A 117,149-nucleotide genomic window follows, 5' to 3' on the forward strand; every position below is an offset into this window, starting at 1 on the left:
CCGCTCCGGAGCCACTGCCCGCGGGGCAGCGCCGGATCCGCCGGATCCCGGCACAGGCAGAGCCGCCGGCTCCACCTTGGAGCCTCCGCGGGCCACAAACCCAGCGGAGCCCCCGTTCCCGGGCGCCTCCAGAGCCCTCACCACCTCCCAGGGGAAAACATCCATATTCCAAACTCTCCGCTCCGCACAACCTGTAATCAGAGCAACACAAATAGCCCCTGCTTCCCATGTAAATTAAAAACACCCATTAGGCAGATTTCAAAAGATGTCAGTAGGCTTATAATTATACGCGACATCCTTCCGAGATAAAAGCGATTACCGGGGATGCAAATCACTTAGCAACCAATCAGTGCCCCCAGTGCACAGCACTGACCAGCCATCCATTTGCGCCTCGTCCTTTTATTCCCCGCATCGAGCAAATACAAACACAGATAAAGAGAGGCACAATAGCTCTTGACACGCAAATAGGTTAACATAATAAAGCCAGCTTTAGCCGGCTCACTCGAGGGAGAAAAGCAATTCTCAGGCAGGCAGGAGGTAATAAAACAGGGCTTTTGTGTTCCTGGCTCCCATTCTCACCCCTGCGCCAGCTTTGCTGCATTAGCTGATAGGCATCGCGGCCTGATTGAATTACCTTTCATGAATATTAGCTTTTTGAGGAATGTGCAAGCGGCAGAGAAAGGAGAAACGTCTTATTTGTGCATGCATGCGCCCGCTGCAGACGGACCTGCGGCTGCACAGGCGCCGGCGGGGCCGGGGCGCTCAGCCCCGCGCCGGCTCCGGACCTCATCCGGGCGGGAATGCGGGCAGGAAACGCAGCGAACGCGGATGAGGGGCCTCGCGCCCAGACCCGGCAAACCCGGGCACACGGCGGCTCCCAAAGCCGCAGCGGCCACGAGCGCCCACGGAGCCGGGAGCATCCCGGGATGCGATGCCAAGGAGTGGGTTTGGGCTCAGATGATGCCGGGAGCCGAACGGCTGCGGCAGAGGGAGCACGGCAGCCCCGGGCACGGCTTCCCTGTGGCGACCTCGGGATAAACATTCCGCAGCATTTCAGTGCCCTGGCGAGCTTAAACGGGTCCAGTTCCTGGCTCGAGCCGCTCCGGACCGTGCCCTGCCGCCGCTGACCTATTAAACCAGACAAAAACCTTCACACACGGACCCGGGGGGAACAAGCTCCTGCACATGCAGATTTGCTGCTCGGGGACGCGTCGGGAGCCGCCTCGGACACGGCGCGGAGGCGACGACCCGCATGCACGCGTGCACAGAAGCGCATGCGCCGGCAGCGCCACGTGCCCCTCGCGCGCGGCCCCGCGGCGAAATCCCGAGGCCAGCAAAGCTCCCAAACTTCGCGATCCCGCCTGGATAACATCGGCCAGACCCAGGAGGCTCCTTCCAAGGAATCCCCTTCGCCGCTCCTGGCCAAAGCCTCCTCAGCGCAGCATCCAGACACGCGTTTACCAAGGGAATATCCATGGAGATCCAGCCCACGGGACACCCTCCGCGGCCACACAACTCCACGTCGGCCTCCGCTCGGGAGCCGCATGCAGGCCCGTTCCCGGCCGCGCGCGTCGAGCCGCAGCCCTGCGCGTCCCGGCTGCGCGAGCCCTGCGTCTTAGCGACGAAACGACCGCGATCCCGCGGCTCTCCCCGCGCTTGGATGCTCCTGCGGATTCTTTGTCACTGGCGCTTTTCCGTTCCCGGTTCAGGCCGAGCGCAGACAGAGCCAGATCATCCCCGGTCATGTGAACGGAGCTGATCCCAGCACCGTGCCAGGCTCGCTCCGAGGCCACCGCGCTCCCCCCCGGCGCATCCCGATTCCCGGCGGTCCCCGAGATGCCACCGGGAGGCTCTGCAGGTTGCTCCGTGGCTCCTTTCCTTTGTGACCGGCAATATCCACACGGATGCAGGGTTCGGCACTGGGGACTGCAGGAGCTCTCGCTCTGCTACAAAGCACCCCAGCGAGACCAGCGTCTCCACAGGCTCCGGCACTTCCTTCCTGGCTGCCGCTTCCTTTCCACGAAGGGGCTTGGATGGATGAGAAAATTCCCTTTTCCATAGGTAAATGGGAACCCGGGACTGAGAGAAGAACCAGCAGCTGAAAAAACAAAACTGGAGCGTCTCACTCTGGGAAGTGTCTCAGTTTTCCTCATGGAGGCACCAGTGGATATTTTATTTCCACTTATAATTTAGGCAACCCAAAAAAAATAAAATAAATAAAAAGTTGCTCCGGTTCCTTGCTGGCCGTCGGCTCAGCCGCGTGTCCCGCTGCCGGCACCAGCGGCTCCGGCATCGCCGTGTCCAGCTGTGCGGGGGGAGCGGGCGGCGGTCTCTCTGCATCCAGATGTGCGCAGGGAGCCGGCGCACCGGCTTTAATCCGGGATTCAGAGCCGGAGAGGGAGATCCCAACACATCCAGACAGGCACAGGGAGCCGGTGGCACAGAGAGCCGGTGTCCCCCGTGTTGAGTCCGGTCGGTGGAGGGGGGGGCTTTCTCCACGCATCCAGATGTGCGCGAGGAGCCAGTGTCCTCAATCCGGGGTCCCTGGATGCATCCAGATGTGCCCGGGGAGCCAGTGCTCCGGTCCCAGGTCGGGGGGCGGGTCTCGGCATCCAGGTGTGCGCAGGAGCCAGAGCAGCCGCCCTGGTCCGGGGGGGTCTCCACACATCCAGATGTGCAAAGGGGGTCCCTGCGCACCCGGCCGGTGCACCGAGGGGGGTCCCGCATCCAGCTGTGCACCCGCCGCCCCCAGCCGCAAACCGGGACCCGCGGCCCCAGCATCGATCCCCCCCCGCCCCGGTCCCGAAACCCCGGCCCCGCGTCCCCCCCCGGTCCCCCCGCTCCCCGCGGCCGCCGTTACCGTCAGAGGAGGGTGCGCGCGGGCTGCGGGCGCTGCGCTGCGGGGCGCTGCGGGCCGCCCGGCCCGGGCCAAGCGGGAGCGCCGCCCGCCCGGCCCCGCCGCCGGCCCCGCGCCCCCGGCGCGGCCAGCGTGGAACGGGGAGGGCACCGGCGCAACGCCCCCGGGGCGGGGAAAAAAAAAATCCCCTAAAAAAACAAAAACCAAAGGAAAAAAGAAAAAATTAAAAGCCCAGCGGTGCCGGCGGCTCAGCGGGCGGAAGCGGCGGCGGGGGCCATCGCTGCCTCCTCCTCCTCCTCCTTTGTGCGGCGGCGCTCGGTGCCCGGCGGCCCGGGGCGGCTCAGCGCGCCATGGCGGGCGGGCGGCGCGGCCTCCCCGCCGCTCGGCTCGGCTCGGCTCGGCTCGGCCCGGCTGTGCTCGGGGCTGGCGGAGGGCGGCGCTGGGCCCGGCGCGCAGCGCGGCGGCGCCGCTCGCTGCTGCTCCCGCCCGCCGCGCCGCTCCGGCGACACTGAGCGCCCGGCGCGGGGCCCGGCGGCCGCACGCGCCGCGGACACGCCCCCTCCGCGCCGGACACGCCCCCGGACACGCCCCCCTCCGCGCAAACCCCGCCCCGCCGCGTTGCCACGGGGACGGCGCCGGCGTCCCGCGCGGGCGGGGCCTCGCGGCCACGCGCAGCTTCCGCGGGAAAATTCGAAGCGGCCGCTGTGCCCCCCCCCCACAACGGCACACGCCGGACTACGGCTCCCGGCGTGCCCCGCGCGCGGCGCCGCGGCTCGCTGCCCCGCTGGGCGCCGCGGGGCCTCATGGGAGTTGTAGTCCCGTCGCGCCGAGGCGAGGCGGCCTCTTCCTGCCCTCCGCGGGGTGTCGAGGGCGCGGGCGGTGCCTCGCTGGGAGCCCTCGCGGGGATCCCCACGGGGAGGGGGGCGTTCATCCGTGATGCCCCCACGGTGTCACCTCCCGGAGGCTCCAGTGTCCACTTCTCCCCTGTGAAGTGCCTGCTCCACCACGACCCATGTGCCATGTTGTCCCTTGACACGGTTTGGTGCAGCCGCTGACTGCCCGCAGCCTCCTGGCCACGTGGATGCACAGCTTTCCTGCCGCCAGCCTTCCTTACGGCGCACATCTCAATTGCGTTCAAGTATCTGCTCGTTGCCAGACATTTTGTCACTTCTGCCTTTGTCCCACCACGTCCCCGTGTCTCCCAGATCGGGCTTCTCACGCTGCCTAAGCATCGTCACTGGCTTCCTACCCCGAACTCGCTGTTAATGCAGGTTGGTGACTGCAAAACTGGAACACGTCCTTGTCTGCCCCATGGCAGAAATGGCCAAGAACACCCTGCGAGGAGCTGCTCATTCCCGAGCCCCGTGTGCGTCGTGTCAGAAGTGACCTTTGCTGTCACCAGATGTGACCTTGTCAGTCCCCAAATCCACCATATTCCAGCCGTGGAGGGGCTCAGAGACCACACGGATCCGCCCTTCGAGAAAACCTGCGGGGACACATCATGTCCCCCCTGTCCCAATGACACCAAAGAGCCCTAAGCGAGAGCCAGGCTCGAGGGCTCCCGATGAAGCTCAGGGAGTTTTCGAGCCGTTCGGGTTCATTCCTGGAGCTGCTGGAGCTCTTCCATCCGCAGAGGCCCCGGCACCTCCCCAGCCCTCGGGGCATCCAAAACCCTGGGAGCCGTTTTCCGGGGGCAAACGGACATGGAGATGCTCCAGCCTCCATTGCTGATTCAGTGAGCACTGAAGGTTGAGAAATTAAAATAATAGCTAGATATGCTTTCAGGAGAGTGATTCCTCTGTGTAATTATAACCCATATTATCCTCCCTATGAAAATACATTATATTGAATAAATTCCCTCTTTGAGCAGGGCTATTCATACTATTCATTCGTTTCAGTTCAAACATTTTTAGCTCATATATTTGGCAGGTTCTTGTGCAGCTTTCCAAGTTCTCTCCTGCTTATTTATCTGCTTTCCGTGTTGCAATATGGGCTAGTGATAAGAACAAAACCATTATATATTTGTGAACAGCACTTTTAGATTTTTCAAAGATAATTTAATCAAGGCCATTAGTAAGGTAGGAAGAAAGATTGCTTTTTATTCAGTGCAAAAAAAAAAAAAAAAAAAAAAAGGAAGTCTCATTCTTCTCAGAGAATGTTTTAACCACCTGAAGTCACTCACAGGCACTTGAAAGGGTGACAGCATTTTCACCGGGGAAGAGATCCATCTTGAAATAGCTCACTTCAAACGGTGGGTGTTTCAACACTGCCTTCAAGAAGATACTATTAAGCAGTTTTGACCTCCCCTTTTAGTTTTTTTTTTCTTTTTTAAAGGATTTTTTACCAGAGGAGAAACACTTTTGTGATGCTGGGAAATCAGGAATGCTTTGCTGGAACAAAAATTTCACGCAGCAGCACTGGGAACATGAGCACAGCCCTAATCTGTTAATGACCAAGAGCCGCAAAAGGAGCCCTTGAGCACCCAAAGAGACTGCCCTGCTGGAAAGAAGCAGGTAGCCGTCGCTGCTGGAGGAGAGAGGGTTTTTAAAAGTCCTTCTGTCTTAGCACAAATAAATAATGCATTGGCCAGATCCTCAGTGGCATAAAGGGAAATAATTCCAGGGCAGCACCCAGGAATGCAGCCCAAAGTTTTAAATTCAGGGTGCTGGGCTCAGATCTGGGTTACGCTTGCAGAGGGGAGATGCGCTGGGTTTTCACTGAGAGCAAGATCCAGCCCCGTGATCTTTAAGATGACAGCGTCCCCTTAATTTAATATCATTATTTTTGACTGGTGCTAGCAATCCAAAGTGCTGAGCGTTTTCATCTCTCATTGTGACAAATACATGCTGTAATTCTTTGACCAAAATGTCAGTCTGCTCTGAAAATGACTGGCCCTCAGAATGAGAAAGATTTCCAGGGGATTAAAACCGGGCCATTACTCTCCAGTTTAAATGCATTCAAGGCTCTGAAAGCCTATCTGCTTTGGCTCCCTTTGTACGAAAAGTTATTGACTTATCAAGGTTAAAATACATTCAGTATGGTCCAATAAAACAGGGATATCTCAGCATTCATGCTGTCATTTGCAGGTCCGTTTTCATGGCAACAGGGCTCTTTTCTGCACATTAAACGGTTCAGTTGTGCAAAGTTCAGACATTACATAAACACAGAGGTAACAACAACACACACACACACACACAAAAATCAATGAGCTCATAGGCATGGAAAAAGCAGATAGCATTGATTGGCCCCGCCATCGATATTTGGGATTGCTGGTTCCTGCCCTCCCGCATCGGTGACACGGATACAAAAGGAAGCTGAAGGACACGCTGGGGCGGCCGGGCCTGCTGCCTCCTGCCTGTTAATTAATATCACCTAGTTGGGGACAAGAAGTTTGTGGCGGGGCTGCTCCGGCGAGCGGCCTTGATGTCTCCCGGTCAAGGAGAGTGAAAGAGATCCCGGCGCTATAGGAGAGACACCAACATCTGCTAGGGAAGCAAATGGAGGGCTGGGAGGGGACGTGGGATGAGCGTGGGCAGCCAGGCACGAAGGGAAGAGGAGGAGGAGGAGGGCAGGGAGGAAGGCGGCGTGGGAGCGGGGCTCTCCAGGCTGCGGTGCAGGAGAGGAGCCGCTGTCCCTTGCCGTGTCCTGGCGCACGGGATGGCTCCCAAGCATGTCCTGGATCCCAGAAGGACCAGGTGCATATGGAGAGCAGGACCCGAGCGCTCCGCAGTGTCCCTGGGCACCTTCCCTCATTGCCGCCCTATGGGACACAACAAGGACAGGCCATGGAGAGGCCCGGGGCTCCGCGGCGCTGGCGCCGCTGCCCCAAGCGCTCCAGGACCGGGAAGGCCGGAGCTCCCGCGCTCCGTGTTGGCTTTCGGTCCCCGCTTTAGCTGCACATTCCGCAAGTTTTCCAGCCGGAACAAACGCCCGTTTGAGCCGGGTCCCGGCGCTGGGGCTGCCCGCGTTATCTCAGAGCCCCGGGCAGCGCCCAGGCCCCGCACAAACAGCCCGGGCGCTCGCGGGGCCACCGCGTGACAAGGGCTTTTGTCCCCGTCCCAGCCCCGGCTGCCAGCGGTGATGTGGCCTGGGGGGACCGGTGGCCGAGGGGGCCGTGCCGGGCCGTGCCGTGCCCGGGCCGCGCAGCTCCGCGGGGATCGTGTGTGTGCCGGCAGCCGCCGGAGCCTATTTTTATTCCCCGGTTAAAAATATCGCCGTCCAGGTCACTGGCACATGATGGATCGTCATTGCCCCGAGCATCCTGCTGGAGACGGCGCGAGGGCTCCGCGGCGCCGCTCCCTCTCTTTAACCTGGGTCGTTTAGGTGGATCCGTAGGCAGGAATCGCGGCAAAGGGCATCTCGGCACCGGGATCCTGCCTGCCCCACAGCGAGGAGCCAGCCGGGCTGCTTCACCCCAAGCAGCGAGGGGACACGGGGCCCTGCGAGCTGCCTCCGCGCCTGCTGTCCCCTGCTCGTGTCCCCCGTCTGCAGCAGCACCGATCCCACCATTCCCTTTTTTACTCCCTTCTCATTTGTATCTTGTGAAAAAACTAAACCTTGCTCAAAAGCTTGGGTGAAAAAACCTTGTGAGAGGGGATAAAAGAGCGCAGGGAAAAGGCGATTGCAGCCTGCGGTGTTTTCTGGCCCTCTTAGTCAGGAGGCTCTGATGCCGCGTGCGATAGGAGCGGGAGTGACACATGATTCGGTTTTATCTCACCTGGGTGCATTTCATATCCGGCACGGGGCCGTTTTGCAGCCGCTTGGTGCGGGAGCGCTCGGAGCAGCCGGATCCTGCACCCAGTGGGATGAGCCCCTTTGAGCACCACAATGCCAGAGTAAAGGCCCCTGTGTGGCCGTGTCACCTCCCGGCCACGGGGCCATCCCACAGCATTTCGCACTCCCCCTTGCTGAAGCATTTTGGCTTGGCCAGCTATCGATCCCTGGAAACATCGATGGTTGGGGCCAGGCTCTCCGGCTTCATCGCGGGCGACGGGATCACGCATCCTTCTCCAGCATCAATTTTATATTTCCCTTCGGTTGCTCTCAAACCGGTGTCATTCTCCCCCGCATGACCTGATTCCCGTTTAATGGCATTTACGGAGCAGCGTCTGCAGCCTGGATTAAGGGGGTCCCCGTGGGAGGCAGCCGTGGGGAATGCAGCGTCCCCAGGAGCCGGGTACAGCGCAGGGAGCAGCATCCGAGCGAGCCGGAGATTCCCTGGAGATTTTCACCTTTAACTTATTTGCTTCTCTCCCCTCCAAACATGCTGACATTTGGAAAGGGGAAGAGCAGCAATTTGCTTGTTTCAGCAAGTTCCCCTTTTTCTCCGCACGCTTCTCTAGAGGCTGCGCATGGCCCCAGGAATTAATGGCTCGCTCCCGGGATGCGCATGGGGCTCGGATTTTAGGGAAGGGGAAGGCAAAGCATCCGCGTGGGCCCTGCGCGCAGCCGCGCTCGCCTTCCCGCAAGGGAAACCTGATTTAATTCTCTTGACAGTCAAGAATTTAAAGTGATTTATTAAAAATGTATAAAGCCCGGTTGTTGGTGTCTCGGCTCTGATAAGAGCATTGTCTCCCGCGCCGCTCCTGTGTCAGATATGCTCAGCTTTGGTTTATGTTCCCCTCACTCAAACCGCTCCTGAAATGACATCCGTGCTGGATAAGAAGGATCCCGCCACTGTGCATATTAATTTTCAGCAGACTGCCTCGGGCAAACAAATTCAGGCTTCAAGAGTCATTACATCTGATCCGCGACCTCGGGGAGGGCGGCGGTGGGAGCGAGCGGCCCCGGGCAGCAGCTCCCGGCACGGCCTGGGATGCTCCAAGGAATGGCAGGATGGAGGGATCGCCTCCCGGGGGTGGGGAGCATCCCCAGCCTTGGGAAGGGACACGGACTTTGGGCTTTCTTCCTTAAGCACCATCCGGGGCTCCCCCTGTCCTGCCACCTCTCCCCAGCAGTGGATCCGGCCCCTTCTCCCGCTGGGAGCGCGGGTCTGTTCCCGGGGCGCGCTGGGAAGATGAATGAAGATGTGCACAGGGCATGAGCGGCGCTGGCCCCGCGTGATGGATTCCAGCCCGCAGCCATAAATCCGCTTACGGAGCCCAGGCGTGTGGCCGAGGACGGAGGCAGGCGGAGGCTCCGGCTTCCCCGCTGGTGGGATGGAGAGGCCGGAGCAGCCCCACGACGGATCTGCCTCGGTCCAGGGCCACTTGCTCTGGAGGGCTTTTTCAAATGAGGGTTATTAGGGAGCTCTGGGAGGGTTTATTAGGGTGGTTTGGAAGGGGAAGGGGAGAGAAACCTCCCGGGTTTGCAGGATTTGGATGTTTCAGCACACAGCAGCGCTCATCCTCTCCCTGGACACGCGGCCACGCTCCGGGCTCCCGCCGGCCCCAGGCGCCCGGACACAGGGTGATCGAAATGTCTGGGTTTGCAGGAGGGAAAGGAAAAGCCGCGGCACGGCCAGGAACAGCGGCCCTGGACCCACGCGGTCCCCCTGCCCCGGATCCCTGGGTCCACGAGGCCAATCGCTTCCCGGGGCCCCTTCTCCCCCCGGGCCAGCTCCAGGTGACGTCCGGCAGGTCCATCCCGCGCAGGGCATTAGGCCGATTATAGTCATTAGCTCTGTCCCTAATTCTCCCCCCTTTTATCCTTAACCTTTCCAGGACGGGAGGAGAAAGAGCAGCTCCTTCACCTTCCCTTTCTTCCCCGTGGCCCCTTTCCCAGCTCCGTGGTGAGCAGAGCCCCAGCACGGGTGGGTTTTGGGGAGAAAAATCCGCATTGATCCTTTCTGGGAAGCGGGCGCGCTCCCTGCGCCGCATCCATTACGCGCAGCTGCCTAATTGCCCCTCGGCCGCCCCAGCAAAGTCGCCTAAAAGCTGCCGCACGGAGGAAGCCCCGGCTCTATAAATTGATTCGGGAGGGAGAGCGCGAGCGAGCGAAGAAAAGCATTAATTACAGATGCTTCTGTGGGCACCGCTTTATGGCAGAGAGACCAGGATGTGGGCAATTCTCCTAAATGTGCTGATTAGACAGCACTTCATGTCTCGGAGCACATTAAATGGGCTCTGTAAAGCTATTAAAGATGCAGGGCCATAAAGAATTGAAGAGGCAGCGAGTGAGTGAGCAAGCGAGCGGGGAGCGAGCCGGGCTGCGGCGCGCGGAGCTCGGCATCAACAAGTCCTCGGGCAAACAGGGCCATGGGGCACGGTGCAGGTGCCCTTTCTGGCCCATCCGCATCCCCTGGCTGCTGTGGGAGCACTGGGGACAGGCCGGGTACCAGCATCTCCCGGAGAATCCCGGCTCCATCCCCGCAGCATCCTTGGAGCATCCGTGGAGCCCCCGGTTTGGTGCTGGGCTGGGGACACGAGGGCTTGCTGGTGCCGTGACATTGAGCAGCTGGGAATTCCCATGCCGGGGAGCACGTGGAGCCAGAGGGGCAGCAATTCCTGCTTCTGGCTACTAAATACCGGAGCGCTGAGCCGCGGTGGCCGCGACTGTGGGCACAGGGGTCCCGGCACGGCCGGGCACCCGGGACCGCAGAGCCCCGGCGCCGCTCAAGGTTAGCGCTGGCAATTAAGGACGGGAATTTATATGCAGCAAACGCCTCCAGCTAATTACAGGTTGAGATGGAAAGCGATCGGAGATCTCAAAAAGCAGCACCCGGCGGAGCAGCATGGCCCGTCCCTTCCCCAGGTTTCCAGGCTTGGCCCCGCACTGCCCATCCGGCCTCAGGGTGACTCTGGAGTCAGTAACCCCCCGAAATGGAAAATAAATAAGGATGGGAAACGCCAGGGTGCTGAATCGATTCATTTAATTTTCCCCTCTCATTTGATCAAGAGCAGGGTGACATTTGGCAAAAGTTGCTGATGAGGGATTGAATGATTAATTGTCATGACAACGATCCCGGGAAGGGCAGGGAGGAGCCGGAGCGACGGAGGCGAGCGGAGCGCGCCCGGCTGGCGCACGCCGCTCGCGGGGAAACGTGGCCGTGCGTCTCTAATGAGAGGTTAACTGTGTCCCCAAAGTAATTACAACTGATTGAAGAGGTAGTTAGTAATTAGAGGATTATCTGTAATGAGTCTCACCTGCAGCGGTTGCCATAGCTACAGTGTTTTGGATGATGGGAGTTAAAATAGGACAGAGGCCGCGGCGCTCCGGAGAGGCGGCTCTCCCGCGGGGATCGCAAGGGAAGCCCAAGTCCCCGGAGCGCAGCCGGGCCGTCCCGTTCCATGGGAAAAACATGGAACTGGAGCGAGAACATGGCTGGAGTGAGAGGGATTTGCCAAGGGGGACCCTCTGTGTTCCCACACATCCCGCTGTGCCCCATTCCCGCACACGACCCGCACAGAGGGGCTGCGGGATCCTCCCAAACGGCAGCGGTTGAGCCTGTTCCTGCCCATCGCCATCCTCCACGCACAGCATCCTTAATTCCACCGTCCATAAATGATAAGCCCTGCTCATCCCGGGTTCTCACTGCAGATTTATACCCCCGTTTAATGCATTTCCCAGTACCTGCAGCCGTGGTCCCGCTCCCGGAGCGATGCGGAGTGAGCGCCCTGGAAGAGCACGGCGAGCCGGCTCCTTGCAGCTCTGCTTCCCAACGACCAGGGAATCCTCCCAAACGGGAGCCCAGGAGGCTCTCAGGTGCAGCTGGCCCAAAGCCACCTCATGCTGGTGCATCCCAGGGGAAACTGTGCCTCTTTTTTCTCTATTTTTTGGAAAATGTTGCTAATGTTGGAAAAAGAACCTCTCAATATACATATATATACACACACATATATGTCCCTGCTCTCATCTTTATATATACAAAAGCCTTTCACAAAGTTAACCTGAAAAAGAAAGCCATTCCCAAAACACACTCTGAACCGAACAACTTGGCTTGAAACAAGATTTTCCTGGACTTTTTTCACCAAAAACATCAGCCCTTCTCCCCAGCCCCGTGTCCCTGCATCGCCCTGGCCCCCTGGCCCTCCACTCCCTTTGCCAGCCGGACCCGGCGCCGTGCTGGCCCGGCCGGGCCCCGGCGCCCCTGGGGACGTTTCTCTAAAGGTTTTGATTTTTGCAAATCTCCAATTTCGGGGCAGATCCCACCTGACAGGGCGCCTTTAAAGAGGAATTAGCAGCAGCTATTGTGGCTGCGGAGGCGAAGGGGCAGCCTCCTGTCGGGCTAAGCTCCTAATGAGCTGCCGAGGCCGCGCGGCTTCAGCGCATTAAGGCGTGAGTTAATCAACACGTGGCCGAGGTCTCCCCTTGCCGGGGGCTGCCTGTGCCCGGGAAGGGCCCCCAGGAAGGTGGGATGCTCCTGGGATACTCACTAATGGGGATGCTCCCGGAGTGGGGTGCTCCGGGATGCTCTCCGTACGGAGTGCTCAGCTGATGCTCTCTGGAGAGGGGCTGCTCACCGGGTGGGAATTCTCGCTGGATAGGCTGCTCCCGGAATGCACAGCCAAGGAGATACTTGCTGGGCGGGATTCTCATGGGATGGGGTGCTTGCAGGATGGGATGCTCGCTGGAAGGGAAGCTCACAAGCAGGGATGCTCCAGGGATGCTCTCCGGAGGGGATGCTCCAGGGATGCTCTCTGGAGGGGACACTCGCAGGACACTCAGCAGCTCAGCTCCCACCTCCACCCCGGGCATTCAGCCCCACACGGAGGGTTTCAGGTAGCAGCAGCTTCCACTGAAATTAGAGGTATAATTCACACCAGGCCTCCGCTTGGGGTGGGTTTGGCGAACGCGCTGGGCTTCCTCCCCCTCCTTTTTAATAAAGTCTAAACTGTGAAGCTAAACTACTTGACAGAGTCCTTTAAATATGTGCAAATATATATTTGCACTCATTTTTTTTTCCTGGAGGCTCTTCCATTAGGTAATATTTGTTGCCAACATTAATTTCATTAGATTTGCATGGCATTTTAATAGGAGCCCCAGTGTTTTTTGCATATATTAGCATGCGCAGGGAAGTGCAGGTCGACAAATTATAGTAAAATAGAAATCAGGCTGAGAGGCACAAGGGGAACTTCTCGAGAGCGACTTTGCTTTTGGGCCCTGCCACCAGCCGGGGGCTGACCCGAGCGCACGGCCCCGTGTCCGCCCGCGGCAAACGTCGCTCCGGGAAACTCAAAATCAGACCCGAAATCTGACAGCGCCTTAATGAAGATATTTTAAAGCTGATTGTCACCCGCACGCCTGATTGCAGCCGCCGACCCAAGTGGAAGAGCTCACAAATTAAATATGTGGTGATTATGCAAACTTGATCTTGTGTTTATTTCTCATAAATAAGGCATGAGCCGCGGCTCCGCGCGCCCCGGCACGCTTCCTACGGCGATATTTATTGTATGCAAATGGGGCTGAGGGCTGGGAGGAGAAGTAATCAAGTGCTTATCAGCCAGCATCTATGGTGGGGCTGGGAATATTAACCGGGGCCAGGAGGTTTGCATCGATTTTGAGGGAGGTCACTGGGTCCTTGGTGCAATTCGTGGTGGAGAGGGGGGCTGCATCCCATCCCATCCCGTCCCATCCCATCCCATCCCGTCCCACCTGCTGCAGCCGAGTGTGTAGCATCCCAGAGCGCCAGGTGATCCCCGGGAGCAGGAGGCCAGGCAGGAGCACCAGGACCCTGCAACACCCTGGCAGGATGACAAATATTCCCGAAACTTGGCCAAGCTGCAGCCGGCGGGCGCCCGTGTGGTCCTGCCTGGGGGCCGCGTGCGGAGGGAGCCGCTCATGATGATAAATGCACCACGGGCGATTCTTGCTTTCTCTTTTTTTCCCCCACCACGTAATTTTATAGGAAATACATGTTGGAAATGAAATTGAAATGAAAATGAATAAATATTTCATAGGCTACAATTACCGTGGCGCGGGACCAAGACAACTGCAGCAGCTCCCGCTGCGCCCGGCGCCGCTGCGGTTCCCGGGCAGCCGGTCGCTCCCGGGGCTTCCCGGCTGCTTCCTCACCTGCAAGACGGGATGGGGATGGGGATGGCACCCGCTGGGGCTGTGACACCCATCCTGGGGCTCAAGGACTGGGGGCAGCCAAAATAAAATCCAGGTAAACGCAACTCTTGGTGTTATAAGCACACAGCGTGAACCAAGAGCCATCCTGGGTGCAATAACAGCCTCAGTGGCAGCGGTGACAGTGACCTCGATGCTTGTGGCCCCTGCACAGCCCCGCTGTGGTCCGGCCACCCCCCAGGGCCACCCGTGCGCTGTCTCCCGGCGCTACCGCCTCGCTCGCGCGCTGCGGCACGTGCCGCCCGTCACAGCCCCGTGCAGCCCGTCGGGGCCGCGTGGGGACCCGTGTGCGTCGCCTGTCAGGTGTCGGCGGCGGCGGCTGGGAGACGCGACGGGCGCTTTGATGCACGCGGGAGGCAGGAGGGAGCGCGGGGCCGCCCGCAGCCTTTGAAACGGCATTAGGGAGAAGACGTGACAAAATGGCACAGCCGCCGCGGCGAGACGCGCACCGACAGCGCAGTGAGCGCCATCCCCGTGGATGCGGCAGGAAGAGCCGGGAGAAGGGAAGAACAGCGGGATGACGGCGGTGACCGAGGGGCCGGGATGCACCAGCTGCCCGGGACCCGGCGCGGGATGCAGGGCTGCTCCGGAGGGAGCCGGTGCGCGAGGCCGCGCCGCCGGAGCGCCCTTGTCCAAAGCGGGACACGCCGGAATAGCGACGATGGTGCTGATATTCCCACTGCGTGTTCTCTGCTTCTGACCCGGATCAGCTCCCCTTTTAGCCCTACCTTTCGATATCATTACAGACCCCGGGGTTATTCCAGGGACATCAATTATTCTATTGCTGCGGTGCAGAGAGAGGGAGGCGGCAGCAGCATCACACAGCCCTTTGGAAAGGATTCCTGATCCGACCGGATCCACTGAAGGTCCATTAGCTCACACTCTTGGCTCCTGATAAACCTGAGGAATTGCTCTGGGAATGCTCCAGAATCACCTGCAAAGTCATTTTGGGAGACGGTTTATAGTGGAAACCATTTGAATAAACTTTCAATTCTCTTTGAGGGCATTTTTTCCAGACACTTTTCCCATGGGATTTTGCCGTTGCACCCCAGCGGGGGCCCCCTCCCGCCCAGCCCCGTGCAGTCGGATGGTCCCCGTCACCGCCCCGTCCCATGAGGTGTCACCGCGATTTATGGTGCTTTCCGCACTGGACCAATGATGCTGCCACCACCCCCATGTCCCCAGCGGCTCCGGGGACACCTACCCCAGGGTCCCGGCTCCTCATCACAAGCAGCCGTGGGGCTGCACCGGCAGCCAGGCTGGTGGGGATTCTCCGGTGGCTAATATGGGGCTAAGCACCGCCCTCCCCAGGTGAGCGGGATGCGGCCGCTCCTCCTCCTCCTCCTCCTCGTCTTCCCTCACATGGGGCTGCAGCTGCTACAGGGACTAAGGGAGGTGCAAAGGGCCCCGCAGCAGCCCCAGATCCTGTCAGCAAAGAGCATCGCAGCCTGTTGCAATGTCCCTGTCACGTCCCCAGGAGCCGGTGGTCTCATGGCTCAAAGTGCAGCCCTGGGGCACGCAGGACCGGGCTCTCCCATGGGAGGAGGTTTCCACACAGGGAAACGGCTGGAGCGGCGCTGTGGGCCCCGGAGCTGGCGCTGCTCCGAACCCGCCTTGGTTTGGTGGTGTTGGCACCGGGGATCCCCTGGCCCTGCAGGGTTCCCATGGTCCTGGGAGGTCCCAGGCCCTGCAAGGAGGTCACGGCCACCGGGGTGGCCTCCGGAGAGGCCTGGGCGGGCGCCGGTGCCTGCGGAGCCGGGATGAGCGCGGAGCGGGAGGAGGTTTCCCTGGCAACGGGAGCCAAGCGCGCGGGAGAGCGGCGTTCCGCTCGCTCCTCCGGGAACGGTGCGGGGCCTTGGGGCACTTCCCATGGGAGAAGACCCGGGCGGCCGCCAGCGCAGGAGCGCCGGCTCCCGGGATCCCCCTCGGAACGAGGCCGGCGTGTCCCTATGCCGGGAAATTAATGTGGACACAAGTTAGTTTATTTTTATTAGCACATGGAGCCTGGGGGATGCTGCCAGAGTGCTGGGAACTGGAGCACTGGGAATCAGGGCATCCTGGCACAGGAATTGGGGTATCCTGGCACAGGAATCGGGGCATCTGGGCACGGGAATGGGGGTATCTGGGCATGGGAATTGGGGCATCCTGGCACAGGAATTGGGGTATCCTGGCACAGGAATGGGGGCATCTGGGCACAGGAATTGGGGCATCTGGGCACACCAGGGGCCGACCAGGAAGGACGGCGGCCCCGGGATCGGCTCCGCAGGCTCCATCCGTCGCCACCCACGGAGCAGCGGCAACGTCAGCCCTACCTGGGGGCCGCCAGCCCTTCCGACGGGCTGGGAAATATAGATCACACCGTTAATAATACATACATTTATTAAAATTAAACCAGCAGCAGATATTACATCCAGCAGCACTAAATTATGGATAGACCTCATCCCCAACCTTTGTTTTTAATTAAAAAGCCCCTTTCAGTAATTCCATTAGAGCAGTCGCTTATGTTTTCTTTTGCCTTCTCCCCTTCAATAATGCAATCCGAGCGCATTTAGGTTGTGCTGATGAAACGGCTTTGAAGTTTCATGAATTGCTGATGTAATTGAATAAAAATAATATTAAAAAGCGAGCGAGAGAAAGGCAGCTCTCTAAACCTAAATCCTAATGAAATCACCTTAGCACCCGAGCAGAGTGACAGCTCCAGTCTGGATTTGTGCATATTCCGATAATCCTAAACCTATTAGCGATGAGACACCGTACGAACCACATGTTGCGGATTAGGACCAAAAAAGGACTCAAACAAAAACCCGACCCTCCCTTTAATTCCCGCTGGGAGGTGCATGGAGCGCGGGGCTCCGCCAACGCCACCGCCTTCCCTGCCGGCTCCGAGGACACTCCGCAGGGATGGGGACATTCCCGGGCGTTGGCTCGGAGCCTCCATTAGGTCTAATGGCAGCTTCCAGCTTTGGAGCCCGGTGGCTTCCCAGGCTCCTGGTCCTTAATTGCAATCGCCTCTAACGCAGCGTCGCGGCTGCCGTTAACAAAATGATAATTGCAGCATCGGTCCTGCAGGAATCGGTGCAGAACACGCGGGCTCCGGGGCTGCCGTGCGGAGGGAAGGGCAGTGCAGCCCGGAGCTCGGAGCCCTTGGAGCGAGCTCGGAGCGCGCGGGACATCATCGGCACCCGCGTCCCCGCTCGGCCACCTCGACCCCCCAGGGTGGCAGCACCCTGGTCCCAGCCTGCCTGGAACACGGGGTGAAGCACCTGGATCCGCACCCACATCTCCGAGGAGGCAACGCTCCCGGGGAGGAGATGCCCATCCAGGAGGGGATGGTCAGCCCGGAGGTGACGTTCGGCCTTGATTGGGAATTGCTGCTCAGCCAGGAGGGGACGTTCACCCGGAGGGGACGTTCACCAGGAGGGGATACTCAGCTGTGGTCGGGAAATGATGCTCGCCAGGAGGTGATGCCCAACTAGGAGGAGATGCCCAACCAGGAGGTGATGCTCATCCAGGAGGAGATGCTCATCCAGGAGGAGATGCTCATCCAAGAGGTGATGCCCAACCAGGAGGTGATGCTCATCCAAGAGGGGATGCCCAGCCAGGAGGTGGTGCCCAACCAGGAGGTGATGCTCATCCAGGAGGTGATGCTCATCCATGAGGTGATGCCCAACCAGGAGTTGATGCTCATCCAGGAGGTGATGCTCGTCCATGAGGTGATGCCCAACCAGGAGTTGATGCCCAACCAGGAGGTGATGCTCATCCATGACATGATGTTCACCAGGACATGATGCTCCAAAGGCCACCAGCAGCTCGCAGGCAGCAGAGTGTGGGGCCTGGACACCACCACATCTCCTGCATGTCCCCAACTTGCCAGAGACCAGGGAACAGCTTCCCGCCTTTGCTTCCTTCCCTCTCTTATAATTTCTTGCTTCCCAACCTAAACTCTTCTCCAGGATAATGCAATAAAGACATGAAGCACCTAATTTTCATTGGGGGACAACAGTCGCAATGGTGTATTTACCCAGTCATACCATTATGAAATCCTACAATTAAGGCTTCAATCAGATAAATGCAATTACATAATACGATCTTATACGATATAATTAAAAACATCTGCAATCAAACCAAAGCTGATGGTACAACGATCCTTAATCAGAAATTACCCACCAGCAGCTCCGGCGGAGCGGCTCCGGGCAGGAATGTGGCAGGACCCTGTATGGCCCGGACTCAGCGGATGGGCGGCTGCTGGAGGTGCTGGAAGAGTGCGGGAAGCGTGCGGGAAGTGTGCGGGAAGCACGCAGGAGCTTGGGAAGCAGGAGCCGTCCCCATCCCCACGTGCAGGGGCGCCCAGCGGGGCTACAACCGGAGCGGGAGGCATCGGTGCCCGGTCCTGGCTCCTGGCCCCGCGTCCCGCCACCAAATGAAGACAAATGGCCTCGGTGACACACGAGCATCCATTAAGGAACGCGCCGTGCCGGCGGCCGCCACGGGAGCGCTCCGGTGGGAAGTGCCCGCATCGGCACCGGAGCGGGGCGCCGCGCCAGCCCCGGGAGCCCATGTGGAGCCATCCCCCCCAGCCCTGGGCACCCTCCGACCTTTCCCGTGCCCCTCTCCGAAATGCCACCGCGCCACCCGCGCCAAAGCTCAGGCAGGAGCGCGGCGGCCTCCGGAGCAGCCCGGCCTCGCTCCGCGCCGGGACACGGCCCGGCATTCCCGCGCGCTCCCCGTGCCGCGAGCGGCCGTGACCGCGCGCTCGGGCGCTTCCCAACGTGAGTAATCTCCATCGGGGAGACGGGGAGTGAAATACGGCCCTGCCGGCTGCGCTAAATCACCCGTGCCAGCCCGCGCACATAAAACATCGGCGTCGCTGCCCGCGCGCCGGCTGCCGCCTGCCATCCGGCACGGAGTAAACGGGCACCGGGCAGCCCCGCCGCGGGGACGAGGCCTGCGCGACGCCCCGTCCCCGCGCGCTCGCAGCAAAGCAAACCCCGCAAAAATAAATAAAAGGCGAGCGATTCCTGCAAGTCGAGCAATCATTGCGTTGGCTGGGGGAGATGTTATTCCTAGTGACAGACAAGGGCAATTATCTGCTATCCGCCAGCAGTTTTAGCCTAATTTCATTACTGCTGTGCAATTCTTCCCGAGCCGCTAGTCTATCACTGTCGCGCAGAAAGGATTAGCCGGCACTTTCTTCATCTTCAAATGAATTTTAGCTGTCAGGCCCTTGATGAATGCGGCGGGGAGGAGCGCGGGCCCACGCGAGCCGCGAGCGCGCGCCGGGCGCGGGACGGGGTCCCCGCTCGCCGCCGGCGCCGGATTCGCATCCCAGCCGCCTGGATTCGCATCCCTTACGCTGCTGTAAGGAAGCACCGGAGGAGCCGGCGCATGGGAGATGCTCGTCCGTCGATCCGGGAGGAATACAGAGATGCGATTCCCACCGCGGGAGCTGGAGCCCAAGGAGCCGCCGAGGGGATGGACACGCAAGCAGCACTGTCCCGCCTGGTTGCGCAGGGAAAAACACATGGAAATACATAAAGTAATACATAAATTCCCAACCCGCTCATCCTGGCGGAATATTTTAACAACCCTAATGCAATTTTCCTCCTCTCTCCAAGACACCCTTTCCAGGCCGCCCCACCGCCCCGGATACCTGCTCCCTAATAAACCTGGGTGACTTTAATGAACTAAATAGCAAATTACTTTTTTATTCAAGAATGAAATTTCATCATATTCATAATTCATATTTTATTTCAGACATCTGCTGCTGATTACATTACATTTAACTAAAATTAGATGATGCTCAGAATGTAATTAAGCCCCTGCCAAATTCTGTGGCCCACCAATACCAGCCTGGCGCAGCGGGGGCTGCCTGGAACCTAATATGTAATTAGGAGCTATTTTCTAGCTGTTTTTAAAGTCTGAAAATTAGCTGCCTTTATTAATCACACAGACAAATATAAAGCGGAGCCAACGCTCGCTGAAATTTCTAAAAAGGATTTTTTTTTAATTATACACCGCGCAGCGCCGCGACTCATTTTGAATGTTGATTTGTTGTGCACTGACATTTTGACAACTGCTTCTCCATTTGTCTGTCGCACTTCGGCAACAACAAAGCCGGCGGCAGCGCGCGGCTCCGGGGGGTTCCGGCGGGACGGGGTCCCGGCCGCGGCCGCGGCCTCCCGCACCGCCAAGCGCTCGCGTTTTCCTGCTCCGTGTGACCCTTTTTTCCCTCCTTTTTCCCTGTTATCTCAGCGAATGTCACTGCCTCTCCGGGATCTACTCATCGGAGCAGAAAGAAGCCGGTGCTGACACGGATTCGGGAAGCGAAATGCCAGGAGTGCCTCGCGGGAAGCGGGGCGTCCGGCACGGCCCCGGAACACGGGGATACGGTCCCGGATGAGGGTTTCCCGCTCCCGGATGGCACCCGCTGCCCTCCTGCTCCCGGGTGGCTCTCTGGGGCCAAACGGGATCGTTTGTCTTTTTGCAAAGCTCCTAACATGAAAAATGAAGCTCAAGAAAAATTAGCCAAATTAGCAGGGCAATCCTTCAGCGGGAATCGCCGCGCCGAGGCCCATCCATAAAGCGAGGCGGGAGGACGGGGACACGCCGGAGGCGAAGGCGGCAGACCGGGAAGGAGCCCGTGGGGATGGGGACAGGGATGTGGGGCCGGTACCCGTGGGAGGTGGCACTGGGGTTATCCCAAACGCAAGGGCTGGATCCGGCTGCCTGGAGCCTCCCGGCCTGCGGATGGAGCCGGGAGCCGGCGCTCCAGGGCGTCCCGGGGGATGCCAACCCCGTGGCTACTCCCAGCATCGGGACCTGCTCCGAGTGGGGCAGCTCCGCTCCCCACGGCCCCGGCGAGGCCTGGGCATCCTCCCCCTGCTCCTTGCGGGAGGCTCCCGGGAAGCTGGGGATGGGGACGGCCCTGGAGCGCGGGCAGAGCCGGTTCCCGCTCCCGCTTTGCAGCACTGGCTGCAACGTGGCCACCCCCAGCCAGGGCGACCCTCCACACTCCATGTCCTGGATCCATCCGGAAGCTTGTGCGTTCCCGGGAAAGGCAGGAAGCAACAGGCCTGGCTGAGCCCCAAGGAAACCCCTGAGGCCGTAGGGCCGCCCTGGCCCTTCCCCTTGGTGTCACCTCCGCACCCGGAGGCCAAGGCCGCTCCGGGGCTGCGGGAATCGCGACCGACCCCTCGGGCACCCGCAGGGACCGGGATGGACCAGGACACGGCCAGGGGCCACCGCGGGCCACGACCGGCGGCCACGAGGCCGGAGCAAGAACCAGGGCCACGTTTCACACGCCGACAAACCCCGGCACCAGCAGCACGTTCGTGGCAGGGGCTTATTCATAATTCACCTCACTGCACTGCCCAAAGGCTTCATCTATTTCAATAGCCCCTTTTAATTATAATTTAAACCATCAAACCTGAATTTCTGCTCCGTTCTTTCCCTCCACCCTCCTTCAGCACTCGTAGTGTGACGGCTGGGTCGGCTTCTGAAGAAAACAGCTAATGAGGATCAACCCCAGACATGTGTTTTTGAAGCTAAGTTTCTTCACAGGGAATTTGGCATTTCTTTGTGCTAACCGGGAGAAACTACAGACACAGTTAAGCACTTTTAGAGTCAACACGCATTCAGATACTCACATTGATTACACTGTATTAGAAAATGGTAAATTATTTATTAGGCTTTTTGACTTGTGATTAGTGTAAAGCTGTTCGTGGATGCAAATTGGAATTGTAATTAGACATGTAGAAAACCAGCACTTGAAACCTGTTTTTATTGAAGCAGTGTAGGTACTTTTCTCCTTTTGTACCCAGCATAATTATCAAAGAACACTTTACACCTAAAAACATCAATTTATTAAAACCAGAGACAGTTTTATCTTTGCACAGCAAACTAAAGCTGGTCATCACGACGTCAAGATTTTAAAGCTGGCAGATCTCACCTTCTTGCTCCTGCCTGCGTATTCCTAACGGGAAGAGGAAGCCTCCCCCTTCTGCCAATCTATCACTCAGCTTTGAATGAAGTCTTTTGAACAGAGCTGCACTTAAATAAAGCAGGCAAGGAAAACAAAGACAAAAAGCTCTTTGGCAGGTACAGAAGAGACCAGAGCTGCTAAGAGGCGGCCTATTGCTACCAAATCCTCTGGCTGCTGACACTCACCTGCCAATTCCCTCCAGTTCAGTGGTGCGACTCATTAAAATATCTAAATTATAAACTACATTAGTGTAATCAGTTAAACACAGTTAGGTTTTATAGTTTGTCAGTTGCAAATTAAGGTCAGCTTTTGAAGAGGAAAAAAAAAATCATTCTACTTGGGAAAAAAACCCAAAAAAATACTTTAAACTGAAGCAAATTTGTGCTTGCTCCGTTATAAAACGGCATTATTTTTTCCCTACCCTGAGAGACGTTTTATTTACCCAGCAGTGTGTAGGGGGCTAAGAATGTGCTTATTTATGACTGAAGCAGAAGAGATCTCAAAACGGCTGTTGCGGGTAGGAATCTTAAGAATTCTTTTGCCTTTAAGCACCTCCTAGCAGATGAGTTGTTTGAACCAGACCCTGAGCATGCGAATGGCAACCAGGTTCAGACCCCGTTTCTCAGCCTAGACGGAAACAGAGATTATGGGAGACAGCGAAAACAGTGATAATTGCATTAGAACTGTACTGTTTCTCCCATTTTAATTATCCAAACTCTTAATTAGCAGCAAGTAAGAGCTGTATTTAAAGGTTTTCCCTCGCGCGCAATCGGAGTCCAGCAGGAACGGGGCCCTGGGCTTTCCCCAAACACGAGAGCCCCCCGTGCCCCTCGGCTGCGGAGCCGCCGCGCGTCCGGAGCGGGAGAACCCAGCAGAGCGGCACCATTGGAGCTGGAGCCCTGCCAAGACCCTCTTCTCCTGCCCCTGGAGAGCAGCTCAGCCGTTCAGCATGGAAATTCAAGATGGGATTTTGAGAGGCTGGGTCAGGTTTGCACTAGTGCAAGTGCAAGCAGTTGCTCCGTGATCCTCACCGTAATTCCCACTCCCAATAACACCAGGCCTGGACTTGGCTTCATGCCTGAGCGTAGAGACCCGCAACCAGAGAGAGAGAGAAGAGCCAGGGGGAGGTTTCCGGGTGCCAGGGCACAACATCCATCGCTCCAGGGACGCGGTGCCGCGCGCCCCGCTCCGCGGGGCAGAGCCCTAGCTCATGGAGAGCGCGCGCTGCACTTCTGCTTTCAGGGACGAGGGGGAGTGCAGGGTCACGCCGGGCGCCCCGATGTTGGTCTCCCAGCACTCGAACCCGCAGGCGCACAGGTCTCTCTTGGCTGCTTCCACGGCCAGCGGGGAGGTGTCTGCCAAGAGGAAGGCGAGAGCGGCCGGTTAACGGGCAGCCAGGCCACGTGGGGACGGACACGGGCTCCTGCACAGCTCAGCACGTGTCCCCGGAGCAGAGCAAACAGGATGGGACACACGTAAATAACAGCACTGACTCCACGCGCCGCATCCCGCTCCATCCGTCTGCTCCGGATCCCGCCCGCAGGAGGGACCCGCGGAGCCGGTTACCGACCTGGTGGCAGCAGGGTGACGCCGCAGCCGCCGCCGCCGGCGCCGGTCAGCTTGCTGTGCAGGCCGTGCGAGGCCGTCACGCGGCACAGCCGGTCCAGGCAGGGGTGGCCCACGCCGATCACGTTCAGGTGGTGCTGGTTGATGTCGAACAGCTCCTGGAAGCAGGCGCGGACACGGCGTGAGCACCAGCGGGCTCCTCGGCACGGCCAGGGCTGCGCCCAGGGCCCTGGGCTGCCCTGTCCCCCCAGCCGGCTCCCGGGGTCCCTGCTGGGCTCAGGGAACAGCCAGGTCATGGCAATCTGCCCGCAGGCGTTAACACGGGTGCTAAATCAGAGCCCCTGATGTGTCCTGGCTGTCACCCCCCTCCTTGTCACCCGAGTGTTGGAGGACACTGTGCAAACGCCTCCGCGGCCGTGGGAAGGGCACGGAGCCTCTGCTCCCTCCTCTACCCCGAGCCACTGGGCACCGTCCTGAGCGCTGCTGAGCCACCACCCCGGAGGGGACCGGGCAGAAATAACCTCTCTACCCCCTCCCAGAGCGTTTCCATTCTCTGTTTCAAACGGACGCAGGATGAATCAGCCAGTTGCAGGCAGGGCAGGTTGTCGAGGCCTTTGTGCTGCATTGGACAGATGCCCACCCAGAGGCCCCCTCAACGCCTGCGCGAGGGCAGGGAGCTGTGATGGTCCAAGACACCCGTCATCTCCCGATCCAAAACCTGCTCGGGATCGGCTGACAGCTCCTGACACAGGAGACTGCTTCGATAGCTCGCACACAATGCTGGCCACAATCACACGTTTCACAAACGGCCAGATACATCCAAAGCTGCGCTCCAGCCTCGGGACAAGCCCAGGACAGCAGCTCGGAAGGCAGGTCGGGCTCTTCGGAGATCCCGAAGCCCTCGGCACGTTCCCCAAAGCCGGGCACTGGGGAGGGATTGTCCGAAGTCTCGTTCCACGTGGTGACCATGTGGAGCAGACGCGGGATCTCCCACAGCCGGGAGCAGCTCTGCGCTCAGCTGGAGCCGCCACCGCACGTGCAGAAACCCCAGCACCCTCTCGGTGCAAACAGAGCAGGGCTTTGCTGCAAATCCCATGGGAACTTCCCATCGGCACGTGCCCGAGGGATTTACAGGATCACGGCCGAGCTGCTCAGTGGGTATCACGTTTTCCGGCCAGTTTTTGACACCCCTCCCTCTACTCCATCTCCGTGTGCTCTGGGGACCTCCTGGGCTGGCTGCAGACCCAGCAAGAGCCGTTTGGCTCTGCCCACCCGCAGCAGTGGGACACAGCAGAAGGCAGTGCCAGGTGTCCCCTAACGGGGCTGACGCCGCTGCCCTGAGTGGAGGTGGCACAGGGAGCTCCTCGGCACGCTGGAACTGTCCCCTGCAGCTCCGTGTGGCTGCAGGGCCCACGTCCTGTCACCTCCAGCAGGCAGAGCACCTCGTGACAGCGCTGCAGGGTGGCATCCAGACACCAACAAGGAGCTGTTCCACCCGTTCCAAGGGGTTCCTGGCCACCCCGGGGCCGGGCCAGGTCCACCTCAAGTGGACTCTGTCACACCTCCTCACCCCACGGTCACAGGACCAACATCACGGTGCTCTCAGTGCTGCTTCCACTCGAGAGCCTCCCCGGCACAGCAGCCTCTCCCACCTCGAACAGAGCCAAAGCAAACACAGATCTGTGCACGCACCTCATGCATCAATGTCAGCTCAGCTCTGGGCACAGCTCTGTTTGTTATTCCCTGGAGCCAGGATGAGCACAGAGCCACGGGGGCTGGCTCGGGACCAGCCTGTCGCCAACTGGTGGCCACTGGGTTCTCTGCTCCGCTCTCCAGCCTTGGCAGTGACAAAGCGGTAGCGTCACCAGCGCTGCCAGAACAAGCAACTCAGGGAGGCAGATCTCAAACTGAAGCCACTCTGCTTCTTAGCGAAGGGAAGCAAAACCTCCAGAGCTCTGAATCGCCAGAGCAGCCAGTCCCTTCCCTCTTTTCCTGTGCTCCCCTGTGGAAAGAAACCAGCATCCTCTGTCCCTGGCTCCAGGGAGGGTGCTCAGAGCAACAACACGGGCCACGGGTCCACACTGAACAGAATGTTTCCTGCTATCAAGTTCTTTCTCAGACCTAATGTTCTTTAAATGACATTTTGATGTTCAACTATAACAGTGTCTAAAAATACAGGCGAACGAGCCCCTTACCTCCAGCACAGGGTAATACTCCGGTGATGGATTTCCAGGCATCGCTTCCAGAACACTTTGGCACTCCTGAGAAATTGCATTGATGGAGTCCAGCACTGGGTTCATTATGGCAGGGAACTGAGGAGGAGGGGGAAGAGGCAAGACGTGAGACAGCGGCTCCTCTAGACCCAGCGCTACCGCGATGAAACCGGCCCAGCCTTTTGGGGCTGGATTAGTCCTCATCTCATTTGGAGCTGCTTGTTCACAGAGAAAACCAATGCAGCCCAAGGCAGCAGTAAGTCGCCCACCCTTGCAGAAACCGGAGCGAGAGAAGCAACAGGCCGGAGGAAGGAACATTTTTTCCATGGTTGAAAACCAGTGGTTTTTGTGGCCTGTCCTGTAATGCTGAGGAGGAGGAGGGCAGTTGAGCCCCCCCCATCCTAAGCGAGGGGGACCCCCCGTGCCACCCAGGCCACATCTCTGCAGTCTGCAGCCGCGTGGGCACCGTCGCACCTTGAGGATCTTGTCCTTGACACCAGCCACCAGGACCTTGGTGCTTCGGGGCACTTTCGTGTTGGTCAGCAGGATCCTCAGCGTGGGCACCCTGCAAATAACACAGACACCATCCCCTGGCCCCTTCCTCCAGCCACTGCTGGTCCTGCCCCGAGACCCCCATCGGAACAAGGCCCAAGACAGAGACCCCCATTAGTTTTCAGGAGTTAAGCAGGTGCGCAAGGGGCCTGGGTTCAGGCATGTCCCTCGTAGTTACACTGAGCAACTGTTCCAGCTCCATAAATAGGCCTGTAACATATTTACTGAAATCCATGTTTTTCAACTAAAATCTTTCCCTTAAAATACAATCTGTGAGGTTAGCCAGCAGTAGCCATTAGCTGCTAATAGAGCAATTTCATGCACTGTGTAAGATTTTAATGGAGTCAGATTATACTTCATTGTCAGAAGGCAGAGGGAACATTTAGGGCCTGGATTTGCTCTTTGCAGCTTGGTTTTCATGTAGTTCTACCACCAGGTAAGCAAAAAGCTCCCCCTCTCCACAATGTCATTTGCTGCCAGGAGCAGACCCGTTCCTGCTGCCCATAATGCCATGAAATTAATATTGATCCTTCGTGCTCTGTTCATCTAATGTCACATAATGACTAAACATTTCATTGTGCTCGTCTGCCCCAAGCCAAGATGACACTCAAGCTACCTACACCCATGGCCAACAGCAAGATCCGGCTACCAAGCCCTTCTGCCAGGCTGTTAGCAATCTCCCATCAATCTCATACCATATAAAATCCATCCCATATATCTTTGACATTTTCCACCCACTGTATGCGAGCGTTATTTTTAAACTCGAATATTACCTCTTTAATGATGTGATTTTTCCTGATTGGTATCGCAGGGCTCCACCTAAAGTAAAACACATGCATTGTCTCAGTACACCGTGAGCCCAAGATAACACAATGTCGTAAGAAATAGAAGGTCTTTCATCTTTAGAACCTCACCCAGAGCGTATGACAGTAATTGCAAGAAACACCAGCTAAATGAACCATTTTCTCAGACAGCATGAATTTGCCTAACTGCTGATTTAATGAGAGGGTCTGGCTGGACACAGTTAACCCAATGTCTTTCCCTTTGCTCCCCTCTAGTGCAGGATCACATATGTCTTTTTTAGCAGTGGAGAGTTTGGCCACTATTAAATCCTCACTGAAAAAGGCACGAAGCAGCAATTCCCTGGGGCATAGCTGAGCACACAGGCTTCAAACTGGCCTCAGGTCTGAACGTGGGCATTCCCATCAGCAGCCAGCCTTCAGCATGGAATTCTGCTGTCCAGAAGGAATGTCTCACTCTGCTCCTATTTTTACTGAAGCATTGCGATTAGGTCTCATTAGAAAGATTATTAAAAGGAAAAGTCTCAAAGGACACTTCCAAAACAATGGGAAGTCTCTGCTAATTGAAACTAAACAACAGCTGTCCGCCTGCATTTTCTACTGCATTATCCTTTGAATGGGATTGGGCTTCTCTGTTCGCTCCAGAATGTTTGAGTTTGAGTTATTTACAATGGGGTTTCTGCCCCACGGCGCTTGCCTGGGAGACGGAGCCCTGCGGGGTCAGGGCAGCTGCTCTCCCAGCTTATACGTGGGGCAAACCAAGGCAGAAAAGGACTCCCTCCCCTCAGCTCAAAAGGAGAAGCTGAATTTGGGGGTTTCTGGTCCCTTTGCAGCACTCAGGGCAGCGAGGCCACCTGCTCCATCCAGTCTGTCTGCAGCAGCCCCGAGCGGGTCTTTGTTGTGTGCAGAAACGCAGCCCGAGCTGCCGTACGGACTGCGCCGGGCAAAACGCACGTACCCCAAGTGCCAACAGCATTATCCACCCCCGAGGGGTTGCCGTGGATCACCCGCTCGCCCTGGAAGGCCCAGCTGTTAATTAAGCTCAGCTCTTCTTCTGTCCACCTGAAAGGCAAGAAGATGAGTTCAGCGCGTGCCCGAAAGCGGCATTTGCAGCGTGATGGAGAGAGCGGCCGCGGCCGACGCCAGCAGCGACCAGGCAGGGCCAGGGCAGCTGCTGCGGGAAGCTCCGAGCCCTGGATGCCTTTGCTGACGGTCACACACCGCGTTCGCGGTGCCGGGATGGCGTGTGGCCGCGTGCGGCACCTCGACGGCGCGCAGCTCATCCCTGCGGAGCGCAAGCGCCTCTCCCGGAGGCAGGGATTCAGGGAGAGGCTCCCAACCAAGGGAACATCCACCCACGCCACCTGAACGGCAATCTGGACCTCTCCGCATCTCCCTGACACCACGTGTCACCAAACGCCCCGGCCTGCGACCTCGCTCACCCCACACAGGACACTGTATTTATAGACGGAGACGGCACCACGTGAGGAGGGGATACTGAAAGCTGCAATTCACACATGCAACTTCTGCCTCTAACTGCCAGCTGATCAGCTGCTAAAACCTCACCAGTTTGGTCAGAAGATGCATTTAGAAGTGATTTGGTATCTCCTGTATGGGCTTCGTCCCCTCTGCACAGTCCAGATGCTCAGGGCACATTCCAAGCCCCCCTCCAAACCGTCCAGCACACAGTGGCGTCGGACACCCCGGTACCAGCTGCACTCTGCAGAAATCACAGCTAATATTCGGTGCAGGCAGAATGTGCAGTCAACAGGTTTTTGGAATGAGCCCAGAGTAGGAACCATATGCTAGAAGCGAGGCACACGGATGATCTGGGGGTAGATATCACACAGACTCACATGGAACAACCAAAACAGTCACTGACTGGTGCTGAGGCAGAAATTCTGGGAGCCACCTGGTATTTGGCAGCATCTTTCCTTAACTCTCCAGTTCCCTGGGCTTCATCTGAATTCCCTCATCCTTCTTCACACACCTTTAATTTCACTTGCCAGTATTTAATCTCTGAAGCATTCAGCAAAACAGCTCACACTACCGTTCCTCAAAACAGAAACACAGTTTGCTGTAAACCACTTGTTTTTAATCCTCTTTGAGAGGCTGTGATTCTTCTCTACGCAGGAGTCATTATATCACACTGTTCTTTTCTTGCAATGTTAAGCAAAAACCTTCTGAAGTCTGACACCCCCATCTCTCACTTACCCCTCTGCACGCCAGCTGGAAGAAAAAAAAACTACGCCGTGCTCAAGCTGAAAAGCGTGAGCAGGGAACGAAGGCATCCTTCCCACTTGCTGTCTGCTTTGGAACTGGCCTTTTATTTCCCACATAGCGTGACTGTTTGGGAGACCTGCCCGAGCACAGCTCACAAACAGCCCCACTCGAGGAACGTGTTTCTGGGTCAGGCTACAAAGCCCCGTTTTGAAGGGGAACGTCGCCGTCCTCGCTCGCTGCCTCACTCGGAGGCTGAAGGAAAACTCCGGAGAAGCCAAGCGTAAAAGGCTGCACCTGGCACGGAGCAAACAATGGAGTTCTGCGCTCCAGCTGCGATACGCATCTTTAAACACAGCTTCCCTGGACACAGGGAGGGCAGAGCAGGTTTGCAAGCCCTGACATCAAGTGACAGCAGCTACACAGGGCACACGCAGGTGGAGGTCGGGAGACTTCCTATCACCGGCCATTGGAAAAGGGGAAGCTCGGGCAGGAAATGGGAAGGAAAAGAGCCACATGCAGAAAGAAATTAATGTGTAAAGGCAGAAAAAAAAAAGAAAAAAAAACAAAAAGCAGTAAGGATCCCTGAAGAACACAAAGCAGAACCTAGAAGATGTTCAGAGAGAGAAAACGGAGGTAAAAAGAAAAAATCTCCCTGTAAGTTAAAGCATGTATTTTATTTTCTTTGCAAAATAGATCAGCTGTATCATTTATCACTGCAGTGAGCAGTCACAGCCAGATCCTGAGCACAAGGGAAACTGGAGAGTTCAAGAGATGCCAGGGGAAAGAAGGACAAGGGTGCAACAGTACTGGGATGGACTCATCCAAACGGGATGCACAGCCAAAGACAGCTGTCCGTGCTGCCACTGTCACAGCCTCACACCAACTAGCATAACCTCCCTGCAAACCACACGAATGGCTGGAGCTGTGCTAATCATAATCATAGAATCACAGAATGCTTAGGGTTGGAAGGGACCTCTAGAGATCATCTAGTCCAACCCCCATGCACACGCAGGGTCTTAGAGCCCATAATCTTAGAGCCCATCTCTGCACACCTGCATAATTGTGTAAAACACTGCAGGCACAAATTCTATTTAGCGGGTAATAACCCCCTGTTCCTGCTGCCGGCGAGCATCGCCGGCAGCAGGAACAGGGGGTTATTACCCACTAAATAGAATTATAAGGAAGGTTTGGGATTTTTTTTTTGTCTTTTTTCCTTGTAATTATAAGGAAGAGGCCCCCCAGAGCCATGCGGGGAGGCCTCCCCACCACGTTACCTGGTCGGGGTGGCCGTGTCGGCGGGCGGGCAGGCGATGGCCCCGCACGCGGCGAGCAGCGCGGCCGCCACGCACACGGAATAGGCGGCGCTGGAGCCCAGCCCGGCTCCCGTGGGCAGCTCGGACCACACGACGATGTCCACGCTCGGAACGTCTCTGAAAGGCAAACACAGGGGCGACCTGGAATTCCGTCTTGAAACAACATTTCTAAGGCAAGGGGTGCCCATTAGGAGCGATCACAGGAGAAGCTGGGTGAAAATTGGCAACCTCAGCGCACGCGGAGGCACCGGCAGACACGGGCCTCAGCAGTGCCCTGTTAGCACAGCTGAGCGGCCTCGCTGAGCCATTGTGCTAGAACAAAGCCCTGCTGAATCGGGGCTATGATTAGCACAGCTTGTCAGGCTGCTAGCAAGGGCACTCAGTAACCAAATACTTCTGGAGCTCCACAGAGAGACCCTCCAAAGATTGTTTTAAACGTTGTTGTGACCATAGCTGCATCTTGACGAGCTGCTGGGGAAGTGAAACGCACACACGTGTTTGTGTCCAGGGGCTCCTGGTCTCCCCCCTCTCAGGGGCTCTCCCTACCAACAAACCTGGGAGCTCTCCCCTGGCTGGGCAAGGACACCAAGGGCTCCATTTCAGGGCAGGCGGATCAGAGCACTGGTGCTACCAGCAAGGAGCTTGGAGACAGCAAAGCAGAACACAAGGCAGCTAAAAATTGTAACCTTCATTTCCTCTGCCCTGAGTGCTGAGCCCAGGCTCTGGCCTCATTTGCAATAGCAGCCAGTGCTCTATCAGCCTCCATCCTCAGTAGCTTCTCAAGAACTTTCAGCAACATCAACATCGTTGGTCAAGTGCAGATACTGGGAGAGCCCCAACCCACAACTACCCCCAGTTCCCGTATTTTGAGAGAGATTCAGCCCACCAGAGAGAACAGACATAGCTCAGACATTTAATTAAAGTACGTTTCCATGGTAATTTTTCTAACCTAATTCAAGATGAGATGAGCTGCCTGTCAGGGATGGGGCGGCTGTCTGCCTGTGCAGGAAGCGTGGGACTTGTGCACCTCCAAGGTAGGTCTCTAAAGCAGAGTCTCCCCCAGCTGCTGGGAACACCTGGCAGCTCCCCTTCCCTAACAAGCACAGCTTAGCTCTAACAAGTTGCTCCTGGGGTGCTGGGAACCCAAGTGTGGGTCTCTCTTAATTCCTCATTCCACCTCACCTTGTAAAAGCAATTAGCAATTGTAAAAGCAATTACCGATGCACAACACGCAAGCTAGCACGTTTATTTTAGTGCAGGAAGGTAATCTTACCCATACTTAGCTGAAATAGCCAGGCACATATAGAGAAAGGCAAGAGTAGCAAGGCTCTCTGGAGCTGAGGACTCGGCAGAGATTCCAGCAAACTCCCTCAGTGCATCCAGCTGCTCTACACTGGGGGATTTAGATTCATCAAAGTCAGCTGCAGAAGCAAGCAGGGCAGAATTTAAACACTTAGCAACCAGTGAGTTTTTAGACTTGAAAGCAGTATTTACAAGAACAACATCTCCTGTTACAGTCGGTGCAGCAGACTGCGCCAGTCAGCATGTCTTGTGTACAAAGCCGAAGACTCAAGATAAAATAAAAGCAAAATCTCCACCAGCCGTGCTGAAAACCCAGCGTTTCCACATCCCCGCACCCACGCTGTATTCCAGCGATTCCCCCCTTCCCTGCTCTACTCAGCATGCCCATCCATCACTACACAGAGCCTGGCAAGACAAAAACTCTTTAATAAAAGAACAAGGAATATTCTGATGTGCTTCACGCAGAAGCCGGGAAGCCAAGCGGATGCGAGCAGGTATGGGCACAGACAAGTTTTGGTCTGTGCTGCGAGATTGCCAACGTGCTGACACCTTGTTCTGCCTTCTGCTACGCCAGCAGCGCCTGCGAACACCGCAGGGATTAATGCCAGGGCCTCCACGGGAGGGTGGCACAGCTGCCTGGCAGGCAGTTCTTTCCAGTACTGGATACGGCAGAAATTCCAGCAAGGACAGGCAGGAGCGGAGATGAAAAAACAGGCCCCATGTCCCAGCTTCCCCAAGAGCCCTCAGGCGGGCTGGTTTTAGAGGCTCCCTTCAGACCCGCCACGTCCCTGTCCGGGTCCCAACTGCCAGGCAGGGCTGGAAAAGCCCCCGGGAGCCAGGGGACACAATCACAGCGAGGGCCCCGTGCGGACCCGCGCTGTGACGGACGGGACCTGCAGCGGGTCGGAGCCGCGGGGCCCGCGGCCGTTCCCCTCCGTTCCACTTGCCTGGGAAGGCGCCGCGCAGGGCGCGCAGCCGCGGCACGTCCCAGCGGGCCTCGACGCCGACGCCGGGCAGCCGCACGGCCACGCGGCCGCCGTCGGCGGGCCGCAGCCGCAGGAAGGTGCGCAGGTCCAGGGCCACGGCCAGGGCCGCCTGCGGGCGAGGAGCAGCGTGAGGCGGGCGCCGCGGGGCCCGCGGGGCCGCGCCGGGCCGGGCCGCTCACCTTGCCGTGCACCACGGCGTGCTCCCCGTGCAGGATCACCTTCCCCGGCGCCGACACCACGAGGCTCCGCTCCAGCATCGCCGCCTGCCAGGGGGAAGGGAGAGGGCAGCTGAGCACGGGAAGGACCAGGACCCCCTCAGGATCCAGTTCCTACTTCCACCCCAGCTCCCATTCTTGCTTTCATCCCCATTCCTGCTCCCATCCCCATTCCCGTCTCCCTTCCCATTACCCATCCCTGTTCCCACACCCCTTTCTCCTCCATTTCATGTTCCTATTCCTGCTCCGTTCCCATCCCTATCCTCATGTTCCCTTCTCTCCTCATTCTCGTTCCTATCCTCATGCCTGCCCCATCCCTACTCCCATACCCGCTCTCATTCTCGTTCCTATTCCTATTCTTGTTCCCGTTCCCATCCCAACTGCTGTGTCCATTCCTGTCTCCAGCCCCATTCCTATTCCTACTCCCATTCCCATTCCCATTCCTATTCCTATTCCTACTCCCATTCCCATTCCCATTCCTATTCCCATTCCCCTCCTACCCCCTTTCGTATCCCCCCGTCCCCAGGGCAGCCCGGCGCGGGGTCCCGCTCCCCTCCGCACCCACCACCGCTCCACACGCACCCGCCGCCCCGACAGATTGACAGCCCCGTCGACCAATAGGAGCGGCGCGTGCTCCCGCCCACCTTACCCCGGCGCCAATAGCGGCGCGCCTCGCGGGGGCGGGTTTTCGCGAGGGCCAATCCCCACGCGGCCGCCGCGGGTGGCGCGGTGCTGGGGTGAGCGCGGCGGGACGGCGGCCGAGGAGGGTCAGGGCCGGGGCTACGGGAGCCGGCAGGGATGCTGCGGTGGGCGGCGGCGGCGGCGCGGGGCCTGCGCGGGCCGCGGGGCCCGGCCACGGCGACAGCGACAGCGGCCCGGGCCTGCGGGGGCGGCGGCGGCGCGGCCAGGTGAGCGCGGGGCGGCGCGAGGGGCCCGGCCGCCCTGCCCGCGCTCACGGCCCTGTCCCTCCGCAGCCCGGAGCGCGGCGGGCCCCGGATCTACACGCGGACGGGAGACACAGGTAGGGCCGCGCCGGTACCGGGCCGGTACCGGGACCTTGGGCGGCTCCGGGCTCAGCCCGACCCCCTCCTCCCTTCCCCGGGCTCTTTCCCAAGGTTTTTCCAGCACTTTCACCGGCGAGAGGCGGCCCAAGAGCGACCGCGTCTTCGAGGCGCTGGGAGCCACCGACGAGCTGAGCTCGGCCATCGGGTGAGCGGCGCGGGAGCCGCCCCTGCCCGCGGGAAAGGGGGTTTCCGTGGAAAAACGGGAAGGGGGCCGCCTTCCCGCCCCGCCTGAGCCGGCTCTCCCTGCTGCAGGCTCGCCAGGGAGTTCAGCAGCGAGAAGGGCCACGCGTTCGTGGAGCAGCTGCACAGGGTGAGTGTCAGCGCCCGGCGCCGCGGCCGCAGCAACCCCATTGGCGCTGCTGGAGCTCCTTCCTCAAGCTTTGCTTGGGGACATGATGCTCCCCTGGACACAGGACCCTAATACGTAGAATATGTAACAAATATTGAGGGTCTTGCCCCTAGTTATGCTATGGGTAATAAAGTCCATCTTCTTAACCTGAGAAGCCATCCAGCCGACCAAGTAGATTGATTATGGGCAGACAAACATATCTCCGAGAGATATGTTTCCAAGATATCCAAGAGATAAGTCAGAGCTGTTGCTGCACGGGCTCATGGACACGTGTTGAGCCTTGTTGTCACATTTGCCTCAAATCTGAAAGGAAAATGAGGCAACAACGTGAGCTCGATGGTAGGATGCATCTCCCACCATGTCAGCCCAGAGTTCCTGCAGATTAGCTTTGTTGCACAGAACAACTCGGAAGTAGCTAATCGGAGGCTTTGGAAGGGTTTTCCAAACTGCCTCTTAAATAACCAAGGCCACGGAGAGATGCTCCTCGCGGGGACAGAGGAGCCACGGAGCCGGCTCCGTGTCCTGGTCGCTGCCCTTCCCTCGGAGGCTCCGGCTCTGCCCGCAGAGGGATGAGCGCTGCTCCCCTCCGCGCTCTGCAGCGTCAGCCAGGGCAGTTTAATGTGCCAGTGAAAATGAGTACACGTGCTAATCTGGCTTCTCATAAAGCAATTAGGGAGCACTTATCTGATCCCTCCTGCCAGCAGACTGGGGGATGATGAACAACAAGGGTAGGATCTTCTTTAATCAGCACAACCAGCTGTCGCCTCCCAGAGCTTGCTGCACTTTTCCCGGAGCATCAAAGGCTGGATAATGAAAGCTGCTTTTTTCTTTTTTTTTTTTCCCCCAATTGCCACATGCAGGTGCAGTGCATGCTGCAGGACGCGGGCTCCAACATCGCGACGCCCCTCTCCTCGGCCAGGCAGGCCCACCTCAGTAAGCCCCGCAGGACCTTTCCTGGGATAACGGCTCTGGAAGGAGCGCTGGCTGCTGGAGTCTGTTCCTGCTGCGTGTGGGGCTCAGGGAGGGGAAGCCACACGTGGGTCCTAGAGCTGCTCAAGTGACCTGTGAGATGGGGCCATCCCGGGCCCTGTCCCAGAGCCGGGGCCACAGCCCCAGCTGCGGAATGGGCAGCAGCCCCCTCCAGCAGCAGGGATGTGGAGGATGGGGACTTGCTTTTCTTGGGACTTACTGATCCAAGGAGTATCAAATTTCATCTTCTACAGACCAAATCACTTCTGGTTTCTTTTTTTAGTTGATTCTTCTTTCCCCTCTGTAGAGCGAACGTCTTTTAGTGAGAAGCCTGTTCTGGAGCTGGAACAGTGGATTGATAAATACTCAGAAGAGCTTCCCCCGCTCAGAGCTTTCATACTGCCAGTAGGTGCTTCTTATGCCACTTGCTGCTTTGTCTGCCATTGGGGGAAAAAGTACAAAGCAGTTTGTATGGCACTTGGTCCATGCGTTGACCTAAAGGAAAGCAGAGAGAAGGGTCAGATTGAGCCAACTCTGCACAAACTGTTGCATTTAGACACCTCTTCACAACTCCTAGCTGGAATGTAAGGCTCAGCTGTGTGTGTGAGATGCAATAAACTGTGCTGCATTTGAGGGCGAGGTGGGTGGCTATCTGGCATCAGCAGCATTAACACTCCGTTTAATTGTTGTTTCAGTCGGGAGGTAAAAGCAGCGCCGCTCTCCACGTTTCCCGAGCTGTCTGCCGCAGAGCTGAGAGGTGGTGAGTGCTGGGCTGTTAATGTCACCAAATAAAATGTGTGAAAGGTGATCAGATTGCAGCAACTGCAAACCATGTAGCATTGCAGTCAGGTGGCCTCAAACGGTCTGTGCTTGGCTAGAACTTGAGTCAGGTTTGGTGTTTGCACTGGGCTCCCTCTCCCAGATCAGCTCATCCCAGCTAGGGCTCCAGAAGCACCAGGGCTGTTGATTCCTCCTTCTAGTGCCATGTGTGTTCCAGGTGTTTCCTAGGCCAGCTGGGGCACTGGCAGGAATTCTGTAGCAGCCTAAGGTGTTACTGCCTGCCTAAAGGTGTTACCTGTCCTGAACCTCTCCTGGAAAGCTCCCCCAGGAAAGTCTGCAGAAGGAAAGCCTGCTCGTCACATAAGTCACTTCCATGCAAAATGCCTTGTGGCACCTTGGACCTGCTAAGGGGCAGTTCTGCCCGAGGAGCTGGGGGTCCTCACCAGAGCTGCTGACAGGCAGGGGACGTTTCCAGGAACGTGCCCTGCTGCGAGGGTGGCTGTGGTCAACAACAGCACCTTAAACTGCTGAGCAGTGTACTGGAACAATGTCGTCTTGGAAAAAAATCATCAGAATGAGGGTTTCCTTGTCAAAAGGAGGCTTGAATAAAGGCAAGGAACGGCTCCAAGAAGGCTCAGCGTTTACTTGCAGGAAAGGATCATGATTCTGCAGGGTGTTAGTCACCTCCAGGCTGCTCCATTCTCAGTGATACCCGTTTCTGAGTGTTCTGTAGCAGGTGGGACTGCAGCCCTGAAGAGCTGCAAGGGGTAGTTTTATTATGTGATGCCTGGGTGAGGCTGGTGCACGAGTGCTCCAGCAAACTGCATTAATCTGTGCATTGAGAGCAAGCTAAATACACTCACAGCTTTCTCTTCTTGTTCCAGTGTGGTACCGTTAGTGCAAGCAGGGGAAGCAGATCCAAATGTGGCCAAATATTTAAACAGGTAAAAACAAAAAAACACTCCCCCTCTAAACCCTTGTTTGTCTGTGGAGCTGGGTGTTGTTTCTCTCATCTTGGCAAAGAACTGCAGGGTCTTACCTCTCAAGAAGCTTCCTTTCTAGTTTTTAAAGTTTGAAGAAATGGCTTGTTATAAAGCATTTGTGCACAGCCTGCAGAGAGGTGCTGAGGAGCTTTCCTGCTGAAGGCTGCCTTCAGAACCACTGGTTCACAGGGTCTCTCTGCCTGGTTGGCCCTGCAGTTCCTAGTGCTATAATCACATGTGCTTTGTTGCTTGTTGCTGGATACAAACGCAGCTGACAGGAGAAATGTTCTCCCTGCTTTTCTCTTGTTTCCAGACTAAGCGACTACCTCTTCGTTTTGGCACGTTATGCTGCAATGAAAGAAGGGAAGGAAGAGAAAATATACATAAAGTCTGAAGCATAAGTGGGACTTGGGTTATTGCTTTCAAAATCACAAAAAGCTAAGTCCAATAGAGTGCCTTTTCCCAGGTAAGAAAGGCAAGAGAATGAGCCTGGACTGGGTCTGTGAACTGGCCAAAAACTTCCCATTTACATAACCAAGATCTGGTTCACAAGTGCTGTAAGGAACACAGCTGCCCATGAGGCCTTGCCCAGGTAGCACTTGTATGGTGGGCTGACTTCAGAATTAGTGTTTGCCCCAAACTGGAACTTCAGGTAATCACAGCTGATTTCTAGAGATTTTTTAATTTCTCTGGGCAGTGGCAAGTGCTATGGAAGGGCCCTGACAGCACTCTGAGGAATGCAGAAGAGAAACTAATCAGCTTCTCTTTAAGTTGTAATGCCCATGCAGAACAGAGATTCAGGAATTCTGCCCACCAGCTCTGAAATAATAAATGTGATTTACTTGTACCAAAGGGCCCTTAACTGTCATACTTTAATGCTGAGCCCAGCTTGCTTTTCTTTTGTTAAGTTGCTTTCCATCCATCAGCCCTGACTGGAGCTCGAAGAGCTTTGTAGATTTACAGGAATGTGCTCGCTGGCACTGGCTGCCTGTTTCATGCGTGTGAAGAATTTCTCAGCATCCCCTCTGCCAGGAATGGGGCTCGTGCAGGAAAGGGGGATTAAAGGAAGAGGGGCTAAATCCTACAGTTCCGTGCGAGCAAGATCCGTGTGGGCAGCAGGAGTTAACTCCGTGTGGCCCTGCTCTCCCTGCGCAGAGCACAGCGTGGTTGCAGCATCCCCTTTTTCTGCAGATCTCACAAAAATTGGGGGTAATCCCGACGGTTTCTCTGCATCCCATGGAGCCCTCACTAGAGTGGAGAGGCTGGAGCTGTGGCTGCAGACAGCACAGAGTGCATCTTGAACAGAAAAAACACCCTGTGCACTCACCCAGGTCAACCAAATGCTTCATCTTGCTGAACAACTGTAGGTTTTGCTGCCTTTTTCTTTAAACATTCCTTCACTTGCTGTTTTAATGCTGGAACTTCAAGTGTATCAATCTACATTGCGCAAGCTCTGCAACCTGAGCCCCTAACGAGAAACCCAAGGCAGAGCTGAGTAATTTGACAGAGCAAGCTAACTAAAACTCGGGAATCATTAGAATAGCTCTGCTAGGAGTTTTTCCAGCTGCCTGATGGATTGAAGACTGCTAGAAAAACATCTTGGATATGTAAATCAGTGCTTACACCAGGCCTAATGAGCTAACTCCTCGAAACCCATTCAGAAGAGCCAAAGAATTACAGTTTGTACCGTTAAGTCCAAGACTCCTACAGCTTGGAAACATAATTTGGAAGAAGAGCCGTGAGGCACGTTGTTTTAAGCCTCTTGCCCTTGGAGGAAGGAATGTTACAGATTCCACTGGCTGTAAGGGCGCTGCTTGGAGAAAGCTCCACGCACGGAGCGTGTCCGCACCAAGCGCGGTTCTCGGGTGGGAGCTTCCCAGGCATGCAGCCTCCTCTCTCCAATTATTCACGTAGGAACAACCTTAAAGCTGCTCCCGGAAAGTGGCTCTGGCTTTTGCGTTAACTTTTTAATCAGAGCAGGGTCAGTGTGAAGAATGCCCAGCACTAATCGATGCTGCTGTCTCATTATTCACCCTTATTTTTTTTTTAAACGTATTTCATGGCTATTGTTAATGCACATTTTTCACAGAGTAATTTTCCGAGCCTTAGCCTGTAACACATCCCAATGACAAATGCTGCTGCTCCAGGAGCCACAATGTCACATCAGGCACCACCTCGGTGCCAGCCCCAGCCGAGCTGCCTCTGTTTCACTCACCTGAACAATCTGTAGGCCTTTCAAGTTTAATTGGGAATCTCACTGCTGTTCTGGGACCAAAGCTAGTATCGTTGTGGCTGCAAGGAGAGATAAGTTTATCCCCTATATTTTAATGTGACAGTGATGAAATTTCTTGGGGTTCTTGCAGCTCCCAGCCCTATCCCTCCGCTCCTGCAGGTTCCAGGCTGCTCTCGGATCAGGAGCGCTCACAGAGCAGATGACCAAGCTCACTAAGGAAGAGGCAGCTCAACCGCTCCTCAGGTCAGCAGCCCCTGACTCAAGGGTGGCTTAAATTCAGCAGAGCCTTTAAAATAACGAAGCCCCCCTGTGCAGGCTGCAATCGGGCGCCTGCACCTCATTAACAGGGGCAGGAGGCAGCTGCTGCATCCGCACAGCCCGTACACGGAGCCCAGATCCATCCCTACCCGGCAGGGTTCCTGATTCTGGATTACGCTGTAGCTGCCAGCACAGACATATGTTGCTGAGGGTCGTTTATTCTTGTTTGTAAAATGTATGGCTGCTCCTAGCTTAACACACTGTCAAAACTGGAAGAACTGGCCCCAAAATCTCTTGCTGCATGATTGGATCAGACGCCCGTACATCTGTTCGCGCTGCTGGAGCTGCAGGAGGAGATGAGTTTCGCTATAACTCAGGCGCTCGGGTTACTGCCGCCGGCTGCTGCTCCGCAGCCGCGTTCCGCCAAGGACACGGGTCTTCCATGGCCTTCCCAGGGAGCGGGAAGGACCGGGAACGGCTCTGGGTGACACGGAGGCTGCACAGAGTCTCCCAATGCTGTCGGTGCAGGACTTGCTCCAGCCAGGACACGGGTTTCCAGAGGGCAGGACGGGCTCGGTTGCCCCCAGTCCCTGCTCAGGTAGCCCCTGGGTTTGCAGCCCCCCGCGCGGGGACGCGGTGGCCCCGCGAGCGGCGAGGGAGACGCGGGCAGGTTTGGGGCCCGGCCGTTCCGTGCCAGCTTTCTGCCGTGGTGGCATCTGCCGCGGGGCTTCTGCTTGCCGTTTCCAACGGTGCCATACGGCTCCGTGTCACACCGGCAGCGGAGCGCGGCCGCCCCGGAGCACCCGGTCCCCCCGCGCCAGCCCGAGGGCTCCGCGGTCCCAAGCGGGAACCATCCAGCAGCGCCCGGGTCGGGCCCCCAGCAAGACACGACGCCCCTTGTCTCACTCAGACCAGCTTTTATTTTCTCTTCCCTGCGTTTTCTGCTACAAGGGATGTACCAAGGTCTCCACAGCAGCAAATCTACTATAGAAAAAATAGTCATTAATCTCCTGCGGTAAAACCTGCCCTGGCGCCTGCCTCGCCGCAGCCTCCGCGCCCGAGAAGGGGCACCCAGAGCGGGGCTGCTCTGGGCATCGTCCCCGCCACAACTCGGGCACCGGCTCCAGCCGGGACGCGGCAGCTCCCGCTGCGGAAGCTCCCGCAGGGAGGAGCGGGGCCGGGCGGGAGAGCAAAGGTTTTCCTTGACCACCTTGAACAAACTGTCTCCTCGTGCTCTGCTTGGGCACGGCGCTGTCCTAGCAGGAAAAAGGGATTCTGTGCAACATGGATACAAGTCAGTGCAAAAGGCTCTCTGCTCCACACCCGACAGCTGGTGAACACCACAATCCTCTCGACACAACAAAACTAAACTAAATCTAACTCCTCCACTCCTGCAGACTCGCTCTGTCCAGCGGCCGGAGCTCCTGCCCGCAGCGCGGCCGCCCTCACCCGCTCCCCTCCAAGAGGGTTTGCCCAGGAAAAAGGTCCCGGTCAATGTGGTTTTCCACATGCGTTTCCCACAATCGCTTCCAAAAGGTTATTTTTTTGACAGAACAGAGAAAGAAGAAACAAAGGGCATTTCTGTACTCGTGGGCAAACGGTGCCAAGGACCTTCCGCTCTGCTCGGAACGCGCAGCACAGAGGGGCTCTCGGGCGAGGTGGGAGCAGCTCCGGCCCCGCTCCGCGGGCAGAGCACAAGGTAGGGGCTGTGTCCGGCTCCGGGCGCTGGGAAGGTGGAGGCCGGGAAGGTGGAGGCCGGGAGCCGCAGCCTCCCCTGTGCTTATTCCTGTAGGGAGTGGGCGCAGGCCGGGAAGAAGGTGTCTGGCTCTTCCTCCTGTCCCCACGGGGGAACTTCCATGGCCACCTTGTGCCACCAGCTCTCCCGGAGCCCAGGGGATGGTCCCGGGCTGAGGCAGGACTGCAGCGACCCAAGGGACGCGCTGCAAGAACCAGGCTCTGTGCTTCGCTAGGGACGGTCCTGCCTTCCCCTGGGGACAAGGGACACCCTTGTGCTCACACACATGCAGCCTCCAGAGCCACCCGGAAAACCTGCCTGGTGCAGGCAAACGGCACCTGCTAAAATAAGGCCAGAGAGGGACGAAGCAATTGAAATAAACAGCTTGACAGCAGAGCCAACAGAGGCCAAGCCCGGGCGTGGAGCAGTCCGGCTGCCCAAGGAGAGGGGGAGCAGGGCTGAAATGAAGCTCTGACCATGTGAGAGCCCCGCGGAGGCTCCGGGCAGCCCAACGTCCCCCTTGCAGGGCGGGCGCGCGAGCACCGTGCCGGGCTGTGGAGCCGGGGCCAGCTCCCGTGCTCGGGAAACAAAATCCGATTAAAACTTCTCTGCTCCCGAGCAAATCCAAACACCGCCGCGTGTCCGACACAAGCGGCTCGTCCTCGAGAGCAGCGCGAGGGCCTCGCGCGGCCCTCACCCCCAAGCAGGGCGCACAGGGCCGGCCCGGCCTCCCCTTGGGGCTCAGTCACGTTTCCACCTCCAAAAGCCTCTCCACAGACCGGCTTCCACCCACGGAAAACCCAGGCCAGCTCCCGGGGCAGGGAAAGGAATCCCTTGGCCGGCAGCAGCTGCCCAGCCCGCGCAGCCTGCTGGGCTGTTATGGCCACTAATCTGCCTGGCACTTTTACTGGTCCTTTTATGCTTCCCTGGGGTTTGCTTCTAAAGATGATTTACACGGTTGACAAGGGACGTGTATGGGGGCAGGCTCATCACCTCCGTCCTGGAGCAGTGCCCACGCAGGGCCCCGAAGCTCCTGCCCGTAAACCTCTAGCACCAGCTGCAGCTCTTCGGGCCCGGAGGGAGCAGCGGGGTCCCGCAGATCTGGTCCAAGCTCCGCGCGTGGAGCGCCCGCCCGCGGCGGCTACGACAGCTCGAAGCCCGTGTTCATGCTGATGGCGTAGCGCAGCTTCTCCCGCAGGATGCTCTTCTTGCTGTAGTTGGGAAGCTTGAGGAGGTTGAAGCACGTGGAGGAGGTCGGCAGACGCCCGCCCGGCTCCTTCTTGCGGATGGTGAAGAAGCCCCGTAACACGCTGCCCAGCGTGTCGCCCGTGTCCTGCGAGGGCAGAAAGGCAGCGCTCCTGCACTCCTGCGCTCTTCCGAGCGGGGAGCCCAGCTCCTCTTCCCTGTGCGCAGGGCAAAGGGGCTGGGAAGGGTCCAACCCAAGATCCCCTCTTCCCCAAGACTGCTAGAAAGGGCCTTTGTGCAGGGTCCGTTTGTGGAGGACACAGGGAAACGGGATCAGAGGTGCAGGACACAGGGAGGCTAAGGAGAAAACACGACCCGGAGAGGGGCTGTGTGGGAGGAAGGGGATGCAGCCACGTGTGCAAGGAGGGGTTCAACTTCATGGAATCAAAGAATGCTGAAGGTTGGAAGGGACCTCTCAAGGTCATCTAGTCCAACCCCCTGCACACGCAGGGTCACCTAGAGCACGTGGCACAGGGCTGCGTCCAAGCAGGTTTGAAGATCTCCAGAGAAGGAGACTCCACAACCTCTCTGGGCAGCCTGTTCCAGTGCTCTGGCACCCTCACTGTTAAGAAATTCTTCCTTAAGTTCCTGTGGAACTTTTGGCGCTTCAGTTTGGGGCCTTTTCCTCTAGTTCTGTCGGTGGCCACCACTGAAAAGAGGCCAGCCCCATCCTCCTCACTGCCTCCCTTGAGGTACTTCTAGACACTGCTCAGGTCCCCTCTCAGCCTTCTCTTCTCCAGCTGAACAGGCCCAGCTCCCTCAGCCTCTCCTCATAGGGCAGATACGGGGCCACCTTGCCCCATAGCACACACCTCCCTGTGCCTTAAAGCTCCCACAAGCAGGGAGACGAGCAGGGAAGGGAGCCAAAGCCCATCCGGACGGGCCGGGGGCAGGAGCCGGCCGGCTGCCTACCTGATCGTCGGAGACCTCCACGCAGCGGATGGAGAACGGCGGCTTGAGGTAGGCGAAGCCCAGCAATGGGGGCCTGGAGCAGCTGGTCACAAACTGCAAGGAAGCAACGGACAGCGCGAGGCAGCAGCAGCAGCGGCGAGCGGAGCGGCCCGACCACGGCCCGGTCCCTGCGCCCGCGGCCGGGCGTCCCCCACACGCCACGGCCCCGCGCGGGGCTGCTTGTGGTGACGGGGGCGTTTGCAGGGACTCTGCTCTCTGCAGGGAGCACAGGGTGAATTGGGAGGCACTGCGCAGAACTCTGCGCCTTCCAGCAGAGCAGAAGGTACAGACACAGTAATGCAGCCCTGCCCCAACCACCCCAAAAGCTCAGTTTGGCTGAAATTTATGTATTATATATTTCTTATTAGAATATTACTATTTACCTTGAGAAACATAGCTCTTTCCTCAGGGCTGAAGTCATTGGCCAAGATGTCCCAGAGCCAGATGATGACCCGATGGCTCCCGTGGAAGCCCCCGTAATACACGGTGTGTTTTCTGGGAAAAGAAAGGAGACGCTTGTCCCTCCCCGCAGCAGCACGAGGGTCACCTGCCAGCTGGCGTGTCCCTGAAGGCTCCCAGCTGCTGCCACGAGCAGCAGGAGCGGTGCCAGGCACGTGGTGGCAGTGCAGGGGAGGGCAGAGAGACCCTCTGCTCCCAGGAGACAGCACGAGCGAGGGGAGGAAGGACCCTTCCCTCCCACCAGTGCTTGGTCCAGCTCGGCTTGAAGCAACACACACTCCAGCTCCGTTAGTTTCTGCCTCCTAGATTTCAATCGGGAGGAGCAAGCAGCTGGGAGAGGGTCACTTTGCTGCAAGCCTCCGAGCTGCTATCTAACACCGCGGAGGGGCAGAGCGGCAGCCCGAGCCGCTCGCTTACTTTAAGTCCTCGAGGTCAATCTCGGCGTTGTCACCAGAGATCAGTCGCTGCAGCTCCGGTGCGGAAAACATACGGATCCACTCGGGCTTAATGATGGACCTGAAGCCGCCGATGAGCGCCGCCGTCTGGCTCTTGATCTGCGTGTGCATCCGAAAGTGGGCCATGAGGTGGATGTAGCTGATCCTGCCGGACAGGAGGGCAGTGAGTGGAGCCGCTGCGGCCGGGCCTGGGGACGTGTCCCCTTCCTGCTCTGGGGCTCCTGCTCGTTTCTATGATTCGATGACTCTGCGATGCCCTATGCCAGGGATGAGCTGGCTGAAACCATCACTGATCATCCCTCGGGCCGTCCCCGAGGGAGATGGGATCCTGTGCCCAGCTGCCCTCTGAAGGAGCAGACCCCGGGGACAGGCACCGCGCGGGGTTTGAAGAGCACCAGAGCTCTGGTGCTGCCTGCCCCGAAGGCCACGTCTGCTCAAGCCACCAGGGAGAGGACAGCACCCCGAGGCAGCCGGCGTGGTTGTACGGATGATTTTGTAGAGTTTTCCGTGAGCCTTTCAGACAAACCCAAGTTCAGAGAACAGCCCGACCCTGCTGTGTGCAGCTGTGCAGACAGGAGCACCGTCAGCGCCACACTTTCCATCTCGGGGCTGATCACCATCTCTCAGACAACCCGGGAACACGTGAGCTCCGCGTGAGCACAGAGCACAAAATGCCTTATGAAAACACAGGCCACTTCCAATTCCCCAGGATTAACAAGCCAAGCTCTGCAGAACCCTCACTGCAGCTGGAATGAACAGATTAAAAACACTTAAGAGATTTCCACCTTCCTCCCAGGGAATAGAGAGGTGCAATGTTTATTAGACGGAGCCAGCATGAGCTCCCTCCACCTTCCAACAGTCACAACAATCCAATTTGCTAATTCTTTTTTGTCAGCTCCTGCACAGACACGACCACGATCAGCTGAGCAGGTTTCCAGCCAGGCACCGTGACCCCGATGGCAGGAGACAGACGTGCTCCTAGATTGCTCCCACCTCACCCTCTCCCTCCCAACTACCCGCTCCTGCGCACACATGCCCAAAAATTCCTGCAGCTCCTCTTGGAGGTGAGCAGAGCAATTCCTGCATCCCGAGGAGCCGCAGAAAGATCCCTTTCAAATGCAAACTCCCTGCCTGGAGCTCAAGAGGGGGACAGACTGGGAACATCCCATTGCGGAGCACAACTAAGGCACACGGATCTTCAGGTAGGAGCCGGCTTCCGCTTGCCGTTGAAGCAGCAACCCTCAGATTGCCAGTTCAAACACACACCTGCTTAATAGAGATTTTATCCTGCTTTCATGATCACTGGAGGGGATAGCAAAGGAAAAAAAACGAAGGGAACAAAAAGGTGGGTTTGGTTTTCAGGCTCCAGAGTTGACATTTACGATAACTATCTAAAAGGCGGTTATCTGTGAAAATAGCTGCAGGGCTCAGTGTCTCCTCTGATTTCCTGTGTCTAAAGCACGACTGTCGACTGCATTTGAATTCACCACTGTCTCTTCTGAAGAAGAGCGCTTTATACAACTGCCACATGTTATCATTCTGAGAAGATCTGTCTGCTCCAAGGTGTCTTTGAGCATCTGTGCCCTCTATGTTCACGACTGTGTGCCTGAATTGCTTTGAATCCATCTGTCTGTATCTATCACCATCATTAAATCCTGCAGAATCTCACAGACTGTGTGCCTTTGACCTCAGAAGCGCTGTTTCAAGAAGTAAATTGTCAATTTTTATTTTGCAAATCGAATTTAATACAATTTCTGCCGATGAACTGTAACCAGTAAATTCTATTAAGATATTTATGGGCTCCTTCTGCTCCAATCTATCTCAATTCATTCCAGATGCAAGCCCAAGGAACCAGAATAAAGTATTTTACAGTGGTGACCTTAAAAATCTAATTGCTGTACTTACTTATTTTCATTGGTAACGGGAATGGTCTTCCCTCCAGGAACAAGTTCATGGCAAACAAGCTGAGGGAAGAAATGATTGTATTGCTAATTAGTGCCTGGAACCACAATGGAAAGAAATGCCATGTTAAGCTGATACCTCCCCATAAAACATTTCATTTTTACAATAAAACAGTGCGATTTTAAGTAAAATCCGGCTTCTGCCTTGAACCAGTTTTCTTAGATGTTAGGATAGAAATTGAACAGGAGGGAATTGCAGTAGGAAGCACGAGAGGAGCCTGATGGAGGAAGCTCCTCTCTGCTCCACGCCAGCGCCGGGCACTGCGCACGGGTCGCTGCCGCCCTGGGCACTGTCACACGAGCAGAGCCAGCGGCCGAGCGACGCAGGGGCCCCTCATTGCCCACGGGAGCGGCGCCATCCGGAGCTCCCGGAGCTCCGGCCTCGGAGCCTTGGAGCACGCGGCCGCCTCGGTGACAGGGACACGGCGCCAGGGCCATGGCTCGTCCCTGCCCTGGGAAGCAGCAGATCATCCCTCACGTGTTACAGGGGCCTCTGTGCCCCTGCTCCCCAAGGCCAGGGAGAGCCCAGCAGAGGATGGAGCTCAGCTCCGCTGGCCCCGCACCGATCCCAGGACGCTCCTTTCCCTGGAGGAGCGCGGGGACTTCCCAACCTGGCTGCTTTGGCACGACCAACAGGAACCCCCGGGTTTATTTAGTAGCTCTGAGCACTGCAGCCTTCAGCATCCTACTATGGGGCTCTCGTGCTATTTTCTGCCTTTATTTTTAAGGTAGAAAATCCCTTTGAGTTGAAGCCTCAGCTCTGGGGGGCAGCAGCGCAGCAGGCAGTGCCGCTGCCCCCCGCTCTGCCCCTCGGCAGGGCCAGGCCAGGCCTGGCTGCCACCACGTGCCTGCCCCAAGGCTGCACTCACTGCAACGAGCCCAAACTTGGCAGCGGGAGCCCGGGTTGGTGACAACGCAGTGGCCATCACGGTGGGTTCGGTGGCCTCTGGGCAGCGTGGCACTGGGTCTAGCACCTTGGCCGACAGCCAAGGCTCATCTGTACTCCCACCTATGGATGTTCTACAGCAACATCTGCGGCTCAGCGGAGTTATCTTAGTGACCACAGGGCACGAGTGGAACCAGCTTTAAGTCCCTGCGAGGGACGGTGACAAACTGCCTTTTCTTCTCAAGGCCAAGTGGCTTTTGGCCATGTTTCAAGTTTCTGCAAGAGAAACTGCTATGCTTAAAGAAGAGTAATTCTTCCTCTCCACTACCCCCGGCACTTCTTGAAAGAGTGGAAAATCAGGTATGTAGGGAAAGCACAAACAACTATTTTTTTCCTAGGAAAAAAAAAAAAAAAAAGATCCTAGTCCTAGAAAATTCTTAAGGGACGGACAGCAAAGCTTTGTAGAAAGAGGTGCTCTCTACTCACAGCTAAATACCGAGTCAAGCCGCAGAACCTGTGAGTGAGTTCAGGGAGCCTCTGAAGTGAAGCCTGTCTTAGAGCACAGGCATTTTGTATAGGAGACCAGAGCTAAGTCCTCAGCACAACCAAGGCTGAGGTTATTTATCAACCTCCTCAGGATTCTCAGCCAGAAGGGCCACACAGAGCATTCAGTTACCTACCAGAAGCTCAAAGCAAAAAACCACTCCATATAACTTGTGTTTGCACAAGCTGGCTGGCCTTTGGAAGCTCCAGAGCATCTCTCAAAGCTCAGCAAAGTAAACATTGCATCCTGCTGGCAAGGCAGGCTGCAGGCCTCTGCTCTAGGGAGACCTTATGAGAATCAGGGCAGCTCCCTCCAAGCAGAGGGCTCTGCTGGTGGCATCAGCGGGTGAGCACGGGAGGTGACGGGGACACTCCTGTGCAGAGGAGCTGGTGCCTAACCAGGAGAAACAGGGAATCGCCTGGCCTGGGCTTGGGGACTGTCGAGGCCCAGAATTCTGTTGCTCACCGGCCGGTGTAGGGAGGGCGGCGAGAAACAAAACAAAAAACAGGGACAATATCCCACAGAGTAACCAAATAAAAGCCTACCTGACCCATCACATCTTCATCGTAGGACAGCGTTAAGCCCAAGTCACTGATATCGCCATCGTAACGCTGGCAGAACAACACAAAAAGGGAAAGCAGGTCAGTATTTAGAAGCAGGAGCAGCATCTCCATGTTTTTGTGTTATACTCCCTCTGACTGCTCCCCAGCAGCCACCAGGCAACCAAGCAGAACAAACACGACTTGCTCAAGGTTATGGAGAGACCACCCAGGACTGCGGAACTCCCAGTTCCCAGTTCTGGGTTTACACCTTCAGGCTCCCCTCTCGTCCCCGCTTGCCCCAGTAATGACACAGGACAGCCACCTGCCAGCCTGCTTCAGAATTAGCACGCAGCTCTGCTAACACAATTACTGTCAGAGTACATGGCTCTAAAGATGAGCGGTATCCCAAAGGCATTTGCAAGCCTAGTATTTTTAACAGCAGCCTGCAGAAAGGGATTTGAAGAACAGGAGAAGTAATGCTCAAACCTTAATTGAAGTGAGATTTTTATAGAACTCCGAGTCCAAGGAGGGAAGTTCATCTACAGAGCTGTAGAAGACACTGTGGTGGTGTCCGAGCAGCTGACTCAAGAAGAAGGAAGCAAACGGCACGTCCACGACTATCCCCTAGAGACAGGAGGGCATGTGTGAGCCTCTACATACTCGCTGTGTGCAACGTCACCGCTACCCGTGAGGCCTTTAGGACAGGCCACGTCTTGTGGAAGAAGCACACAGATGCAAAACATGCTGGGATCTGCTAGTAAAACCACATCCCCTTAAAATCCACCAGTTTGTGGAGCAGGTGCAAAAAGACAACCACAAATGGAAACCCCAAGGTTCCTCTAAAGACCTACCTTATGCGGAAAGGATCATTCTGCCTTTCCACCCTCCTTTTAGGCACACACCACTAAGCATTATATAGCAATTGGATGCTTATAAGATGCAACACCAACACAGAGCAGCATTCTGGCTGGTGTCTGCAGCACCAAGGAGCACAAACCAACCATGTCCCAGGTCATGCCTCCAAAATGTTTTATAATGCATCCTTGGACAAGTGCCAGGCTGCACTACTGTCAGTATATTTACCCAAGCTGTTTTTTTTCAACCTCTCCTCTGTTAACATCACCCAAGGACATAAATGATACTCTCAGAGGTGCACCTGGATGGTGCTATACTGCCAGGGACAGCATGCAAATGCAGCACTTCTGTCTCACCTCATACACAGCCTTCCCAAGCATCTTCCCCACAAACTCGAAGAGCTGCAGATAGTTCTCGTGGATGTAGGATGTCGGGGATGGATACAGCCTCTCATCACCGCTGGTTGTCTACACAGGCAGAGATAAAGGCAGCATGAAGCAGCACGCAGCTGCTTGGAGCAGGCCATCGAGGTCAGCACGAGCAGCCCTGTGTCATACCTTGAACAAGTTGAGCGCAGGATCAAACACCTTCTTTATTATCTCCTCCAGAAACTCTTTGAAGACTCCATCCTGGTCAATACCAGCCTCATCAACACCCAGATCATTCACAAACTTCACCCGGATCACTCCCTTCATGGCGTTCTGGGAAAGCTGCCGTAGCTGTTCGTACCCATCCTATATGGAGCAGGAGAGACACAGGTCAGTCATGCAGGAGGAGCCAAACATCCATGCAGAACAAACAGCAGAGAGGGATGGAAAGAGATATGCATCAGATCCGCATTTGTCATTGAAATTTATGCCTGAAAAGGCTGCCGTTTCCACCAGACAAAACTCTGGGCCTGTAGGAGTATGAATTGTGTGCAAAGGCCCATTATTTTCCTGTAACACCCCATGCAACAGGAACCACGGCAGAGGCAGGTTTTCTCAGGATGAGGCTGCCTTCTGAGGCAGGACAGCAGCGACGGAGCCACATGATGTGGGAAATAATCCTAGTGCTACAGCTAAGGCATCACCCCGCAGCTGAGGCTACAACGCGCAGGCAGAGCTGGGCAGCCAAGAGTTACAGCTACAGACCCATCCCGTGGCATTTCTGAATCTGAAAGGGCCAAGCTGAGACTCAAAAGGAACAAAAAGCAGGAAGAGAAAGACTGAGGTGCTTATTCAACAGCTGCATTAAAATTTGTCAGTGGCACAAAGGAGTTTTTAGCAGAAGTACATCTCCTGATTGATGCAGTGATATTTTAAGAATATAAATCACAAGCTGCCTTTTGTTTAAATACTACAGTAAACAGACTGCTGCGTCTTGCAGAAAATGGGGCAATTTGGCTGATTAGATTCTTTGGCAAACAAAAATCTTGTTCTACCCAAAAGGAAACCGCCAGTTCTAAAGAATACAAAGCACCGAAACGATGCAGCCAGACGCAGCAGGTGGCTGAGGACACGGGCACCCGCCACGGCCCCTCGCCCAGGGCACAAACAGTCCATGTGCATCTCTGCCCTTGACCTAGGTCGTGACTGCAAAGCAGGGCCCAGCCTACGAACAGGGGAGAATTTTGCATCAGTAGCGAGATGAAGAGCAGCAATTAAAGCTGGCGTTAGAAAAAGGAAAAAAAAAATATATGCATCTTCTGTTGATAAAAGAGTTCTCGAGCTGAAGAGAGCCCAGCACACTTGTGCAGCTCAATGTAAGAGGAAGAGCCCTTCAGAGCCTGGCAAATCCCTGAGTGCACAGACTCAGATGCTTCTGCATGAGTAAGTGGGCATGTTTACTCTTTCACACTTATCAAACTTTGACATTTAGCTGCAGACATGTCAACATACGCAAGATCATTTGGCAAAGGAACAGTGTGTGCATGTAACACAGATGGATGTCAAATCCTAGGGTCTGATCAAGACATGAAAGGGAAACTCTCCCAGCTTGTCATAGCTTAATGGCAAAGCAACAGCCATCCCTTCAGTCTCTACCAGGAGAAGAGTGTCTTTGGAAGGATTCTGAATGAGATGAGCAGCAAACTAAATGCCAAGGAGAATTAGTTACAATATGAATAAACCAAAGAAATGCTGACTGTGTCTTTCAGTTCTATAGCTCTCCAAGCTTCGCACCATGCCTGTCTCTGGGAACGTGCAGTTCTGAATAACTTCCAACAAAGTCATCAGGAATGACCTTGCTGCCCAGGGCTGCCAGCAGCAGCCATGTCCAGCTGAACTTGAAACTGTCACCAGAGACAGAACTGGCACTGGATTCCTCAGCACCCAGAGAGGAGATAAAAAAAAAAAAATAGGCCACGTTAGGGGCATGCTAGTTGGCTTCTGCAAGCCAAGTCACTTACCTCCAACATCCGTGAGCGCCGGATCGTGATGTGTGTGACGTGAGGTGACGCAGAGCTGGTTTCAACAAGCCCAAGCTTCTCCTTCTCCTTTGTAACCATGTTTCGGAAAAGCAGCACCCTCTTAAAAATAAAAATGGTTTTTAAGTCTTCATCCACACTGAGCCCCATCCTCTAGCACAGCAACGCTTTCGGAGGCTCCTCACGCATGCCCAAACCAGCTATTGGTTGTCCTGTTCCCAGGCAGACACTGACACCACTATTACCTAGTCACTAGAAGTAGTGGGATGTGCCTCCTTGTTCCCCACTTATGCAGAGAAACCCATGAAGAAGCCCTGCTCTGGAAGGGACAGGGTACTTCACAGCACTGAAAGGCAACAGCCCCTCTCCTGTCACCATATAAGAAAGCATCACCTCTGCAGACTTACTAAACCACCAGCTTTCTGCACGTAGAGCCTTTCCGAGGTCACATCAGACACTGCTGGCTGAGTCTGAGCTGCTCCCAACACAAACAAGCTCTCTCCCAATGCAAGAAAGCAGGACAGTTTAGAGGAGACGTGCGAAAGGATAAAAAAAGAAAAAGCACAAAAAGCAAAGCACAGACCCTTGCCTAACTGGCATTTTGTCATGAGCTCCAACACTGAACACATCCCCTTCTATGCCAGGACTGGCTTTTAACCACCACCTGTGCCCCTGTCCCACTCACGTTCTTGTGGGGGATGACGTGAGGGATGTACTGCAGGAGCAGCTGGGCTCGCTTCTTGTCCTTGTCCAGCTCCTGGAAGAGCACGCTGGGTTTGAGGTCCCTTACAAAGAAAGGCACAAACTCAGAGATCCCCAAGAGACAGCCAAGTGTGCTAAACTGCCAGTGCCAGAGAGGGGAAACCTACAGTGCACCCGCAAACGACCTGAGCTTGGAGTGTACAGTGAGAAAACCAGAGACCCTCAGGCCGTTGGGTGCCAAGCACTTTTCAGAGCATCACTGCTTGTGAGCAGCACCTAATTACAGCACAGAACAGAAGCAGAATAGGAGGGGGAGTCCTGAAAGGTAAACAGTGTAGGGAGCAGTTCTGGTCTTGATCTTATGGACGGAAGGAGAGACACCAATTTAAAGCAAGGGATCCCAAAAGAGCCACATGAAAGGGAGCTGATGCAGCAGGACTAGCACGCGGGTGCAGGTGGCCCTGTCTTGGCCGGGGACACTTACTTGCGTAGCCAGTGGTCGTCGGGAGCGAAGCGCCTGCGGCAGTCCCGCTCGTACAGCACCATGAGCCAGCCGTGCACAGAGTGGAAGAGCTCCAGGGTCTCCCCTCGGGCGTTCTCTGAGCAGAGGGGACAGAGCAGCAGCGTCCAGGACGCTTCAAACAGGAGGGCCCAAAGCAGCACGCTATTTGTCAGCCTAACACTAACAGCAAAGCCGTGTTTGTCCTGAGCTGCACTGGCTTCAGAGGGAAGGAAGAGATTATGCATCCCCCAGAAAACATGAAGTGAGAAACTCTTAGCCACATGAAGCCATCTCAGCCCGTTCCACCAGGAAGGGACTATATCAGTCACCTGTCAGAACTGCAGTGTGCTCAAATCATACCAACGTATAAATCCATAGGTCCCTTCTACCCTCAACCAGTCTGTGATGTACAGACCATAGGTCCATGGAGACTGCAGCAAGCCTGCTCTGCTTTCTCAGAGCTCTACAGCACATTCCTGTCCAATACATGGTCCAGTCATGCGAGACTTAAGCCTCTGGATGGCAAAACTAACATTCCCATCGTGTCTGGTACACAGATTCTCATTTGAAATAGAACAGTGCATTGTATTTAGTGCCAAACATGATAGCAGTATCTGGACACCAAAACACTGGAACATATTTCTAAGCCACACACAATGCATTATGTTTTTGTGCAAAGTATTAACTACCAGAAGCTTCAAATTCCAAAATTAATGCCATTTATTGTTCAATCGCATCCTCAAATCAAGCTACTAAAAGCACTTACCCACAATTCCATCCCAGATCATCTTAAATACAAAAGAATTCAGAAAAGATGAGATGGTAACAAGCTCTTCCAGTTTGAATGAAATCTGCTCTTCATAGACTTCTATGTCATCAAGAATCCTATCAAATGAAGCAAACCCAAAATATGCAAATGCCAATTTAATTCCCTTTTGAAAATATCATAAGGGCACATTATCCTTCAGCAGCAGCTCTTATTTCAGTGATGACCGACAATCGTAAAGAACGAGAATAATAAAAAACCTAAACCTTACTTGTTGGTTTTGATCAATATCTGATCCTAACAAAAGACAGTATGAAAGGTCTGCGATACGAGCGAAGCTGATACTTCATAGCAAAAAGGACCTGTGCACTAGTCCCCAGGGAAAGCTTTTTCATCAGCCAAGCTAAGAGAAACTCTCTCCCCTGACAAGCAAGGCCAATTCCCCCTGCCCTCTGTGCTCTGCAAGTCAATGAACACGAGTGCACAGGAAGCTGGGCACGTTCTGTGGCAGCTCCTGTGCTGCTGCTCCTCCAAGCCCATCGCGTTCAAAGCGTTTGCTCTGGACCGATGCAATCTCTGCCATAAGCAGGCGAAGAAATCTTCCTTCCCCCCTCCCTAGCCAGGGCTGCAACATTCATTACTGGGCCAGGCAATTAGACACCCACTAAGCAGCAGCACAAGGCAGATGGGACAATCCTTTTCAAGCCCCTTTCTATTTCTTAGGATTTTATTAGGAAAGCCTTCCCTTTACTCTGCCTTGCCTAGCTATCTCTATGCAAAGGCAGTAATGCTTTAGCTATTTCTCTTGAAACCTACGGAACACACAGGAGCTTCACATTTCAAATCTAAAGAGCAACCTCTGCCTTCTACCTACGTGATAAGGTGGCGGGAGCAGTCACAGAAGAGCATCAGCATGGCCAGCAGCCTCTTAGACTCCTCCGTGTCATTATTCAAGCACTCCAAGAAGAGCTTTAACCCTCCCTGTGGTCCCAGCTCGCAGATAAAAGCCCATAATTTGGGTAGCAGGTCATCCAGGTAAGTGAGGCCTAGTGACAGAACAACATAAAGCACAAACATTTGGGAACTGACAGATCCTTTGGCAAAGCAACCGTTTTCCAGAGGGAACACACACGCTTGCCTCCATTAACAGGAGTTGTACAGTCCTAAGGAAAACAAAAGAAAGCTTTTAATTGGGCAGTAATAGTGTGCGTATGTGCAGCTCCTTCCCATCAGTGATTCTGTAATTTTAAGAGAAAATTAAATTCTGTGACCTAATCATCATTACAGCCATCTGAAAATACAATGAAGTGCACCCAGGACAGGGTTGTGCCCACGGTCAGCCCTACAAGGGGAAACAAAATGGCCAGAGCTGTGGACTCACTCCTCTATTCTAGCCACTGGAGCAAAGAGTGCTTATCTCCACCTCCATCCATTCTTAGACAGGTAATTTGTTCTTAAGATGTATGAAGGTGTTTGCACATAAAGATTAATATTGCTAGCCTTCTCAAAAACACTGACTCAGTCTTAAGGCTGATATGGAATAAGCAAGGTTTCATTATAGGAAAACTTGCTTCAATTCATATTCTGGAGAGTTAATGTTTGATAAAGAAATGATGGATGTTATTGATCAGATGTATGATTCAGGGTGGAACAAGCTTTCCACCCAGACAGTCAATAAAATGTTGTCAGTAATAAAACTACCAAAGTCAAGGGATTTTAATAGGAAAAATCAATTTTTTCCTCCCCATTTTGAGTTGGAAAGCGCACACGTGCCCTGACCTGTGAGGATCTGCAGGCGGATCTGCGTGAGCGTGGTGAGCGTGGTTTGGTACAGCACACAGATGCTGCACACTTTCTGCACCTCTGCCGAATCCACCCGCTTGCCCCCAACAGGCTTGAGGATGTTGCGGACGGACGCAGACTTCTGGAAAGCTCTCTTGAAAAGATCTGGTAAGAGAAGTGCACACAACGTTGGCCCGGGACACCAAAGCTCTATTCCAAAGCGTTTATCTCCCCCAACTGCTTGGCAGCCCTACGCAGGGATTTTAGCAAACAGGTCACCCCATGCACAGTAGATCTGCATGGATTTTTTTTTTTTTTGGCAGAATGCTGCATAGCTGCTAGTAATGCAGAAGGTGGTTAGAAGGGAGCCAGTAATCTGGAGCTTAAAGTCGTAACAGAACAGCAGTAACTAACAGGCCTCAGGATTTAGTCTTATGTGAAGTCACTGGAAAACGGTCAGATTACAGCTGTCCTAGTCCAGATACTTTTCTGCAGAACTGCAGACAGACCCATAAACCAGCTTCACCCTGCTTCCACCTGGGAGGCTGACCTCCCCATTTTGCATCAGAAACAAGAAACCATGCAGTAAGCAATGCAGCTACTTGGGAAAGAATAGGAAAAACAAACAGACAAACATTAAAATAAGTAAATATTTTCACGGCATCAGAGAGGCTTGCCCAGATCACAGAGGCAGTTTGAACAGGAATTACAAATAGCAGAGATCATATCCCTAAGCAGTAGCAGCCGCTGCAAGAAATGACCCAAAGCTTTCAGACCCGTGGAAGAGTCAAAATGCTGTGAGACAGACACGCGTGCACATGTGCACACACATTCACACCCACACAAGCAGCCCTCCCAAACTGACTCTTCACGGGAAGGCTGTTCTGAGGGGAAACGGGCTGTGCTGGCAGCTGAGCCGCTTCCTGACTCTCCAGCAACTTCTTGCTGAGCACATCACTGAAGAGGATGCGGATCATATGGACTCCCCAGAGATGCTGCAGTTGTTTGGTCAGCAGGGGCATGGATTCGTTCAATCTAAAAGACAGGTTGGAGAGCCAGGTTAGATGGGAGGCTGGAATAAAACACTGGACAGTGGCATTTGGACACATTTAGTCAAAGCGCCCACCCTGGAGTTGGTCTTCAAAGGAAGAGCTGATGTACAGATCCTATACTGCGTGTGTCAGTATTGAACAGTGGTTCAAGCAGTCTAACCACACTTTACTGAATTTCCTCCTGTAATAGTCTATGAATGGATGTAGCAATTTAAACAGTGTCTGCTGTATATATGTAATCTGAAGTGCCTACGAGGTTCTTCTGCAAAGGGTCACCCTGCTCCCCTCATAAGACATGAAACACACTGCAGTTTAAAGAAAAATATATATGTATATATACAGAGAGAGAAAGAAAGAGAGGAGGGGAAACAGATGGGGGTGAGGAGAGAAGGAGGAAGGGAGAGACTTAAAGCTCATCTATCACCACTTACCCATAATCTACAGTCTGGGAAAACCAGCCCAGAACAGGATGCCAGTGAGTAAGGTTGGATTTCTTTTGCGAAACATATTTCTGGCAGTAGGAGAGCATGTGAATGAGCACACCAACAAAATGAGTCGTCTCCTCCTCAAGAACTTTATCGTTCAAGGAGCCCAAGTACACGAGGTTACCTGGAGGAACAACCAGCAAAGAAAGGCTTGGGGGAACAGATGCTGCAGCTCAGTAAGTGGAGACAACAAGGGCTTGGGGTTCATTTGACTTCCTTTCAAATCTGCAGAAGGGTTACTGGCAATAATGACTGTTGGAGGCTACCCCACAGCAGCCCATTTCCAGCACACACCAACCACCAAGGAGATGTGTCACTTTGGTGCCCTCCTGCAGCTTTCTCAGCCTCATCTCATCTCATCCAAGCTATATAAAAATCAATGGTTATTTATTTCCCATGCTCCATGTGCTCCTCTTGTTTCTTGATTGTAAATATGTTAGCAGCACATCTATCTAGGCAGGTTAGGTTCAGGTCTGCCACGCTGCAAGATTCACCTGGAGCCCAAGGGAAAGGCTAGGAGAGAGAACGCTCACAGGTGGACACAACACGTCTACGAGAACAGGTCAGAGACCTTGCTGCCATTTACAAGTACCTTCTTAATTGCTTAATGCTAAATCATACTTGCAGTATCCTAAAACAAACCTCATTTGTTATTTTAGAGAGCAACTAAGCCAGGATAAAAACAAGGAAACAGTGGACTGGAGGCAACATGGACCATGAAGAAGGAAGGCTGAACTCAAGGCTCTCCTCCAAGGCCAGTAAGAAAGAAGCCCACAGGTGCTTACCCAACAAGCAGAGCGTGTGGCTGCCCTCCAGGCACACACAGACATCTCGGCAATTGGCCTCGCGACTTAAAAACAAGATGAACTTGCGGAAAAGTTCGTGAGATTCTATCACTGCCAGACGCTGAAAGACAGAATTTAACAAACAGCAAGTGAAATTGAGGTGCTTCACAGAAAATAACGCACCTGGGCTGCCACTAGCGATTCGGATTGCCTGTTCTTTCCAAACAAAGCAGCAACTTGTAACTGTTACACTGAAGAGAGCAAGACTTTGATGTGAAGCTGTCCTATAAAACAGATTTCTAATATCACAGGCAAGGGGGAGTCCATGCTAACCAAAAGCAGCTCTTGGAGGTGAATATGCCATGTTCTAGTGGTAGACAAACCTTCAGCTGTCAGCCTACAAAAACGGGCACATTTTGCACAGAGCTCCCCTCTGCCTGCACTGAGCTATGCAGAGGAGCAGAGACACTAAATTAGATTAACCTGCTATTTACAGCCACGATCCTTTTCCATACGACAGACTGGCTTCTGCTTTGGCTGCCCTGTGATAACAGAGAGGGAAGCATAAAGGCATGCAGAAATTCCAGCTGAGTGACTGTAAGACTTAAGGATGTGCACACTGGAAGTAACAGCTGAAACGACAGTTCGGGTCTAAAACAGAAACTGCAGCTTTCTCTGGACACACTCACTGTAGAAGCATCCACGTTAAAGTTTCCATAACAATATCCCACTTTTATGTCTGTCCACCCAGTCCTGCTAGTATTGGCTTGTTATAGTATCATCATATCTCCTCAAGCAGAAAGCACATCTGGGACTTCAGTTACACTGCAAAGAGCATCACCCACACTTTATAGTGGGGGAAACTGAAAAGTGCAGCTCCCCCAAGCTTCAGGGAGCAGCCTATGGAAAAAGGGAAGAATCCTGACTTTCAAAGTTAACCCAAAGTCATAAGAGCAGCCTTCCTCACTATGCTAAGACAGCTGAAGGACATATCCAATGCTGGAAATACTTTTTTAATGTTGTTATCAGCATGGGCTGTTTGGCCTATCAGCCCTGTGGAGTTCATAATTTCTGCAGTATTAGAAAGGTAGACAATACTGAGGGGAGAAGGATCAAACATTTCCAAAGGAGAAAGCTGAAACTGAAAATTACAGATACATTAACGCTCTATTTTAAGAGTTGATAAAATGGAATAAGGAGTGGCCTTATGTGATATTCAATGGACTTTTGGTACTGTTACATCATGCACTTACCTCAGGCGTTAGAGTAGCAAGATGAGTCATGATAGCAGGCACAGACATGATGTGTATCAGAAAGGATCTCAACAGATTGTCTGAAAACTGTGCAGCAACCACAGGGCTACGGGGAGAAAAATACTTCAGTGCAAGGAGTCTGCCCTAGCAGTGTATGAGAGTCACTCTAACTGAGTTATTCTGGACTGGCCAATGATTCTATCCCCATGAAGAAGAGCTGTTGGAGAAAAACTTTCCTAATGCTTCCGCTATCATCACAAGTTCATAAAAAATGAATTGTGACTCAAGGGAATGTAAGCCAGAGCTCAGAGCACATTACTCTTGCAAGAGCATCCATCCTACCCAGAGCACCTTAAAAGTTATCCAGTTATCTCTGAAGTTTCCCCTTTCCCCCCTGTCATCAAGCCAGTAATTAAGCAGCCATTTTCATTAGGCAGAAGTTCAGTGACTTATTCAAGGACACCCATTGTTGTGTCACTGAGCAGCACATAGCCATGATCCCAGCAGTGACAGCTATGGAAGGAACGTCACAGGGAATTAACCACGGCAGTCTTAAAGAAATCTCATTACTGGCTGCACATTTCTAAAATGAAGACACACGAGCCATGCAGCAACGAGGCCAGAGTAACAGTTTGCTTGTTTTTTTGTTGCTCTTTTTCCTTGGTTTTGTTTTGTTTTTCTCCTTGCACCCCACCCCAGGCAGCTCTGATTGTCTTACCGCAACGCGAGAGAGAAGATGGCAGTTAAAGAGCCTTTGGACAAGGATGGTCTGGATCTTGCCAAGCCATTAGTTAGCAAAATCTGGAAAACAAAAGGAACAACAAAAAGACTGCAGAGCTCAGAAAAAAGGTTTATGACTACTCATGAAGAACTTTGTGCTCATTTTCAGAGCCAAGAAAACAACCAACCAGTAAACAACAAGGAAACAGTAGCTACAAGTCATTTGGCAGCACTAGAAGGTCTTCGTGTTAATAGCAGCAGAACAGAAACCACATTAAAAAAAAGCACAAATCACTGGTGCTCCACATATACCTCCTGCCTGACACGTGCCCCTAGAAATCATAAAAATTTCCTCAGAACAGCAGCAGCAGCACAGGATTGGGTTTGTTTTGAATAAACAGAAGCACTAACTGCATCAGGCACAGACTGACCTGCAGCACAGAGTAAAATCCCTTCTGATTGAGGTGTCCCATGATGTTTGCACAGATGTGGTTCATGGCAGGCCTCAGCGTTTCTCCTTCAAGGATAAAAGAGCGATGTTACCAAAACCATATCACAGCAAGTTCCAGCAGAACAGATCATTTAAGCTATAAGAGTCGTATTTCTTCACTACACATACCTAACTCTTCTACGTGCATTTCCCACAAAAGCCTCAGAGCTAAAGCCACGTTACTCTGAACACTCTGGTGTGGGTGACTTTGGGGAGCTACGAGAACATGGAGCTGCTGCTGTTCTACCTTCCCTAATGCCAAGGGGCTCCTCACTGCCTGTTCTGGGCTTTGGGCACACATAGAAGCATCAGAAATCTTTGGGGAAAGTATGGGGAGAAGGCAGGGTGCAGAAAAAGCACTCAGCAAGATTTAAAAGCAAGTCCCAAAGCAGCGACTAAAACCTAATGAATTACTGAAGTGACATATTGAATAACGCACCTTTTCCCCGAAGGATTTTCCACGTCGATGTGTCCGTGAAGGTGACGAGCATGGTGAGGTGCAGATTGACTAGTTTGGAGTCCTGTAAGATGTCAGGCTGCAGCAACAAACATCAGTGTTAATAAATGAAGCTAGTTCTGTGCCAAGCTACAGAACTATTAGATGCAGGGAAACAAAACACAGTGAAGTTTATTTATTTTTACCTTAAGTTGCTTGAGAAATTCACAACAAAACCACAAAATGTCTTTGATCTGCTTGATCCACAAGAGCGTGAGATCCTTGGAGAGCGCCAGCGACACATACCACACCTGAGGACGGCAGGGAACAGCTGTGAGCTGTGATAGGTGTTTGTGCTACCAGCAAAATAAATTACCAGAAGCCTTGCAACAAAATGAACTCAGAGCACTGCTCGTCACAGCAGTGGAGACAAGTTATTGCTCTCCCCAGAACTGACTTGGTCAAAGCACACAAACTATCTTTTATAGCTATACACAGACTAAAAATTCCAGGTGGATACTAAGGAGCCTGCCCAAGCTTCCACCCTGGACTCTCAGCAACACCTGGGGGCTTTCAGAAGCGAAATAATTCAAACGTTGCCAACCTAACATCTCACATGCACAACGAAGGAAAAAAACACCCTACTGACCTTGGGCTCGTTCTCAACATCCATACTGTTGAGAATACAACGGCACAGCTTTTCAAACCTCTGCAAGAAAAAGAAGACTCCCATCAGCTCTAGTTCCATTAGGAGTTACTTGGGAAAAGTACTGGAAAGAGCATAGAAGAGAGCGCAAGAAGCAAAGTACAGAGCACATAAGAACAAAGCTCCAAGCACACGTTCCCCACGCCCTGTGCCAGCAGCTCCTCCATCCCACGCTACCGCTGTGCAGCGGAGCTCTGGACACGGCCCTCAGCAGCAGCAGGAACTTCCCAGCCTTCCAGCTAACCTGCCTCCCTCGGCAGCACGGCCTGAGGCCACGAAAAGCTCCTCTCCTGCTGGAGTCTGGTCTTCCAGCTGACCACCGTGGCTCCCCGCGAGCTCAGGGCGCACACCCAGAGCTCCTTTAACTCCTGTTCCAGTCCAGTTGCATTAACCAAAAGCTCCCAAGCTGCAAAGCCCTTCTGGGTTACAGAACTTTACTGGCGTGTTCTCCTAACTGGGGAGAGGGTTCTACAGAAACAACAGTCCAGTCCTTGGCCCAGCCAGGGACTGACTTGCTGCTGGAACGGGGAGCAGAAGAGAAGCAGAACAGACAGATCGCAGTGATTCACTTAGTTACTGCAATGCAGAACTTCAAATGGGGCCTAGGCACTTAAAAAAGCTGTATGCAATGCACGCAGGTTTCTCACACAGTAAAAACAGAGAACAGCATTTGTTATACCCAAACCTTCCTCAAAAGGAGAGATTTGGAGATAGAGATTAAAAAAAAGCCAACTAAATACTTTCCCTCTGCCAAACCAAGCACCAACTGCTCTTGCAATTTAAATACAGACCTTCATTTTCCAGTTGTTTTACTTATAATTAGCCCTAATGTGTCCCTGGGACAAATACCATCTTCTCACAGAGACAGACATACAGCAAAGAACTCCACCTGACACCACAAAGTCAGGACACAGCTGGAAACACAGCTGTAGCACAGACAGCCCTCACACTCCTTTCCAGGAAGGAGTAAGAGACAGATCAAATTTCCCAAGCCAAAATGTATTGAAGGAGCCCACCTGGCTACCAGTCAACAATTTAAACATATTTAAGATGTTAAAGTAATCCAAAGAAGGAAACCACTTCAGAGTGCCAATCTTACCTCTTTGTCCTCTTTAAGGTTAAATACAAACAGCAGCTTCCTAGCAACCCTGAAGACAGAAAGAGCATTTCTTCTACTCGAGCCAGGCTCATTCGCCTCGAAGAATTCCTCGACTTCTCTCCTAGGAAAGGGAGGAGAACGACGGCAGGCAGTGACAAGCCCAGCCCCTCTCCGCAGAGGGCAGGGGGCCGGGGTGACGCTGCACCCACCGGACGCGGCGCCGCAGGCGGCGGCGGCAGAGGAAGCCCCTGGCCAGCGCCTGGACGTGGGCGGCCGCGCGCTCCCGCTCCTTGAGGCCGCGGCGCTCCTCGCGCGCCTGGCGCGCCCGGTCCAGGAACTGCGCCTTGGACGACTGGCTGGCGCTGAACATCCTCGCGGCCTGTCCGTGGGAGGGAGGGAAAGGAAGAAAACGTCACCGCGCTGAACGCTCCGGGAGCAGAGAGCCGAGGGCGACGCGCCTGGGCACGGGCGATTCCCCTCAGCCCTTCTGCGGGCGCCTCCACAACCTGACCCGGGCAAGCAGAACGCCCCTGCACGCAGCAGGAACGCCTGCAAAGCCACAGAATCCCTGCGGGTCGAGAAGCCCTTCGGGATTATCGAGGCCAAGCACAAGCCTCTCAGCACTGTACCCGCTAAACCGTGTCCCTAAGCGTCTCACCTACATGATTCTGAGCACCACCAGGCACAGTGACTCCACCACTTCCCTGGGCAGCCTGTTCCAAGGCTTTAACACCCTTTCAGTCTATAAGTTTTTCCTAATATCCAACCTGAACCTCCCCTGGGGCAACTTGAGGCCATTTCCTCTTGTTCTATCCGCAGTTATTCCGGAGCAGAGACACTGCACCCCACTGCAACCTCCTGTTGGGTAGTTGTAGAAAGCGATAAGCTCCCCCAGAGCCTCCTCTTCTCCACACTAAACAGCCCAGCTCCCTCGGCTGCTCCTCGGCCCTCTGTGCTCCAGCCCTGCACCAGCTTCGCTGCCTTCTCCGGACAAGCTCCAGCACCTCCGTGTCCTCCTTGGGGCCCTCATGCGGCTGGGAGAGGCCGAGGTAACTTAGCAGGGGGACAGTGATGCGAGCAGGTAAATAAACAAGTAAATAAACAGAATATTTCGGCAGTTCCTCAGTCCCCCTCCCCGGCCTTGCCCGGGGTCGCCGCTCACCGTTACGAGGCGCCGGGGCCGCTCGGCCGGGGAGGCGGCCCCGAGGCCGCGGCGCCCGCGCGCGCTCGGACCGGGCCGGGCAGGACAGAACCGGACCGGACCGGACCGGACCGGGCAGGGCCGGGCCGGGCCGGACCGGGCGGCGCCCCCGCCCCTCACGGCGGCCGCCCCGGGCCGCCCCGATCGCCAGGCCCGGCCTCCCACCCCGCGCGCCGCGCGCTGGTTCCGGCCGCCACGAGCGCCCCGCCGCTGCCGTTCCGGGCGCCGCCTGCGGGTTGTTGCCTCCGCGCTGCTCCACGGGCGCCGCCCGCCCGTCCGCTGGCCCCGTCGGTAACGGGGAAGGCGACGGCGGCGACGTGAGCGGGACGCGGGCCGCGCGGCAGCCTCAGCGCGGGGGACATCGGAAGGGTTTCGAGGGAGCACCCGCGGGGGAGGAGTAGAGCGGGGCCGGAAGGGACGTGCGAGGGCGGAAGCTGCCCCCCCGCCCCGGCGCTTCCGCCCGCTCGGCCCCGGGGCTGCGCAGCGATTTCATGGTGAGGGCAGCGCGGGGGCGGCCATGGGGACCGGGAGGGCCGGTCCGGTCCGGTCCGGTCCGGTCCGGTCCGGTCCTCCCCCGCGTTGGGAGGCGCTGCGGGGCGGGGGGAAACGAGCCCCGCGTTGGGGTGGGGAGGGCACCGGGCGGGGGCTCTGGGCGCTGGAGGGGCCCGCGCCGCCGGTGGGGGCGGTGCTGGGCCCGGGGCCCCCGGGCGTCCCGGCCCCTCCGGGGGTCCCGGCCGAGCCGCGGGGTCCAGCGCGGAGCCGCCGCTGGGGCAGGCGCGGCCCCGGGGCCGGCCCGTGCTCGGCCCGGCCGCAGCCCCGCGCGGCGGCGGGTCAGGGGCGGCGGGGCCGGGCCGGTACCGCGGGGATGGGGCCGGCGCTGCCCCCGGCCCGCGGCGCTTCCCCCCGGCCCGCGGTTTTGCCGGCGCCGAGCCGCTCTCCGTGGGAACGTGCAGCCCTGGAGCCGGTTCGAGCCGCGGCGGCCGGGGCTCCCGGCGGGGACAGCGGCCGAGGGACACCGGGACATCGGGTGCCCCGAGGGAGGGCAGGGAGGAGGGCGGCCGCTCGTGCCCGCTGCCCGCGGAGCCACGTTTGCTCTGCGGAAAACCCTTCCGAGAAAACCCCAGGGTCGTCCACGTTTCACCACGGAAAGTTTCCTAGATCCAGATGTTCCGTGTTAGGGAATTGCCCATTTTGGATTACACATGGAGGAAGAGTGTGGGCTTTGTAAGCCTGGGAGGAGGCGAGCGCAGCTTCTCGCTTATCTGGTGTGGGAAAGTCCTGGTTTTCACAGTGTAAAACACTGCCCGGCTTTCCCAGAGCGCCTTCCTGGCTCCGCGCGTGCTTTAGCCGCTCAGTAAAATGTCTAAAACACCTAAAATCTTTTCCAAGAGGGGGAGAGGAGCTGCGTGGTGCCCGCGCTTGCCTTGGGTCTCTCCACCAGCAGCACGCTGCCGTTTCACCCTTGTGGTGCTAAAACCCACCAAGTCAGGAGCTTCCAGGAGCTGGGGAACGTCCCGGTGCTGGTTGTGCTGCTCCTTGGGGGTCCGAGAAGGGCACGAGAGGCTGGGGGTCCTGCCCGCGTAACGAGCAGCTCCTTGTCCGCAGGAAGAGATGTCGGGAGAAAGCGTGGTGAGCTCGGCGGTGCCGGCGGCGGCCACCCGCACCACGTCCTTCAAGGGCGCCAGCCCCAGCTCCAAGTACGTGAAGCTGAACATCGGCGGGGCCCTCTACTACACCACCATGCAGACCCTCACCAAGCAGGACACCATGCTCAAGGCCATGTTCAGCGGGCGCATGGAGGTGCTCACCGACAGCGAAGGTAGGGAGGGCGCTCCCGCCTCGAGGAACAATTTCGGGAGCAAACCGCGCGCGGAGCCTCCCGTCACCGTTCCACGTATGGCTGCGTCGTGTCGGTGTTTCAGCTGCTGGTTATACAACTAAGAAACCACCAGAGCAAAAGATAAAAATGGCTAGTGGTCCAACAAGAGGGTGACATGAAGTCCACAGGTCCCTGTCAGGACCAGAGCAGGCCCCATTCTATCTTTTTTCTTTTTAAAATTCTATCCTAAATTCTTAAGTCTACAGAAAATGGTTAGGATAATGGTTAAGAAGCTCTGAGCCACTTGTATATCTTGTATACTCACTTGTATATTTTAAAGCTGAGAGGGTGGTTCCCTTGTCTGGTTTCCTTATCAGGCACTTACAGAGAAAATTTACTTTGTAGGGCTCTTGAGCTAAAAGCTAAGCTTTGAAATGTAGATTTGTTTTCTTGTGAGAGTAGTCATTGCTGGATTCCCTAAAATAAAAACAGTTGTGAAAATTCGGAAAATTCACTCCAGGTACTACTGGCAGCACATGGATGTCTCCAGCTAAAGGTGCCTGGAAAGAATCTGCCCAGTATCAAACTGCCATCTCTGAAGTATCTCTGAAGTATCTGAGCTCTGCTCTGCTCTGAGCTCTGCTCAGATACTTGGCTTCCTTGTGAAATATGTTGACTTTTTGTTCTGTTGCAATTCCTTTAAACATTAGCTGCACCACTGAACTGCAAGGAGGCATTTTTATGATGGCTCTTTGCAACTGTGAGGGTAATTTCCTATCAGTGTTCTTAAATGATGGGAGTGTCACGAACTGTCACGGACCTTAATTCAAAGCACAAGTTTCTATTTCTGTGCTGGCATTTTGCCCATAATTATTATTTGTGAACTTGGTACATTTTCTTTAACAGGATCTACTATGCCACCTATCTTAAAGGTTCAAAATTGCTTTCTAGCAATTAATTGGAGAAGTATTGTTTGAATTTGCTGAAAGTGTAGAAAATGTGTTACTTGATTGATCTATTGGGCCTAGTTTTGACAGCTCTAGCATATACTCAGCCTGTATCTAGAGGTCAGGCAGAAGAAATGATGGATTTAATAAGCTTTTGTGATGAACTTTCCTGAGATTGGAGGAAATGGACTTTGAGAAAAAATTGTAAAAAAGCACAACTTGATTTGATATGAGAATACTCCTGTTTTAGCTAGAACTGCTTATGTTTTAGCAGGAGGAAGTTGCATTTTCCCATTTTGTTATCCCGTGGCTTTTACAAGCTTCCAGCCACTGCATAGGATTACCTTTAGAGCTGTGGTTTTTGGACTCCAGATCAAGATACCTCTGCTGCCGTGAAGGCTAAAGGTTATGTTAAAAAGCCAGTTTGTGGGTCAAATGGAAAAAAATGTTGTCAATTGGGAATCCGTTTCCACCCTGGGAAGAATGGAGAGGTGTCAGGTGGGAATCTGTTCTTCCACAATGCTCCTAAAACACAGAATTCACTGCTCCGCCTGGATACAGGCGTTTCTGCCCGCGGAGCAGCTGACACTGTTACTGCTAATGTACTAATACTGCTGGCTGGGATTTAATCCTCTAAAATACCGTGCTCGAGGTGGAAGATCCCAAGCTTATTTTGCTGCGAATCCCAGCGTGTCCACATGGGATTGTTCCCATTTGGGCAGTTAATGTTTAAGTAGGAATGGGACGCTTCCTGCACGGTGCAAGTGAGACACTCCCAGCGCAGTAGTTCTTGTTTTATCTCCCGCTCCCTGGCATGTTGTTGGAAACCAGGACAATAGCATCAGAGCTGTTAAAGGAAACCCTTTTTATCTGCAATTCTTCAAAATGCTGTTCGCTGGTTCCACCCAAATCTGGCTCAGAACAAAATGTTGCTCAGGAAGAGCAGCCAAACTTGCAGAGAAGCTGCAGAGAGCCGAGTTTCTGAAGGATCCGTGGAATGTGCCACCCTGCTCGTCCTGATCCATTCCTCTGAGCCCGGGGCCATCTCCCAGGCTCTTCCTCCACATCTAACAGTCACAACGTGCTGCTGCTTGGGCTGTAGGAGAAATAGCTGAATTCCCTGCTGCTAGATAGGAGGCGATTATTTTCACCTTAGATGTGGATTGTAGCAAATCCGCACATGTTGAAAATTGTAAAGGGAGGGAGAAAGGTGTGAATTTTCCAGGTCTTCGGGACTATTTCCAGAATATCCTTACTGCAAAGTGTTTTTTTCTTTCTTTCTTCCTTGCGTTTTTCTCCTTTCTCCCCACTGCTCTTAGACAGTGGGTGCTTTCTGGCCTCTTACCTGTAAGGCTGGGCGGTCAGGCTATCCCCGTGCCAGGATGCTGCTGCATCAGCTTGATCAGAAGATGTGCTCTGTTTTAGCTTCTTTTTTTTGCACCCTGTCCCTGGGACTTCTTGCCAAACACAGGATTAATTTCCTAATAATCGAATATGTGTGCATATAGTTCCTGGATTATGTATTCCCACCTCAATAAATGGATTGCAGGGCATGGTTATTGTACCACAATTTAAGAAAAGGCTTTAAAAGACCGTAGGTGAGAGGCAGTTTGGGGCTCCGCAGAGCTGCACTAAGCAGCAGCAGGGTCGCTGTCCTGTGAGTCATCCTCTCTCTGCTCTCTGTTTAGGCTGATTGGTTAAAACAGAAGGTTTTTTGAAAGCTGCTTTAGCAGCCACTTGTATTTTGCAATGTTGCTCAAAATATTTTCTCCTCCCTTCCCCCCCAACTGCAAGAGAGCAATTCTGCTTTGGTTTCACCATCTGTAAACATGAAATTGCTGCGGATTTTTACAGCCTGCAGAGGGAATCACAGCAGAGATGAAAACAAAGACGTTTGGTGACTGTAACTGCTCCCTGAGCCTGCCCTTGGCTTCCCTGCACACCTGGGGCACTTGACTAAGCGTTGCCCATGTCTCCGTGGTGGCACTGGGTTTGCACCATGGCTCGTGCTCCCTCGTCTCGTTACAACGGGAGCTCCTGCTCTGAAGCCCTGTCTCGAGCAGTGGGTGCCCTCTGCTCTGCTGGCTCTTTCCTTTGATTTCTCAACCTCCAGCTTTCCAGTTTGTTTCTGTGGGCTGTGAAGGTGGCAGCTGTGAGCGCACGGGGTGTTTTGTGGAGACAGAAGCGTAGGGAGGGAGCTGGAAAGTCTCTAGTAAACTGCGGTGGGACGTCTCACTTTTCAACAGGGCGGCATGAAAGGGCTGTGTTCACTTTCCAGATTTAACCAAATATCCAGATTTATTAGTAATTCCATTCATGCACAACACACAGGGTCTGCTTTAACCTACTTTCCTTATTTGTTCAAAATATGACTGCTTCCCCGCAAGCGTTTTCTCGCCGCATTCCTGAGCCGCAGCCCGTGAGTTTGGCCTGCTCCTCGTTTATGGAAACTCCAGCCTGGAGGTTGCGTAAGCGCTTCCAGGGTCGAGCCAGGCCCAGGCAGCAGGAGGGGACGGACGGAGCCCGCGCTCCCGGCTGGAGCTCCGCTGCCTTTCGGCTCTTCCCAGGAAGCAGCAGTGTCCCAGGGCTCCAGGGCAGGGGCTGGGTGTCCCTTCTGCTCTACGCTTGCTCGCGCATCGTTTCTTTGAGTCGTTTTGGGCCGGTTCCCAGTTGTTCTACCAATACTGCCGTGTTCCTTGGGAATGTGAGACGGGATTTGCGGTGGCGCTGCTGAAGTCCCTGCTGTGTGTCTCTTTCCAGCCCCTTGCACGTCCGTGGGAGGTGGCGGGTTGCCATGCTGGGGCTGCTCTGCTCTAGGAGCAGCCACACGTGTGTGTAACAGGGCAGGGCACGAGACCAGCGGGTCAGGAAGGGCTGCTCTCAGAGTGCAAGTGTTTATTTCTCTGTTTCAATTAATTAGTTATTGGGGAACTGAAGAAAACGAATGAACTTCCTACCTTTCTGCTGCCTTGTGCCCTTGGAAAGGTGCAGGGACGGTGCGTTCCCACCTCGGGGTCCATCTGTTCCTGCCCGCCGCAGCGCTCCCGGGCACCTCGTGGTCCCGAGGCTCCGCTCTGGGCGCTCCGCCCGGGAAGGACCCCCCTCCCGCTGTGTTCTCCTCCTCTGCTCTGCTCTACTCTGCGTTTCCCCTTCCCCTAGGCTGGATCCTGATCGACCGCTGCGGGAAGCACTTTGGGACCATCCTGAACTACCTGCGCGACGGGGCCGTGCCGCTGCCCGAGAGCCGCAGGGAGATAGAGGAGCTGCTGGCAGAGGCCAAGTACTACCTGGTGCAGGGGCTGGTGGACGAGTGCCAGGCTGCCTTGCAGGTAGGTCACGAGGAGCCCGGCGGCCCCGGGGTGTCCCGCCACGCACAGAGGGTGGCACTGAGCTCAGAGGACACAGGACCTTCCCGCTTAATGGGGATGGTGCCCTAAGGTCTGGCTACACTCAGCCGCTGGTGAATTCTTGTTTCAGCAGAACAAAGATGCATATGAGCCGTTTTGCAAGGTCCCGGTGATCACTTCTTCCAAGGAAGAGCAAAAACTTATAGCCACTTCTAATAAGGTAAGAAAGGGCAGCTGTGCTGTGTCTTGGGTGAGTCTTGGCCTGTTGCCCCAAAAGGTGCATGAAACCACGACCAACTAGTCTTTAGAAGGTGGTCTTTAGTTTCCAGCAATGGGCTTATCCTAAAATACATGTGCTTTAGTTACTGTGGGTGCAGTGTATCGAAAACCTACAGCAGACTAAACATTTTTGCTGATCTAATAGTCAGATGCTGCTCAGGCTGGGCCTGTCTGTGTCTTTCTTCACTTTATGTAATAAACAGAAGGCGTAGGTAGCCGGCTGATCGAGCAGATCATCGGGGCTATCAGATCTTTCAATTATTTGTCCACTCATTAGTAATGACAAATGCCTTCTTTAGATAAAGTGAATCAATGACTGCTGTTCCTGGAAACTCGCTAGTTGCAGTGGGTGGAGGCTGGTGATAGTGATTAGCCTTGGCAAAAAGACAGGATAAGAATGAGTTATGATCTAGTCACAGGAGGGATTGGAAGGAATTGCAGTCCCGGTGCCAACCAGCACATGACAGTTTTGTAGCAACAACAACAACAAGAAAAACAAAATCCCTCTGGGTCTAGGCCTGATGGTGACGTTTCATACTGCAGCTCCTCTGCTGCGTGGTCTTGGGGCCGAGCTGAGATCCCAGCTCTTACTGCACCTCCTCTGACTGATCTGTTTTGTTTTTTACAGCCAGCAGTGAAGCTGCTATATAACAGAAGCAACAACAAATATTCCTATACAAGGTAAGTAGCTTTAGTTGTACTTTCTGAAGATGTTCGTGATCTGAAGTCCATAAAAAGCTTTGCTTTTTCATCAGTCAGAACCAATGGCAGATTGGTGCTGGCATGCACTTATTTTTTTCCCTAATTAATTTCAAATTTGAATCAGAAAGGAGCTTAGTGTTGTCAAGAGCAGCCCAAGTTTGTGCTATCTCTGGACAGAAGGGTTCTCTGCTGCTGAGGTGTCCTGGCAGAGGCTGCTGAGTGGCTGCCATGGTGCAGCGTTGTCAGTACGTCCTAAAGCGTTAAGTCTGGGTCCTTGTCCCCTTTATTCCCATGTTGGTATAAAAGTTGCACGGGGTGATGCTCTCACCCTCCAGCTGCTGCTAAGCTTGAGCTGAAGAAATGGATTGATTGGCGTGTTTTGTACTCATTTGTACACAAACGCAGTGCCCTTGGACACTATTATTCACAGTCCCTTAATGCCACGTTAGTGCTTCTTCAGCAGCGGGATATCCTGCTCGTACTAGTCACGTGAGCTGCCACTGCAGCCCTGGATGTCCAATCTAAACCCTGCCGTGGCAGAGATGCAGTGAGTCAAAGGAAACTGGGCATGTGGACCGCTAAGTGCTCGCTATATGTGAACCCCTCTTTCCATTACCCTGTGTGACTGCTGCTGTTCTTGCTGTCTCGCAGCAACTCGGACGACAACATGCTGAAGAACATCGAGCTGTTCGACAAGCTGTCCTTGCGGTTCAACGGGAGGGTGCTCTTCATAAAGGACGTCATCGGGGACGAGATCTGCTGCTGGTCGTTCTACGGGCAGGGGCGGAAGATCGCCGAGGTCTGCTGCACGTCCATTGTTTACGCGACTGAGAAAAAGCAGACGAAGGTACGAGGGACCCCCGGTGCTCACCCAGCGCGTCCAGTTCCCCAAGGCCCCTCCATGGCATCCGCTGGGCTCTCAGCGCTGCCCTGGTTGTGCCATTGAGAGCAGGAGCAGCTCCAGGGAGCTCGTCCTGGGCTCATAGGGACAGGGGCTGTGGGGTTGGGGCACTTGGCCTATTCTGTAGTGCAAGTTCTTTCCAACCCTGGGCGTTAGACTAACTTGTGCACTTGGACAGCTCCGTTTTACGCTCCAGTGTAAAATTCCCTGCCCGCACCGTCTCACCTTCCCGAGGGGAGCGCGCTCCGAATCTGCCCTGCAGACCTGCAGCTGGTTGGTTGTTTCAACCTCAGGGTTGAAAGCAGATGAAAGAACAAGAGCATTTGTGCTGGGGAGGATTTCTACAGGCAGAGTGCAATTGGGAAAATTTAAAAGTACAGGTACTGGGTGCAAAAAGTGCAGTGCCTGCTGCCCGTGGCGGGAGGCCGGAGCAACCTTGTTTCTGTGGGGCAGGTGGAGTTCCCCGAGGCCCGCATCTACGAGGAGACCCTCAACATCCTGCTCTACGAGTCGCAGGACGGGCGAGGACCCGACAACGCCCTCCTGGAAGCCACGGGAGGAGCCGCCGGCCGCTCCCACCACCTGGAGGAGGACGAGGAGCGCGAGCGCATCGAGCGCGTGCGGCGCATCCACATCAAGCGCCCGGACGACCGGGCGCATCTGCACCAGTGAGCAGCCCCTCCGCCACAGTACATGACCAGGCAGCTTAACTTCTGTTCAGTGAAGTCTGTAAATTATGTAACAAACTAGATTATTTGGAGTATTTAAGTGACGTAGTTCTAGAACCAGAATAATAAAAAAAAAAGTTATTGGGCTTATGGTAGGTATTGTAAGGCCCTGTTGAGCATCTGGAGAAGTGCCCGGAATTTTTAGCACTCTCATCTTTGCTATTGTGTGGCTAGGGAGGAAGAGGGCTGGCTTCCTTCGGCTTTAGTAATTATCCTGCACTTTAAAACAAACAAACAAAAGCAAGATACAAATGTCAGCCAGCCCCAGGCGCTCACTGAGCCGTCCTCCCCTGGGCCGGGGAGAGGTGCTGCTCTCTAAGGGAGCCCTGCAGGCTCGGGGGCTCTGCAGGGCCTGGGGGGACGCCCGGGAGGACACGGGGCTCCTCGCGCTCCTGGAGCGCTGGCAGCAGGACGAGCGGTGGCAGCTCTGCCCCCAGCCTCAGTGAAACTCCCAGCACTGAAGGGTAAAGACCCCCCCATCCCTCCTGTGTTTTATTGGTGCAGTTCAAGGGTGGAAGATGTTAGAATTCCTCCAGGAGGAGGGATAGGAACAAGTTGTAGTGACTGCTTTTCCTTTAGGTGGTGTTGCCAGCAACTAGTCAGCGCTTGAGCCTTTTGCTTCACCCCAGGGCTCAGCTGGCGTGTTTATTTTCCATGGGATTGTGGATCTTTGAGCTGGGCTTCCTTAGCTCTGTTTGCCCCAGGTGGGACTTCATGACAGGCTGCAAAGTGCCCGTGCCAGCCTGGCGTGGGCAGGAGGAGCCAGCGGTGATGCAGAGGGCACAGAGATTCCTTGTGTGCCTCCATCCCGAGCATATTCCAAGTCTCCTCAAGTAAATGACAGCTGCGTGTGAAAGGGCAGAGCTAAAATGTTGTGTGGAGAAGGGTGTATTCTGGTTTTCTAAGAGTACTTTCTGTTAATTAATATTTTATCTACCTCCTAGTCTCTTGTTGCCTACTAGGGAGTCAAGTAGCACTTACTGTGGAAGATCATGTATTATTCAGTGGGATGGGATGCTAAAGGATTATGAGAGGGTGAATGGTGAATATAACAAGCGTTGGGAAGGAGAGCACAGCTGCAGGAGGAAATCTTGAACTTCAGCCCAGTGACACCCTGGCAGACACCAGGTTTCTGGGCCATCCTAGAGTTTTTTGACTCTTCATCTGGAATATGTAGACCTGGCTTTAATGAGCAGACATCTCATCCAGGGTGCGACTCCACAGTCCTGTTAGTGAAGGGGTGAGTTGCTTTTGGCAAACTTGCTGCTGCAAGGATTCCCAGTCCTGGCTCCGAGGGGATTAGGGCAGGTCAGCACTCGACATACCAAAGGTGTCAGCATCACCAGCCACGTTACTCCAGCACTTGTAGTTCTAGTAGTGGTTACGTCCGAAGCCGCGTGCGGCCTGGCTTCAGGGGCTAAAATGAAGCATTAAGCCTTGGGTTTGCTCCGTGGGGCCATTTTGGAGAACTGCAGAAAACTAAACACGACTTTAGGCTGAGGACTTCCTTCAATAACCAAAGACTTCTCTGGGCCGGGCAGCGGGTGCTGCTGTGGCAGAGGGGGTCCCGGCTGCCCTTTCCTCAGCTCCCGGCTGGCAGGGGGGAGCTCAGGGGAAGCAGCGTCGGTTCCGCTGGCGTCGGCAGCTCCAGCTGCTCCCGGGCAGTCCCGGATGCCATTGCGAGGAGGTGACACGAGGGAGCCGGGGCCTGTAGGCACCCTGGGCTTCAGCTCCGCGTGCTTCGAGTGTGCCAGGGCGCTAGTGCAGGACGAGGCCGCCCCTCGCCGAGAGCAGAGCTCCAGCTCCTCCTCCTCCTCCTCCTGCTCCCGGCTGCTGAGGGGATCCCGGCAGCAGCCTCGGCTCTCGCCCTCGAAGCGCTGCCCCCAGCGCAGAGCACGGGGCAGATCGCACCCGCGTGACAAACCGCTCTGTAAATAGCTCCTTACCTGGCTTCAGCGCTTCCTCGTCCCTGTTTCACAAACTCTGTTCTTAAAAGGGGGAGCGGGCACTGTTACTTTTAACCCTTGTACAGTCGGTTGTAGAGGTTTTGTCCTTGTTTTGTTTTTCAGTAAGTCACTCCAGGGGTTTTGAGGCACAGCTTGAGTAAATGAGGAATTCTGTATTGGATTTATAGACACAAGTTCAGCCTTAATACACTCCTGGTTTAGCCGTCCCGTCGCTGTCGTGGTTGCAGCACCCCGTTCCTGCTGGCTGGCTGCCCCTGCTGCAGGTTTGACTGTTTGGGCAGGAGAGATTTAGTGCAAAAGCAGCTCCCAGAGCCAGCCCCGCTGCTGGCAGCTCTGGAGCCTTTTGACATTAAATGGTTTTGCCTCTGGCTTCCAGTTGGAGAGAGGGCTGGGAGCAGCTCTTAGGACTGTCTGTTCCGTGTCAGAGCAGCAGCACCCGCAGAACCGTCCTGTTGATCCCGCGCGTCCCCCGGCCCCGCAGCAGCCTCCGTGTCTACGGCGAGGCCCAGGCAGGTTCTGGAGCCCCCACCAGCTGCAGACGCTGCCTCTTCAAAGCCCCCATGTAGGTTTTCCAAGCTCTGCTCTTCCCTTTAGTGAGAGGATAGTGGAACCTTTTTAGTCTTAATAAAATTGTTCGTCGTGGACAACAGTAGCAAATTCAGCTGTTCTGTACAATCATTCCTTCCCCTTTTATACTCATGCGCAAAAAAAAAAAGCTTAAGTGAGATATTAATGTATGGTGTGTGTTTGCAATATGTACTTTTCATTTTTTAATATAATGCAAAATAAATCGGAAATTTCATATTTACAGGGGAGTTATTTTATTACGTGTTTGAATTTCAGTGCCTACCCCAGTCTGCTCCTGGTCCACAGAGTTAGGAAGTATTTGGGGAAGGAATATCAGACATTATTCTCCCCCCAGCTGTTAGTTTTACCTTCTGGCCTCTGCTTGGACGGACGTGCCAGTGACGGGGACAGCTGATGAAGGCAGCAAGTCAGGGATGCTGAGGCTGTAGTTCAGGGCTGGCCCCAGCACCCTGGAGCAGGAGCCACCCAGATGGGCCTCAATGTGAGGCAGAAGGGCCAGCGCTGGGCACACACAGCCTGGCCACCCAGCTGCAGCTTCCCAGCAGAGGGGGAGATTCTTGTCTTCCTCCTACCCCCTCCTTGCGTAGCTGCCCCTGAGCGACTCCGACTGCAGGAGGGAGCAAAGGCCCCGCAGAGGTTTGGAGCTGGAGCGCAGGTTGCTGCAACTCTCCAAGCTAAGGAATTTTCCTTAGCTTCCACTTTGCCCATTCCCCTTCCTCAATCTGATGGCATCGCGCTGAACTGCTGTGCAGGGAAGAGAAAGGGCAGGGATACTCCGAGGGAAAAGCTCTCCTTATCCTGGGAGACAGGAAAATCGGGTGCTGAGGTTTCCAGAGAAGCAGCTTCAAATGCTGCTGCACTGACTCAGACCAGTGCCAGCCTTATTCCTGCTGCATTTAAACCCATCTCTGCCCACTAAAACACTAATTGCTGCCTGGGAGAAAAAAAATGCTTTCAGAGCAGAGTAACATCTTTGATCTGCACTTCATGCAGTTCTCCTGGTTTGCACAGTGACTCAAACTTTTTGCTTCTACCTCCATCCTTCCCAGCTCATCTGAGTTCTGAGCTTCAAGGTGACAGCGTGCACAAAGACCAACATTTTACAGGTTGGAACTTCAACATCTGCTTTAAACATTTCCCCGTGACAATATGCAACTGGCATCAGTGCTCAGCAGAATGTTATAGCAACAGAGGGGAAGCTACTTAGCTACAGATGAATAGTTTTAAGCTATTAAAAAAAGAACCTGAGAGATGTGAGCAAAGTCTCCCATCGCCACAGCCCTATGGCACCACAGGCTGCAGCGGAGAGGTGGGTGCTGCTCTCATCCCGCCGGCTCCTTCCTGCTCCCAGCCCAGACAGGGACCAGGAACAGTTCCTGCTTCTCATCAAGACTTTACCTGGGTTGACACCTGGGATGAAAGAGGAAGGAGTCATTAGCTCCAGTACAAACACTACAGCTCTCAGCTGCCCTGCCTGTGGTAAAAGGGGTTGGAGGTTTCTGTTTAACAAATAAAGCCAAGGCCCTTCGTCTCGGGGCTGGAGAGCGCCAGTGCCTGGGTGGAATTGCACCCCGGTATCTAGCTCTTCCTTGGAAGCTTTTGGGCATCAAACAGGAGCCGAGGCCTCTTTGAGGCAGTTACACACCAGGCACCCAGGCCAGCTGGGTCTCCCTGAGGGCTGAGCAGACCATCCCAGTCCCGTTCCCGCACTCCTTACCACTGTCAGCTGTCCGGTTTTGGCTTTAAAGATCTGAGGCTCCTGCCCGACGGTGAAAATCATGGTCCCTTCCTTCCCCGAGCCGACACGGAACTGCAGGCTGGAGGCACACGGAGGTCCTCGTTAGAGCCGCTCCTCGCACGAGGCTTTGCTCTAAGCCCCCTTATTCCTGCTCCCTTGTAAATCCCGTTAGCGGAGGAGCTCGGAAGCCTCCGGCTCAGGCAGGTTTCCTGCTCAATAGCCTTGCGGCACCAGGGTGATGGACGGAGCCTGGGCCGAGCTCAAGCTCTCCTGGTGCAATTAAGCTTTAGAAGATAAGCAGATCCAGCCTGGAGAAAACTGCTGAATACAGGGAATCTAATTACAAGTGAAATACAGAGGCCGGAGAGAAGAGAAACAGCTCTGTTTTGCAGTACATGATGGATCACAGGCAGCTCTCAGAGCAGCACACCTAACTACACACAGGAGCAGCCACCGGGGAAGCAGCTTTGCTACAGCTGGGAATGGATCCGAATGATTTTTACTACATTATCCTCCTGTGTGTCCCACCTCGTGGGCCTGGTGCCTCAAATCAACGTCCTCAAATCAGCTGTGCTACTGCAAGAGCTCTAATCAGCTTACGGGCCCTGTCTGCTGCAGCAGCATAAATAGCTTTGACCCAGCAGTCCAGAGCTGAAAGTCTTTAAAGCAGATTCTTGCACAAAACACAGCCTGCAAACTTTTACCCACCCGGCGCCGTTTCTTACCTTCCCTGCACAACTTTAACAAGATTTTGCTTGTTGGCCAACATGCAGAGCTTCGTGACCGTCTCAAAGACGTGCTCGCACTGAAGTATCACGTCTCCCTGCAAGCAAGCAGGTCACGCCGTTACACCAGCATGTCAGCCAGTCAAGAGCTCCTCGTGTGGGGAAACTCTCTAATTCCAGAGCAGAACATTGTACAGAAACAACCAACCACCACTTACAAACCACTTCCAAATGATCACAGATCAGTTCAGTTAGTTTATAAAATCTTTCTAGGGCTATTTGGGATTTATAGGAACTTGGGCTCCAACAAGGAAATAAGGCAATGAGAATTTGAAGGACTAGCAGATCCAAAGCATCAGGAAACAACAGCAATAGCCTGAGTATTTCACAGGAAAAATAATAGAACTGTGGTTAGAAACAAGGCCTTGTAGCTGACAACACACAGCAACTACGTTTCAGCTTCCTACCTTCTGCTTGTTGTCCTCAGGAACATGAATGACTACGATCCCATCGCTCAGGTTACTGGTAGAAATGCCTGCAAGAGAAACACAACAGGGAGAGGAAAAACAACTGAAGACAGTTACACAACACAGACATCCTCCCGGCTAGGAGGGCACTGTTCCTGCAACGGCAGCGACTCGAGCTCTGTCCAGGTTGCAGAAGCAAGTCATCCTGAAGAGACTCTACCTTTGTAAGCGGTTCGTTCCCCAGCTTAGTCACCTTTAAAGCAATAAAACTATGCTAATTCTTTAAGTCTCTAGAATGCATTTACCCAGCCCCATCAGAGAGCAGGGTCAGCTGGACCTGCTTCTAGGGCCTCTGGAGGACCAAGTTTACAAAGTTTGTCCTTTGGTTCATCTCTTCCCCCCTCAAGCTCACTGATGGGCAGCAGCCACTCACACCATTACCTTTCAAGGTGGCGTATTCTATTTTTTGCTTGATCTTGGCCAATTCCACCACATACGCTGCTGCCTGGGTGAGAACAAGGAGCCGCTCTCGCGCCTTGAAGCCGTTCCTGTCGTACTTGACCACAGGGACCACATACTGCAAATGAGGGGCTGGCGTTAGCCCAGCCCTGCGCGATGCCATCAGCGGCTCCCACGGCCACTAGCATGACCCGCTCATATCCCGAGTCGATGGTTTCCTTACCTTGACCTTCTCCCCGTGCATTAGCTGCAGCACCTTGGGGTTCAGGTCGTTCTCCTCTGCAGAGGAAACCAGAGACCCGACCTGAGCGCAGGCAACGGGACGCTCGCACTGCCACAAGCAGTCCCATGAGGAGTATCCCCACGGCACAGCACGCTCCCTCCTAACATCGAGTGTTCGTGTCCAACTCTAACCCCATCTCAGGGATTTTTATGCCCTCAAGTAACTCGCAGCATGAGTTGACTTCTTCAATAGTGAGTCCAGACTTTCACCTACCACTACGTCCTTCCAGACCTGCCAAAACCTTCCCCCTTGCCCTGTGCCATTAGGGCTCTCTCCCCCTCCTTTCTAACTGCCTTACACCGACCATACAGATTCCCAAGATTCACCCCAGGATCAGATTCCCGCAGCCAGCATCATCCCCTTGGAAAATGGGATCTGTTCTACCAGGGAGGATTTTCCCAAGCAAGGAGCAACCCAGAGGGTCAGTGTACTCACTCAGGCGGGTGTCCAGGAAAGGCTGAGTTATGCTCTGCACGTAGCCCTCCTTCTTCCCTCGGAAGATGGCACTGGCTACCACTTTTTGCTGCAACTGTTTGGTGAAGGAACCCCCTTAGCACCCTAGAGCTCCTCTGTTAATAACATCAGCAGTTATAATGCAGGCAGCATTGCTAGACAATACTATCCTTTGATTCACACAATATCTAAGTGACTTGTATCATGTTTCTTTAGTTTATTCCTGTACTACAACACACAGGGAGGTAGTAGGGGCAAAGAGTCTTGCAGATACTTTCTTATTTACAGATCTATTCTGTTTTTATGAGATGCAGGTACAACGCTGTCAGATTGAGACCGGCACATCTCTAGACCTGCACTGCACATTTCAAGTGTCCCTGCAGCATGAGCACTGCAGCCCAACAAGGTCTGTTAAACAAGCAGGGCCTGTTAAACAGCACACGTTGGGGTTTAGGTAATGCACATTCCAGCTTGCACATTCACATTCCACATATTAGTTACCTGCGCTTTCCTCTCAGCAGTGACTCCTCGGCAGTATTTCCTTACTAGGTTCCTAATGCAGATCTTCTGTAACATCTCAGATGTCTATAAAAAAGGAAAAAAAAAGAGTAGCTGGGCAAGCAGCTACTTTTAGAGCTGTAGCAGGCAAGCATTTGTTCACATCTAGCCAGAAATGCCACAGAGAGCTTCCCCCACCCAGCAGATCGCTGCTCCTTCACCCACGAGTATAAATACCCGTGACCATGGAGCTGTCACCACAGGCTCCACTCACCTCCTCCAGGATGGAGGGAGGCTGGAGCCAGCTCTTGTCCAGGACGTTTTTTGGAATGTGGTCTCTGAGCTTCATTAAGTAGGTGTATTGCACGAGCCGCACAAAATCCACATTCTCTGGGCAAAGAGGTTTCTTTCGATTGATGAAGCCATTTATGAATCTGCAGAAAATATCCCCAAACAGAACTTCCATTTTTGTTGATTGCCGAGTGCAACATGTGAGGGAAAGCATAAAAGGTGGGCAACAGGCTCATCCATCGCTTGGGTGCAGCCACCTGTCTGCAGTAACAAAAACCTGAAGTTTTGCAATATGTCAAACACTAACAAAATTCTCCAAGTTTTTCTTTGACCAAAATACAGCGACTTGAAACCTAGAAGGATGATCAGCCCCCACTTCTGATGGTCATAAAGTGCTGGGCTTAGGGGAATGGAGAGGGAGAACCCCAGGAGCGGGACGAGCGCGGGGACGCCGTGCACAGGCAGCCCCTGCCCGTCCCTCCGCGCACGCTATTTACTTTCGGACGGTCTGCACGGCCCACGTCCTCTTCTTGGCCTCCTTCCGTGCCAGAGCCCCTCGCCAGCAAGCCTCCAGCTTGATAGCTGCAGGAATGAAGCAGGTCCTCGCGTTAGCGCCAGAGCTCCTGCATCGGGGCATCCCGGGAATTCCCTGAGCGGAAAGGCGAGCCGGCTCTTCCAAGCTCCCCTCCCAGCCCATCAGCACAGGAAGGAGTCAGGAACATTTTGTTCTCTGCAGCAAGCGGCGGGACGGCAGAGCCCAAAGCCCCAGCAGCGCCTGACCCTGTCACCACTCAGGCTCCCACATACCCTGCACGATGCATCCCGCATATAAGGGCTTGTTTTATTCTCTAAAATAAACCAAGTGTCTTAAAAGCTGCCCCCGTGCTCAGCAGAGGGTGCTGCTGCCCTGCAGAACAGGCTGCAGAGCAGAGCCTGTACCTGCAGCCTTCTTCTTCTTATACTCCCGCTTCCCAAGGCATCCTTTATATTTGGCCTGTAGTCTTGAAACTGTAGAAAAAAAAAAAAAAGACATGGCTTGTATCTACAGTGTCACAGCATTTAGGAGCTCTGCTCCCAAACCCATAGTGAGAAACTGCTTTGGACACCAGATGCCCAAACACCAGGGAACAAGAGCATAAACCACCCAGCTGGGAAAAGATGCCCCTGACCCGCTCGCTAGGCTACATGGCAGGGGAAGGGGGCAGTACCTAGCAGGTGTTTTCTGAATTCAAATGCGTCTTCGGTGGCAAACAGAGTCTTTGGGAACCGAATGAATATTTTGGTTCTGAAAGAGAGACCATGAGCAGCTTAGTTGCAACGAACATCAGTTTGGCTGCTCTAGCTGGGCCAAGCCTCCGAGCAGCTGCAGGACTGAGGAGCTGCAGCTCTTCCCACAGCGGCTTCTCTTCCTTCATCCTGCTTGTACATCCTGGGAAACTGCAACCGAGGTGAGGCAGCCCCGCTCCCGAACCTGTTGGGAAGGGAGCGGGCTCCATTCGGGCTCCCTGCACATGTGATGGAGCGAATCAACAGGGGAATAAAGTCACTGGTGAGATTTCCAGTCCCCAGTTGCTGTGGTCGAACAGGAGCCGGCCCAAGGACTCTGCTCCCCCAGCTGCATCCCGCAGCGGTCGGGAGGCCAGTGGTTGGAGGCCAGGGCCAGGAGAGGCCGCAAGGCAGAGCCTGCGGAGCCAAGGCCCCAGGCAGGGGAGGGCACTCACCTTCCCAGCTTGTATTCCTCGGGCTTGTACCCGAGGTGCTTTATGAGCCGCTCCACTCCCTCCGCTGCCGGCCCGCGCCAGTGCGGCCACGTAGCTGGACACAGGGATTTGTACCTGGAGGACGAGCAGGACGTCACCACAGACCAGCTCGGCTTGGAGGGGTGTCCTGCTCCCCCCCAGTGCTACTGCCTTCATCAAGGCAGATGATGTCCAAGCAGATTGAAATGGATACAGAAAAGAAAATAAGAACCACTAAAGAAACAAGCAAAACCCTCACAAACATCAGCCACACATCCCCCAATAAAAAAATAAAGCAAGAGGTCTTTGAAGATAACATGTTTTGAAATGGAGCGGGGTGACCACAATCTGCTGACCCCCAGGATGTCCTCGAGCAGCTGGCAAGGCCCCAGGAGGGCAGGTTCCTCCCGGCTAGAGGGGAGCAACCCCACTCACCTCTGCAGGAAGAGCTCGTAACTTGCATTTACCTCTGCAGGAAGAGCTCGTACTTCCTCCGGTACGCGAAGCCGGCGCGCCGCACCCGCAGGTGCTCCATCAGCCCCAGGTACTTGACCTGGTGCCGGATGAGGTGGTCGTCAAACTTCCCTGCAGCAAGCACACATAGGCACTGGTAAATACTAGCACTAAAAGCTCACTCACTGCTCCACGTGCTGGGATGGAAAACAGGATCCATCATTACCCAAGGTGGCTTCTTGGCCGCTAGCTTAACCCAGAAATACTTTTGCTCACTGTTGCTAGCTAAGCTGAGGCCTCCCCTTCTTCATTCCTATATCCCAGCTGCACATCCAGCCCAACACCTTACCAGGCTCCTTATTGTCGTTAGGTTTAATGCATCGAACGTAAGATGGCTCCTTGGACATCAGTATTTCTATTAGACTCGTAAGGCTGTTTTTGAACTGGGTTGCAACCTAAAAAAAAAAAAAAAAAAGACTTTGACAACCTCTCATCTTCGGAGCTCGACCACTGCATGAAGCAGCTCATTCACTGCAGCCCTCAGACTGCAAGTTCAAGGCTGATCTAAGCATTATTACCACCCTGAGCTGCAGAAGCACAGCAAAGTGTAAGTTATCTGGACAGGGTGCTTAGCTGGGACTTCTGAATCCCTGCCAGGCAGATGGACACGCAAGGTAGCCCTGCAGAAACTAAAACTTGCTGGATGCTCTGCACAGAGCTCTCTTTACAACAATATATTAATAACAATATTAAGATGTGTCACATTGCTAGCTGCTGGCTAAGCAACACAGGATGCTAGCAGGGATGTAACACCAGCAAAAAATTCAGGACAAAGGACAGGAACGGAGGCTAAATCATGCATCAGGAAGCCAAGTTTATATTTAAATTTAAGACTAAAGCTGGAACTCACAGTTTCTGGCCTCCTCCTGTTGTCTAGTTCTGACAGTAAGAAGCAGTCTCTAATGATGGCATTTTTAGAGTTGCACAGCACCTGAAAGAGAATAAATGAAAAGCTACCCCGTTTAGCAGGCACAATATTCCCCATGGGGATGCACTTGAGCTGAAACAGCACAGCTGGAAGGACACACAGAACTAGACATTATTGCATGAATTTCTCTGCTAAGAGTCATGAAACAACCTAAAACTAGAAAGATCTCTCCAGTCACCTGATTTGGCTTCTTTCGGATGCTTAATATCACTGCCAGGTGCCGCACAGGTCTCATAGAAGGACAACGAATACTGTATTACAAATTGATCTACAGCATCTAAGGCCAGAAGCAGCCCAGCTTCCTATGTCCAACTCATCTTAATTTCATCATCCCAAATCCAGCACAGTTTATGACTAAATCATGTAGTTGCCATATTTCTTTCTTGCTGATACTCTCTAAGAACCTTTCATTGGTTTTGATTTCAGGAAAGGGTTTTCATTTCAGACCTAGACAGGTTCTGTGTAAATACCCAAAGAATACGGTCAAGGGCACATCTATTTTCCTGCTTGCCACAGTTCACCTTCTGCAAAATGTCTTTGCTCCAGGAAGAGTAGCTTACAAAAACAGCATCCCGTTTCTGTCTCACCTCTTTCAGGTTTCTGTATAGGAGATCATTATTCTTGTCAAGAAATCCTGAAAGGAAAAAGAAGTTTCAGTTCTTCTTGAGTGGCACACTCTTTAGCACAGAAGTTCCAGGAGCTGAAGATTTCCAGCTTTGCTGGGAGGCAGTAACCTCCTCCTACATCAAGGACCTCAAACCAGTATCAGAGCGGCAGCCTGTTCTGGCTCTCTGGAATATGGTTAGAATATGACAAGGAATGGCATTTATTGACCTAATGAGATATCACCATTTCCTGCTGTAGCCATTATCAAACAGAACTGGAAGACGTATTTTCTCAGTATTGACAGATTTTATGTGCCCACATCTCAGTGCAGATAAGTATCCTGTAATCCTTACCAATCCTGCAAAAACATCAGGATTCTACAGCAATAGAACACTAATTCCTCTGGATTTTTCTTTCAAAGCATAGGCCCTGGGGATTCACATTTTAGACTATCCATTAAAAACACCTTCAGAAGGCAGGTGTTTTATAGCTCATACCAGGTTAGCGTTGCCCACGCTGCTTTAGACGCTTCCAGAGCTGACATCCCACTCACCCACAGCGCAGTAAGTGACTTCTCCGGCGTAGTGAAGGAGGCGGAAATCCACCCAGTCTATCGATTTCCGCGTTTTCTGGTCTGCAAGTTTGCGACTGCAGAAAGAAACAAGAAGGAAAAAAATGGCAGAGATTACTTCATCTTGCAGGGACTCGCCTGGGCTAAAAGCAGCTGCATGGCAGATAGGAACAGATTTTCAATAGACCTTTACCAACATGACTGAGTTATGGTCCCACAAGCAGAAAATTATCCACCTGAATGGCCAAAGCAGAAGTGAGGGCTCAAGAGAACTGGAGAAACAACCTATGATCTACCCACAGCTGTTTGGAAACAATCTCTCACTCAGGAGGTATTAACATCTCCTTTCATTTAAATATATTCTGATCTCACACATGCTAAAAATATCTCCAGCTTCCTCAATTTCAAACTGCAACCGCAAGTTTGAGATATTTTACCCTAAAATGAAAAACAAAGTTTTCCATAGTAGGAAGATTTTTAGAAGGGCTCCTTGAGGAGAGAAAGTGGGAAGGAGTTAAATTCACAGATTAAATTTCAGCTGTGTAAACTGCACAGACTTGTGTATCACAGAGGTACAATAACATATTAAAATTTCCTTCCAAGTGTTTTGCCAGATACAGATCCTGTGTAAGCAACCAGCTCTAGCACTTCTATTTAAAGCTTTTCAGCAGGCAGAACAGTATTAAGACACACTGTGGTGACAAGGAATTTGGCTACGCATTTTTCATTTCCTTGTAACGATCTTTAGAGATGCAGAAACAGTGTTTTGTAAACAGTCAATTCAGCAGCTTGACTCTGAGTTGACAAGTAGTCAAGAGCTTTTCATTAGGCTTCTGTTGAACTGCCAGAACAATCTGGTGTGAACATGCTAATTGGCCACTCCAACTGAATCCGCAGCTACCATAAATTAAATATTTACTAAAACGACACATGTTTGGGAGATGCTCTCAAGAACATGTTTCTTCCCTACTCCTCCATCCCTGCTGCTGCTCCTCACACTCATCACAACAAGCTCTTGATATTTATGTACCCTCAGCCCAGCCGCTAGCTCCTCTCCACAGTGGACACAGTTTTCCCCTGAAGTCAGGGGAGGTCAAAGTCACCTCCAATTCACAGGATTAATCCTTGTTTTTAATACAGGACACAAAGGTGGAATGAAACCGGACTCAAAGATCAGCAGCCCCCTGGAAAAAGGCATAAATCCTTCTCCCGTAACATCCCCCCTTAAACACCCCAGGGCAGCTCATTACAGTGCTAGACACGCTGCTCATCTTCATTTTCTTTGCTACTAAGAAAAAGTGTCCCCTCCTCATAACAGAGCACGGGGGGTCCCTGTGTCCTTTGCAGTAGGATGCAGAGCATAAGTGCATACGTCACGAAGTGGGCATGATCTCCTACTTTCTCCTCCAACTTTTCCAAGAAGCTCAAATCAGTGGCTTCACCAGGCCGTAAACATTCTTCATCCTGAAACAGCAAACGGCAGGTCAGAATTCTGCTCGAATTCTACCTGCAAATAACAGCCAGCCCTCCTCCTCACTAGTGTGTAGTATAACACTGTTATACAGAACCAAAGATCTTTGCTGTAGTTTGAAATGAGTTCTACTTTATACCAGCAATTTCCTGGATAAATTTAGAGATTTGTTTCTTTCTGTTAAAAGTAGAACTGTTAAGTTAAATCAAATCAAGTCAAATCTGCCTTTTTTCTTCCTTCCAAATCAGCAATGCTCTGCCTCATCACTTATTAATTATAGCCCGCCTAAGCCAAAATGACAGTGAGAGATGATATTGGATACCAGAGTCCAGAAGGAGCTACAAGACTCTGGGTCTGGATGAAACAACTTGTAATCTGAGGAAAACTACACATACACAACTGTGAGGTATGCACAATAAGGCATGGGCATCCTAACTGAAAGAACACAAACTTCTTACCAGAATGGAGATGATTCCTTTGTATTTCTGCTCGACCAAGTCACAGATGATCTTGTTGTTAAAATATGGAATTGGTTCCCACTGGAATTAATAAGAAAAAGGAAGAACAGTTTTAGAGGAGGTCTTTGCCTGTGCAATTTTTCAGTTCTTTGGAGCTAGATTCTCTAGCCCCACTAAAGATCAGTGCAGGGAACTGAAACTATCCAGGCGGTGGAGGAGAGATGGCAGTGGAGAGAATTCCTGCCTGACCACACAGCCCGTCTTCCCCTTCCAGCAGCCCAGACCATTCCTTTATTCCCTACCCTGGTGCACTTAATCCTTCAGAGACTTTGCCACTACAGAACTCCTATTTTCATAGGGACGTTTTCATTGAGTTTGGGAGAATGCCCTGTTCTTTTCTTAGAGAGAGGAAATTAAGCCCAGGCTACACTATACCAGGGATAACAAAGAAAAAGAGGGGGTTACAAAATCAGATCCACAATCATCATGTACTTTCTACATTAATAATGCAACAATGAACTGTCCCAATTTGGGAATTAAAGGGTCTGCTGGGTAGAAAGAGCTCCAGATACATGGAAGAACAACATACTCACATAGGAAGCAGTCTTTAAAATGGATAAACACAGAGGATAGTTTTAAACTTGGGCAGAAGGGAACAGGACAAATAAAAACCAAGTTTTCATTGATAACAGCATTCAGCATAACAGCTGTTCAAATAGAAAAGGGGAATAATAAATTACCGCTATTCCTTCCAGCTCATATTCCTCCTGCTCTGCTTTCAAGGTCATCTCGATCAACAGCTGCTGAAGCTTCTCGTTGCAGTAATTAATGCAGAACTGCTCAAAGCTTCACAGAGTGGTTACATGATCATTAGACCAAGTACTTCATGGGCTTAGTTTCATTGCTTCCCCCACCCACCACACACTTTCTTCCAAGCAAACAGACCACTTCTATACAGATTAAACCCCATAATGTCTCAAAGAGAGCTAAGATTTTTTAACCACTTGCTCCCTTTTCCCTACCAACCCCTTAAAACCGTAACCAGATCAGAGAGCTCTGGAGAGAGAAAAAATAAAGTGGCCAGCTCCACCTTCTCTGCTAGGCATGAAGCCTCTCAGCTGTGCTGCAATCTTGAAGACCCAGCATCTTCCCAAAATGCTGGTCCAGATATCAGAGAGCTCCTTCGGGTCAGAAATACTGACAACCTTGGCAGCCAGTGTTGCTGACCTTTCTGCAAGCCCCTTTCACCTGAAGGGGCATTGGGGGCATGAAATCCTCAAGACTGAGGACTGTGTTTGACAAAAAAGGCCACCTAAGCTCACCTGGAGCTCATCTTGCTGCAGTAGGACTACACTTGAGGAACCAGGTAGGGTGTGTGTGAGCATACACTGACACCAGCATGAGGACAGATCACCCAGGCTCAGGAGCTCTTACCTGTTTGTGTCCAGTACCTCAAACCCATAGATATCCAGGAGCCCAATAACAGTTTTCCGGGTTGAATCCTGCCAAAGACACCAATGTTTTCTTAGTGAGCTGCTGCTTTAGCTTTAGCTCTTCCTTCCCTACAAGTTTCATATAATTTTCTTCACTTTTAAATTTAATCTCTTCATTGTCCTTCTTCACATCATGTGCCAACAGAATAATCACATTTGAGCACATAATGTCCTGCCAAGGCTATTTAACACATTATTCCCCAATATTCCCCCTTAACTAACACAGTCTTCAGTGCTCTGGGATGCTCCTGTAGCAACAGGCAGCTGTGTTAAGATATTTGATGACAAATGGTGTCAGGCCTCTTTCTAGAAAGGCTGGTCTGTGGTAGAGGTACATAAGACACTAGACAAGAAACCAACCTTGTTGGCTAGAGAGCCATTAATTTTGTTGACAAGCCAAGTGAAAGTCCGCCCGTAAATCGCCTTTGCCACTGCATCCCGAGCGTAGAACGCCAGGTCCACGTTCAACGGGCTGAGGACCTAGAAGAAATTAAGGTCAGTCAGACGGGACGAATAACGCAGACGATCAGAGGCACCTTCTGCCAATCCAGTTTGCAGCTCTGGACTGGAGAACCAGCACTCATTGCATTCCCCAACAGTGCTCAGCCTGAGCTGTAACCATCTACAGCTTTATTTAGCACCAGTGTTACTGCAGCCTTGTCTATCTCCAGCTTGGGATGTCAGTTCCTCTACAAAAGCTTGCACTTGGTCCTAACACATGAACACTGTGAACGCCTCCCACTCAACTGCCCATACACAGCAGTTTGATGGGTCAGGTGATAGGGATGAGGAGAAGGACACTCAGTGAGATCTGGTTTTACTGTGACACTTAAGAACAGAGCTCCTCATCTGTCACTAACACTAGACGAGGCTGGCACTCGGCAGGCTGGAGTTACACGGGTCCAGTCATTACCTCCTCGGATCTGGCTTCAATCTTCCGATGGGTGAGAGCTTCCTGCAGAATCGACAAGTGCACCCCCAGCAGCTGCAGAGAAAGAAATACTTGCCCTCAAAATACGACCAGCGGTATCCTGTTTAAATAAGTAGCACAGAGAGGAAACAGCTTTCCTATGAACTACCAGAAAAAAAAAAAAAAAAAAAAACACACACACACTTCTGTGAAGGTGTAACCCCGTTAGCCATTCACATTCATTTCTGGAAGGTAACAGCATTGGTAGATTACACTTATGCTCATCATTGAGCAATGGTAAGCCAGGAAACTTCAGGGAGATGCTGCTGCTCATCCAGGTGTTCTCTCATGCTGGGTTATGGAAAAAAGAGGCCATACAACTCAAGATAACTTCTAGCAAGAGTTGGGACTGCTCATGCAGTCATTCTGCTTCTAGGAACAGATTATTTTTCCCCCCCCCATTAGGAACAAAACCAGCAGGATTAAGGCTTTCTTGGTAGCACTTGTAACACTAACACTGAGGAGAGTGCGATACCTTTGAGATCCACTTGATCTGAGTGCCGTTGCGAATGATGGCATGTCCATTGCTATCTTCTTCAAACTGAATGTTCCCAAAGTGCAGGACGCTGGCAACAATTCCAAAGAGATGCTAATAACAAGAAATGCACTGTTAAAACACGGTTTCCTACTGCTCTGTAGGGTGGTTCTGACCTTCACTGCCCATGCTGATAAAGCACGGCTGGGCTGAAGGAAACAAGCTGGCCAACCCGCCTCAGAGACGTGCTGCCATCGATGGCCATCGTGCTGCATCCAGCACCAGAGCTCTGCTCCCATCCTCCTGCCCTCCCAAAAAGGCCATGCAATTGCATCCCGCACACCCCTCGCATGCCACGATGTTTCCATCACTTCTAGAGATGGAGTGGTGCTTTCCTTCCTTAAGTCCCCTTTCGGAAGCTCAGTCTCCTTGTTGGACATACCTCTAGATCTTTCTCACTGAAGTCAATGATAGAAAAAGCTTTGCGGACTATTTTCCAGTCATTCTTGTCATTAATAGCAAACACTTTGGCACATTTACCCTGTACAGGGAAAGAAAGGGAATTAGTGCAATTCACTGGTAAAGCAATTGTATTATCAACAAGCACAGGCTGGTCTAGGTCTAACACTTCTCCAGTTTGCAGAGTTTCTTTTGCAGCTTGCAAACAATACAGTTTCAAACTGTTTAGCTATGGCAAATAGTTTCATTTTTGCTAATCTAGAACATGATTCATTTGATTGTGTCTTTCAGCAATAATTGCTTAAAACATGGAGTCTAGACAATGATTCCTATAAAAATAGCTAAGCTTTGTGAAGAGGTTGGGCTTAAAGTCATCTACTGTGTCAACAAAAATAATAATCTTATCTTTTGCCCAATTAGAAGCTCCATCAGCACTACTATGAATGGTAGACTACATTTTCTGAACCTGTACAATACAAAAGAAAGCCTAAGTCACAAGGAACTCATCTTACACCAGAGTTTCAAAGGACCCTTGGAAGGGGAGCCTTTACACAAACCATAACCTGGCACTGGGCCATGTTGCCCAAAACTTTGTTTCTATCCCCACAGCTACATCAGTGATCCAGTGAAAGATATTATCTCATAAAAGATGTTTACCATTTGCATTCTTAGACCACCACAGCTTGAACAGTTACTGCTACAGAAATAAGAATGAACATTTTTGCAAACAATCTATCTGCAAGTTTCACAATAATACGATGCACAGTGGCTTCTCTTAGCAGTTTACCAGCGCATAGTTTTAACAAGCAAAAAAAAAAAAAAAAAAAGGTATTTTCAGTTCCCTGCAGTTCCAGATGAAAATCCAGAGAGGGACGAATTCTCACTTGCCTGTATGAGATACGAGTACTTCTGGGGGTTGCGTTCCAGTCCAAGCCAGCAGAGAAGATCCTTGTCTCCACCCTCCAGTAACTGGTAGAAAATATGGAAATTCCTTTCTCCATGGTTTTGATGGACAACTCGGGATTTCTCAATGAGGTAACTGAGGATGTGTCCTCCCACTGGAGCTCCCTAGGAAAGCCACCAAGTCAACACCAAAAAATATAAATAAAATTCTGGTTCCTAGGAACAGTGTTGGGGGAGCATAACTGTTATTATTTACTGTCTTTTGCCTTGTTTAAAAGTTTCCAAGAGCAGTGTATGTTGTACCCAAGGAGTTTGCTGTCCTAATATAACTTGTGCTTTACAGCAATCTATACTAGCTTTCCACAGAGTACAGGCTGTGTTGCCAGTAATGCAGAAAGCTTTCAAGATATATAACTAGCCACCTCACTCACAAGACCTGTAAAAATGAGGTCAGAAATCTGCAGTGTCAGTAACCCTCAGTCAATAAATCCTCTGCTGCCTGGTAAAGCGCCCAGGAGGTTCACCGATACAGCTTGTTTCAATATTGGTCCATTAAGTTTGTTCTCACCTTAAAATCAAATTGGATATCCATGTATTTCCCAAATCTGCTTGAGTTGTCATTACGCAGAGTTTTTGCATTTCCAAAAGCCTGTGGATAAATGGATAAATCAAGTCATGTTCCATTTTACTGAGCACCTAACACCCAAGACAGGGCAAAGCTCTAGTAACCAAGATGAGCTACATCAGCTGAGTCCTAGTACTGAAGCTAGTGAGATTAAAGAACTATAAATTAATGCATTTCTCTAGCTTGAATCTGGAATTTAACTACAGCTATTATAGCTCTGTTTTGTATCATCTATAACTGAAGCCAGGAAGAACTGGCTGCACAGACTCCTTGTGCTCACAGCTTCTGCTACCACACTCATCAGCCTTGAAACTTGTGAAACTGCACTGGGATATTTGTGCCCCATAAAGGCTGAATTTCTGCAAGCTCAAAACAGTAAAATTGGAGGCCATCTGGTAGTGCAAGCGTGTACACACACATCATCGCTCCTGCTTATTTCCTTTATTACCTCCAGAACAGGATTGGAAAGCAGCAGGCGATCACGGACTATCTGCAGCTGCTCTGTTGTTGGGCAGGTCACTGCGTAATACTGCAGGATCTTCTTGGAAGCTTCTGTTTTCCCAGCCCCGCTCTCGCCGGAGATGAGGATGAAGTGGTTGTTGTACTCTCTGCACATCACCCGGTACGCGTTGTCGGCTATGGCATAGCTGCACAGGAAGCACGAGACACACAGTTTAAAAGTGTGCATTAGAAATGGTGACATGAAGGTGTTTTTTCTCAGTACACACTCCTTGGCTAACTAACACTACTGGCTTGGCCAGAAAGCAGTGCTCAGAACCAAAGTCTCACTCAGGGTCTAACAGTAAAAAACCCATTTTATATTTTTATAGCATGTCCTTCCTCCGCTGTTGCTACAGGATTTACGGGCTGCAGGTATTTCTGGTGAATATAGTCTCCACACAGTTAAGGACTCCTTTCTCTAGAGGAGGCAAGCAGGTTTTGGTATCTGCACAAGGAAAATCTCAACTTCTCAGGAAGTGTCATATATTAATTCACATACAAATTATTCACTAATGGAGCCTTCACCACCATTGGGGCAGGGAATCAAACCTAATACCCCCAAACACACCCCAGCAAAACCCAACAACTTCTCTCCATCAAAGGGTGAAATTCTGGCTCATGATTCTAAAGTTTGTGTTTCCTTCCTACCTGGGAAGCCCAAGGGGAGGCAGCACAGGAGCACTGAGCTCATCTTTTATTAACCCACATGGGGCAAGAGAACTTGAGTGCTTTGGACAACTGAAAGACAAGACCCTGGACTCACACACGCACAGGTGGGCAGTGACCAGAGCAGACCCTATGCAGTAGGGAGCACCAGCCTGGATAGTAACTTCAAGACCATCTCAGAGACTTCTTTGTACAACTTCCCCACTCCACCTCTGTAATTTTTTGCTCCATTTTCACTCTCATGGTCAGCTGCAAGAGACAAAACACCTCCCTATGTACAGGGAGATATGAATATCAACCTTCACCAAACCCAGAGACTCTGGATCCTTGTTGCTAGTGCATGACATTACGGAGGCAATCCAGGAGGTTAATTCGTATTGAAACCCTGCAGATTCTACTTACAGATGTGGCGGCAGCTCAAAAAAGTTTACCCCCCGATAAAGCTGCATCTGGGTCATCGTGTAGATATCCAGCTCTTTGTAAGGGTTGACGGACACAAGAAGGGTGCCAATGTATGTCTATGGGAGAAAGGATAACAGCTCCTGAAAATAGTCATGCACATCAGAACCAACAAAAACAGCCAGGAAAGTCTCTTCTTTGAATTTAGAGGGGAGTCAAATAATGAACACAAGCTTAAAGCCTGATATTTTTAATTAAAAGGTTTTGATAACTCATGATATTTCAGTTTTTTTTTTTTATTTATTTCAGGAGATTACTTGGAATTTCACCAGGAAAAGCAATCATATAGCATACTTCAGGACACAAATTATCTTTTCCATAAATTGTTTACACTTTCAGCATGTCAAAGTAGCCCTGTTCTGCCTCCCCAGTCTCTCTGATGTCTTCCATTAGCGTCATGGAAATATCAGTCCTTGCAAAGCACATGTTTGAAGTCATCCTCCTATTCCCTACTCAGCTATTGCTGCAAGTCACCACATAAACTTCATAAAACCTTCAGTGCTCCTCTGCTTTCAAACATGGTTTCACTTGCCCATTCCTTTCCTATCAAGTGCGTATAATTAGGACCTTTGTAAGGAAGATCAGAGCAGGTTGAGACTATTATTTTCATTAGCTAAAGCAGGCAGGACGACTACTAGATGGTAGTACCAGCTCTGCTTGGTGCTACGAGCCTATGAACATCTAAACAAGATTTTGGCAAAGCATGAAGAAACCAATGCTGGGAGGTACGCATATATATTTATACATATATATACACACACACACACACAGCTCTCGCCAGAACGACTCACAAGGCTACACCTGGAGACATTTAACTTGCAATAGGCCACATGAATTCATAGACTCAGCGTCGATGCCACCGACTTACATAGATGAGGTTCTCCTGGTAGCGCTTGCGGAGGTTGTTCAGAAAAGCCGTCTCGCTGGTGTGGGAGTCCAGCAGCACGAAGTCCTGCACCCCGACCCTGTCCCGGGCTATGAGAGCCCCTTCCATGATGGCATCAGCGTTGTCCTCCACCTCTTCTTTCTACAGCACAAAGGATACGAGAAGAGGTCACAGTGCACCAAAACAACTGGCAGTGACCCCTGGGGTCACTTTAGGGACTTCCTTCCCCACTGCCCCAGGGCAGATCCTCTTTGCACAGATCATTCCCAGAAGATGGTTATCCAAGCTGCTATTGGCAGCTCTCCCAAGGATGGGAGTTCCATAGTGGCTGAGTCTGGGCTCTAACATCCCTGCAGTCAAGAAGTCAAAGGCTCATTGCTATGGTCAGAGAGGATGAGCAAAGTTTTTAGGCAGCCCTGAATAGGAGAACTGTTTAAAAGGAGTTAACAGTTCATTTAGACAAGGCATTTCAAGCGCAGAGGTAGCAGGTAACAGTGGCAGACAGCAGGCAGGTTGTGAACATCATCTGCAACCACCTTGCTCCGAGCAGAGACTCCTCATAAAGCTGCATTTGACTGGAGTTTCTGGGAAAGAAAAATCCCCCCAAAACATCATGCCGAGCAGGACCGTTTCCTCATTATTAAGGCCATCCTCACGCGGAACCAAGTCATCTTTTCCATTTGGGCAGCAGATGTCCCCACACACCAGGCAGAGCCAGAGCAGCGAGAAGCTACCGCGCTCGGCCGACGAGATGCAACGGAGCCGCGATCGGAAATAAGCTACCCCTTCACCAGCTTTCCCCTTGCCCAAACGGCTGCAGGCTGCAAAAAAGCAGTCACTGATCAAATCTCCCTTTTTATTTATTTATTTTTGCATGCTCCACTCCTGCCTCTCTCCTAGAAATTGAGTTTATATTGAGACTATTACTCACAGTTGAAGATCAAGTTTGTGTTTTACAGGTGATGCAAGAAGTTAAATGCATGTTAACTATTAAATAAATCAAGCTGATAATTTCATGCTAGCAGATAAGGAAACAGGACATTCTTTATTCTACAGTAAAGAGTATTATGATTATTATTAAACAAAGACTACCTGCTTAAGAAAAGACTTATGACTTTACTACATAAAATCCTTTCCTTATGCCAGGAATGAAGGCGATATATTCTGAGCAACTTACCTTTTATCTGTTCCTGGACTTTGCAAGCCAGATGAGAGAAACCAGCTAAGGGACAATCAGCTGACTGTCTATGGCTGTTCTTCCCGTTGGGAATGTGCCCAAGCCTAGCGCCTTTGCTGTTTCCCGCTGTCCTTTATGATCCTGGGCTTTTACATTTTTGCTGCTCCACCGCTCAAGAATATCATGTGTAAGATTTGGACCAAGTATTAAAAGGAGAGTGGTGGCCAGCACCACGTTGCCTTTTTTTTTTTTTAAAGCAGGAATTTTGCAAACTGTAAATAGGCAAAGTGTGAAACACTTATGACAAAGTTTGGCAAATCCTCACTTTGGCAGTGGGATTTTGGGAAAAGTCTGTGCAACATCAGCCGAAGGCAACTGAACTTTGGGCACTAAGCCTTGGGGATTTAGGAGCAGAATTTATCTAAAATAAAAAGGACCCAACCTCATAGCACTCTGAACCAAATAAATCATTTAGGGATGCTCAGAACTGTCAGTTCTCGAGCAAGACTTTTAATACGTTAGTGTCATTTTTAGCACAGCCTGCTCTTCAGAGCAGCTTATTCCAGTGAGCGATCTGAGCTGCACACATTTATGTTCAACATAGCTTTATAACAACATTCAGGAGAGAAGAGGTTCTAACCACCCGCTGTTTAAATCCTACTGCAGTCTAAAACCAAACCAGAAGGAAGAGCGATGCCCACAGCAACTGCAGGGACGAGCGGTCACTTTTTTGCCATCTGCATTCACTAGCTTCAGCAGGTTGCAGTATTGGTTCCAGCTCCCCTGAAGTCTCATTCCTCACTTTTCCTGAGCTACAAGTAACGTTACTGTCATCACTTCTAACCTCTGCTGCAGAGGTACCTGTATTTTCTTCTTTTACCATTAGCAACACGTTCTCTCTTCATTGCACGTAGTATATATACCTTATCCATGTTTGTATCCTTGCAGCTTTACTATACTGCAAGTTATAGTTGCTATAAAGCAAGTTGGTTGCTATAAAGGCAAGGGTTGCTATAAAGCAAGTTATTAGTCATTTTTTGGTAAGTTTCTATCCTACCTGAGTAGTATTCAGCAACACAATCTTACAGATGTTTTCTTACTATCAGACAAAGTGTTTTTAGAAAAAAAAATCCTACTTGCTGCCCATACGTGGCCACAGGATGAATATCCTCAGTGATGAGTATAAGAATACACTTCCCAATCAAAGCTCAAGAGCCTAGCAATAAATATTCACCTTCCTTCCTTTGCCCTGCTATTTTCCTCACCATTTAGCAGACTTTTCTGTGTCAGTCACCTGGGCTTTCTCCATCTGGACACCCCGGTGCCAGCAGCCGGAGCCTCGTGCAGCCCAGGGGAGCCGCCTGCCCCGGCCCCACGGCTCAGCCAGGACCCCCCGGAGCTGCACAAACGCTCGAGGGCTTCGAGGGCAGGGGCTGGTGAGGAACAGAGCCACGACCTCCCAAAAGGACCCTCGCTCTGTGCACGCTCGGTGGCTGCAGAAGGCACCAGGGCTTCTCCCTAGCCAGCAATCAAGCTATCAATTCACAGCTTACATATAGAATAAATCCGAGCCAGCAGCACACACTACCAGCAACACTCCCGAGCTCTTCCATCCCGAGTCGGGATGGAAACATCCAAGTAGGAGCATCCTGCCCGTCTGCCCCGGCACCCACCAAGGAGCAGCGCGTGGAAGCACCTTCTCCCCGGAGCCTCCAGCGTTGTCCCTTTTAGGGCTTATTGCACCCAAATCCTCTCACCTTTCTCTACAGCCACGCTCGCTTCCCGCCTGCATGGGGTTCTCCAGTTATTCCTGAGAGTCCGAGCAAGAAGCCAGCGGCGTTTTGCCGCAGGGTAAAGGGCGGTTCAGCAGAGCTATTACAAGCAAAAGGAACGCCCGGGTGACTCCGGGGCTGGCAAAGGGACACCACATTAATCAAAAGAGCATGTTCTGAAACCCGCCTTCCTCTGCGGATGCCCCAGGCCCGGCCAAACAAAGAGCTTAAACGATCCACCAAAAAACACCACCAGGACTGACCTACGGAAGCACGGAACTGAAACCATGTTTCCCCTTCTTTTTTCCACCTCCCCAGCTGATGCTCCATTTTCGCTCCGATATGGCCATAACACAGCCGCTGCCCCACAGCCTCAGCCGAATTTATCATTTTCCTAGAAACGCCCAATAGAAACGACGCCCGCTCCCGCTTCAGGTGCGTTCGTCATCCCGAGCAAGAACTCGATACAAACTGGACAGGAGCATCTTACCTTCTTTCCAAGCCTAGAAACATGAAAGAATAAGCCTGAAACCCCAGTTGCTGTCAGGCTGATCAGGTTTCCTTAGCCCAACTCTTTCACCAGTATGTTAATTGGTAAGTGACACTGCTCCCTGGTAGACCAAGAGAAAAATCTCATTTCTAGGCTGGGTTGTGCTCAGATTTTCTCAGTACCTGTTACCCAGCAAGACACTGGCAGCTGCTGCTTTAGAGGATTATTTTCTTTTCCTCATCATTCAGCTACAAGAGTCCGGAGATTTGTTTCTTGCCTACGGAGAAGCAAGTTCTATCGGAAAATCTACTCCAGGCTGCAACAAGAGACAAGTTCCTTGTGGGAGAAGCTATGACTGCTGAAAATGAAGACAAAATCCGGATCAAAACACAACTTCATGAGACGGGCAGCTCCTGAAGGAGGGCTCGGCAGGTCAGGAGCAGCACAGCAGTTTGCTCAGCATAGTTTGCCCCAGCTGATGACCAAGAAACAAGACTGCAACTTTTTCTGCAGAAACTTTGCAAAATGTTGCTGATCTTCTGAGCCAGATACTCAGAATTTAGTTTTTCAACATGCTCCAAAGTTAACTCTTGCTGCTTCTTTGTTTTAATGCTATAGAAGAGATTAATGCATAGGCGAAGGGAAGGACCAGTTGCTATCTTGAAAGCACTGAAAAAACACAAGCTACCTTGCAAATAAGAGACCAAATCCCCAGACGGGCCCCATCTGACCTGGCAGCGCTGACCAAGGGAAGTCGGGATCCCGGAAAGCCTCATTCCTGGCTCTTTGGCACCCCTTTATAGGGGCTTCTCTCCCCGCTAGAAGTCACCACCAAGCCCATCTTAATTTGCAGTATGACATTTCCATGGATTTTCCCCTTTTCCATAAGCAACAGTTTTCCAGCAAAGACTTTTCAGGCGGGACGGACTCATCTCCAGATGCTGCTGCCTTGCATATGAGGCCACCAGTTGCTCTCCTGCTCTGTCCAGCTGCCAGGACATCCCAAAATCGGCATTTTCCCAGGGTTACTTCTCTGCAGAAACAGTTTTCAACACACAAACTCCCACTTTTGGGTAGCCAGCAATCCACAAGCAGAGGTTGCAAGGATCCAGGGTTCAAACATACGCTAGCCAACACTTCAGACCCTGTAAAGGGCTCTGCATTTATGAAACTTCACACCAAGGCACAATTTCACTGAGCAACGAGGGTGCCCTAAGGGAACTCACAGCAAGATTAGGGTCTAGAGGAGTGAGAGAATTTGCTGTGTTGCAAAATGACTCTGCCTGGTCTTACAGTGACATTAAGAAGTTAAATCTCTCTCTTTGTGGCTCTGAATCCTTGAGGAGAAAAAGCAAATAGAAAGACCCAAGAAGCTGGGAGGGCAAAGGCCCTTTTTCCTGCTAATAAATACTGATCATGAATAGGAACATACAAATCTTAAAAATAAACAAACCCCACAGTCAGTTAGGCTAAACCGGTCCAGGCTCCACAACAAGGATGATACCCAGGAAAGCCTCCAGGCTCTGCTCCAGATTCCTCCACCCCAGGTTCTCCAAAGAGGTTGGCCAAGAAGGGAGTGATGGAGCTCAACCATAGCAGGTGGGAAAGATGGCCCAGGGGGATGTGAGATGGGGAGACTCTTCCTGCTCTGGGAACTTCGGTGCAGCTCAGGAGCATCTGCCTCGTTGGAACAATCCTTTGATAACCTGGAGTTGCACATGCACCAAGTGAACCTGATTTGTACCAAGTGAACAAGCTGTGATCTTCTGATTGCAGCACAAACAGAGCAGATGCTTCTTAGACACTGGAGCTAGACTGGCCCCTGTGTTCTTGGAAACTCCTTCCACATTTGCCTACAGAAACTGAAATGCTGGGGATCAGCCGTCCTTGCAAACACTGCAGCAAAAAGCGCAATGTCTTGGACCCAAAACGAGCAGCTTGGGGCGTCTTTAACTACTGTACCCACTTTTCAAGGCAACGGAATTCATAAATACAATTATACTGTGGAAAAATTTACACATTGTAACCTAATTTCATTTCAAAAGAATACAGAATAAGAGGGTTTTAAGGTTAATCAACAGCCTAGGGAAACGCCAACAATTCTTCAGGCCTCTTGTCTGTAGCTAGGGAATAGTCTGCTATAGACTTGTTAAAGGGTGACTGTCTGTCTGTCTCTATAGAAAGGAGGTCGAGGTGAACTACTTCACTTTCATAAATCAAAAGAAAGAAAAAAGTGAGAAAATCTCCAGAGTTCAAACATTTCTTTAAAACCCAAACTTTAAATACTAAATGGGCTTCATGGCTGCCATTTTGAAAAACATTGGTTTGCCAAAGGACCCTTTTGATTTCTGCTTGAAACGTAAGCGCTCACAGATAATCCATTGGGAATCCCACCCGCACAAAAGGCTTTTGGCAACAATCGCGGCGCTGCTGAAGGACAACATTTTTGTGCGCAAAATAAAACATTTTAATGCGCTACAATCCATTACACATATATTCCCGCATTTCCTTTCAGTAATTATTCATTAGAAAACATTTAACGTCGCTGCGGATTTCACACTGGGCAGTCTGCACACAAAGGAGGAGAGTTGGCCCATTTAGAAGGGGCCGGGGCCGTCTTTTCTAATCTGAGAAACTCCGCGGAGGGGGGGGCTGCCGGCCACGACAGGCAGCCTAAATTGTGCGGTTAACGGTCAAAGCCCCCCTGCCTACTTTGACACTCATTTAAAGATGACAGCGAACAATAGAGATTTGTTCTTGGCAACTCTTTCTTGTCCTGCGCGCTGCGTCGGCTAAGCCGGGCGGCTCCGCACATGGGAGCGCTCCTGATTCGCCGTCCCACCTGCCACCCCTCCGCCCGCGCTCCCCCTTTCCCCTTTCCCCACTCTAACGCAACGAGACAGGTAGAGAATATCATTAAAGAGAGTCCCATTCAGCGTGTCAGCTCTAATAAAACAAGCGCCCGTCGCGTTAATATGAGCAGCTCCGGTTTTGGTGGAGCGCCAGGAGTCCTGCTCCGCGGAGCCAGGTTAGAGCAAAGAGCCCGGCGCGCGCCGCAATTCCCAGCGCATCCCTGGAATTTCTACCTGCCCGGCCGGGGAAGATGCTTTGGCCTTATCCACACCCGGGGATCCAGCGGGTCTCAGCTGGGGAAGGGTCCAACCATTGCACCATCTTCGGGAAGGCAGGCGACCGCGTTGAACCAATTCTAAACCCTGCTCATCCAGGATGCAGAGCTAAACTCCACAAATCTTTTAGCACTTTTTAGATAAAAACACTAAAGTTCTCCTCAATGCTGACACAGGTCCATTTGCTACTGCTAGACCAGAGGCAGCTGCTTAAAGAATCATGAGTTGTTCCTATGTGTAGGACAGGGCATTTTGTTTGAAAGCATAAATTGCTGCCAGCTCCCTAAAATATATTCCCTAGCTAACACGGCACAATATTGCCAGCCAGGAACTAAACCTCAGAATTACAACTACTGAAAAGAGAGAAAAAGAGATTTATGCAGCTCCTAAAACAGATGAGCACAGTCCTGGAATGCCCATAAGTGACAGGGATGTTAACACGCAGGAACAGCAAGTTAAAGTACTTTATAGCTCTTGCAAATGAGCAGAGTCCATGCTGCAATGACTCATCTGCTGGTTTGAGCAGCAAGTAATGTGGCTAGCACAGTGCTACAGGGGCTTTCCCCCTCTGTTCCATACTTTATTATTTATTTATTACAAAATACACCCAGAAGCACAATGAAATGTTTGTAGACAGGGAATTTACTATCAGCATTTACTAGGAAATCTTTAAAGCCAGTTTGGCAATGGATTTTATGGAGTATAATCAATTTTTATTGTCACTCTTAAGCTAGTATTGCATGTAGGGGAAGGTCTGCAGAGCAGACGGATGGGAGAACTAGAGAAACGCACACAAACACCCAGTCCTGGGCCAGCAAGGAGAGGGACAGAGCCAGGTATCGGTGTCACTTCGGTTTCCTGTTTCAAGCACTCGAGTGCAGACGCTGATGCCAAAACCTCTGGAATGAGAAAGGGAGGAGAACGGGACCTGCGTGAGCGGGTCTCTCCTAGAGGGGTGAGAAGTCAGTGCAGAAACACAAAGCAGAGAATAAGAACGATGCTCAAGGCACACGAGTGCTCCCCAAAACAGGATCACAGCTAGAGTTCCTTAGCAAAAGCCAACCTTCACCCCGGCGCTAGAGCCCCCCAAACCACGGGGTGCTTTGACAAGCACCACAAACCAGTCGCCTTCCATCACCTGAAGCCCCAGGACAGCATTTTGCAGTCTATGCCCTGAGCAATCTCACACAAGGCTTAAACTAAACTTGCCATCAAACCATTGCATCATTAAGCAAAAATATGCAGAATGGGACTTAATAAAATTTTGTTTCAAGGTAAGTTAGGGTGTTCTCTTTGGAAGACCTCCCATAACTACCTGTTAAAGCTCCTCTTGTAGCTAGAAAGCATCTGCTCCTGGTACCCATGAGGGGCTTCCAGCTCTACCTGCAGCTCTGAAAGCCGCTTGCTCCTCGTGCTTTGCTTTGTGCAGAGCATTTTCTTTGTTTTTCCTTCAATTGCATTTGTAAAAGTCTCCATTTTGGAGGCAGGTGGCCACATCCCTTCCCCCAGCCCCAGCACAGAGCCCCACGTAAGGCCCAAAGCCCACGGCAGCAAACAGAGCGACAAAGGCTCGTGTTTAAATACGAGACGTCCTCCACGCCTTGCAGCTCCTGCAGACACAAAGAGAAAAGCTTAGCACATAGGAAGATGCTGTTGCTACACCCAGTTAATAAAACATTTCAGAAACAAGAAGGATGCGACCTGCCAGGGGGGCTTGGAGCCGCTGCAAGAATTATTGCAGTGTGAAAGCTCAGGAGCTCATGGAAGGCAGGTGAGCACCCGCAGAGGGTAACGTCACTGGAGGAGATGCTCATGCACTCCCTTAGGACACTGCACTGGTTTTATGGTCTTTCAAGCCATCCTTCAAAAGGAGAAATGGGGAAGGAGCAGCAGGATTCTGCTTTGGGATTTTTATATAAGAAAAGCAAGTCTCATTATCTGTTGTTTTTCTTGGGAGGGTGAATGGAGTAGTTTAATATCAGCAGGGCCAAGGAAGTTGCACTGCTGATCTGATAAGGTCTAATGATTTTTTCTTTGAGCGTTCGTTTTTGTTTGAAAGCTGTACATTATGTCAAGTGCCTATCAAGTAGTGTAACAGTGGGAAGCAAAACTCACACTCCATTGAGCAACAAGCCACCAGCTACTGAAAGCTGGTGATAAGTCTGCATCTGACAAACAAATGTGCACTAAGGGAAAGAAAGATAAGAACTTAAATTTATAAGTGAAAGGAAGCAGAATAAAATATTTCCCCTGTGAGGATTTTTTTTCTAGTTATCTACAACTTTTGCGAAGAAGAAATTTCCCTGTTCCTGCATGTGTCCAAAGCCTTGGCTGCCTGGATCCTATTGCAGCCCAAGGGCGACTCTCACATTTAGGCTTAAGTAGGGACTGACTGGGATCACTGATGAGGAGGGATAAGCAGTCTGTGATTGCCAGTGAGTCCCTGGGCCTTCTGCATCACCAAAGATCAACCCAGACTGAACACAGAAAAACTCCAGTGTTGCCCTAAGGAACACGGGGTGGCTGCAGAGCCGGCCCCGCACGTTGTCTCACTCAGGCTACATGAGAACTAAAATATCTCCTTTAGTTCCCTCTCTCCGTGCCAGTACAACACCCTGAAGCAAACCCAATGTTACTTGCTCCCACCAGCTGTTCTCACCCCAGATATGAGACGCAGAAGGAATTAATTACAGCTAATTAAAAATTAACCCCCCTGCTTTGCCTTTGGTCACTATTTCTCTCCCTGACTCCCACAAGACAGCTTAAAAACTCTTTCACGTTCTGCCTCCATCACCTTCTCTTGCACTGGGGCTAATTTCCTCACTCCTCCCTGGCTCTGGCATCCGGCTCCATCACGTGGCACTCGTGGTGGCAGCGGCTGCACAGTCCCCACGCAGCTCTGTGGCCTCAGCGTCTCTCCCAGGGACTTGATGTCACTGTCACTTCAGGCCCTCCCAGCCAGGCAGGGCCTCCCCTTCCTGCTGTGCCTGTCCCCAGCCCAATCGCACGACACAGCCGCTCTCTGCGGAGCTTTTCAGCAGCAATCCCACCCAGGACATCATCCCTGCTGCACAACCAGCCCCTAGGAAACCTGTTGGGAGGCCGGACTATGTTCTCTGGGCCAAAGCGAGCCTGCGATTCTCCATGTGGAAGGAGGAGGAAGGATCCATTTTTCCCTTGAGCATCCTCTAAGCACATCGATGCTCAGTAAATGGAGGACGGACAGAGCTATTTCGCATTGCCAGGGAGATCACAAGAGCATCCCGAGGCCATCCCTGGATCTCGACTGTCAAGGTCAGCTGGACACCCTGCAGGTCCAACTCTGAACATTGTCACAAGGCTTTTTGAAGAGATTTGAAGGCGACTCCGGAGGCAGAGTCGCACCAAAGCTGCGCCCACTGCCCGAATAGGGCAGCCTCCTGCATGCATGAGGCTAAGGGGACTAGTGAGGAACAGAGTTTGTGCTCGTGACGCAGTACAGCCCCTGGCATCCTACAGAGCTTCCCGTGGAGGTTTGGCTACAGCCTGCGATGACAGTCAGCAGCACACGCCTAGAAACACGCACATCAGTTGTCATAAACCTGCACATTTTAGTGTCCCGCTGGAAATAACACAGCTACTTTGATCCTGGAGTTTCATCTGTCGTCTCCTCCACCAACACTTTCTTAGTAGTCAGGCAAGATGCCCCTCCAGCCACAGCTTCCAAGAAATTTCCAAGTCCACTAAACTGCATTTCCAAGCAGAGAGAGTATTTAGGAATACACAGGCATCACAAGGATAGAAGCAGTTCTTGCTGCTGAACACAGTACACATCTACTCTGAACCATGAGGTTTTTGAAACAAGACTAGATATCTGTGATTGAATAACAGCAGTTGTGTGCTCTATAAAAGTATTATTTCAAAATCCTTATACTGTCCTCTTGCCTATGAAATGCACTACCCAAACATTTGCTACAGCAGTTAATAGAAACGTCACATGGAACTCCATTGCTAAGACATCTATTGCTATAGCCACTAATAATTAAAGTTACCTGGGAATCCATCCTGAATGTTGTTAAAGGCAGCTGTTAACAATTATTCCAGCTAAGCCATTCAAAAGGTGCTTTGAACTTGTTTACGGTCCTTTGTACCACTGTGCCGCTAAGGACGAGGCTACTTTCTCACCCGAATCGAATTCCATCAATAATTCACAGGGCGAGTCAGGGCCCTTGTCCTATGGCCGCTCGCGTACACCTCGCGGGTGCTTTTCAGAGATAAGGACCAGAAACCGTATCTTTCTGGAGATGACATCACAGATGGCCGTGATCCTGCATTAGTCGATATAAACTTTTTGTCCTAATTATGAACCTCCGTTGTACTCAAGCGCTCGTGTCTGCTGTGTTAAAACTGTCCCCTGCATCAGCCCCAGGGCTGGGGCCCATCTGCCCACCCCAAACCCGAGCTGCAGAGGCTGCAGGAACAGTCCCAGGCTGCACGCTTGGAGGTTAATAATGTATATTCTCTTGGTTATAGTATCTCTCTTCCCAGGCTTAGGCTAAGACATGCTTAAAAATTAAAAGTGCCGATATCCTACAAAGGAGGAACAGATGCTAAGACGACACATTAATCTTTAATGCGATTCCAACTCGCACAGGCAATTTTACCAACTTCCCAGCCTCGCTGCAGCCTCTGTGAGCTCTCCCCTCACTGTCCCTACACCGTGACAGGGCAGGGCATTCAGCCCTAAATATTGTACCCTCACATGTTGTGCTCTTTTTCCTCTTTCTTTCTCCCTTTTTCTACAGGACCCTGACATCTTGTAACCAGATCTAAGGAAAGGCTGTCCTAGCTCCTCGGCATCCTCACAGCACCTCTCTCACACATTAGCTGATGAAAAAGCAGACCTTGAGCTTCAACTGACTTCAGCAGCTTGCTTAAATAAAGAGAAAGACGAGGAGAAAAATACCAGCCCTTTCAGGTTTACAGAGCAGCTCCTTCCCCATTCCATGGGTGTTCGGTGAGCAGCTTCCCACACGCATGTTCCAGCTGGTACCTCCAAGCCCAGGCGCCAAGCAGAGCACACGGGCTCTGCAGCACAAGGAGGGATAAGAACCAGCCTCAGAAAACTGAGCAGCAGCAAGGGCTCATCCCAGCATCCCCACTAACTGCTGTAGCCTCTGTGGGATTTCAACAGAAGGAGAAGGATCTTTATAACTTGGGCTTGAGAATTTAACCCAGAACCCTGCTATTCTTCAGCTTCCATGTCAGTAAAACCGGTCCATTTCCACAGTGACGTTTAACCCAGGAAATATTTCAAGGCACCGTGTTCTTCCCCGCCACGCTGCAAACAGCACAGCAAAACTGGCCCAGCTACAGGAGTATTTTAGAGATTAAAAGTGGCTTCGAGCTCCACTCTCTTTGTGCAGGGAGAAACAAGCCCCTTCAGCGCTTATTTATTTCAGGAGCTCAGATTCCTGCCTTCCTGCGACATGATGAATGACTTTTAAGTAACATAATATCTGGTTTCCTCCTCTGTCACACACCCATTTCATTGCCAGTTGTCTTCAGTGACCAGAGCTGAAAGGATTGTTTGCAGTCAAAAGGGAAAAGAGAAATCCCTCACCGCACGCCCAGGCTTCTCGTGTTCATATTTAATTGAATTCTTGCTTGCGTTAAAATGGTTATCAATTATTCACCCCTTAGCTCATTAATTCCAAGCATCACAAGTAATGAGCAGGCCTCCTCTGCCACACAGTTAAAGGCTCCCAAATACTTTCTTTTTGCCTTTTGATATTTGCTTTATGTAAACTAGTGAATAACTGCAAACTAGTGAATTACAGGGGGCTTCAAAGCATATGGCTGTGCAAAGCAAGCACGGGTATAAAATCCACCAACCCAGAGACACTACACTGCTTTCCAGGATACAAGGATGCACTTTGATAGGAGTATAACCCAGATGAGGCAGTGCAATCAGGTAAACACAGCAGCAAAGCCACTGCAAACTAGAGCTACATTCCCCCTTGCAAGGTTGGTGCAAACACCCCAAGGTCGAGTGCCAGGCAGTGTCCCTGTGCCCAGGAAAGGCAGGAAAACTTCCTTGGATTGATACGAGGTTTCTAGGGGCACGTAAAGCTGTAATAAATCTATTGCAATCGCTCGTCGTATGCAAGACACTAAATCTGTGCCTAATATTGGGAGTGTGCTGGCTAACTGGCCACAGGCTCTACAAAAGCCTTTTCTCTGCAAGTTCAATCAGAAGGACAACAGCATATGACAGACCCCTTGTATCTTTTGGTGTTTCAGCCTGTCACAGCAGGGACCTCCTGCAGTGCCAGGAAAGAGGGTTTTTTGCTGGCCAAGCTAAAGCTACAGAAATACCTAATGAGTAGAAGAGCCGAGAGGCACAAGTGTTTAGCTGTGTCTAGAGCACTATGTGCATATTGCATGTGGCCATGAAAAATTAACTCCAGAGATCCTATCGGATATACTTTCAGTCGCCCGGTTTGACGAGAAAATACTGTTTTCCATAAGAATTTACTCCAGTTAAAGTATTTTAGGGAGAAATCCTCCCTCCATCCCCCATTCTCTCTGGGGCAGGGGAAGGGAATTGCTGCCCCGAACCCAGCTGCATCCTGCAGCTCCTGGCCAGACTGATCCCTAGTTTGGGAGCGCAGCGGGTGTCACTGGAGTGGGGAGCATTCCTGGGGTCACCACTGCGTTAGCACCACGACCGCACACTGCCCCGGTGCTCATCACACCGCACCGCGTCACCTGAGATTGCTATTAGGCCTTCAGCAAGGAAAATGCTCCCAGCTGCTGCTCTACAACATACCATGCATTAAAGTGCATCCACAAACGAAATAAACTGAAAAAAAAAAAAAACACTATTGAAATGTCAAATGGCTCCTGCCACCTGAGAGTGACAGTCCTCACCCGGGAGGGAAGGGGGACTGACCTTGAACCTGCAGTGCCACCCCTGTGCCCCAAGGCAGGGGAGGGACAAGCTGGGCTCTCACGAGGACAAAGCCCTCATGCAGATGCTGCCCTGCGCTGCCAGGGTCACTTATTTCACAAGGAGCCTCCGTGCAGCTGAGGGAGGCGGGATGGAGCGCGGCTCCGCACGGACACCCCTGCGCTGGCGGGGAAGGGGGCCGGGACACGGTGCCGCCTGGGCACCTTCCCCAGCGCCTGCCCACGTTATGGCTTTGGTGACATACAACTTCCATGATTAAGTATCTATTAATTAAACACACAATACTTAATTATTAAATAGACTGGTTTGTAGCCTTCTTTGGAAGACTAGTTTTCCTGCTGTTGCAAATGTGACAACACTCTGAGTTTACAACTCCTGAACTAATAAATATTGTGAAAAATGTCCAGTTTGCTTACACTTGTTACATCCAGGTACGAAAGTTATTATTTATTTGCCCTTCAAGCAAAGCTGAAGGAGCAAATGCAAATATATTAAAAAACTGGACATTGAAAGAAGTCCCTAACATCATATATTAAAAAGAAAAAACTCACCTTAACTTGCACCTGAAAAATCCAGTATTTAACCAAATTAATCAAAGCCTTTTGTCTCTGTAATTAGGGACCTTGGTTTCTCAATCTTTTCTCTTTGCTGGATTACTTGATTGAACAAAGTATCGTGGCACAGTTAAAGATTCAATGAGCAGACTTCACTTAACAGCTGCTCACTCTCTACACGCTGCAAAGCAGCACGGAAGATGATTTTAAAAACCCCTGTACAATTAAAGACCATTAGAGCAAGGCTTGTGAAACAGAGCCTGCTATCAGCACAGACTGCTATGTTCCTTCCTATTGAGAACTCAATAAATGATCATTTATAACATTTAGAGCAACGTGCATCTGTGTAACAGGATGCTTCAACTCCTCCTTTACTCCTGGTGTATTTACAGAAAAGTACCACTGATTAACAACAAAAACATCAGCTTCATGACAGAAACAAGACAGGTGTCATGTTATGAAGCATTAAAAATCTACTATAGCTACATATATACCTTGATTTTCAAATTTCAAGTAAAATTCCCAGTTGGGAGTTTTGGGAAATCTTTCAGAAGTTCAGCTGCATGACCAGTGACTGCAAATCTGTTTAAAACTCAGCCGTTCTATAAAACACGTCACCGAGGGCTGCTCTTGCAGAATAGGGCTGTTTGCCACCACCTCGGCTCAGGGCACAGCAAACACCTACATTTTCTATTCCAGCACAAACACATTCAGTGAAAAGGTGAAACATGGGCACAGGCTGCTCAGATTCTAACTAATGCATCATGCAATAGGACAGCTGTAAATAGGAAACAGCTCAAAGCAGTAACACTGTATAAAAACAAAGCCTCAAAACAAAACCTGTTGTTTCATTAAACTTAAAATACAGTTTGACTCTGCCATACCAATGTATATGAGCTATCTGCATTAAATTGTGTTTAATTTAACTCTAGAACTATAGGGCCCAATTAAAAATAATGAGGCCTGTCTCCAACTGTCAGCCCCAATTAGAGATAATGGGAACTGATAGCTCCTGGAATAGATTCATTTTTGTCTGATAGACGAACTGGGGCAGGGGTCTTGGCAGGGGTCATTGGAATAGACCTGGCAACAAAACATGGGTCATTTAAGCTTAAGGATTCTTAAGGAACCTAGTTATTAAATACGGAAGTAGGAAGTAAATCAAATCCAAAAGCACATGAATAACCTCAACAGATTCTTTTTTTCCTGTTACATACCCATATATTGCCATTCACCTCATCATTAAGCTGCCCATCCTAAAGCAAAGAAAGGTATAATGCATAAAGATTAAATCTATTTGACGACATGGAAATAAAAAATGGAAGAGTAAGCTCCCAACTTCATATTCCAGAACCAACTTCGGGAGCATGGGAGGATGAGTATTTTTCTGACGTGATGCTTCCAAGACTTCAGTGAAAAGCCTGGGCTTTCGTTTTACATGACAAAAAACTGGAAAGATAATTTGGATGCATTAAGAAACCTAGCTGTCCTGATAAAAGGAACATATGAAGAACAACTTACTTGCTCCTCACCAACAGCAATAAAAACAGGAAAATACTTGTGAGCTCCTGCTAAGCACTTCCAAGGATGTAACTGAACAGTCAGAAACGCAACAGGGAGAAACAAAGCTATTTGTCCTTGAAGGAAAACAAACAGGCAACAAGGCCCCTGACAAGTGGGAGCCGCTCGACAGTGGCTGTCATTTTAGATGAGTAATTAATCCTGAACGGAGCGGGCCGGTTACGCGGCTGGAGTGACAACCGGGCTGCGGTGGCACCACGTTCCCCCGCTCAGGGCCTGCGGGCACGGGCGGCCGCGGTGACGCCGGGGCCTTGGCTCCCCTTTGTTCGGCAGGGAAGACACTTTTTTAGTCTAATGATATCTTTCTCAATGCCTAACGATGCTCCCGCAACGTGCTGCCCGTGGCACTTTATCCCCCGCTGCCCTCCCCCTTGTGCAGCCCGGCCTGCGAGCCACACTTTGCATTTTAAATCCCTTCTCTGGCACTTCAGGGGAAAGAAAGAAGAGCCGGGTATTTCTGCTTCTCCTCCACGGGGCTTTTCTTGTCTCGGTGCTGAAAGACATGTGCAAATTCGTAATTTGAGCCATTATTTTTCTCCATACTTGCTTGTTGTACACTCAGGACCTCAAGACAGGGATCTCTACAGCACGTCAGAATGTTGCAGCACAACTGCTAGACACGACATGGTGTTACCTACTATGCAAGGGGCCACGTTTGTCCCTTTCTTCCAGTGTCTTCTCCTGGTTGAGGGCACAGAACCATCCCAGTTGCTGAGCAAAAACCCACTTGGCTTGACCCAAATGGCTGTTCATGCAATTGCCTGGAAAGGCTGTGAAAGACTCAGCTAGACTCTATAAAAATTCCTCTGTTGTGATGCTATCCTGTGACTTCCACAGGCACAGTGCACCTCAAAAGAATGAGCACAAACATCATGGAAAGTGTGACACCAACAAGACTGGCTTCATTGCAGCAGGTATTTACAGTCAACTTGCAAATCTGGACATGAGGTTGACAAATTCACAACTTCAAAGGGAGCTCAGAGTGTCCATAACAAAAAGATACCGCGTTTCCCAGACAGTTCATCTGGAGGAGACTGCTTACAGTCCAGGTTCCGCAACTTGTCACAGACAGTGCCTATTTTTCTGCAGCTACTAGGTTTTATGCAACCAGGCCAAGTTAAACTGGTCGAGATTACATCTTTTTCTAGGTTTAAACCTTTCCCTTCATTGCAGCAGCAAAGGGTGAGGAGATAATTTTCAGTCTCTTGTGTAAGAATTGCAAAGCTTTATAAAAAAACTAATGAATGAGACCCTAGGCCAATAAAGGAGAGGAATATCTCTCTTACAGAGGAATAAACCAAGGCACAGATGATCATGTAATACTGCTGTCTGCTGAGCAGAACTCACCTGATGGGGTCATCTCATGGACTAACTCCAAATAAGAAATTTTGGAGGAACGGAAATGTACATTTTCAAAATCATTCATTTCAGTCATTTCTACTTTGCATATCTAATGCAGTTTGGGACTGGGTATTCAACAGTTCTTATGGCATGATGACAAATGAGCTGTATTTCACCTAAAAGGATCCAGTTTTAGTAAATACATTGGAAAGGGTGGAAATCTGTGACTGACTATGCAAGCACATACTCATAACAGCCTATGAGAGCACTAGGGAAAAAATATACATATTCAATACCTTTTGAAAACTAGTTTAGCCACGTGACTGATACTATGTTACTCACAAATATTTAATTAAAAAAGCAGTTTTGTTTCCAGCTTTATGTGCTCTTTCTTCAAGAGCGTGTTTCTTTCCCCCCCCCGTAACCAGCCTCCTGCCAGCCCTAAGCTGCTCTTGCAGGAGGACAAGTGACAGTGGCCTCGCGGGCCGGGGCACAGGCTCGTGCAGTAGCCCAGAACAAGCAACAGGGGATGGTGCGAGATCAGAGCAGGCAGTGCAGGAGGAGAGGCACCTTCCCCAGGCTGCAACACAAAACACTGGTCCAGGTGCTTCAAATTCCCATTTCACATACACAACACCCCAGCAACAAGTGAACTGCCCCTCTACCAGGCATTCCTGGAAGAAATAACTCACTCTCCTGGCTCCAGCTGCATTTCCTGAACAGGTGCATCTGTCTAGTGCTCCCCACAACATCCTTAATTTGGGACAAAAAGGAAGATGTTGCCTTCATTTAAATCTGAAGACTGTCACCACTAGCATATCAAAATGTTTGCCTGCCACTAGCATTTGAAGAGGTTCCAAAATACAAAGAAACGCAGCAGGCAGCCTATGAACTGCCCTGGCCTCACCTTAAAAAAATAAATTGCTACGGAGAGGAGGAAGAGCCCCATAATTACATAATTCATGCTGAAGATAGCGGAGCTGTTTTGCTGGTGAGCGGCCTCGCTGGAGCACATCCGCACACCGGGCGCTTCCCGGCGCTCGGCCGGCCGCTCCGCGCGGCAGCGGCGAGCACCGAACAATCGGGTTATTCTCTGGCGATAGTAACCCAGGAAACAAATCTAGGATGACACTGCTACATGCATTCGTGAACTCCGTGGCCTCGTAGGTCACTGGACAAATCTCTCTGAGCTGAACTGTTGACAGTTCTTTGCAGGGTTCCCCACAGGAAACTCAAGGTTAATTGACCATTCTCTCAAACCATGAAATGCTTTTGAAAATGTTAGTTTTAAGACTCATAGCCTAAAATCTGATGAAACAGCATGCCTTTACTTTGGTGTCTTCCAATTACTGAAATTAAGAATTTTGGCCAGGGAAGGTGCAGAAAAGGTTTAATTAGATTTCTGAGGCATGTAAACATGAAGCAACACTTGTCTAAAATGTGATATTGTTTAGATCACAGATGCCAAGGTAGCAAGATATCTGCCAAATAAGCTATTCATAAGCAGAAGGGACTACTTAATTATGCTAATTTGATTATGGCCTTATTAACAAAAGAGATCTTAAATTTTTGATCTTTGTTCCATATGAGGCTGGATACATGCTTAGAACTAGTTCTATATTCACCAAAGTTTCACAGAGGCTACAAAGGAAATAAAAGATCAATCATTCTGCCCCAAGATCATAATTTGGTCTACTGTCCTTTACCACATTGTATTTGGGCTTCACACATGAACATAGTATGAATTCCCTGAATTTGTCTTACAAACTTAGATTTGTTGCTTTTAGATGTATATTTACCTGACACTGAGGCAGCCACAAAGGGTCATCAGAAAGGTTTTCATTTGCCTTAACATTTTACCTACAGATGAGAAAGCTTGATGTGAAAACTGGTATGAAAACATTGGTTATTCTCACCTGTCAGGGAGATTGAATCAGAGCTACTATGAATATCATTTTGGAAAAGTTCATTATTATAGCAAGGAAATAGATGAAAGCTACACACAATTATGTTTAATGCTGTTTGGCTGTAAACTACTTGCATTCTATAAAACAGCAATAAATATAAAACAATAAATAAAACAATTTTGCCAGCAGCTCTCCATTTCTGAGACAGCAATTGAAAGGGACTGTCTGCATTCGTGAATGACACCCAGCAGCCAGGAGCATTTTATTTGAATTTAAAGGTGAATTTTCAAAGAAGATATTTTAACTCCAAAAGGTAAAGTAAAAGCATTAATACTTATCCTTACACATTAGAAGGGTCTTGCTTTAACTCCACAAATTCAAGTTATTCAAAATTCACACTACAAAGGAAGTTTTTATCCCAACCTTTAACACTTACATCCTGCAAGTCATACTCCTAAGTATAGAGGACATCACTTTCCGTAGATGTGATACTAATTGCCACACACACCACTATCTACAGAAAACAGAGGCTCGAGGAAGCAGTTTTAACATTGTTCCTAATTCTTCTCATTTCTGAGGTCTTGTTTCAGATACTGTATTTCTGCAAGTAATTATTTTGCTGGAGGCTAAACAAAAAATTAGATTTCTCAGAAATCACCTTCTTTTTAATGACATTTTGTGGGTTAAAATTTGCTAACAGCATGCGATAAGGGCAATTACATTGAACATTTAAGTGCTGGAAAACACACCAGCCAATCGGAGTCCTCTTGTCACAACACTCGCTTCCTAATATTTTATATAACCACCACTGAGTGCACAATTACACTATCTATACACCATATTTTGCCCCAAAACAGGTGCATATCAAGGCAAAATATTCCTGCAGTGTGCTCATAAGATAAAACTCAGCAGTGGTTAAGTTTAAGTGGGTAAATTCTGAACAGATTGTCAGGCTTTGTGCTGTTGTGGCTCTGCCAGCTCTTAAAGCACATATAATAATGGTTACATATTATTTGCATTACAGTGACGTTTAGAAACATGAGGCCCATTTTTCCAGGCACTGTGTAAATATATAGTAGCAAAAGGGTTTCATCCTCAAAGGAAATTATATACCAACTGCAAGATTGTTAGTATTTTAGAGCAATTCTAAGATACATATAATTAAATGAGATGAACTGAGGCAAATACAGCAGTTATCCACAACTTCTCTCCTGTCCCCCCAAACTTGGAAACTATTCAATAACACTATTTTCTAAAACTACATTTTAATCCATAATACATACAAAACTTATTTCCATTGTATGTTTGAGGTAATTGACCTTGGAGGTAATTAAGAGGTAATCTGATTATTTCTCAATTGTACTAGGCATTTATAAAAAGGTTCAAGGAATGTATTCATATTTGAACACAGTCTACAGGATAAAAATAATTTCAGTTCCTTCCTTGGAACTGAAAGTGAAGATTTGTGACAATCAGATGAAAGGATCTACGCATAAAATAGCACATACAAAAGAGACGGATGTTGCAGGACTTGCAAAATCATTAGGGTATTGATCACTCATCACTACTGCTAAAAAGCAATGCCTGTTCCAACTAATTAAGTTGGAAACAAGAAAAGATGATTTTCCTTAGCATGATGCACTTACTGTAATAAACCCAAGCTGATAATGATGCATTTTGTTCCTCAATATTAAGATTATTGCATTCACATCAGCAAGGAGGTCAGTTTTAAATTCATGACTACACAGGACAGCAATATTATCCGCATGATGATAAAGATTAATTTCTTCCAGGGCAAGCTGCATGCAGGCTGAGACAACATTTCCCAGCTGAATAGAGAACAGCAGGCACCAGTTTGAGTAACGAGGACATTGATGGAAGCTGCCAAACTCCTACTGCAGGAATCAGCTTATTACTTAAAGATGCAATATGGAAGAAAAGGATGAAACCAAAAATAAAAAGTAGTAATCTCCTTAGCAAGTAGAGGCCCCCAAGGGTTTATAAAGCAGGTTTCTCTGCGATATGTGTTATAAAGCTTTCCAAAAGTAAAGGCATTTTAAAGTGTAGTTTGCTCTGCCCAAGCAGGGCCTGGGACCTCCAAGCTTTGCGCTTACCTTGGCTGCGGGGAAGGCCTTTTTGTCCGTTACATCCATGCATGTAATCAGCGATTGTGCCCATTGTGAGAGCCACATCCACCATCTGCGGGCTCCCGAGCGGCCAGGCGAGCGCTAAACCCCGTCCCGATGGGATTAATCTGCAATTTCACACCAAATGATTTTTAAGTATAATTTGTTACGATACAGTGTTATAAAATAAAAAACGGTTGGTGCTGTTGCATTGTAATAAAAGGAGGAAGCTTGTAAAGTTTGTTGCATTTAAAATGATTTGTACAGAGTCCATTTTCACATTAGTTTCACTTAGACATGAATGCCCATGTCTTGGGAAAAGAGCTTTCTGGTAATTGAAATAGCTGCTCTTTACATCTGAGGGAAGGAATACACATACAAGCTTAAAACCTGTGTACTCACAGGAGGAGGAAGAACAAATTTCTTCTCACTTTGTTCAGGGACTGAGAAGTTGCAGTTTAAAACGTAAATTGAATATTTCAGTTTTGCACTAAGGGGAATGAAGGAATGAATTTAGGGGCACTAGGTAAATAAAGGAGGAGCTGGAGAATCCACCACTCTTTCCCATAAACAAAACTGGCTTGAAGGGAACAACGTAATGATTTCTCTTTAGGAAGCACTTGCTGTTATTAGAAGCTCCCCATTGCATTAAATGGGGGGCACTGATCTTAATGCACACCATTGACTATCTAAAAATGTGTGGAGAAAATAAACAGAAAGGGATGATAACTGTAATAAGAAATTATGCCTTGTAAGAATAAAGAAGATAGAGGGTACTTTAATGCTCTTTAACAGAGAAAAATGATGGGTAAAACACATAGCAGCTTTTTGGCTACACCAGACAGAACTGGAGCTCCCAGACCAGACATCTCTGAAGTAAAAAGAACATTCAGATGTTCTAGGCAGACTACATGGAACAGGGAGGCCACCAAAGCCTACAGGGAGGACTCATAAAAACCTGCTTTTGGGAGTTCCTCAACTCTCCCTTTCTTTTCCGGACCTATTTCTTAAAATACAACTTGAGAAAGGGGAGAAGAAAATTAAAGTACTTCATGACAGTCTTCATTAATAGCAAAATAAATTCAGTTCATTCAAAACAAGCTATTACAGCTTAAAGAATACAGAAAATCAAGCTAATTGGGGGAGGAATTCACATACAAGTAAGTCAATGCCTTTACAAGCAAGTCTTTCTTTTGGCTCTGTTACTTTATTTCATTACTTACTTGCCATGATCTAATTACTCCCAACAAAGGGAGAATTAATCACTGAACTTTGTTATTTTACAGGTTACATGTGATTTTAGATACCTCAAAATAAGCCAGATAGAAATTGAAGTAAAAATAGCTAATAATTTTTTTCTAACACTCATTGTAAAAACTAACTTCAATAACAGTAGGTGAACTTACCTCATTCCTTAGCACAGACAATACTGCAAGTGCCAGCAACAATCTTCCATACATCACGTTCTCTCACTTTAAAGCACAGGGAAAAAAAAAGGGGGGAGTGAACCCTAACATAGGCAGGAAAATAATACACAACACCCCTTTTCACCCTAGTTTCATGCTGTTCTCTTAGACAGCATAATGTCTCCCAGGAAGTCCTACTTGGGTGAGGAAAACACATATAACAGGGAAAAAACAGCTGCAGTCAATCTCCTTCAATTTAATCAACAACTCAGTCAGCTGCATCACATTTAAAGCTAATAAGACACGTGATAGAATAGTCATGGAATTTCTGGAAAGAAAAAAAAAGAAAAAAAGAAAAAAATACCCCCTAAAAAACCAACACTCGGGAGTAACAGCAAGAACATGCACGGTGACTGCTATGGCCTGTTGCTTATTGTGGAAATTCTGGTTTTAAAACTATTTGAAATTTGGCTACCCTGCTTATGAAACCTTCCTTCCTAGTATTTAATCAGAGCTGCTCTTGTTGCCATGCACTAAGGGCTCTTCTTAGTGCTTGGGAAGCTGAAGTCTCCCAGTTTTAGCTCTCCTAAGGAGCAGGATGGTGCGGACCCCCTTGCTCCCTGTCACCCCCGGGATGTCCAGGCCGGGGGTACCCAAACCCTTCCCGCGTCAGGAGGGATCCTGAGGAGCGAAGGTGCCTTCACAAAGAAGCCGGTCGAGGGAGAAGCTCGACACAGGGCCCAAGGGCAGTGTGAGACACTCCAAACTCTGCAAATGCTGCGAAATATCTTCACCCTCCTACAACTGTTTGGTTACAGGGAATGCATTCTAAATCTCCTTTTAAGTTAAAACATAGGTATATAAAGACACTGAGAGAAGTGGGCTTCATAACAAGTTACAAAAATAGCATAGCATATCACTGTAATTAAGTGATAATACTCTGCATCTTAGGCTACAGTAGTACTACTACTTTATATTTTATGCTGCTGCTTAGTTCTCTGGATTTGCCTCATATATTCAGGCCCAGATGCTGAGAACTATTGATTACTCTCAATTTTTACTGATTGTAATTAGAGAGATTTGATGTTCATTAAACTGAACAGATTCTCATTAAGAGCAAGAGAAAA

The 117,149-nt window shown here is 51.7% G+C and overlaps 5 protein-coding genes across 6 annotated transcripts; 2 read left to right on the forward strand and 3 right to left on the reverse strand.

Annotated features, from left to right (window-relative positions):
- Nucleotides 1-23,047: 23,047 nt before the first annotated feature.
- On the reverse strand, nt 23,048-33,061 carry MVK (mevalonate kinase). Its single transcript, XM_088525158.1, has 10 exons — nt 32,983-33,061; nt 32,765-32,912; nt 31,789-31,936; nt 30,477-30,632; nt 27,938-28,041; nt 26,953-26,998; nt 26,102-26,192; nt 25,610-25,726; nt 23,419-23,572; nt 23,048-23,203 (listed from the first exon to the last, which is right to left on the reverse strand). The coding sequence occupies exons 1-10, from the start codon at nt 33,058-33,060 to the stop codon at nt 23,052-23,054; spliced, it is 1,194 nt and encodes a 397-aa protein (XP_088381284.1). The 5' UTR covers nt 33,061; the 3' UTR covers nt 23,048-23,051.
- Nucleotides 33,062-33,816: 755 nt separating this feature from the next.
- MMAB (metabolism of cobalamin associated B) lies at nt 33,817-38,015 on the forward strand. Its single transcript, XM_088525136.1, has 9 exons — nt 33,817-33,824; nt 33,993-34,039; nt 34,134-34,227; nt 34,335-34,392; nt 35,292-35,364; nt 35,708-35,805; nt 36,096-36,160; nt 37,065-37,124; nt 37,477-38,015. Exons 1-9 carry the CDS (start codon nt 33,817-33,819, stop codon nt 37,562-37,564), a joined length of 591 nt encoding a protein of 196 aa, XP_088381262.1. The 3' UTR covers nt 37,565-38,015.
- A 4,507-nt stretch (nt 38,016-42,522) lies between these two features.
- Nucleotides 42,523-62,842, reverse strand: UBE3B (ubiquitin protein ligase E3B). The gene is made up of 26 exons (XM_088525065.1): nt 62,682-62,842; nt 62,473-62,593; nt 61,317-61,376; nt 60,874-60,978; nt 60,671-60,767; nt 60,173-60,258; nt 59,740-59,822; nt 59,022-59,127; nt 57,769-57,889; nt 56,930-57,107; nt 56,312-56,481; nt 55,444-55,611; nt 54,539-54,710; nt 53,665-53,783; nt 52,881-52,995; nt 52,380-52,479; nt 51,677-51,796; nt 49,845-50,021; nt 49,644-49,754; nt 48,919-49,056; nt 48,436-48,501; nt 46,405-46,463; nt 44,462-44,644; nt 43,969-44,080; nt 43,547-43,639; nt 42,523-42,722 (listed from the first exon to the last, which is right to left on the reverse strand). Exons 1-26 carry the CDS (start codon nt 62,840-62,842, stop codon nt 42,531-42,533), a joined length of 3,213 nt encoding a protein of 1,070 aa, XP_088381191.1. The 3' UTR covers nt 42,523-42,530.
- Nucleotides 62,843-65,283: 2,441 nt separating this feature from the next.
- KCTD10 (potassium channel tetramerization domain containing 10) lies at nt 65,284-72,636 on the forward strand. 2 transcript variants are annotated; one of them, XM_010217619.2, is made up of 6 exons: nt 65,284-65,492; nt 69,599-69,768; nt 69,917-70,006; nt 70,694-70,746; nt 71,419-71,614; nt 72,122-72,636. In XM_010217619.2, the coding sequence occupies exons 1-6, from the start codon at nt 65,285-65,287 to the stop codon at nt 72,338-72,340; spliced, it is 936 nt and encodes a 311-aa protein (XP_010215921.1). In that variant the 5' UTR covers nt 65,284; the 3' UTR covers nt 72,341-72,636. The 2 variants fall into 2 exon arrangements, with proteins under 2 accessions (XP_010215921.1, XP_010215922.1); XM_010217620.2 differs by having other exon boundaries at nt 69,920-70,006.
- Nucleotides 72,637-76,263: 3,627 nt separating this feature from the next.
- On the reverse strand, nt 76,264-93,723 carry MYO1H (myosin IH). Its single transcript, XM_010217621.2, has 31 exons — nt 93,571-93,723; nt 92,646-92,761; nt 91,525-91,723; nt 91,020-91,100; nt 90,437-90,616; nt 89,532-89,630; nt 89,090-89,203; nt 88,558-88,629; nt 88,005-88,124; nt 87,586-87,653; nt 86,892-86,997; nt 86,152-86,232; nt 85,595-85,686; nt 84,205-84,299; nt 83,633-83,679; nt 82,968-83,048; nt 82,407-82,512; nt 82,072-82,189; nt 81,587-81,700; nt 81,074-81,150; nt 80,805-80,873; nt 80,363-80,447; nt 79,849-80,008; nt 79,578-79,661; nt 79,059-79,152; nt 78,564-78,619; nt 78,323-78,458; nt 77,882-77,949; nt 77,415-77,512; nt 76,669-76,768; nt 76,264-76,361 (listed from the first exon to the last, which is right to left on the reverse strand). The coding sequence occupies exons 1-31, from the start codon at nt 93,694-93,696 to the stop codon at nt 76,338-76,340; spliced, it is 3,066 nt and encodes a 1,021-aa protein (XP_010215923.2). The 5' UTR covers nt 93,697-93,723; the 3' UTR covers nt 76,264-76,337.
- Between the last annotated feature and the right edge of the window lie 23,426 nt (nt 93,724-117,149).

The sequence above is a fragment of the Tinamus guttatus genome, unplaced genomic scaffold (genome assembly GCF_059628265.1).
Source record: "Tinamus guttatus ecotype Peru unplaced genomic scaffold, ASM5962826v1 Tinamus_guttatus_pri_ptg000223l, whole genome shotgun sequence".
Lineage (NCBI taxonomy): Eukaryota > Metazoa > Chordata > Aves > Tinamiformes > Tinamidae > Tinamus > Tinamus guttatus.

What these genes read in the sequence shown, in the direction of transcription:
- MMAB (XM_088525136.1), top strand. An exon ending in CACGCGGACGGGAGACACAG is followed by an intron (nt 34,040 to 34,133) that starts GTAGGGCCGCGC and finishes CTCTTTCCCAAG; the next exon opens with GTTTTTCCAGCACTTTCACC. An exon ending in GGCCAGGCAGGCCCACCTCA is followed by an intron (nt 35,365 to 35,707) that starts GTAAGCCCCGCA and finishes TCCCCTCTGTAG; the next exon opens with AGCGAACGTCTTTTAGTGAG.
- MYO1H (XM_010217621.2), bottom strand. Translation starts at nt 93,696, where the DNA reads ATGGAAGGGGCTCTCATAGCCCGGGACAGGGTCGGGGTGCAGGACTTC. An exon ending in TAAGAAGAAGAAGGCTGCAG is followed by an intron (nt 80,448 to 80,804) that starts GTACAGGCTCTG and finishes TCATTCCTGCAG; the next exon opens with CTATCAAGCTGGAGGCTTGC. An exon ending in GTTAAAGTTGTGCAGGGAAG is followed by an intron (nt 76,769 to 77,414) that starts GTAAGAAACGGC and finishes GTGTGCCTCCAG; the next exon opens with CCTGCAGTTCCGTGTCGGCT.
- KCTD10 (XM_010217619.2), top strand. Translation starts at nt 65,285, where the DNA reads ATGTCGGGAGAAAGCGTGGTGAGCTCGGCGGTGCCGGCGGCGGCCACC. An exon ending in AGTGCCAGGCTGCCTTGCAG is followed by an intron (nt 69,769 to 69,916) that starts GTAGGTCACGAG and finishes TTCTTGTTTCAG; the next exon opens with CAGAACAAAGATGCATATGA. An exon ending in CTGAGAAAAAGCAGACGAAG is followed by an intron (nt 71,615 to 72,121) that starts GTACGAGGGACC and finishes TCTGTGGGGCAG; the next exon opens with GTGGAGTTCCCCGAGGCCCG.
- UBE3B (XM_088525065.1), bottom strand. Translation starts at nt 62,842, where the DNA reads ATGTTCAGCGCCAGCCAGTCGTCCAAGGCGCAGTTCCTGGACCGGGCG. An exon ending in TCCCAGACTGTAGATTATGG is followed by an intron (nt 56,482 to 56,929) that starts GTAAGTGGTGAT and finishes CCTGTCTTTTAG; the next exon opens with ATTGAACGAATCCATGCCCC. An exon ending in CCGCCTGCAGATCCTCACAG is followed by an intron (nt 54,711 to 55,443) that starts GTCAGGGCACGT and finishes TTCTGTCACTAG; the next exon opens with GCCTCACTTACCTGGATGAC.
- MVK (XM_088525158.1), bottom strand. Translation starts at nt 33,060, where the DNA reads ATGCTGGAGCGGAGCCTCGTGGTGTCGGCGCCGGGGAAGGTGATCCTG. An exon ending in TAATGCTGTTGGCACTTGGG is followed by an intron (nt 26,999 to 27,937) that starts GTACGTGCGTTT and finishes GTTTTACTTTAG; the next exon opens with GTGGAGCCCTGCGATACCAA. An exon ending in AAAATCACATCATTAAAGAG is followed by an intron (nt 26,193 to 26,952) that starts GTAATATTCGAG and finishes TGTTATTTGCAG; the next exon opens with GGTGCCCACGCTGAGGATCC.